This window comes from Castor canadensis, chromosome 17 (assembly GCF_047511655.1).
Source record: "Castor canadensis chromosome 17, mCasCan1.hap1v2, whole genome shotgun sequence".
NCBI lineage: Eukaryota > Metazoa > Chordata > Mammalia > Rodentia > Castoridae > Castor > Castor canadensis.
Genome location: NC_133402.1, coordinates 55,567,778 through 55,711,956, shown reverse-complemented (window position 1 = coordinate 55,711,956; position 144,179 = coordinate 55,567,778). Strand labels below are relative to the sequence as shown.

The window sequence follows — 144,179 nt, the reverse complement described above, 5'->3', positions numbered from 1 at the left end:
CCAACCAGTCTCATCATGGCCATTCAAGGACCCAGATCCTTCTGAGTCATTGCTCTGCTACTGACTTGGGCAATGTGACAAGCTGCATGATAGAAACTTGGTCTCCACAAGATCTGAGTTCCAGCCAGTCTGGAAGAGGAAAGAGAGGGGGAGGAGGCAGGCCTGATGCCCAGACTTGGCCACATTGTTTCCTTCACATGTTTTTGCCAAGAGCTTGATCACATGACCTCACCTAAGCCAGAGGAGACTGGGAAAGTACAGTCCAGCTAGGCATCAGGATAGAACAGGAATTCTATTACCAGAGAAGAAGGGGATTGGAGGAGGGCACTGGTATTCTGAGCTGTAAGTTTTTATCTTTTCCCCAGTCTAGGAGCTGAGTCTGGGAGCAAACTTGACGGCAGGAGCCATATGTTCTTCATCTCTGGTCCCCAGCACTGTGCTTACTTGATGACCCAGGGTTGCAACCTGTACCTGCTGAATGGATGGAGCTGCTGTTGCTGTGGGCTAGGCTGGATGTGATGAGCGTGTAAGCCAGTGTGGGGACCTGAAATGAGAGAGAGAAGACGGATATGGGAGAAAACTTAATAGGGAAAGCCTAGGGCTTGGTGAATCTTGCCAGAACAGAGAGTTGTTAATGTTAGGATTTTTTATGATCTGAGTTGACAGCTCTTTGGCACAAGTTGAAAGGACTTGGGCTGAATACCTCACTTTACAGAAATTTATTGAACACATTCCAAAGTGGAGAAATTCCTCAACTGTTTCAAAATCACATTAAGGAAAAAGCTCGCCTGGAGCCGAAAGGCTTCCAGGGTTCAGGTTCAAGGCATGTCTCTGCCATTGTCAACAAGCTGGAGCACCTAAGTGCACACCAGGGCTCTCACCTGGCTGCCACTCCACATACCCGCCAGGCATTCCTGGTTCCAATTATACCTTTCTGGATGCTAGCAGACCCCCAAAAGTGAATAGGCACATTCACTCACTGCTGGCTGTCACAGCTGCTTTACAGCAAACCAGGCTTTGTGACTGAGCTGGGGATGGATGTGTCATTCAGGTCACCACAGGTTCTGGAATCAGCACAGACTGGGTCTGAATTCTGGTTCAGCTACTTACTGCCTTCGTAAATCCCAGCTCTTTCACTGGTAAAAATAGGGACTTTACTAGGGCTACCTCATTAGTGTATGAAGATTAAGTGAGGTTCTGGGTATGAAGCACTTGTCTCTAGCAAACAACAATTAACAACGAGCAATGGCTCAAGGTATTATGACAACTGCCTTTTCAGGCCTCTGTGGTTCCTCAAGACAAAGGATTATTAGCAAATACTACAGGATGAATAGCTAGTTACAGCCATCTACAAAACTCAAGTATACAAAATGGAATGCTGTTAATTTCTTCAACGGGCCTTCATTTCTGGACCTGTGATTCTGGCCTGGTCCCAGGCATGCACAATCTCACCCCACGACTTCTCAGCCACATTTGAGATGACTGTTGGATTGGAACTCAGAACTCCATCTCCATGTCTTCTGCACTCCTCTCTGGGGTCAGGTATGAGCTGAGAATTTGTCCATTGGTAATAGTCACCTTGAAGAGTATGAGAATCAACTAAATTGAGTCTTTTCTGTTAAAGAGCTACCTCAGTGGGTAGAGTGTGAGATTCGTAATCTCAGGGTAATGGGTTTGACCCCATTTTCCCCTTGGCCTTGTACTACGCTATGGAATATATCTGTCCTTGTGTAGATATTAGCTAATTTCTCCAGTTGTCTATATGCTCAGTGACACATCACCTAGCTGTAAAATTTCTGCTTTTAAGCCGAGAATTGTTTGTCATCAGATATCCTAAAACTCAAACTGCTAGTTTGGAATAATCATTGTCCAAAGGAATCTCTGCTCCAAGGTCTTCTTGACTCACAGGTTAATTATATACTTGGTGCTGGCATTTCAGGCCAAACAGTCATTTCAGACCTCAGTTTCCCCAGAATCCTGGAATTCCTGCCTTATGTTCATCTTTGAGTACCCAACCAAATTAAGTTTCATGTCTATGCTCTCCAATCATGTCTGCTCTTCCCCTATTTCCTCTCCTAAACCTCAACCTTAGTCAATCACTAAGGCTGTGAACATGAGCTCCCTAGAGCAAAAGGGGCAGTCCTGCGTCAGGGATAAAAACTGAAGCAGTTCTTTTGCCCGGTGTGCTGGCTTGCCTGACTTCGGTTGGAGGCATACCCTCCTGCAGAAGTAAATTTTGTCTTGCCCATCAACTTTTGTCTGATTTGTAATTGCAGGAGCGCCCTGATATTTCTAACAAAGAGGGAGAATAGGGTCCCTTTTTAAGGTTTCCTATGCTTTAGAAATCCAGGCTGTTGTCAGCTACTGATGTCCTGTGGCCTGTGGTGGTCTCTCTCAAAGGTGACTGATAGGATTTCTGGTCAGTGGCACATTCTGTTCCATCCTGCAGAGCCCTGTCTTGTCCTCTCTCACTTCTAGGGCTCAGGCCCATCCCTCTTGTACTCCCGAGGGCAGGCAAAGCACATCCCTGCAGTGGCTGAACCGGTCCCCTTGCCACTGCCTCCCAGCCCATTTGTGGTGTGCTGTTGTTGTTGGATGGACAGTTTCTAAAAGCTCTGGTGAGAAGACTCCTGGGTACTTGCATCCTGCATGATGTAAGGAAACCATCTTCTCTACCAAAGCTTATGTCACCCTCTTAGATCGCTTAAAATTCCTCAGTCACCATCTTAGGTGACTCGCATCATTTAAAGGGTTTCCGTTTCTTCCTGGTTCTTGTACAGTCCCATTGCCCACCAAATTACATGCCCTAACCCACCCCCCAAGCCTTTTAGCCAATTGGGAAAGACTGTGAACCTCTGACCTGGACAAATCCCAGGTGAGGGGCAGGTATGACTGTGACAGGGACATAAGGAGGAGCCACTGCCAGCCATGTTGTGCTCGTGTCTGCTCAGCTGGAGTGAGCATATGCTTGCACCCTTTTGATAAGAGAAAATGCCTTGCGAAGATTTTCTGTCTTTCATGTGTTTTCGGCACCAGAGGGTCTTTAGTTTCAACAGTGAGGAGAATCCAAGCAAGGCACAAAATGCCATGAAGTTTATTGAAAATGAAGAGACATCACTACAAGGAAAAGCAGTGGTGGCCCTGACTAGGTGGGATAGAAGCTCGTGGGTGCTTGTCTCTGTTTCAAAGGGCTTTTTTAAAGTGAAAGGGCAAAAATCTGGGCCATCTTTGCAGGATAGGCGAGGGTGATTAACAGGTTTGATTGACAAGGCCTTGTCATACAATATGGGGCAATCTGTGCATGCACTTAAGCTAGCTCTCAGGTATTTTGATTACATATATGACGTACAATCAACATTCATGTTTCAAGCAAAAGGCTTTTACCTGACAGGTAATGGAGGGTAGAATTTCCTCAAGGCTTCCTGTCTTATAACTGCAGAGGATTTACAATTGAAAAGGGTTCTGCAACTGCTAAGATTTTACAGTTGAAAGGAAATTTACAACTGCGAAGGATACCTTTGGGTTAAAAGAGGAGTTTAGCATGAAATGTGCTGGGAAAAGCCTTATGGCGACAGAAAATCCTATTGCTAGCCTGCCTCACTATGAGTTCATGGAAGCCCTCCGAATCACTCTTGAGCCTGTGGAAAATTGGGGTTCATGCACATCCAAGGGCATCACTCTGCCATTCCCTACCCTTACCCTTATCAGAAGGTGCAAGACCTATCTGAATGACTGCAGCTGGAAAACAAGCGTGTAAGACTTCCTTTCTCTCCAATACCCATCCCCTCCCTAGGGAAAAATTGCTTCACATCAGAGCTCACGCTGAGTTACCCATAACTCTGTTCCCCTCCCTCCCAGCACCTCTTTTCTGTAGGTGGAAGGGGTGCATAACACACTCGCACACGCACACACACAAAACCAGTTCTCCAAGTTTGTGCATGCTCTCTAGACTGCTGGGTCTCACATCCACCAGAGAAAGGATAATCTAAGAACCTCACCTTCTTGTTATTACAGCCATTAGTGGTAGCTGAAGGAGTGAGTGTGCTATTTGACGGCTCAGCTATTGGCTGAGTTAATACTTCATGTTGCAACCTGTCTATAAGTTACATGGGTTTTTACTAAGCGAATGATAAAAAGAGGCCTACCAGATTGTTCAGTCTATGGAGTGGGCAGAACCGCCTTCATCATGTTCAACTTGACTCCAACCTTTTCATTTGACTTTTAACTTCATCAAAGTTAAACATATACAGTTTCAAAAGTCAAATAAGTCTCTAAAATGTTAGACAAATAGCAGTCCTCTTGCCTTTTCTAGCCTCCCCTCCTATACTCATTTTACTCCTTAGCTGATTGTTTCGATATTTTCCTAGGAATTTTCTTCCAAGGAATAGGGTTATAGTGCTTCTTTTTGAGATTTCATTTTTAAGAATTATCTATTGATTTTCCAGTATGAGAGATGAAGGTTAAGTTGTTTTCAAGATTCTGCTAGTCAGATGTGGTAGTTGCCTGTAATCCTAGCTACTCAGGAGGCTGAGATCAAATGCCAGTACCAAAACAAACAACTCTGCAACATGCTTGCTTTCCTTCCCTTCACAAATATTTAGGGTTTCTATTATTTTGATTATAAATATCAATCATAGGTGAGCCACGTAGCATATTTTAATTTCCTTTCTTATTTTAAACCACTTTTTGTCTTCCCTGGAGTTAATAATTGCCTTTTGCTCCATTTGAGTCGTCTATGCACTTGTCTCTACATAAGCATGGAAACTCTATTCCCAGACCTTTCTCTTTAACTCTCTGAACTGATAGCTCTTGACCACAGCACAGCTGTTGTCCTGGGATGTCCCTTCATCATCTTCCTGAGGATTCTCTTTTTCTCTATTCTATTTCAACTTCCGCATTTTCTCAAACCCATGTGTTGTGTGACCTGAATCAATTTGGCCTTTCCACATCCTTTAAATTCTTTTGAAAAATACCTATGGCCTCTAGCATAAGTCTCTTCCCCTAACTTTGCTACCTGATGAAAACCATCAGACCAGATTCACCCAAATGTTGAAATATATACATTAGCAAACAAACACCAAAAAAGAGTGATAGAAACTATTTTTGCAATCCAGGGGATGGTTTCTACCCTACTCTTATGCACTTCAACACAGATATGACCTTCCTTCATATTCCAGAGAAAATAGAATCAGCCAAATGTGGACTTTTCACTTCCTTATTCTTCCCTACCCCATGAAGGTGTCTATGTTGAGCCTATCCTGACCAACCTCTTCAGAAAACTCTGGACCACCTCTGTAACAGGCTCCATTCCCAAAGCCATCAGAGGTGTTCTTCCTACCACACTGTGGCTTTTGGTCCCATCCCTTCTGCTTCTTTGGGACATTGCCCCATTAGCTATTTCCTCTTGTTCTTTTTTATCTTTCACTTCTCCATTTTGGCACATTTAGTTTAGAAATGGCTTAGATGTTTCTTTCTCTTTTTTTTTTTTTTTTTTTTTTGGTGTGGTGCTGGGGATAGAACCCAGGGCTTCAAGTGTCCTAGGCAAGCACTCTATCAGAGTCACATTCCCAGCCCTAGATTTTTCCATCTTAAAAGAATCCCTCTAAATTCCTGTGGGATATGGCTCACTCTTGCCTTACTCTTACACCATGCTTCTTGAAAACAGCTTCTAAATTGGTTGTCTCCACTCCCTTGCCTCTCCTTTCTGCTCTGACATTTGCAGTCAGTGTTCTGCCTGCCAGAGTCTTCCTCACCAATGACCCTTTGGCTAACAGGTGTACATTGAGCATGCCTTGCTTATGTCCTTGCAGCATTTAGCATAACTGACTACCACCTACCTGACACACTTGTTCCAAACCCCACTACTCCCTTCTTCCTCCTGATTTTCCTAACTCTCTAGTCACTCCTTTCTAGTTTCACATCCTTTCCTGCCTCTTGACTATTGATGTGCCAAAATCCACCTCAGCCTTCTTTTCCTCTTATTCACCATAGCTTTCTTTCCTGGTGGAGCTCATACTAATTCCCCCGGTCTCTCCTGCCACCTCTGTATCTGGAGCCCAGTTTTCTCGGCTGAGCTCAGACTTTCATTTTCAACTGCAGTGGGACATATCTAGCAGGACATTCCCATAGGAGTCTCAAGCTCAGCATGTCCCAAATTGTATTTCAGTGACTAAACTTGTAACAAAGTGTTTTTTGGTGTCTGTGAAATCTTGGAAAAGTTACTGTGCATCATCTGGAAAATAGATGATAATACATTCCACATAGGATTAAATGGTCTCATTATAGCTCATGATGCATGCTGCTATGGCTTAAGGATGTTCCCCAAATTTCATGTGTTGGAAACTTGATCCCTGCTGTGGCGGTATTGGGGAGTGGAGCCTAATAAGAAGTGTCTGGTTTATGGGGACACCACCCTCATGAATGAATTAGTGTTATTGTGGGAGTGGGTTCCTTATAAAAAGATGAGTTTGGACCCCTCTTCTCTCTCTCTCTCTCTCTCTCTCTCTTCCTCTTTTCCCTTCCATAGGATGATGGGGATACTGGCACTATGCTCTTGTACCCCCAACCTCCAGAAGCATGAGCTTCTATTTATTGTAAATTACCCAGTCTGTAGTATTTTGTTACAACAGCACAACATGAACTAAGACACATGTTAAGCACGCATCAGTGTTGGAATATTGTCCCTGGTAAATAAATGCTTCAATTACTAGTATCATTAAGAGGAGGTGGAGAAAGCTTAGTATTAATATTACCGTTATTCTCTATCCACCAGAATGGCACCCTATTCCTAGAACAAACACTTCAGATTCATCTTTGGCTCCTGCCTCTTCCTCTTTAATCTTTAATTAATCAATCATAAGCTTATTGATCCTATTCTAGAAATATCTCGTGTACCAAACCCCATTTTCATCCTTGCTGCCTTCCCTGTTCAGTCACAATCCTAGCTTGTCACTTTGCAAGTGTGAAGCCCTGAGTTCAAACCCCAGTCCCACCAAAAACAAAACAATCATTGCTTATCTGGCTTCCCAGCCTCTGGCCTCCCCTTTTCCCTTCCAACGCATCCTCTCAATCTTCATCAAAGTGATATCTCAGCCATGCTTCCCTGACAGTGTCACATCTCTGAGAAGCATGTTTCAGTAGTAATTATTTTTGCAGCAGAGAGGGGAAAACTAATATTTAAAATCATAACAGGCTGCAGCTGCATTTTCCCCAAGGCAGACATTTCTCCTGAGCACGAGACTCTTTGTTTGGCAGAATACCTGGGAGGACACAGAGGTGAATAGTTGGAAATATAAAACAGAGACAGTTAAAATTCGCTGCAGAGGAAATAAATAGAAATTCTAGGGGTTGGAAGATATGCAGAAAGGGAAGAAAACCAAGGCAAGTCTTAGTGAGGACATGCCAGGGGCCCTCTCCTACCTCACCATCTCAATGGGAGATGGTGGGAATTAGGCCATGTGGGCATGGAGCTCATGGAAATATTAGAGATGTCTGTGTTTTCCTAAGATTTAGACCATTTTGTGCTTCTCTAAAACCCCTCTCATTCTGCCTTCAACCCTATATCTTTAATAAAATTCATTATAGATATTGTCCTGCATGACCCCACAAATGGAGGAACAGGGCTGTAGTATGTCCAGATCTGCTAGGAGCAGAGAAGTGAGATCAGAGGTGGGACCTGGGCCCTAAGGCTGGAAATTCTAGGTAGGATAGCGTTGAAGCCTGTTTACCATAGGAACACAGGTGGGGCAGGCCTGATGTAAGCAAAGGTGGAGTTTTAAAAATCAATTAAATTTCAGGGTAGGCCAGCAGTTATAACCCTAGCTATGAGGAGGTAAAGATCAGGAGGATCGTAGGTTCCAGACCAGCTAAGGCACAAAGGTGGTGCAGCCATTTCAACCAAAAAACTGGGCATGATGATGCACGCCTGTCATTCCAGCTATATGGGAGGTCTAAACAGGAGGATCGAGGTACAGGCCGAGGCCCAGGCAAAAACGTGAGACCCTATGGGGGAAGGGGGAGAACTAAAGCATAAAAGGGCTGGAGGTATGGTAGAGTGCCTGCCTAGCAAGCATGAGGTCCTGAGTTCAAACCACCAAAAGAAAAAAAAAATCAGGTTGTCCTCAGCATTCTTATCCCTGGTGTCATCACCATGGTAGTGAGTCAAAGCTATGTCCCAGGTGACTGGCAGTGGGTTTGGTGCTTTGCACACATAGTCTCATCTCATCTTCTCCTAAGAACTTGTGATGCCAATACAATATATGTGCTATGAAGTGACAAGTGTCCTGCGTGAAATAAGCATATAATTGTTTTGGACAGGACTGGGGTTTGAACTTGCAAAGCAAGGGCTCTACTATTTGAGCCACACTTCCAGTCCCAAGCATGAAAACTATTGAGTTAAACAGTTTAGCAAGACTTCTCACCATTTTCCATGCATTAATGTGCATTCAATTCTCCAAAAGCAAGCATAAGTAGCAAAGTTTTCCAAGCCCAAAGGACAAAGAATTTGGTGGAACAGCAATTAACTTCTTATCAAGCTGACAGTACACAGAATGGTTTGAGGACTATGGCTTTCCACATAGAAAAGCACTTGCTTTGAGGAAATGTAGACAACTAAGCAGGGGCTTCGCATAAAACTGACTCCCCAAAAGAATATATTTTCTGCAGGAAGGAATGAGAATTCCCAGAGTTTTTGTGTACCTACTAATAGAATTAGGTGGAGATAGACTCTGAGGAGAAGGGATATTGGGAAAAGGAAGCAACTCCACAGGCCAGGCTTTGGAGGAAAGAACAGAATCTGGCAGAAGGAGTCTGAAAATGAGGCCAGATCTAAAAAAGGACAGGTCGCCCAACAGGTTAGGACTGGTCCATGCTACCCCAAGTGCAAGGATGATAGATACATAGAGAGAGAGAGATACATATAGATATAGATATCTTCAATTGTTTTTTTCTCCATTGAATAAAATCTGGCTCTAAGGTCCACTCACCCTGGTCAGTAAGAAGTCTTACTATAAGAATCATTTTCTGTGACTTTTCCCCCTTCTCTCAGATCATACTGAAATCACAGGCTCATCTAATCCAGAACATATGGGGATGACCTCTGGTCCTGGTGGGTTCCCAGGACAGTCACCAGTGTAACTCCTGCTGTACAGATTTGGGCTCCACACTGGATCACCACTGCCACTCCCAGATAGGACTCTAAGGTGGTCATCGCAGACAGAGCTCAGCTACAGGGGTCCCTGTGATACCTTTATGGCAATATCTAGGGTGGTGTTTACCAAACAACTGGATATGCAGCCTAGATAAGTTGACAGACAAGATGAGCCATCACAGTCAGTGTCCACAGACATCCAGGCTCCTCACAGTATGAGAGACCCTCCTTTTCCCAGCCTCGGTGAGATTTTCTTGGAGCTAGATATACCCCTCCTTCCCTGGAAGCTCTACCCTCCACCCCTCACTTCCACCCTTAGTTAATACAGTTTTTCTTCTTCAACCAATTTCCAAGAGCACTGGCCTGCAAATGCTCTCCTGGGGTACAGGGGAGCCAAGTTGACTAAGCATTTAAGTATAACATGAGCTAAAGATCTCTTTAAAATCAAGAGGAAAATAGTCTGTTCTTTCTTTAGCTGATGAATGCACAGCAGGCATTCCTGATAGCACCATTTAAGAAAGGAGATGTTTTCCAAAAGTGCATTGTGTTACAAATATATAATGGAGGCTTTAGTATTTACTATGATTATATTTTCAGTAAAAGAAAGGACTAGGTTAGATACAACTTTAATAAAACAATTGTTCTGAAACAACTCAATCTTAATGTATGAGAGCTGGCCCCAAGATGTGAGAGCAAAGACAGAGGCAGATAGATCCAGCACTGCACAAAGAGCAATTTATTGGGGACTTACTGTCAGAAGCCTGGTTCTGAGCTACAGCAAGACCAAGTGAATCCACACAATTTGGGTGTATACAGTGGCTAGGACAAAAGTGATTTCATACAAGCCAGAATGAACCTGGTTTATCTTCAGCTAATGCCAAAGAGTCAGGCACACTCCTAGTGCTGGGGCCCAGTTGTAAAGCTCCACACACCATTCTAATGGTGCTGTCTATTAAGAGTTTGCCATGAAACTGCACACACAAAAAAACTACCCAGGGTTACTCTGGGGCAGTTGTGGCTGTTATGTCTCAAGATGGCTGCAGTCAAGTGAAGCTTAATTTGCACAACAATGAAGCCAGCAAAAGGAAATAAATTTGCTTCAGTGGGGTCCTAGTTCATATGGGGCATCCTTCCAGTTAGGCTTGTGAAAACCATGGAGCAGAAACAATGTTCTTACGATCTGCACTGTAGTAAGGTGCCTGGGAAGCGTGGTTCAGCAGAGCACGGGGGTTAACACGTTGTGAACCTGCTTGAAGTCAACAACACTAAATAACATAAATAACCACAAGTAGTTATAGAAAGGCTGGCTGTGATAGTTCATTTTGTGTGTCAACTTACCTAGGCTACTGTGTGTGGCTGTTTGGTGAACACCAGTTACATATCGCCATGAGGCATTTTTCAGATGTAATTAACATTTGAATCTGTAGACTTTGCACGAAGCAGATTACTTTAGGTTACTCTCCATAATGTGGATGGACCTCATCCAATTGATTGCAGGCCTTAATTGCAAAGAGTGATATTTGCAGATAATGTAAAAAGCCTGCCTGAGTTTCTTACTTGCAGGTTCAGCCTCAAGACTTTAACATTAGCTTGTCCCTGAAGTTTCAATTGTTGACTGCTCAACGGTTTCAGCTTTGTCAGTCCCACAATCACATGAACTAATTCCTTAAAATGTCTGTCTGTCTGTATCTATCTATCTATCTATCTCTCCACATCTCTCTCTCTATATATAGATATAGGTACAGATATTGATTCTCTCTTATTGATTCTGTTTGGGCAAAGCCCTGACTGATACAAAGATTTGTGCTATTTTGAGCATGGTAATATTCACTAGAGAATTAAAGAGTCGCCTAATATGCATGAAGCCCTGGGTCCAACCTCCAGCACTGGAAAAAAAAAAGAATTAAAAAATTCAAGCGATGAGAATGGAGTAGCAAAATGAGTGCATGTATTGCTGTTCCTTCCCCAATCCCACCTTCAAATCCCATGAAGTCAGGAATAATGTTTGAAAGAAAGAGGAGAAAGAGGAAGAGATGGAGGAAGATCCAGAATAGCAGTAGAAAGCAAGAAAAAGTCTAATGCCACATCAAGTTTGGTTTTTAAGAATTACAATTGTTGATAGATGAAAAATACACTTGTCTGGTACTAAAATTCTAAAAAGTATCAAAGGGTCTACGAGGAAATTTCCTTTCCTCCCTGTCCCTGTTCTTCCGCCCTAGGCAATCGGTATCAATGTGTGTCGGTGGTGGTGGTGTGCATACCACCTCAAATACAAGCACTGCAGCTGTATTTCTGTCCCCATTGTTTTGTACAAATGGTAGCACACTCCAAATACGAACTCTGTTCTTGATTTCACTCACTTGTATAAAGTGAAGATGGCTCCATATCCATGCGTAAAGAGATTTCTCATTTTTCTTTACAGCCACAAAATCATGTGGACTTACCATAACTTATTAAATCATTGCACTATTGATGAGTAAATATTCTCCAATCACTTTTGTAACATTACAAAACAATGCAAATGAACGGCTTCACACACACACCACTTCCTAAATGTTCAAATATATCTTTGGGCTAAAGTACTAGAAGAACAGTTAAGTTGTGGAATATTGTATTTGTAAATTTGATAGATAATTGACTCAAAACATTTGCACTGGAGACACTAGTATTTTCATTTGTATCAGCTATGTATGAAAGTGGCTGTTTATAATCAATTAAGCAATTCATTATAGGTATTCAAATGCTTCACTCAGTTCTTTCCTTTAACATCACTTTTCTGCTTGCTGCTCTCTTTCAAGATACTGGTTTTCCTTTAATATTTTATGACTGTTGATCACTTGCTCCTCCCCCATTCTTGCAAACCCATGTTGGTCTTGCAGGTGCAGGTCCTTGTAGGGGTGTGAACATCATGTCATCAAACTGTTAGACACTGGCTAAAATGCAGATTCTCAGAGAAATTTTAATTTGCATTTATCTTATCTTAATAAGATTATCTCTTATCTTACTGAGATTAATGTTTCCAAACTATTTGTATTTTTCTGTGAATTATCCATTTCTTTACCCATTTTTATTATTGTTGCATTGTGGGTATTTGTGCGTGTGTGTATGTGTGTGTGTACATGTTTATATTAGCTGGCAAAAGTTCTTTATATAGCACAGTTTTTTGACTATGATGAGAATTGCGAAGATTTTTCCTCAGTTTGTCTTTTGCTTTTTCACTTTGTTCATAGTGGTCTGGTTATGCAGAAATATTTTATTTCATATGAATGGGTCAGAAAAATAAAGAAATTCTCTAAAAGAAAGCAGATGATATAAAACCAACAGTGAAAACAGATCAGAGAAAACCACAGCCTAAAATGCCCCCAGAAAAGTCTTGCTTTAGAGGTGGAAGCTGTGTTGGAACAGCTCCAAGTTCAGGGTCAAGGGACCCAAGTAAAGTGAGGGTGCTCTGAGGCAGCTACCGGCATACTTAAGGTGGAGCATCTGGCTAGTGGAATCTTCATCCTGCTCCTCTTGTGCTGAGTAGGGTGTAGCACTGGGGTTGTCCTGGTAGGGAGTGATTTAGCCCCGGGGCCAGAGAGGCAGAAAGAGGTCTTGGCAGCAAGTAATCCCCAAAATATATGGGGAGACTTTGGGTGAAAGATAAGCCAGCAGAGGCTCCCTATGCTCACCAAAGGCACACCTCCATCACCAGAACCTGCACCTAAGATCAACGTGTGTTTGCAAGTACGGGGACTAGACAGATCAATAGCCAGGACCTGGGTGTTGTGACACATGCCTGTAATCCTCGCTACTCAGGAGGCAGAAGTAGGAGGATCATGGTTCAAAGCCAGCTCAGGGAAAAGCATGAGACCCTATCCCCCCCCAAGCTAAATTAAAAACACAAGGACTGAGGTATGGCTCAAGTGGGAGAGGGCTTGCTTAGCAATCATGAAGCCTTGAGTTCAAGCTTCGGTACTGCCAAAAAATAAAAGTCAGAACTATTGGAGGAAAACTAAAACTGAGAGAGCAGAGTCAAGCAGAAGATTAATGTCTGGGGAAAGAAATGAGAGTGAAGAGTTTAAATTCCTACAATCAATTGCTTGACGAGAGCACACAAGGGAGATATGAGGATAGGTAAGACACCTAAAAAATTAGCTAGCATTTGTTGCCCTCAACGCAGAGAAACTAAAGCAGATACCTTAAAAGCAACTGAGGCCAATAGGAAAAGGGGACCAGGAACTACAGAAAAGGTGAGATCAAAAAGAATTAACCTAGAAGGTAACACCCACGCACAGGAAATTAATGTGAGTCAACTCCCTGTATAGCTATCCTTATCTCAACCAGGAACGCTTGGTCCTTCCTATTATTGCTTATACTCTCTCTACAACAAAATTAGAAAAAAGGGCAAAATAGTTTCTGCCGGGTATCAAGGGGGTGGGGGAGAGAGGGAGGGAGCAGAGTGGGTGGTAAGGGAGGGGGTGGGGGCAGGGGGGAGAAATGACCCAAGCATTGTATGCACATATGAATGAAAAAAAAAAAAAAAAACAAGAATGGAACAAAAGACCTTGAAAAAAAAAAAAATCAATTGCTTGAGATGGTGAAGAACGTGGGCTCCGGAGCCCAAGGGCCTGAAACCAATTTTCAGTTTTACCATCGCTAGATATACAAACAGCACTGGGAAAATTACCTAATTTATGCCTCAGTTTCCGAATCTGAAAATGGGGACTTAAATGATACTGATCCTGTGGTTATTTTAAAAATTAGCTGAGATAATCATGTAAAAACACTTAGTCAGTAATGAGTTAATCATAAGTGCTCAATGAGTGTTAGTGTTATTATTATTCTGATACTAATAATTGTCAGGTGTGGTGATGTGTACCTGTAATACCAGCACTTGGGAGGTTGATGCAGAAGAACCAAATATTGAAGACCAGTTTGGTCTACATAGTGAGACCCTGTCTCTACAAACCAAAACAAACAAACACAAACAAACAAAAAAAAAGAGAACTGACTACAGTAGAGAGGCAAAAATTTAAGAATTTAGAAACTAAAATAAAATTAATGGCAAATTTGTAAATGAAAAAGATGCAGCAAATGATTTTATAGATACTGATTAAAGAGTGAGTTAGGACTTACTTTTTAAGGTGGTCTACTGCACCCAGGCAGTGTTTTTGTTCTGTTTTGTTTTGGCAGTACTGGGGTTTGAACTCAGGGATTTGCACCTACTAGGCAAATGTTCTACCTCTTGAGCCACGCCTCCAGCTCAGGGGCCCTTCCTCCTTCCCCTTGCTGTTCATGGAGGCACAACTTCTGACGGGCATTTGTGGGATGGAGATTAGTGTGTTTGGGACTCAGCTTTCAGTAGGCAGTCAGCACTTATGGAAGGACTGAGCAAATAAGCAGATTCGTGGAGAAGACGAGTCTATTTCCTACTGTCATGGAAAGAAGATACATAGAAAATGAGGAGGAACACTGCGGGACTAGAATCAGAAATACTGACGGGAACTCGCGGATTCATGTATGCGTATAGACATATGGAGATACATACTTGCATAAACCCATTTGTTTCCTTGTTTTGTCTCCTGAGTGGGCCTTCAAGCAATTATACCACAGCAGCAGTAAGCACACCTAGTTCCTAAATCTTGGTTTCTAAATACTGTTCTTCATGAAAAGGAAAAGACGGCTGATCCCTGGCTGCGTCAGAAAAGTAAAAGAAAAGACAGTAACATTTTATTGTTTTAAGAAGTAAAACTGCTCAGTGAATGCTAGTGACATGTCAAAAGGACATAGGGACCAGCTGAAGGGAATCCCATTGGCCAAATGGGGGACAATTTAAGTATGAATATATGCAATAATAGTAATGGATTATAATCCATCAAATAAGATAAGAATCCATGAGTCAATGCTAATAAAATAGTCAATACTAACAAATAAGTAAAAAAAAAAATAGGATTAAAAAAAAAGTCTCCTTTATGGGCAAATAACAACTAAAATTTGGAGGAATAATAAAGTCAGCAAATCACCAATGGGTGGGCAACCAAGCCAGTGGAGAAAAGTTTGATGAGAAACAGGAGACTCATATAATTTCAAAATATCTTCCCCCCCACAAATTTCTTATCAATTACAAAGGGGTAAGAAGTGACTCTACTGTGAGGAACTGTAGCAGAGAACACCTTAACCAAGTAATTACAGTTAACATCACACTAAGGACCCAAATGGATTTTTTTTTTTTTTACAGCTTTGGGGATCAAACACAGGGCCTCACATAGGTCAGACAAGCTCTCTACCATTGAGCTGTACCCCAACCCCAACTGTGTAACAGCTGATATGATGCACTGTGAAGAATAAGTCATTTCTGTGATGTTCCTGCCGGCACTGCATAACTCGAATCTAATCATGAAGAAACATCAAGCAACACCAACTGAGCAACGTTCTACAAAATAACTAGCGAAGGTCAAGAACTTCAGATAAGAGACAGGCTTCAGAACTCTTTTAGATTAAAGAAGACTAAAAAGGCATGACAAATAAATGTAATACGTTACCTTGGGCCAGGAAAGAAAAAGCAATAAAGAACTTTATTGGGACAATTGATGAAATTTAATATGAACTATGGATTAGAAAATAGCATTTCATTAATGCTAAATGTCCTGGTTTTGATAATTATACTACGATTGAGAACAAGAATGTACTTGTCTGAGAAAATGCACAATGAAGTATTTAGGTACAATGTCTCCAACCTATTCTCAACAGGTTCTGGAAAAACACATATCTATCTGTCTGTCTGTCTATCTATCTATCTACCCATGCATTTAACTAGCATAAAGAAAATGAAGCTGAGAAATTCCTAGAATTTTTGAAAGATCAAATATAGGAATCTCAATAAATTTCAAGGAAGGTAAATGGAAAGATAGCGGTACATGCACACATACATACACACACACATATACATATATACCCAGAAACTCCAGACACCATGAAGATTCTTTTAAAAGCCATAGAGAAGAGACAGATGTGTCAAAGTGACAGTTAGAGTGCCATTCTAACAGTGATGATGGGACCACGGCATTCGTGGCTTAAACTCATAATCCTAGCTACTTGGTAGGTGGAGATTGGGAGGATCTTGGTTTGGGGACAGCCTGGGCAAAAAGTTTGTAAGACCCTATCTCCCAACAGCTGGGCACAGTGGAGTGTGCCTGTCATCCCGTTACACGGGAGAAACACAAATAGGAGACTCACAGTCCCTGGCCAGCCTGGCCATGAAGCAAGATCCTAACTCAAAAATAACTAAAAGCAAAAAGGGCTGGTAGCATGGCTCAAGTGGTAGAGAACCTGCCTAGCAAGCACAAGGCTCCAAGTTCAACCCTCAATACTGAAAGAGCCCAAAAAGACCATGTAAGCTAGATGATAGTGAAACAATCTTCAATGTTCTGACAACCCAGAATTCTATTCCCAGCAAAATTATTCTTAAGAACAATGTCATCAAGACATTGTCATTGAATTTTTTAAAAATGTTGCTGGGCGCTGGTGGCTCATGCCTAGCTATTCAGAAGGCAGAGATCAGGAGGATTGTGGTTAGAAGCCAGCCCGAGCAAATAATTTTCAAGACCCTACCTAGAAAAAACCCATAACAAAAAAAGGGGTGGTGGAGTGGCTCAAGGTATAGGCCCTGAATTCAAACCCCAGTACCACAAAAAAAAAAAAATTAAAAATTAAATGTTGGTTTTTTTTTTTAAATCATAAAAGACCCCCAGAGAGGAAAATGCAAAAGATAAGTTTTAGGCAAAAGGCACATGATCCCAGATGAGAGGTATGAGATGCAAAAAAAGAATGGAAAGCAACCGTTTGCCTGGCAAGCATGAGGTCCTGAGTTCAAGCCCTAGTACTACTAAAAAAAAAAAAAAAGAATAGTAAGCAAATACATTGATAAATATGTAAGTATAACTAAGCAATCATTGAAAGATCAAAGGTTGGGGGCAGGCCTCAAGTAGCAAGGTGTATGCCTTGCAAACATGAGGCCCTGAATTCAAACACTACTACAAGGGCTGGTGGAGTGGCTCAAGTGGTAGAGCGCCTGCCTAGCAAGCATGAGGCCCTGAATTCAAGCCCCAGTTCCAGAAAAAAAAAAAAAGAAGAAAAAGAAAAGTCAAGTAACAATAACGGTGAATAATTTGTATACATGCACATAGGAATAAGCCAGGCCTAATATTGTGGACAATAAGAGCAAATGAGTGGGGATAGTGGTGATCATAACTAAAATGTTTTCAAATGTTTGTATTGTTCAAGAGGAGGATAAGTATATTGATTCAATTTAAACTTTGTTATGTATAAATATTAAAATAACTAGAGTAATCATTAAAAACATAGACATTAAGCATATAAGATCTGGGAGTAGTGGCACATGCCTCTAATCCATGAATTTGGGAGGCAGAAGCAGGAGAATTGCAAGTTCAAGGCCAGCCTGGGCTACATAGTGAGACCTTGCCTTAAAAAAGGAAAAAGAAAGTATAAAATAAGATGATGGAAAGAAACCCAAACACACTTGTCCTTTCAATAATAAAATAAACTTAATTCTCAAGCTAAAGACAAATATTGTCATTGTGATGGTTAATCTTTTTTTTTTTGGATGGGACTGGGGTTTGAACTCAGGGCTTTGCATTTGCAAAGCAGAAGCTCTACCACTTGAATATTTTGGAGATAGGGTCTCATGAACTATTTGTCCAAGCTGGCCTCCAGCTGAGATCCTCCTGGTTAGCTAGGATTACAGGTATGAGCCACCAGCACCCAGTGTGATGGTTAATCTTGATTTGCAACTGGATTGGATTGAGAAGCACCTAGGAGATTGGTAAAGCACACCTCTGGGTGTGTCTGAGAGCATTTCTAAAGAGGTGTAACTGAATCCTACCTGAATGGGGGCGGCACCATCCCATAGACTGGGCACCCATATAGAATAAAAGGGGAAAACAAGAGAAAGCCTGTTAAGCACCAGCATTTTCTCTGCTTCCTGGCCAACATGATATGAGATGCTGTATTCCATCATACCCTCCCTGCCATGTTGGGCTGAAACCTCTGAAATCATGAGCTAAAATAAACCTAGTTGTTTATGTCAGGCATTTGTCACAGGGATGAACACTCTGCCTAATGCAGTCATCCTGGAATAAACGTGGACACCAGGGCACAGAAGTGCTGCAGGAAGCAGGATGTGTCTTAGCCTTATTTCTGCTGCTATAACAGAAGAACTCAGATGGGGTAAGTTATAACAAAGTTCCTTGGGCTCACAGGTCTGAAGTGGGGACTCTGAGCGCATGGGTAGATCACCTCTCAAAGGCCTTTGTGTTGCATTGTGACTTGCCAGAAGAGCTCCCGTGAGACAGAGAGGAAGTCAGGCTGAATTCATCCTTTTATCAAGAGCCACCCAGTCCCATAATGACCACATTAATTCATTTCTCAAAAGTTCCACCTCTTAATACTGTTACAGTGACAATTAGATTTCAACATGAGTTCTAGAGAGGACATTCAAACCATAGCAGGATGTAAAATTCCACACAAATACCAACTGGAAGAAAGTTGGCAAGCTGGATGGGTTTATATCATTAAGCAAAGTAAACCCTAAGGTAAAAAACATTAATGAGGATAAAATGAGTCATATGTAAAGATAAAAAACCTCAAATCACAAAAAAGACACAGCCTTTAAAATTTCTATGTCACTAATAACATAGCCTCAAAATACGTTAAAGCTCAGGTTGACAAAACTTGAAAGAGATAAATCCAATATCACAGGGAGAAAACTGAACATAGTTATCACAATAACATACACAGCAAGAACACATAAACAAAAAAAAAGGAGAACAAAAGGTTGACGGGTTGATAGAATGTATATTATACAGATCATTGTCCTCCCCTTTTGTAGAACATATTCTTTCTACATGAAACATTTATAGAATTGAATCACATGCTAGATGATTACCCTAGCTTCCACAGATTTCCAAAGATTGGTACCTGCACCATAGCTAATAACCATAGAGCTGACTGGAGTCAGATGCATGACTATTGCACAAATGAGGCTTGCTTATACAGCTATCCATTTGACCATGGCAGAAGAACTGCCATGCCATGTCTGGGAGCTGTGGAAAGTTTAGTTATTTCAGCTCAAGCATTCCTAAAAAAGCTGTGTGTGCATGCATGTGTGTGTGTGTGTGTGTGTGTGTGTGTGCGCGTGTGTGGGTGTGAAAGAGAAGGGGGAGGGAAAGAGAAAGGGGGGAGGCAAAGAGAAAGGGGGGAGGGAAAGAGAAACAAAGAGTGGGGGATGAAAAGAGAATCAGGAGGGATGGAAAGAGAAAGACACAGAGAGAGAGAGAGAAACCCAAGAAATGTATGGAAACATTAATGTTTGTTTTGGTGGAACTGAGGTTTGAACTCACTTGCAAAGTAAGAGCGCTACCATTTGAGCCATGCCTTAAAACAGCCATGCCTGTTTCTATGAGAAATTTTTTAAGCTTCAAAAAGAAGAAGAAGAGTTAATGAAGCTAAAATATGTAGGAAAAAAAGGAAGTCTGAACTCGAGGATCACAAAGAAAACATTGGACTTAAGGCCATGGAAAAGTTACTACGGAAACAGAAGACGTGAGTAAGTGCCGTCTTGAACTCACTGCATTAGCCATGTGGCAGCTGAAATCCTAAAGGCCCAAACTGAAATTCGGATTAATTATATTTTGTAACTTGAAAGAACTGGAGGATCTCCAGAGTAAAATGCTTAAAATTTCAAAAATGATGGATAGCTCACTAACAAACAAACAAAAACTCTATTAACTCTGGTAGAAAATAATTGGAAACCATGTCCAATGCTAAATGAACTACAAGACGTCATCTAGGCAAGAGTGGAACAATTTAAATGGGAGCCAGGCATACCTATTGTCCCTTCTCTTGGGAGGCTGAGGCAGGAGGATCTGGAGTTTGAGGCCAGACTAGACAATTTAGTGAGACTCCATCTGAAAAATAAAGTAAAAAAAAAAGGGGCTCATGATACAGCTCAGGGGTAGAGCATCGACCTATCATGCACGAGGCCCTGGGTTCATCCCCCAGTACTAAGCTGAAATGAAATAACATAAAATAAAGTAAAAAACAGAAAAGAAAAATTTAAGGGTATGAATCTTTTAGCTACAGTCACCATAAATTTGTAATGGAAAGTAATACGAACCAAATTGTTTCTCTCCTCCTGAGTTAGTCAGATTTATGTCACTGTGACAAAATACCTTAGATAATAAACTTATAAGGAAGAAAGGCTTATTTTGGCTCACAGTTTTGGAGGTCCCAGCCCATGATTGGTTGGCTCTATTGCTCTTGTGTCTTTGGCAAGATAGCATACCGTGGTGGGAGCATGGTAGAGGCAGCCAGTTTACCTCCTGGCTGGGAAGGAAAAGAGAGAGGAAGAGGAGGGGCTGGGGTCCTCATACCCCCTTTAAGGGCATGACCTTTGACCAGAAGACAACCTTCTCGACCCTACCTCTTAAAATTTCTACCATCTACCCAAAGCAGCAAGCTGAGGATGAGCCTTTAACTCATGGGCCTTTGGGGATACATTTCAGATACAAACTACAGCATCCCTTAAATTCACATTTTGAACTCACAACTCCCAATGCCACTCTATTTACAGAGTCTTTAGGGAAGTAATGGAGATTAAATTAGACCATCAAGGTGGCGCTCTAATCTAATAGAACTGTCCTTATAAGAAAAAGAAGAGATAGCGGGGATTTCTCCTTCTTTATGAGCACACAAAGATGCCATGTGAGAAGGCAGCTATTTGTAAGCCAGAAAGAGAGGTCTCACCAGAAAGCCAGCCTCACAAGACCTTGATCCTAGACTTCCAGCCTCCAGAACTGTGAGAAAATAAATTTCTATTGTTTAAGCCACCCAAACTGTGTTACTGTTATAGTAGCCTGAGGAAATGAACACAGAAAGCAAATACAGAGGTTTCTGATGGAAGATACAAGACTAGGGACATACATTGACCTCCAGTCTCTTTTAAAACCACCTTAAAAACATTATTTAGGGGATGTAAAAGGGCATAAACCCAAAGACAGGGCAGAAGAGGAGGCAATAGTAAGAAGACATTCAAAGTTGGAAAACAGGACAGGTGGTAACTGACTTCACTCATCCAGGAAGGAGGAATCCAAAGGCAGAAATAGGGGAAGCCGAGAATCACCCCAAAGTCTCAGGACATGTGGCATAGCTAGGTTTGCGGTGAGAGTGAAGACAGTGTTGAAGATAAGAGAGTTACTTAAATAGTTAAGAAGCTGTTAATTTTGAAACACCATCCCTAGCCCAGCACAGCAAGATATTTACAGCCACTTTCAAATCTGGCAGAATACTGAGTTTTAAATATTGGTGACAACAAAACTGAGGGCTTCTGGAAGAGAAGGGGATCATATGAAAAACAGGAAAAATTCTATTACATACTGCTTTTAGAATCAGCAGACCTTCTCTTCCCTTGGCTGCTGGAAAGCTAAAAGTGAGGTCTGTACCCTCTAGGAGATAAGAAGAATGTTTGGTGTGTCATTAGCCACACCCAAGAGATATAACCAAAAGATACTGACATTGGTGCTTCTGAAGTAAGTGGCCTAACCAGATCAGCTATGGGGGAATCTAAAGGTCCACAAACTCCACCTATACTGCAGAGATTCCTATTTGGTTTTTAGTGCTCCTCTTTCAAATACAAGAAACCAAGCAAGGGCCATTCAGAAGTGATTGTAATGACAAAGGTCAAGACAAAAATAAAGAAGACTGAAAGCCAGGTGCCAGTGGCTCATGCCGTAATCCTAGCTACTTGGGAGGCTGAGATTGGGAGGATCATGGTTCGAGGCCGGCCTGGGCAAATTATTCCTGAGATCCCCATCTCCGAAATAACTAGAACAAAATGGGCTGGAGGTTTGGCTCAAGTGGCAGAGTGCCTGCTTTGCAAGCATGAAGTTCTGAGTTCAAACTCCAGTCCTAATCACTCCCCCACACACAAAAAACTGCACAGAAAAATGAAAACTTTAAAAAATACTATCACTAACATCAGAGAGGTAATGGAAAATAATTGCACATGAAACAAGATCACAAAACCATTAAAAAGAGTGCTTCAGGGCTGGGCATGGTGGTGCATATTTAATACTACTCGGACAGCAGAGACAGGAGGATTGTGGCCAGCCCAGGCAAAAGTGCAAGACCCTATGTGAAATATAGCTAAAGCAAAAAAGAGATGGGGGTGTGGTTCAAGTGGTAGAACACTTGCCTAGCAAGTACGAAGCCCTGAGTCCAAACCTGGCTACCACAAAAAAAAAAAGCTCTTGGAAATTAAAAAATTGAGAAACTCAAAAGAAGAGTTGTAAAATAAAGGGAGGTTAGCAGACACACAGACAGGTGATATAGGAATTTTAGAAAGAAAAAGAAAATAGAGGGAGGAAATAATCAAGGCTATAACTCAAGAAAACTTCACATGCCTGAATAGCCTTTGTTTCCAGATTGAAAGGTGCAAAGTGCTTTGAACAACTGATTGAAATAAACACATACCAAGACACACATAAAAAACTTTCAGATGGACTGAGGATATGGTTCAGTGGTTGCATGAGCGAGGCCCTGGGTTTTATCTGAAGCACCAGAAAAAGAAAAAAAATATAAAAAAATTCAGAATATCAAGAATGAAGAAAAGATCCTCAAAGTTTCTGAAGGCGGGAAAGGGAGACATAGAGAGAAGTTTTGATTTAAAAAAAAAAAAGGACAAAGAATCATAATGGAACTGGGTGCTGGTGGGTCAAACCTTTAATCCTAGTTACTTGGAAAGATTATGGTGTGGTTTAAGGCCAACCCCAGGTAAAAAGTCCACAAGACTCCATCTCAACCAATAAAAAGGAGGGTATGATGCCATGCACCTGTTATACCAGCCATTTGGGAAGCAGAAATATGAGAATCGTGGTCCAGGGTGGCCAAGCATAAATGCAGGACTCTACTCGAAAAGTAACTGAAGTAAAAAGGGCTGGCAGAGTGGCTTAAGTGGTAAAGTGCCTGCCTAGCAAGTATAAGGTTCTGAGTTCAAAATCCAGTACCACCAAAAAAAAAAAAAAAAAAAAGATCCCCAATGGCATCTGACCTTCAAAAGTTGTACTGAATGTTACAAGATAATGGAACAATGCCTATATAATCAAGGGAGTATAACTTCCCACCAGAATATTATACTTAGTCAGTGTTAGGAATAAAGCATTCACAAAGGGTTTTAAACAGACTCTCAAATGTGCAAGCTCTCAAAATGTTTATTTCCCATGTACACTTTCTTAGAATAAGACTCGAAGGCTTACCATATAAAGAAGGCAAATCAAGAAAGAGGACAAGATCCAAGAAACAGGGATCCAACCCTAAAAGAGTTGCAGGAGCATCTCCTGCATGATGACATTGTAGGATGACCATTTTCAGCACCCAGACCGCAATAAAAGCAGATGCCATGGTGACAAAATTGATAGGCCATTTGGTTGCTGTGTCTGAACATATTGAGAGATTTAAGCAACTTTGGGTGAGTTTGGGAATATGGATAAGTACATAGATACTTAAGCAAATCAAGTAAATGTGACCATAATTAACTTGGGGTTGGGGCAGGGATAGAGAAGGCTTTGCAAGAAAGGAAAACTATGGCCACACAACTCTGCTGTGAATAATATTTACACAGATGTAATTACATAAGCAGTATTTTGGGTATGATGGAAGGTAGTGAGAACAGGCAGTGCATACATATGGTGTTTTGGAGGGTGTGAGGTGAAACAGGGCAAAGATACATATTGTATTTTATAATGGCAAATCAATAGATAATGCCTAGAGTAAAAAAATCAACAGTGGTTGTATAAGTGATAAAAGTGAATAAAAAGCTAAAGGGGTTTCAAAGTGGTTACCCAGTGAGAGTGGAAAATAGGAGGCAATGCAGTTTTTTTTTTTTATAAGCCTGTAGAATTATTGACTTTTTGATGATACTATAGATTGAACTCAGTACCTCCCACTTGCTAGGCAGGTATTCTACCACTTGAGTCACCCCCCTCCAGCCCTTTTTGTGTTGGTTATTTTTTTTTTTTTTTGAGCTAGGGTCTTGCTTTATGCCTGTGCTGGCCTGGAACACAATTCTCCTATTTGTGCTTCCCCACATAGCTGGGATGACAGGCCTGTGCTCAGCCATTGGTTGAGATAGTCTCTCAACTTTTTGCCTGGGCTGGCCTCCAGCCTCCATCCTCCTGATCTCCACCTCCCAAGTAGCTAGGAGTACAGTTTTGACCCACTGTTCCTGGCTTAACTATTTGACTTTTAAAACTGTATTTGTGTATATTTTTGGTAAAAATAAAACAACTTTTAAAAATACAAGCAATGTCTATAAAATAGAAATATTCAATGTTTTCTATTCTGCAAATGCAGGCTATATGAGGCCAATGTAAGAGTGAAATGCATGAAGAGGAATTACCAATTATGGAGAAGCTGAGGCTATAAGCAGAGATTTTTTTTTTAAAGGAGAATAAATGACAAAAACCAGAGAACTATGCTGTCATAATAAGAAGGTTAGTAAAATTTGGTTGAACTGCTTGTGTTGCAGAATAAGCTCTTGCTGATTACCACTAGGGCTGTACTAATTTGTTATAGCAGCAAAAGAAAATACAAGGATCTCCCCCCCCCCCATCAGTTGTACCACCCACTTAACTGTGAAGACCTCCTCACAATTTGAAAGACTATCTCCTAGGTTTTCCCTAGGAATATGGGCCTGCCTTCTGTCTGTCCAAACTAAACACACAGAAGAAGTTAGGTTAAAACAAAGCCATTGTAACAAAGAGACCTCTGAATGGCTTTAATGAGATAGAAGTTTATTTCACGTAAGAATCTGGCCAGTGTAAGTAGACAAGTGGGTTGTACTTCATGTGGCATACATGCTACATCTACTATCTTGCTTCACCTCCTTTAAGACTCTGTGCTCATCCTCAGCCAAGTGGAAACAATATCACTTCTGCATGAAGAGGGGGAGCAGAAGATACAGACATCACTTTTGTTCAAATTCCACTGGTCATTGGTGAGAACTTGGTGAACTGCAAGGGAGGCTGGGAAGTTTGCATAGCCAAAATTGTGTGTGTATGGACAAAAAGGACAATGGATTCAGGGGACAACTTGTGTCTGTTAAATGTATCAACACCTACTCTTTATTCTGGGACCTTCTCAGTCCAAGAAAGTCTCTTCCATTTGGCTCTAGGCTGCTATCCCCATATGTACCCACTACCCAGGGTCCAGATTATCTTTTGTGAGATGCTTATAATGAACCATAAATATTAAACACTGCCTTGTTCATAGATTCCAGGTTTTCCAGCCTTCTGGTAAACAAACAATGCTGCATGAAATTGTCTACTATGTAAGTTATTGCATAAATGCATAAGTGTCTGTGTAAGATAAAATTTCTAGATGTTGAACTACTGAGTCAAAGGGTATATGCCTTTACATCTGCTATGCCACTACCAAACTGTCCTCCAGAGATTTGCATCAATTTCAACTCCTACCAACAATGCAAAAAAGTGCCCATTTCCCCACATCCTTGCCAACAGAATGTGTTAGTGAAGTTTTGGCTTTTGCCAAATTGGTAGAAATGGCTTCTCAGTGTAGTTTTAAGCTGCTTTCCAACTGAGCAAAGATCTCCAGTTCCTCTCTCCAGTTTTTCAACCCAAGATACTATGAATAAGAATGTTTCAGATGCCAACACAGTATTTACTTTGAGTACAGATTTATCTTTTTTGTAGAACTTCTTTTTCATATTAGAATGGCTCAAATTCTGCATTTTTGAGTCAAATAATTTTGATGTTTGTGGTTTAAAAAATGCTTACAAGAGATGAAGACCATCTACGTGGTTTCTCATAGGATCAGGGGCCTATTTTAATTTCGTTATTGTAGCTCATGCAACTGGTGAATTGTTCACAGTGCTGTGAAAAATGTAGCTCTTTAAAATGAAGTACTGAACAATCTGGAACTAATATCTAGATCAGCATTGCCCAATAGAAATATAATGTAAGCCATAGATGCAACTTCTAGTAGCTAAGTCAGAAAAAGGTAAAAAAAGAAACAAGTGAAATAAATTTTAATAATACATTTTTAACATATCTAAACTATTATCCCTTTGACATGTAGTTGATATGAAAATATTAATGAGATATTTCCCATTCTTTCAAATCTGACATGTATTCTACACTTCTGGCCTATCTCAGTTCCTACTGGCTACATTTCAAGTACTTGGTAGCCACATGTGGTGGGTGATGTCTGCTGTACCAGCCAATGAAGAGCTAGATCATCTTCACATGGAAGTGTGTGAGGGGGTGGGAAGTGAAAGCAGGCAAAGGCTCTTGTTTTGTTTAAAATTCTATACAGCTACTAAGAGTAGAATATTCAATAAATATAATGAATAGTGTTTTGGACAAATGGCTTACCATATGGAAAAAATAAAATTGTGTCATATGCCATACATAAACATAAATTCCAGATGGATTAAGGAGCTAGTATTTTTTTAAAGAAGAAAAGTACAAAAATTATTCATGGTGAGATCCTTCTTCAGTAAGACACAAAATGTAGAAACTATAAGGGAAAAGATAAGAGTTATTCAAAATACAAATTTAAAATTTAAATTAAGCAAAATAATAAATAAAGTTAAATAACAAGGGACACAGTAAAAGAAAAAAATATCTATGAATCAATGAGCCAAACAACCCAACCAAAAAAACAGATAGAGGTTGTGGATGGACACTTTGAAATGTGAACTGAGTGGTGTACACTCTTCTGGAGGAGAAGATAAATATACAAGGTGTTTAAGCTCACTAGTAATAAAGACAATGTGGATTAAACAACTGTCAAAAACAAAACAGAAAATACTGATATATTACCTTTTATGCCCACTGGTGGAAATGCATATTGATGAAGTCTTTTGGAGGGCAACTCAGCATATTCTATCAAAATTAAAACCTAACTCCCTTTGACTCAGAGATTTCATTTCGTGGAATTTACCCTTTTAAAATATCTACCTATGTGCACAGAGAATATGTGTAAGGTTGTGAGGTCTATTTTTAGAACTAATAAAATATTTCAGAATCCATCTCTATCAAAAGAATTCTACGGAGGTTCTTCTGGATAGCCTGAGACTTTCAAGAGCTTAACTTATTTTGATCAGTTAAAAAGGTAAATCATGAGCCGGGTGCTGAGGCTCATGCCTATAATCCTAGCTACTCAGGAGGCAGAGATCAGGAGGACCTTGGTTGGAAGCCAGCTCTGGGCAAATAGTTCCTGAGACCCTATCTTAAAAATATCCAATGCAAAAGGGCTGGAGGAGTGGCTCAAGCAGTCAAGTGCCATTTCTTTTTTTTTTTTTTTTTTTAGAGTAAATTTTTTTTTCATTGATATTTCATTTAACGTAATTCCAAAGTAGGTCTGTGCTCTAAGATGAACAAAAGAACACACATCCTAAATCTCACCAAGAGATTTGTTTCAGTTGTTCTCAGCAGAGCATGGGCTTCAGGGCCCCCAGAGTTGACACCTTACATTTTACCCCTGGCGATTTTATCTGGTGATACAGAGAGAGGAGATGATGTCACACAAGAATCAAACCATATCAGGGGTCATTGAGGGCTCATGTTTGATACTAGCCATGAAGCTTTGTCTTCTTTTGTTTGTTTTTTGGTGGTCCTGGGGTTTAAAGTCAGGGCCTCATACTTGCAGGCAGATGCTCTACCACTTGAGCCACGCCCCCAGCCCTTACTTTTCTTAAGTAAAATGTCAGAATAAGTAAATGTGCTGCACTTCTTTCTCTAATACACTGATAATAGTGGAAGTTTGTAGATTTTTAATTCTTCATGAGTCCAAGCAGAGAAAGGACTACTATGGATGGGGTCTATTCAAAATATTAACTCCAAGTTTGACAATCATCAGCAAACTGGTGCCTGCAATTAAACCCGCAGGCATGAACTTTCCAGAGTTGTAGAATTGCATCCCCATAATGCCAGCCAAGGTCCCAGAAGCAGCTAGGAAAACCCACACGTTCCTGGGATGCTGAGACAGCTGGTAAGCACCCAGGCCTGCTAAGCCCCCAAAGAAGAGCCCAGCAGCCAAGGACGGCACACTACCTGCTTTTGCATAGCCAATAATCCCACCAGTAGCAACCAGTGCTGCATAGCCAAAGCCAAAATAATGGAAAGGCACTAGTGAGCCAGTGTCCTTCTGCATTGTTCTCTCACTTGGTCCAGACAAGAGACTACACCAGGCCTATACCTTTCTTGTGAAGGTCTAGGCCAGCAGTCTGGGGTGCACAAGACACAGAGCCAAGAAACCGAGGTCTTGATCAAGGTTTCCCCATTTCTTAAAAGAGAGTAAATAAAACACACATGTACACACACACAGAGTTGTGTTGAAATACATATGTCTCTAAGTAAATGACCAGAGAAGGGACTATAATAGCAAACACTATAGGGAAGGGAGATGAGGGTGTATGTGAAGCGTAATGCTCCTATTTTACTCCAGGTACTTTTTTGTTGCTTGGCTCTTTTACAATGCATATGTGTTAATATATTACTTGCTGACAGAGAGTGGCATTCTTCAATGATCCTTGCAAGGGAAGGAGCTATTTTCAGATCTTACAGCTACCCCTGTTGGTAACAGACCCTCCCCCGGCTCTGTGAGTTTATGGGCAGGGTGGGTGTTTATCCTTGTGTGCACCAGCCAAATACAATGAGCCTTTACCAGAGTCCATGTATGGAACACCTGTTACCCCCATAAGCTCACTCCCACACTGTCCTTGTACAGCCTACATCCACCTCCCCTGACCCCCTCATCTAAGGCTGACCATTTTTAGGAACAGTGAAGGAACAAGTCCTGACCATATTATTTTCTGGCCCTTCTCAAAAATGTCTCCTGGAAGAGAAGAATAAGGTCAACCACTGTGAGAAGAAAAACCAACAGTGGGGGTAGAGTGAAGAGTGTGGTCATTACTATGGCCTTCATCTCCCCCCAGGCGGAGAAACCTGAGGAGACTGAGGTCAGGGCTTCCCAGCATTTTCAAGCTGAGGCTTATTGAGCAACGTCAAAAGTTGCCACCCACACCTTTGCAGGGAGGGAGGAGACTTCCTCTTTAGGGATAATTTCAGTGGTATGAAGACTTTGTGAGACTAGGTGCCCTTGAGAAAAAAGGAGAGAGACCCTGGGAGCAGGTTCTTTCCCTGATGGTTTAGTAGACGCTTGCAATTTTAATCTCATTCAGAAGTTAACATGTGAATATACTGTGAAGGAGGTGAGAAATGAAGCCACGTGGATGTCAAAGGGAAGAACATTCCAGGCACAGGCCCCAAGTAGGACTCTGGTGCACTGAAAGAACAGCTAGGAAGCCACTGTGGCTGAAGCTGAATGAGAAGGAAGAGAGCAGGAAACAATGCTAGAAGGGAAGTCAGGAAGAGTTTGAGAACTGCCCTGACTCCTTTTAAGAACTTTGCCTTGTAGTCTAGATGAGTTGGGGAGTCGTTGACAGTCTGAAAACCAGTGAATGACATGACCAGACTGATGTTTCACAGGCGGGTTCTGGCTGCTGGCTGAGAACAGGCTGAAGGCCTAAGGGAGAAGGCAGGTGGGCCAGGAAAGAGGCACCTACAACAGACCAAAGAAAAGGTAAGAGTTGAACTTTTCTTAACGGGGCAACCAGCATCAGAATCACCTGGAGGCTTGTGAAGGCATACATTTCTCCCTTCCTGCCCTAGCTGCTCCCTCTGTGGGGCCCAAGAATTTGCATTTCTAAAATTCCCAAATGATAATGATTCTGTTGGTCTGGGAATCACACTTTGAGAAACACTAGCTTTTCCCTCACAGCACTAATAAAAACATGCAATAAACGGTTGTTGCTCGGATGTCCTCTAGGAAGCTCCTTGCTCACTTGTCCCCAGTGCTTAGTGTGACACCTGGCACGAATGTGTATTGAGCTCAGGCTGTGGGGCAGGCACTATGTCAGTGAATGACATTCTCAAGCATCCCTGGTCTGAACTGTTTGGAGGTAATTGGTTCATAGGAAGTGGTCATTGGAGGGAAAGGATTCTTAATGACAGCAATAATAACAGGTGTGACACCTACTAGTGTCTGCCCAGGTGTTTTATTTATAGCTTCGCCAATTAAAAGTCCTGCAAGTCAGGCCTTAGCACCGCTGGTTTATGAATGAGAAAACCAACGCTTGGAGAGTTTAAGTAATTTTCCCAAGGTCACACCATTAATAAACACTAGAACCTAGACAGGCCTGACTGACAGCTCTGTGCTCTTTATATCAAACTGCCTCAAGAAGCCACTGGCAAAACGAGATCTAAAAGTGTTAAAGGACATTTACAAGACAGGAGCTCCACACTTGGGGACTATTAGCCTGTTTCAAAAATTCAGTGTACATACCATTCTTTAAAAAACGTTCACACAGCATGTTCCTGGCCTCAAGTCCTTCCTGGCAAAGCCCTGGCTCCCTATGTAGAAGTGTCCTCCACAATAAAATTGTTTTTTCTGACTTTTGTGGCTTTGATTAATTCTCCTATGGCACATTTTTCTTTAGCCCTCACCAGCCTCCTTTGCCTCCTTTGGTGGGATGACAGGCACAGTATTCTGTGCTGGGGAGTTGAAGCTCAACAAAGGCAGGCCAGCTGATTCTAAAAGAAAACCAAGCTCCAGGACTTTGCTCATTAGCCTCTCTTTGCCTACTCTATTCTAGAGGATAAAAATAGCAGCCTCTTGGGCCTCACTGCAGATGGAACAACTGTGCACTGAAGCTGGGGCAGGGGAGAACACAGCTGCTCTCCAGAGGCAGTTGAGGTGGGAGTCTTGGGGTCAGGGCATGGACCTCCCCACAGGAACAAAGTGACCCAGGCCAGGCAGGGCCAAGGAAGGACACTTGGGAGGCTCCCTGACTGAGGGGCACCTGGAGCAAGTTTGATTGCTATAGTGGGCGGTTCACAAAAATAATTCACCAGCAGCTCAGACCTATATCCGTGATTCTTAACCTCTTTGGAGAGACAGGAGAAATGATGAAATGCATGTACCACATCTCTGTGTTCTCAAGCATACACGCATACACACAGGCAGATGTACACAGACACCAGCACACATCGACACATATACTTTTGCACACTCTTTTTTTTAATTGGGGGGCTGTTGACACCTGGCATGAACCACAGATTAATAACCCCAGATATAGGTTGATTATAGCTATGCAAATGAGTATAAGAAATAAAAATTTTGACTAGGACTGTTTGGGAAGCGGGGAGGGCAAAGGAGAGGATGATGGGGGGAGATTATGATCAAAGTACTTTGTATGTATATATGAAAATATAATAATGAAGCCCATTAAAATAGGTTTTAAAAGGGGGAAAGAAAGAGCAACAGAGGGGGGTGAATTCCATCAAAGTATGCATGTATGGAAATGTCACAATGAAACCCCTTTGTACAATACACACTAATGATACTAAATGGTAGTGACAAACTGACAAAAAAATAAAAATTTGTAACGTGTGAAAACAAGCTTTCTGGAAATTAAGTGTATAAAGTCTAACCTCACGAGAACAGACATGGAAATGTGGAAGCTGACCTCCGACAGTGGGATAAGGGTTATTTCTACTTATCTGCACGTTCTCACTAAACAAAAAAAAGCATGTTTCTATTTCGCAATCAGGCATTTCCGTGGACCTGGGGCGCCCACGCGGCCGCAGTCGGCCTTCCTGGACTCTCCAACGTGGAAGGAGGCTCACAGACAATGGACAAGCAAGCATGCGAATCGGCGACAACGCGAGGCCGGGACCAGCTCTTTTGGAGAGGGCTCCCCGCGAGACCTTCGCCCAGCCAGGGCGCTTTAAACCCGGGGGCTCCGGGCCCAGTCCGTCGAGCTCTGGGCGTGCGGCGCGTGCGTGCGCGTTCCCAGGACGGCGGCGCCGCGCACGCGCGCGCCCCCGCGGACAATCCCCTCCCCGCAGTGGACGATGCCGCCGAGGAGGAGGAGGAGGAGGAGGAGAAGGCGGCGGCGGGGGCGTGCTCCGGCGGTCTGAAGCGGCGGCTGGCTGCCACGGGCCGGCGGCGCGATGAGCTGGGCGGCCGCCCCCGGCTCGGGGCTGTGAGGGGCTCGGAGCCGGGGGTGGGCGGCGGCGGCTCGGCGGGCGGCCGACGCTCCTTCTGGGCGGCGGCAGCCATGCGCGGGGCGGTGCGGCCGGAGCAACCGGGCTGGGGGCGCCTCCCGGGGGCCCGCGGCCTGAGCGTCCCGCCGCCGCCGCCGCTGCTGCTCCTGCTTGTGCTGCTGCTGCTGCCCGCGCCCGGCACCGCCGCCGCCCGGGCCCCGCGGCTCCCGGCGCTGCCTCCCGCGTCCGCGGGGCCCAGCGTGAGCCTCTACCTGAGCGAGGACGAGGTGCGCCGGCTGATCGGTGAGTGGGGCCGCCGGGCCGGGGCGGGCACATCGGGCTGACCGCGCTGCTTCCGGTCCCCTCCCTGCGCCCTGGGGTCGCCTTGGGCCTTGGCCTCTGTCTGCAGTGCTGGCCGGGAGGTGTGGTCCCGGTCCCGGGTCAGCCACTGGGTTATCCTCCCTTCGCCCTGCGCACCCCTCGACCGCCGCGAGAGACCCGGATCCAGCCCCTTCCATCTTCCCAAAGCCCGCGGATCTCCGGGTCCCAGCCGCGGACCGCTTTCCTTCCCTTCCGCACCAAGTTTGTCCGACCCTCCGTTGTGCGCGTCACTTTAGGACCCAGCAGTTTGGATATTTGGAAGTTCGCGTTTTAGACTAAATTGGCAAACTCTTGGTTGTGGTTTTCATACCCCACTAGGCCACGCTGCTGTGTTAATAGTTTCTGGCTCCATACTTTTTCAAAAAAAAAAAAATTGAGAGAGGGGTAAGGTTATAAGGGCATTAAATGTTTGTGCAATCTCCAGATCTTGGAGCCAGTAATCATATTTTTGAATAGTGAACGGATCGCCAGGTAGCAGATCTTTTAGCTTCTGCAGAACCTTTTTGGTGTTTTGTTGGGTTCGTTGGAATTTGGATTGATCCTGCATTTTCACGCCACTCGCCTGTTTTGAATACCTTGAAGGGAAAGGAGAACTTGGCTTTGGGTCACTTGGTGGTTCTGTTTATCTGTTTGGTTTTGTCGTTTGGAGATTTAATTTGGAAAATGATGCTGCTCTCCATTTGGAACTTGAAGTAAGGACCGGCCCCCAAAAGGAAGTCTTTGATAGTTGCAGGCACATAGATGTTGGATTTTTTTGTATATTATGACAGCCCCTTCATTTCGTCTCAGGGTGTGGTGTTTGAGGGGAAAAGTTATTCTCTTAAACATCCATTATCTTAGTTTTATTTTAGTTTAAAAAAAAATTGGCAGTACTGGGGTTTGAACTCAGGGCCTCACGCTTGCTAGGCAGGCACTCTGCCACTTTGAGCCACTCCCCCAACCCTTAGTTTTTTTTTAAGGATGGAGGATCTTGAGGTCTGAGATCAACTCAGTGTTGAAATGAAATTGCTTTTAGCAGACTGTTTAGACATCGTTACATGAATGGATTTGTAGTCTTTAACCAGAGAAGAATTCTGTGTTTTTGTAATGTGCCCTTCTAAATCCTGTTTAAAGTCTAGCTGAATTAGCTGAATTTAGTCTGACGGAATTGAAGCTGAAAATGGAGTTAGTCCTGGAACATAGACTAAAGCTTAGGAAAAATAACAAATGGGTATAAATCAGTTCATATTATAGTAACTAGAATACTGATGTATTATGCATGCTTTTGTAAGGGTTTTTTGGTTAAAGGAATTTATATAATTTGTGACTGCTTACATATGTTTCTTCTCCCTTCTCAGCTAAGGGTGGTGATAGGGAATAGAAGACGGAGGATGGTATTAGTTTAGTCTTGTGTGTACCTGCCCCTACTGCTTTACATGTGTTACTTCTTTCTGATTTTCTGGTGATCCAGGTCTCATTATTCCCATTTTCTTTTTTTATTATTTATTCCCATTTTAGATATGAAAAAAGAGAAGCTTTAAGTAACTTGCTCAAGGTCACATAGTTTATATATATGTATATGAAATGTATATACAAATGAAAGTGTTAACATAGGCTGCTAACCAAGTTTTATTGAATGAATGAAGATATTGTGCATGTGGAAGTTTGATTATGGCACGGTGGAAAAGAAACCACTTGAAGTGATGTCTTTGTAAACCAGGAACTAATTTTTGTATCAGTGTTTGTAGCAAGGAAGATTCTGATTGATGAGTACATCCAGTGTGTGCCCAGCAATGGGCTGTGTGGGAATGGCAGCGGGAGCATTGCCTCCCTGAGCTTCTTCACCCAGCTCTGGGGTAAGAGGAACCCCTAGCAGTATTTTCTGTAATGCACATGAGTGGGTCTGTTATAGTGGGTCTTGAAGATTGTCCATCTTGCCAGATCCAGTTCCTTTCTTTCCATCTCTCTAATCCAGTCTACCTTTAAAAGACTCCCTGGCTCCCTCTGCACTGGGAAGAGCAAGTGGTGAGATTATACACAGACATGCCTCCTGAGAGTACTCAATGTGGTTTTCCGTGGAAACTATTATGGTGCTTAAGACTACTTGAAATACTAGGTTTGTACCATATTTTTTAATCCCTATGGGTAAAATGCCTTCTGAAAACTGGTACAAAAATTAACCATATTATAATATTTTTAAGACAATGAGTTTAGAATTCCAAGTAAGAAACTTATTATAAATTAAGTTGTAGTGACTGCTTTATACAGTGAACAAAACTGATTATATAGAGTAAGTTGTTTTAATCTAGTTAATATGTGGCACATTAAAAAAAAAGTAGCACTAAAAGGCTTAAAACAAACAAAAATGGTATCGTGCTTTTGGCCTTTATACATTATACTCTACTTTCCAGGGGTCACTGCTGTTTCAACACGTTCTTCTGTTTATTTTTTCCTGTTTTTCTTATTTCTAAACCAGTGTAGAGTTAGCATTTGACTTCCTAGTATCATAACTGAATTGTTGCCCTGTTTTTAATGCCTAAACTCTAGTGTATTTGCTGTAAAATCAGTATTCACATTATTGTGTGCAAAGATACTGCTTACTTCTAAATTAAATAGGGACCTATGATTGTTTTTTTCCTACACATTTTTGTTTTTCCCAGAGCAAATAATTTTGTGTTAAACTTTCTGTAGTTTTCTTTGTATATATGAACATATTTCCTCATTTACTTCAAGAAACATGGTAAGTGCCTTTTGATTTTTTTTTTTTTTTCCCCAGGTGGCATATCAAGTCATCTGATTGTTTCATGGGCTTTCTTCTTAGAGACTTTTTTTTTTTTTTTTTTTTTTGTACTGGGGTTTGAACTCAGGGCCTCATGCTTGCTAGGTATGTGCTGTACTGCTTGAGCCACTCCACCAGCCCTCATGTTTTAAAATTTTTACAATCCCTTTTTGTTCTTGGCTTCTATTTTATTATATCTTATTTTATGGGTATATTATTTTCATTTATCTCTTAGGTGTCTTTATGTTTAATATATTTTTGGTATTTCTCCTGCTTTCTTCTGTGTGGCTGTTCATTTTAGGATTCTTTTCTATATTTATGTAGGTCACAAAAACCTGGTGGTCCTTGGCTATAAATAATGAAGAAAGATGTTGAGAAGTCGATAGGAAGAAGAGAGCACATGTATGCTGGTGGTCTGGTGACTTTCTATGGATTGTGGGCAGACTTTTCATTGGAAATCTGCTCCAGATATCAGTCTCTTGGAGTCTTCTTTGGTACTGCTCAGTCAGTGTCTGAGAAGAAATCTCCAGAAACTCCCAACCTTTGGTGTGCTTGGTCATATACTGGCTACCAGGGTTTGGGTAACCTGATCGGAAGAGGAATGGAGGGCAGTAACCTTCTGGCTGTAGAGTGACAGTTTTCCTGCCTCTGACCCAAATTCCCCAGAAAAAACTTGAGGTCTCCTGCTGAACCTGGGTGTCCAGCTGCCTTGAATACTTGCCTAGCAGCTCACCTTGTCAGGCCTGAGCTTCAGATCAGCCTGTGATGCCTCCTTGACACCTCTGGGGCTGAACCTCTCAGGGTTCTGAGGGGCAGTGATTATTCCTAACTGCTTCCCATCTTACAAAAGTCTGTTGAAGCATTTGTTCTGTTGTCTTTCCCTTTCTGTTTGTCCTGTTATTTAATGTCTTTGTGATTCCTTTCTGTCATTTCAGAAGAGTTATGGATACAAGCTGGGGATAAAGGCTTGGCCACTCTGTGATGTGTAAATGACAGTTAAGCTTGAGCTTTAGCTTCTGATGATTTAAAGGGGCAGTTTTTCTGTAAGGACAGTTTTAAGAGAGTAACTGGTGGTTTCGTTGGTAGTGGACAGAGTAGCAGTGCTTTGCCTGTGGCAAGCACAAAAGTGGTCCTTGTGTTAGGTATGTATTTCCATTTTATACGTGAGTGTCTTGGGTTGCTAAAACAAAATATAAACAGGTTGCTTTACAAACAAAAGAATTTATTTCTCACAGTTCTGGAAGCTGGGAGATCCAGATTAGAACACTGTGGGTTTGGTATTTGGTGAGGGCCTGCTTTCTGGTGCACGGACAGCCCCTGTGCTATGTGCTCACGTTGTGGAATGGGCCTTTCATACAAGGGCATTTACTAAACCCATTCATGAAGATTTTGTCCTTATTACCTAATCACCTCCCAAAAGATCCTGCCTACTTGTGCCATCACCGAGATTAAGATTTCAAGATAAGACTTTGGGGAAGACATAAAGATTTAGACCATAGCACTGAGGAAACAGACTTGGGGTAAGTCTATACCTAGCTCAGTTCCTTGGTATTGAGGCATGCAGTCCTGATGGAAGCCCATCTGTTCTGAAGACTCCCAAAGCTTCCAGAGCTTTTTATCTCTGTGTGGCTTTCCTGTGTCCCCAGGTCCTATTTCTTTGCGCTCTTTTACTGTCCTTAACAGACTGCAGTGTAGGCACCCATTTCCTCATTCTAATGGTGTAGACCTTGATGTGGGGGGGTCTTTGGAACAGTGAGTAGAGGGCCAGGCTTTGACTCAATCCTGTTTGAATCTGGGATCCATACTATCTTTTTGTCAACTCTGGAGTAGCTGCAGTTAACAAAATACTCAAGGAGTAGAATCTGTAAGCCTGCTGCCACATGTGCTTGTTTGTGGTCTTGATTATTATCTATGTACTCCCATGTTTGCTATGATAGTAGTGAACTCCATATTGGCAGAGCAGTGCCAAGGTTAGGGAATAAAATGCTGGTGGGTGGGAGGTATGGTATAAGCTTGTTATGATGACAGTGATGGTGGTGATAGGAATTTGTGGTTTCTAGGGGTCAAGATTTCTGGAAGTAGACTGTCTCTCCCACTAGTCAGAAATTCACTTTGGATAGCTTGAATCTTCTTTCAGAATAAATGCCTTCTGGAACAGTTAGCTTGTTCACATCTTATTTAAAATCATTCTAAGCTAGTTTAGCTTGTTGCTCTCCAAAGCAGTCTGGACAAATAAAATTTAAAGCCAAAGCAAGTCTCATATAGTGTGGTAAAAAATGGTGATTAAAAATACTAGATTCCTCAAGAAGCTGAGAATTTTGTAAGGAGACTGTAAGTATCTATGATTATAACACTGAAATAAGAGTAATATTGCTGATTGATACAAGTTACAGTAGTGATTACTTTTTGACTGTGATTCATATAAATAAATTATTATAGGCATGATTGTCTTTTAATGTGATTGATGTAAGTATTTTTGTAGGAGTGATTACTTTTGAGAGTGAAGAGAGGCTTAGAGATTTAGAGAAGATGTCCCAGAAAAGAAAACATTTGTGTCTGAACTTGAAGGATGAGCTGAACAGACAGAAGAGAGGACTGCTTCAGGCCAGGCAGAGAAGATGTCATGAACAAAAGCATAGAAGTATGACAGTAAATGTGTATAAAGCCAAGGAGTAGACCAAGATGGGAAAAAATAGCAAAGCCAGGGAGTGGCAGACTATAAACCTGAGAGGTAGGTTGAGATTGGATTAGGAATTTGAACTTTATCTTGCAAGGGAGGAGAGGCTGTTGAAGAATTTACAAAAGGGAAGTACATAGTCAGGACTGGGTTATAGAACAGATAACTTTGGCCCCAGTGAAAGGGTGTCCTAGAGACTCTAAAGCTGGCCCTGGCAAGTAGTATTCAGCCTTGAGACCAGTGGGATCAGTTGGGGCAGTTGAAGAGGTGGGGTGGATAGGTGAGGAATTTGCAGACTTACTAGAGGAGGCTAAAGAAATAGGCAAAGGGGTGGAGATGGGGGGGTAAGTCCCAGGAATTAAGATTTCAGATTTGGGCTTTGGTTTGAGCCAAAGGACCCTCTCCTTCTGGGAGAAGTGATTGAGGGAAGGAAAAATGAAATGAACCATGTGTTGCTCCCTTCCTCTCTCCTCTCTCCACTTATATCTCAGGCCAAATGCCTGGGAAGGGTATCTTCTCTGCTGATAGGATTGGCATAACCTGCCAAGGGTCCTGATACTGGGATCCTGGAGGTGTAGGCAGGGGCTGGGGAGGCATTGGTGGAAAGGGTTAGCACCCTGCAGCAAGCCGTAACCCTGGGTATTTTGGGTAGGATTGGTGGTATTGACACAGCTTTAATTTGAGCCCATGTGTTCTTCATTGGGAGAGCAAGGCTGAGACATTGTGCAATTGTGGGTTTGAGGTTATTTTTTTTTTCTACACATGTGGGGGAAAATTCTGTCCAATTATGGCTAAACTTGTACCCTGTGAGTCACATCCTGAGTTAATGAGTTAGTTCTGAAGGTGCTGCTTGAAATGCTGCTTGGGTTTTAAGGATCACTTTAGCAACAATTGAAACATGCATATTTATTCAAGCACTCTTGAATTGAGAAGTTCCACAGCATTACTTTTGGGGTTTTGATGCAGTTATGCCAGTGTTCTGAAAAATCTTGTGAGTTGTACATCCTAAGACATAACTAAAACTTGTACATGAAACAGAACCTTGGCTATATTAAAAGTATACTGTTTTGTGTTTTCCTTGGTTGACGTAAATATTTTCTAATCGCGATGTTATTAAACATCTCTCATTGTGTAGGATCTCTTAAAAGTGGTATGTGCCAAAACAAATATTGAGTACATTGCTGAGGTACCTAGTAAACACTTCCATTTTGCTGTTCCAGCAATGACAATATTGAGTGAATTTCATATTCATTCTTACATAAATTTTAAGCCAGACTTTGAAAACACATGTCTCTAGTTAGGTGTCACCTGTAATTTAGAGAGAAGGAAGAGTAACATCTTTCTGTATGCTAGGTATTTCTATGTGTTCTCATAAATAACTGTAGGAAGTAGGTGGCATGGACTTTGTTTTCTAAATAGATAAAACCAAGGCTTTGAAAAATGACAGGATTTGCTAGAGGTCTCAGGTGTATGGGGCTATGTGACTGCGAAGTGTATGCTGTCTCCACTGTGCTGTCTCTCAGGATTAGCAGGATGCTTAGTGTTTAACCAGAATTATGTGAGGAGCCGAAACCAAATGCAGATTCCTAGATATACCCTGAGCAGTTCGTTTAGTTGATTTACATGGGGGTCACTAAATTAGCCTTTTGGCTTTTTAATGCCATGCTTAATTGATTATAAAATGTACAGTTTTCCCACATCTGAACATCCCTGATAAAGGAATCATTTTATCACTGGGGAGTCATCAGTTAATTGACTGCTTTTTTTCCCTAGTGGCACAAGAGTGATACACTTTAGGTAAAATGAAATATATCATCAAAAGGTAGTATTGTAACAGGAACATAGACATAACTTGCCATCTTTGTATTTATGTGTGTGTGTGTGTGTGTGTGTATGTGTGTATGCCTGGCACAACTGTCTTTCAGAACTGTAAAGCTCCCTGGAAGTATTTGTTATTTGTTGGTGTTAGTGATTGTGTAGTAATGTTCTTATAAGGAGATCCTCTGATGGGGTAAGATACCGTCATTAGGTTAACAGCTCTGGCAGTTCACTTTTCAGCTATGGCATTGCTGTCAAAGAGAAGTGTCAATGGTTCTCAGTCTTTTTTTGTGACAGCCTTGGGCCTTTTCCATAGACAAAGGTATGCCTTGCCTCACATACTAAGTTTTGCACACTATAAGCAAAAGTTCTTAGATTTTGGGGGCCTTGTAAGGATCCTGCTGGAAAGTTTCTGGTTTATCTGAGTCCCACAAAAGCTACCATCTGTCATATTTTGTGTTGTGACCTATGTGAAATTACAAAAATTTGTGTTCATTAAGAATTCACTCTGGCCAGGAACTGTGGCTCGTGTCTATAATGTCTGTTACTCCAGAGGTGGAGATTAGGAGATTTGCAGTTCCAGAGTAGCTCAGGCAAAAAGTTAGTGAGACCCCCATCTCAATGAAAAAGCTGAGAGTGGTTTTGAGCTCCTGTCATCCCATCTACTCAGGAAATATAAATAGAAGGACCACAAACACAAAACCAAACCAAACCAAACCAAACCAAACCGTGAGATCCTACTTGAAAAAAAAAAAAAAAAACTAAAGCAAAAAAAAGGGGTGGGGCTTGGCTCAAGCAATATAGTGTCTTCCTAGTAAGTCTGAGGCCTTGAGTTCATTCCCCAGTACTGCCAAGAAGAAAACAACAACAAAAGAATTCATTAAAAAATAATTCACTGTTACAATGTTATATGGGTTTTGACAGATGGCATAGTGTTCTCTATCTACCATAGTATAATACGGAGTAGTTTTACCTCCCTAAAAAGCCAGTGAAGGAGGCATTTATATTTATATATACCCCCCTTTATATTTTAAATAAGTGTGTTTTTAAAAATGCATGCATTGTTGGGGTTGGAGCTCAGTGGTAGAGCACTTGCCTAGTATGCATGAGGCCCTGGGTTCAAGCCCCAGCATGGGGCAGAGGGATAAAATGTATTATAGAAAATTTCCAGGATTCAAAAGTAGACAGAATAGTATAATGATTCTTTATGTATCCATTATTCAGCTTCAACGATGATCATCTCAAGGCCAATTTTGCTTCATCTATACTACCCCCCCACTCACTGTATTCACTCTCCCTTCCCAGCTTACATTATTTTGAGCAAACTCAGACGTAAAATTTCATAAAAGATATTTCTGTATCTATATCTAAAGATATATTTGTCTTAAAGATAAGTACTTGTAAAAATATTTACAATAACCATTATTGTACCTAAGAAATAAAGAATGATATTAAGCTGAGATTTCCTTTTTTTTTCCAGGCAGGTGCTTTTTGCCACTTGAGTCACTCCACCAGACCAAGATTTTCCTGATTTATAAATAAGTGTGTATTCAGAGAGTCTTATCTGCCATCTGATCCTCTTATTCCTGTCCCCCACTGTACTACCTGTTTAGTTTCGTTGGTGCCAAAGTCTTTCTCACCTGCATTAGATGCCTACTCTGCCTCACATGGCTGGAGCATTCTAGATCTCAGCTTAAACTGTCACCTTCTCAGAGAGCTTTGTCTTTTTAGGGTTAATGTTACCACTGTGTTTTGTGACCTTTAAGTATCTAGCACATTTTTGGTTGCATGTGCCTCCCCCATAGGAAAGTTATTCTGTTTGAGTAGAGACCTCTTATGTTGTTCCACTCTGTATCTCTAGCAACCTCAAACAGTATCTGGCATGTAGTAAGTGTTCAGTAAAAGTTCAGGATACATTTTGTTTTGATACACCAGCCTGTGCCTTACTGTGCCCATCACCCTGCTGATCATTTCCCATTGTTTTCTAAGGTAACAAAGGGGAAATTGGACTGAATTGACACTTACTGCTGAAAGTTTACATACATTAGTTTTTGATAGCTTATTTTCTTTGAAGTTGCCTAGTTATCCCAAGTCTCTGTTGTATTACAACTTCACCTCCCTGTAAGGTATGGCCCATGTTGGCGTCCACAGCTCCGTACCCTGTGTAAGCTGACTTGTGTTATTCTACCCATCGCAATTTCTCTCTCCTCTGCTACACTGAGGCCAGTATGTGTCATGGCCTGACACATAGAAATCTCTCAGTAGACTGTGGTTCACACTACAGCTAAAGAAGGTGAAGTATTCTGATGAAAACTTTCTCAAAGCTGGGAAATAAATTTTTTTTTTTCTGAAATACCTACCCTCTGTTAATCTTATGCAGTGTATTTTTTGTCTAGTACATTGTAGTTTTCATTTCTAGAAAATTGGTTTGGGTCTTTTTGTATCTTCTACGTTTCTCCTTAACTTTTTGACCAGGTGGAGTCCATCTTAGTTTTTTCAGTTGATTTATCTGTATGTGTTTTTCTTGTTTCTTTGTAATTCTTTGCATTCTGGTTTTTACCTTTCTGGGTGGTAAGTATTTTTATATTCTTGTAAATGTTCTTGAGTTTTGTTCTGGGATGCACTTGGAAACAGTGTGAGCCATTCAGGTCTTGCTGTTGAGACTTGTTGGATGGTGTGCACATGTGTGTAAGTGGAAAAATGAGACCTGTTAAAATTATTCCAGGAATGGGGAGGGGGGGCGGGGAATAAAGGAGAATGATGGAGAGGCTGAATTCAACTATGATACATTGTAAGAACTTTTGTAAATGTCACAATGTACCCTCAGTATAATAATAAATTTTTTAAAAAAAATGAACAAATCAATGATGAATAAGGTAATTTATTCAGTAATAGTCTTACATCAAAGGAAAAAAAAAAGGCTTGTTGTATGGGACAGGAACAGTGCTCAGTATAGCTCTAATTAGTCCCACTACTGAGTTAAGACCCTCCTGTGTGCTTTCCCTGATGGACTGTGAAGCATGAGGTCCAGTCTGACTGGTGGAAATGACTCCACATTCTAAGTGCTACATACTTACTGTTCGCTTTTTGCTTCCTCTGACCTTGTGTAGTTTCCTTACATGAATGCTCTGTTCAGTTCTCAGCTGAATACTGGAGGGTACCCCTCTGCAGAGCTTGGATTTCTCTCTCCACTTAGCTCTCCTTTCTGGTAATTCGTTCTGTATACTCTAGCTGTGTTCATGTTTCTGGACTTTACTTTTGTCTTCTCAAAGTTATAGAACTTACCTAGGGGCTCCTCTCTTTCAAGGATCACTATTTGTTGGCTGTTGCTCAGTGTTTGGTGTTTTTTTTTTTTTTTTCTTTTTCCTTTTTTGTTTGATGATGCTTAGTGTCTTAAACTGGTGTTTCCATATATTTTGTCTGTTTTTTGGTTATTTCGAATGAGAGGGTTAATCTGGTCCTTATTATTCTAGCTTGTACATAGAAGCCAAAATGATTGAGAATTGTATTTATATTGTTTGTGTCTTCCCTAAAGTTGTTTAATTCCTTAAAATATTTATTAAAGGAGAAAATTTAGTACAATTCAAAGAAACTATGTTTAATATTTGTATATGTATGTAGGTATGTAGTAGATAATATTGTGTGGGAGGGTATTGGATTTGGAATTTGCATATTTGAGTTTTATTTCCAAGCCCTCCTTCTGCTATTTGTGGGTACGCATGCGATTAGTGTTTCGGTGTGCCCTGCAGCAGATATGGAAATGGGATGCTCATGAATGTGCAACAGGAGTGCTGTTAGCACAGATACTATTATGTATACCTATGAAAATGCTGCATAATCCTCAAAGCAATTTATATTAGTCAGTGGTGGGCATTTGCATGTTTTGGAATTAAAAATCAATATCCAAAATATTTCAGGCTGCCTCCTTTCAAACTGAGACTGTCTTCCACTAAGGCAAGCCAGGCCTCACACCCTTTTGGTCCTGAGACAGTGCTTGGCAGTCAGCTGCAAGGAGACATGTAAGGGAATATCCTGAACCCCCTTAGGAAAAGCTGGGCACCTGTAGACCCTGAGTACCTTTCCTGGTTTTGCGACTTCAGGAAGAAAATGTGCTCTGTGGTCAAAACCAATAGCTCACTCATAAACAGTCCACTGGAGTGGCCATTATTTGGCACTACTTTAATAGACTAAGCCATAGAATATTAGACATCATCAGGATTTAGGTATCATTTGGTTCTTTGTCAAAGCAACACGTATTCAATTATTTATTGTGTATACAAGACCTTATTTTAGGAACATGGGACATACTTTTGGTGAATAAGACAGATAAAGGTGCCTGCCCTCACGGAACTAACTTGGTAGAGAGCTGGCTAAGTGATTTGCCTTACGAAAAAAATTCAGGTAGCTTTGGAAAGTATTCCCAAGATAGTACTCTGCTATCCTGTTGCCGCCAGTAGAAACACAAGGGATGTGCTTTGAGTCACACCTGCCAACTCCATGGTCCTGACCACCTCTAAGGCTGAGGCAAAGTGTGCTTCTCTTAGGTGGTGGTCATGAAAGAAGTCAATGATTATGCTGTCAGACTGTTACAGAGCTGTACCTGTGGTACATGTGTCAGCTAGTCAAATCATTTTCTTCTTTTAGGTCAGGGACCAATTATTGTTCAGTGTATCTTCTACATAGCTGGAAAATTCTGATTCTAGGGCTGAGCATGGTTTGTATTTTATGTTTCAGTCTGATTGTATATCTGCTACTGTTCTTGGATAGGATTTGGGGAGTACCTTTTAACATCTTTGGGGGGAAATTCTTCTGTAAAGTTTTGTTTGATGATACGTACATAGTCATTGGATGTGAAATCTTATTCTCCATCCTGCATTGTTGTCTAAGCTCTCTTTAGAAATTCTTTGCCATCTGCTACAGTATTATCAGTTGGGGGAAGGTGACACACAGAGCATACATTTGAGTTATCCACTTGAAATTCAGTGACTATACTGTTTTCTTCTTCCAAAGGTACTAGAAAAGCAAACCTGAGCACAGCTGTAGCTTTGGGTTTTCATTTTCAGGGATCACAGAATTACTATGAAAATTAAGTTCTGATGCAATCTCTGGAGGATGGTGAAGAGGAAACACTTAGTAAGTGATCTTTTTGTAGGTTGGTCTCTTAAAAAGTATTGCCAAGCTAGGCATTGGTAGCTCACCCCTGTAATCCTAGCTACTTAGGAGGCTTAGATTAGGAGGATCATGGTTCAAGGCCACCCTAGGCAAACAGTTTGTGAGACCTTTAAAATAAGTAGAGCAAAATGGGCTGGAGGTGGGGCTCAAGTGGTACAATACCTGCTTTGCAAGTGCAAAGCCCTGAGTTCAAACCTCAGTCTCACCAAAAACAGTAATACCAAATAATAGCTAGAATTCCTGTGGATTGTTTCTCAGTGAGCTATTGGTTTTGACCACAGAGTATATTTTCTTTCTGAAGTCTCAAAGCTAGGAAAGGTGTTCAGGGACTGCAGGTGCCTGATTCTTCCTCAGGATCAAGATTCCCTTCTATGTCTCTTGCGTGTGATTGCCAGGGGCTGTCTCAGGACCAAAAGGGTGGGGTGGCCTGCCTTGTTTTAGTGGAGGCCAGTCTTAGTCTGAAAGAAGGCAGCCAGAAACAAAAGTGGTGGAGAGTGGGGAAATACTGATATGTCTTCTGTTGTTGCTTTGTGTGTTCTTTCTCTTAAAAACTTTTTAAGTTCTCGTATTCTCTGTATGCAAATAAACACTTGCAATTCAGTTCTGTCAAGACATTTAAAGTTGATGGAGAACCTTACATATGAGCCATGTATGTGACCGTATGAATATATTTGAGAAAAATACTGAATGTAGCAGAATAGTACATGAAAAAAATCTTACTTAATCTGTAAGATTATTGCTTGAAGAGCTATAGGTTGCCCGTGGCTCATACCTGTAATCCTACCTACTCAGGAGGCAAAGAGTAGGAGGATTGGGGTTTGACATCAGCCCTGGGCAAAACGGTTTGTGAGACTTTACCTCAAAAATGCTTAACACAAAAAAGGGCTGGTGGAATGACTGAAGGGCTAGAGCACCTGCCTAGCAAGAATGAGGCCCTGAATTCAAACTCCAGTGCTGCCAAAAAAAAAAAAGAGCTGTAGGACTTGAAGACTTCGGTACATTATTAGAGGGAAGGATGCACCTTTCCTGTGGTCTAACATTTGTCACTCCCTGCTTATAATGTGGTTAAATATTAAGTCTCAGTAAATTTTCTAGATATAATCTGAACTTACTTATTTCATCTTATTAGTTCCATAAATTAGAAATACTTGAATTAAGATCTCATTTATTTTCCTTGAGCATTGACTGAACTAGGTTTAGTATATATTAATTTATCTTTTTTTCTGATTAATGACTCATGTATCACTGTCCTCAGACCTAGAAGATTTCTTGGCTAAATGAATTTTTAAAGTTGACGGGTTTATGGAATTTATGAATGCTATCATAGAATAATTGTGTTTTGGCTGGCATTTGGAAATGTCGGATGATATCGTAGAATAATAGAATTTTGTGGCCTAAATTCTTTGTCTTGTAGTTCGAAAAGTTGTTATCTAGAGAAGGTGGTTAGGTAATTGATTGCCAGAGGTCACTCAGCTGCTTAGTAGCAAAGCCAGGAACAGAAGTCAGAACCTGCTTTAGTTCTGTCTACATCACTTTCATTTTCTTGCCTTAATTGGTTCCTGACAGTTTCTTTAAAATCCATTTCCTTTAAAGCCCGTCTCTGCTGTAGTTGCTTTTTACCAACAGCCAGTCAGCCCTTCATGCATCTGACATTTGAGTAGCTAGGAATACACTAAGGCCTAGCCCTTCCTGTGAGGTGTGCAAGGAAGGCAGACATGTGAGCAGCTGTCTAAAATACATTTTGTAAGGGCTGTAAATGTCACTGTTTCTATAAAAGGAAATGTTTTGCTGGTTTGCTACTCATCAACCACACTTGCAGTATTGGGAAACCAAGAGTTAACTTTTAAAATCATTCAGAAAAAAATTAAACTACTGAGTTATTCATATTTAAGCTAGATAGGCCAGGTGATGAACATCAGTTTTGAAATAAGTTTGAATTTTTCTTGATGAGTCTTAAGAGTTTTGCAGAAGTAACTTTAGTTTTTCAGCATTGAATTTGGGTCATTTAAAAATAAAATTATGAACAAATGTCATACTTTCTAGCAAGAGTGCAGCATTTCTACTTGGCAGTAAAATTTAAATCTAGTTAATGTAATTCAACAGCTGGGCTGTTTTTCATCCTAAGTCAGGGTAAAAATATGCTTTTCAATGACAAAATATTACCTCTTTAGGGCATGGCTATCTGCTTTCATTCTTGTCCAGTTTTTAGCAGATCCCTCTCTACCTTCCACTCTCTGTGCTTTGTCCTCTTTTCTTTTGGCCCCTCCCATTTTGTGCTGTGGCGTTCCAGTTCTGTTTTGAGCTCTCCTGTGACTCTTCATAGTTCTTTTTTCTCCTCAGTTTGACTGAGTCTCGTGATAGTTTCTTTGTAGTCTTTCCAGTCACTGCAAGCCTTGTTATTAGACTCCCTTCCCTTTTGTGGCACAGGGACCAGTTTTGTTTTGTTTTGTTTTGTGCGGGGAGGGCATCTTACTATGTTGCGTAGCATAGCCTTGACCTTAGGGGCTCAAGCAATCCTCCTATCTAAGTTTCCAACTTCTGGGATTACAGGTGCACACTACCACGCTTGGCATTTTAAAAATAATTTGTCGAGGTAAAATCAACTTAATATAAAATTAACAATTTTAAAGTAAACAATTTAGTGACATTTATACATTTACCATGTTGTGCAGCCACCACCTCTTATTTAGTTCCTAAACATTTACATCACCCCAAAGTATACCCCTTACCCATTAAGCAATTTCTTAATCTCTCCCCACAACCCCTAGGCACTAGCAATCTGTGTCTGTGTCTCTGTGGATTTTTCTGTTTCATCTAAATGGATTCATATAATATTTAATCTTTTGTGGCACTGGGATTTGGACGTAGGGCCTCATGCTTGCTAGGCAGGTGCCCTATTACTTGAGCCATTCCGCCAGCCCTTTTTTGTGTTGGGTATTTTTGAGATAGGCTCATGGTTTTATTGCCCAGGCTGGCCTCAAACTTTGATCCTCCTGCTCTGTGCCTCTCAAGTTGCTAGGATTACAGACAGGTATGAGCCACCAGTGCCCAGCTTGGCTATTTTTACTTAGCATGTTTTGGAGGTTCATCCATGTTGTAGTATGTATTTGTATTTCATTAACTTTTACAGCTGAATATTTCATTCTGTTTTTATATCACAACTTGTTCTTCATTTATCTGTTTGTGGACATTTGAACTGTTTACATGCTTTTGCCCTTATGAACTGCTAACTGCTATGAACATGCATACACACAGACTTGCTCGAGTACCTGCTTTCAAATTTGGAGACACACACACACAAAGAATAGAATTTGGACTCATGTGGTAATAGTATATTTAACTTTTTGAGAAACCACTAAAATGTTTTCCACAGTGGCTGAACCATTTTGTAACAGAATTGTACAAGATTCTGATTTCGCTGCGTCCTTGCCAACTCTTGTTATTTTCTGTTTTTTGATTACGCTTATTCTAGTGGGTGTGAAGTAGTACCTAATTTTGTTTTCGATTTGTATTTTCCCTAATGACAAATGATGCTGAGCATTTTTTCATGTATTTGTTGGCCATTTGTGTTACTTTCTTTGGGAAAATATCTACTCAAGTCCCTTGTCCATTTTTTTTAAACAGATAATTTGTTTTTAATAAAGGAATTTTCTTTCAGTTCAATATAGTAGCAATTAAAAACTTCAATTCTGAAAGTAAAATATTTACATATGAACAAGTAACTTTGATAAATTTACATTAAAAAATGGAAAGACAGGAATTTTCTAAAAGATAAAATAAAAGGTATATTAGCAGATCTCAGTTGTTGATAAAAAATACTGATTGACATTCAGCTCACACACGAGTATTAAAATTTAATGTGAGAATTCAACATTGAGGAAGCCAAAGTTTATAATACTATAAAAGTACTGTCAATAGACAGTTTGATATAATAACCTCTGAAAATATTTGCCCAGTTAGTATATTTGTAATAGGAAAAGTTAGGTACAAAGAAGGGGCTGTAAAGTTGGCCAGTTTGTATATAGTTCCTTAGCTAATTATAGTTTACATAGACATTTTTTATGTGGTATGCCAAAAATTATGTACAATAACTGACAAATTCACCAACTATTTTTCAATTCTTGATTCACATCGCGAAACAGTCTTTTGATGATTCTGCTGTATTCTATATTTTATTTAATCTAAATTTTCACTTTTAGCTAAAAAAACAGTGCAAGTGAAATACATGCTGAAAAGGCTCTCATTTCCTTTAACTTTATAGCCTTACAAACTAGCTAATAAAATGTATTTGTATAGATACTGAGCACATACAGAAGGGGCCATGGTGTTTGGGCCCCCACCTTGTGCTAAGCAGAAATGTGTCTATACTGTGGGCTGACGGACCATGAGATGTGTGTCCAAGTGAAGGAGACAAGGGAAGGAGGAGAATCAGTAGTCTAAATACCAGTTTGCATTGCCATCTGACTGCTACAAAAATAATATAAGTGAAATGAGGTCATCACTTGTAGTCATAACACCTATAGGAGTAAGTTAGATTGATCCAACTGCTACAAATTGACAAAGGATAGCCAGTTTTTTGCCACATGATTCTGTTTTTAAATTGCATCTGGTGTCTTTCTGTTGTTTATTCTGGATACTAAACCCTTATCAGATAAAAGAGTTGCACATATTTTCTTCCTGTATGTTGTCTTTCACCTTCTTGATAATGGCTTTTGTTGCACAGAATTTTAAAATTTTTATGAAGTCCAATTTATCTACTTTTTTCATCACGCTTTTGGTGTTATATCTAAGAATCCATTGTCAAATCCAAGATCACGAAGATTTGCTCCTGTGTTTTCTTGTAAGAGTTTTATGGTTTTAGATCTAAAGTTTAGGTCATTGATCTTTTTGAATTACTGTTTCTCTGTGGTGTGAAATGGGGGTCCAATCTCATTCTTTTTGTATGTGGTTATCCAGTTTTAGCAGTATCATTTGTTGAAGATACAGTTCTTTCTCCTTTAAATGATCATGGCACCCTTCTCAAAACTTGATTAGCCATAAATATGTTAACTTTATTTCAGACTCTTAGTTCTGTTCCATCGGTTTGCATGGCTGTCATTAGCCAACACCACACTGTTTTGATTAAAGTAGCTTTGTAATGAGCTTTGAAACTGGGAAATGTAAATCTTTCGTTATCATTTTGACAATTGTTTTGCCTGTTAGGGTCTGCTTTGCAATTTCATTTTAATTTGAGAATCTGCTTTTAATTTCTGCAAAAAAGGCAGTTAGAATTTTGATAGGGATTACACTGCATCTGTAAATCACTCTTAATACTGTCTTCCTATTCATGATCATGGAGTGTTTTTCTGTTTTTTAAATTATTTTAACAATGTTGTTTTCAGTTTACAAATACTTCACTTCTTTGATTACATTTATTCCTGAGTATTTTGTTCTTTTGGTTGCTGTAGTACTGGGGTTTAAACTCAGGGCCTCATGCTGGCTAGGCAGGTTCTTTACCACTTGAGTCACTCTGCCAGCCCTGTCTTTCCTTTTTGAATCAGGATAGTGACTCAGCATCCTCTTATCTTTTAATTTGTATGATCTTTATTTATAGAACCTTAGATCCATCGGAGTTGTTGAAGTTACCAGATGTCTACAAAAATGATCCATAGTAACTTTATCCTCTGACTCTAGCTTTCATTATTTCTTCTCTCTATCCCAAAGGGGTGTCATGACCTACCCTGATTTTCTCTTAGTTATTACTCCTTGGACCATGCTGTTTCCAATTCCCAGGAATCTTTTCCTAATAAAGCACTTATTGGAGTAACCACCTTAAACTTGAGCTTCTCAGCCCTTGGAACTTCTCTGTGTGACATAATTCTCTAGCCTCTTTTAAAAATAAAAGTTTTATTAATCTCAGTATGTTTTGGAGTAACTTTTTTGGGTAAGAATATGTAATTGGTATTATCTGAGAATCTGTTTTCTTTGCATGTGATCAGAATTTGTCTGGAAATAAAATTCCTTGCCTACTGTCTATTCCCTTGAGAACTATTGCTTTGTCCCATTTGCTGTCATCTTTTAAGGTTCTCCACATTACTGTCATTCATAGTGAGCTTGGGTAATTCAAGAATTTTAATTCTCATTTCATCCCCATTGTCATTGTTGCAGGTGGAAAGTCATTCCAAACTTTGATCTTCCCTTTTGGTTTTTCTTTTTGGTTCAGAATACTTTGCCATATTTTGCCTTATGGTATATGTGGGTAATTTAAGGAAAAGTTGGAGGAAGAGGTTTTATTCATTATTTATCATTACTAGTGTTAATCTTGATATACCAAAGATGTTTTTGCAAATTGATTTTTAATCGAATTTTGTTTCTCTGTTTTTGGGGAGAGTAGCTTATTCTCTAGTTCTGGCCAGCCTTCATGGATTTTTCTTAGAGTGTAATTGGATTTATGTTTTAGTGACTTGCTGCCAGCTGTACACATATTTCTTTAAACATGTTTTTGAAAATTTTTTTCTGGTTATATTTTATAAAAAACTTAAAGATTAAAACTATACAATAAAAGTCACCAGTAATCCACCATTTACAATCAACCACTGCTAACATTTTTTGGTATTTCATTCTTTTTCTTTTTACAGTACTGGGGCTTGATCTCAGGGCCTTCACCTTGAACCAATCCAAGGTGGAGGGTTTTTTTGAGATAGGGTCTCTTGAACTGTTTGCCTGGGCTGGCTTTAAACTGCAATCCCTGATTCCGCCCCCTCCCCCCAATCTCTGCCTTACTACAGGTGTGAGCCACCGGCACCCAGCTGGTATTTCTTTTTCTTTTTTAAATGGAACACATGCAGTGTACAATTTTAATTCACTGGACATTTACTGGACACCTGTAGTAAGCATGAACTATTTTAGATTGCAGACATACTTGAAAATTTGTGTGTTTACATATTGCCTATTTTCATTTAATGTTACATTCTAAACAAAACTCAGTTCACTAAAATTTATTTATAATTGTCCTGTTCACAAGCCTTGTATGCACATATGAATAATAAAAGAAAAATGAAAAAAAATTGTCCTGTTCATGGGTACATTGTCTTTTTAATTTTTTTTTTTTTTTTGATGGTCCTAAGGCTTGAACCCAGAGCCTCATGCTTGCCAGGCAGGCGCACTATCGCTTGAACCACTCTTCCAGCCCTACATCGTCTCTTTGTCAGTGTTTTTAAGTCACTTTTTCTGGTCACTAAAACCAAAAGGGGTGCCTAATATATCTCATGGATAAACAGGGAGTGAGTTGACTGAAAGGGTACAATTGCTTGCGGTAAAACCTCTCTCCTCCAAAGGAGAAATCGTTGAAACTGTTGTTCTCTTGTATGGATGTATTATAGTTAACCACTGTTTTGTTGCTGCTAGTTTATGTTTTTATTTCTTCATATTTAATTATTTTGATTAATATCTTTGCTTTTCCTAGGATGGATATTTAGTATTGGAATTACCAGGTCAAAGAGTATAAATATTTATAAAGCTTTAGATATAGTCACATGTTGCTTTCCACACCCTGCTCAAGTCGGTATTGTATTTAAAGAATAAGCATTTCTCTTATAATATCATATGCACTCCTAAAAAAACTTTCAGGATTGCTTATTCACTAAAAATAACAGGATTTATGGGAAAAATAAGGTTACGGGCAGACCACTGACGGCCTCTGCAATTTTCAAACCAAGTACTAACAAAAGCATAATTGGTACCTTACAAGATAACTTGGGTAGCCCAGTCAAACCACTTAGCCTGACTGAGGCTGCCTTGGAGGAGAGTTAAAGCTATTAAAATGTAAAAAGATGGAAACTGCAGGCCGCAGAACTTGAGACAGTGCAGATGAAAGTAATTTTGTAATCCATTGGGGCCTCCATAAAGGTAGACACTGGGGGAGGTACAGCTTGCTGTGTCCAGGAACCATGCACAGGCTGTGCTCCTCTGGTGAGGGAGCCCTGGTGCAGGCGATCAGTTATTATTCTTGAGATAGGGCTGAAAGGATCTTGCTTGGCAGCAGCTGAGATGAGCAAGGATGCTTTCTTTTCCCACTGAAAAATGTAATTCTCTTTCTGTTCTTCTAGTTCTGCTTTTTGTTTTGCTAGGAACAAAGTTCTTTATTTCCTTGTGAAAGGTTTTTGAAATTCAAGTTTGGAAGCTGTTGATCATTTAAGATTAATCTTTTTCTAATGCTTTTTTTTTTTTAGTGCTATAATATTCCTTGATTAATTTTTTTGAGATTAGAAAAGATGTAAAAACTTTGTGTTAAATCTTTTTTCCTCCCTTTTCTGAAAAATGTAGGCAGACTTCATATATAATGAAATGCATAGATTTTAAATGTTTTGTTGATTGAGCCTTGAAAAATGTTTACCCCTTTGTAACCAGGACTCTAGTAAGATGCTGAACATTGTCCTCACTCCAGGATGCCCTTTTGTAATTCACCAGCCTCTTTCTACCCTTTTTCCAGAGTATAGCTGACTGGAGATCTACCACCATAAATTAGTTTGCTCTATTCTAGAAGTTTATCTAAATAGGATTTTATAGATTATATTTTCTTGCGTTCAGTTTGTTTCATTCTGATAAATTCATCCTTATTCTAAAGTGTCTGCACTTTGTTTTCATTGCTTAGTAGTATTCCATTGTGTGACTACCATAATTGATTATCCATTCTTACCTCTTCAGTGTATCTTGATGGACATTTGTAATTGTTTCCAGTTTTGACTATTGCATATAAAAGGTGTGTGAACATTTGTACACAAGTCTTTTTCTGGACATAATGTTTTCATTTCTTTTAGATAATTACCTAGGAGTGGCATGGTAAGGTGATAGAGTAGATGTCTGTTTAACTCTATAAGAAACTTCTAGTTCTTCAAAGTAGTTGAATGTTTTCACACTCCCATTAATGTATGAGAGCTGGAATTACTCCACACCCTTGCCACCATTCAGTTTTATTTTATCTTCTTGGGTGGTACTGGTTCTTATTGTGGTTTTAATTGTATTTCTGTGGTAACTGATGATTTTTTAAAGCAGCTTTTCATATATTTACTTTGGCCACTTTATCTTATTGTGAAATGTCTGTTTACATCTTGTGGATTATCTTTTTAGTTTCAGCTTCTAGGAGTTTTTTATATGTTCTACAAACAAGTCCTTTTTTTTCTTTTTAAATGTAGTGGTGGGAATAGAATCCAGGGTAATGTTGATACTAGGCAAGCCTATATCACTGAACTGCACCTCTAGCCCCTATAAGTTCTTTAGGAAAAAAAAAAATTAATCAGCATCATCTTCTCATTTCTCCTCATTCTCCCCAAAGAAGTCTTTTTGTTTGTTTTGGTGGACCTGGGGTTTAAACTCAGGGCTTTGTGCTTGCAAAGCAGTGCTCTATCATTTGAGCCACACCTTGAATCCATTTTGTTCTGGCTGTTTTGAATCTTGATCCTCCTGGTCTCAGGCTCCCAAGTAGCTAAGAACCTGAGGAACCTGAGGTACTGGTGCCCTGCAAAATCCATTTTTTTTTTTTTTAGCTGTATGTGTTGTAAATATTTTCTCCCAGTTTATTTCTGCCCACTGTTTTCTGGTGGGCAGAAGGTTTTAAATTCTAATGGAGATCAATTATTATTATTTTCTCTTGTGGTTTATCTATGAAATCTTCTCTTACCCCAGTAAGTTTAGATTTTCTATACCTATCTACATATTCTTCTAGAACTGTTGATTTAGCTTTTACATTTTGGTTCATATCTCAAATCAGATTTTGTGTGACGTGTCAGATAAGGGTCAGTGTTTCTTTCTCATGTTTACCTATCTCTTTGCTGTAGTATCACTTGTTGAAAATACTTTAGTTGAATTACCTTGATATCTTTGTTGAAAACCCATTGGCTCTATATTTGCAGGTTTATTCTTAGATTCTGCTGTTTTGTAGTGTCTGGCCTTACACCAGTACTGTAGTCTTGATTACTATAATTATTCTATATATTGCCAAATCAGGTAATGTGAATCCTCTGACATTGCTTTTCTGCTTTCAGAATTGTTTTGGGCTGCATGTCACAGTACATGCTGTAATAATGACTACTCAGATTCTGAGTTTGAGGCCAGCCTTGTGCAGTTAGTGAGATCCTATCTCAAAAACAAAATGCAAACAAAAGGACTTGGGGTATGACTCAAGTGGTAAGAGGCCCTGAGTTCAATCTCCCCCAAAAAGTGACATTTAGATTTTGTTTTGGAATCACTTTCCTTATTTCTTTTAAAAATCTCCTTGGATTTTGGTTAGAGTTAGTTTGAATCTATGGGTCAGTTTGAGAAACAACACGTTAACAGTATTGAGGCCTATCTAAGAGAATGATACTTCTCTCCACTTATTTAGATCTATAATTTTTCTTAGTCATGTTTCATAATTTTCAATCTAGAGGTCTGACATAGTTTTATTTAGATTTATTCCTGGGTTTCTGGTGTTCTTAAATGTTAAAAGTATTGATTTTTAAATTTTATTTTTAAGTCATTGCTAATATAGAAATAGAATTGATTTTTTCATATTGGCCTTGTATTCTGAGACAACCAAACTGATGGGTTTGCCCCTTGGTGAGTCCAAAACTGAAAAGCACTGTAGTAGATGAGTCAGATGTTTATTACTTACAGCAAGTAAGAAAAGTATTAGGGACAATTTCAAAAGGAGAAAGCAAGGGTCTTTTATTGGAGAAATGTATGCATATTCGTATCGGAAAGACTTATCACATGAATAGACACATTCCTGAGTATCACAGCTCAACTCATCCTTCATATAGGGAACAGCAGACCCTTGTGTGGGTGGAGAACTTAGCATAATAATAATATTATAATGAGCAAAGTTTCCTTTAGGTCCTGGAAAAGTGGGGCTGGGCTGCTTGGGCTGATTTAAACTAGTTCCTTGTTTTTTGTTTTTTGATTTTTTTTTTTTTTGAATGCTCCACCTAAAACAAAAGAACAATTTGGTAGCCAGTAGTTTAACTGACATTTAAAGGGGCAGCAAGTCTTTCCCCTTAAATACAGGAGTTTTCTCTCCAAGTACCTGCCTAGCAGCTAACAGATTCACTAACTGGTTTTAGTAGCATTTAGATTTCATGGTGTTTTCTACACACATATTTCTTGGCAGGTGTGAGAAATACGCTCACCTGTCCAAACTCAAAGAATGGCCTCAAAGACATGTGGAGTAGAGTGAAAGACTTTTATGGCAACCTTGTAAGATCAGGTGCCTGGCAAGCAGACACACCCAAAGCAGTTGGCAAGCAGACACACTCAAAACAGTTACAACAAGCATTATATTTTCTAGTGTGCAAGTCCCTCCCCCAGCTCCTCATTGGCTGAGAACTATGGAACATACATTTTCCCCCCACATTTGCCTAAATTTCCTATTGTGTTATTTAAAATATGCCCGTCTTGGGGTTAGTCACATTTTGGAAGCCGTGGTAGTGGTATGTGCCTCCCTTTGAGGCAGGAAGATCTCTGTGTGCTTTCTGGCACACACATAGTTTTTTTACCCATTTCCTCATTTTACTCCTCCAGTTTAAGTTCCCGTATCAGTTGGTCCTCCCTCAGCAAGCTGATACTCAAGCAAGTGACTAGGGTTAAATGCCTTGCTTTGAAAATGGACCACCACTGATCTTATTTTTAATAGCAGGGACCTCTAGTACAAGATTGAACAGAAGTGGTAAAAGTGGACACCCTTACTTTGTGATCTTAGAGTAAGAATTTTGTAATTCATCATTGAACATGATAGCTGTAGGGTTTTGTAAATGTTTTTTACCAGACTGAGAAAGTTTCTGTCCATTTTTTATTTGCCAGCAGTTTTTGTTACCAATATGGGCTGTCAATTTGAGATGCCCTGAGTTTTTGTCTTTTCTGTTAATGTGAAGAATTACTGACTTTTTGAAAGGTTAACCTTTCGTGTACTCTTGGCCATGATGTACTGTCCTTTTTCCACACTGCTATGTTAAATTTGCAGTTTCGTGGAGAATGTTTGGGTCTGTGTTTGTGAGAGATACTGGGCTATAATTTTGTGCTGTCATAATGTTTTAGTTAGATTTGGTATAGTTATTGGTGAATGGCTGCTCCTGATGTTCCTTGGTTCTTTGGATACAAGGTCAAATATCAGGACACTACAAAAGTACAGTAAAAGAATCACAGAGACTAAGAAGACAGCAAGGAATGATTTATTGGCAAAGCCAAAGTACACCTCCAGTCATGAGGTGGGCAGTTCACATAAGGGCCAACTACTCTGAAGTTGTAAGGGCCTGGAGTTTTATTGTCCTATAGGGTATGGTACATGGTACGAGGTGGTGTAAAATTGAGGTGTAGTCCCTCCTCAAATGGTTTGACAGTTGTGCAAAGTGGCTGCCTGGGTGTGGAAAGTCATATGCCTGAGCTTTTGAGAAAGTGAGAGCAAGCACCTGCACATATGATCCTCTTTGCCCTTCCCAGTTAAGGACATATAATGGTCATTACCCTGTTGGGTTATGCCTGGCCTTGCTATGGGGATGGGCTGCCTAAGGAGGATATAGGGCCATTATCTTAATTGTTGGTTCAAGCTGTGGTCCATTTGGGGGGGTCTTATAATTCCCCCACTAAGAAGGGAATGAAATCTTGTAGCCCAAGGCATTTCCTCCATCCTGCTCTTACCTACCTATCAGGATCAGTATGGCTAATAGTATTAGTGTGATGCTGGCTGCCTAATGTGAATTATATATTATTTCTGGTGGAGTTTATAGAAGATTGGTGTTTTATCTTCCTTGAGTGTTTGATTGAATTCACTGATAATTAAATTCACTCATCCGGAGCTTTCTCTATGGATAGATTTTTAATTGTTAATTTTTATTTCATATTGTCAGTTTTGGTAAATGGTATTCCAAGGATTTTTGTGTTTCATTTGTCATTGAATTTATTGTCATAAAACTGTTCATAATATTCGTAACATTTAAGATTTGTAGTAGTGTTCCCTCTTCTAATAGTAGTAATATGTGTTTGGTATTTTCTCTCTCTCTCTCTTTTTTTTTTTTTTAAATCAATCTTGAAAACTGTTTATTAAGGTCTTCAAACTATCTTCTTTTTGTGTCATCCTTATCACTAAGTTTTTCTTTTTCTTTTTCTTTTTTGGTACTGGGGTTTGAACTCAGGTCTACACCTTGAGCCACTCCACCAGCCCTTTTTCTGTGATCGCTTTTTTCAAGATAGGGTCTCCTGAACTGTTTGCCCAGGATGGCTTTGAACCGAGATCCTCCTGATGTCTGCCTCCTGAGTACCTACAATTATAGGCTTGTGAGCCACCAGCACCCAGGTAGCTAATTTTTTCTTGTCATATTTAATCAGAGAAGGTAGTCTGTATGATCTTTTGGTTAAGACTCAGTTTTTAAAATGTATATAGTTAATTTATGATTAGTCTCTCCCTTTGATGTTCCATATAATATTGTTCAAATTGTCCACCCTGGTTTGTCCGTTTGGATCTTTGTTTCATTTCTGAGAGGTTGTTAGTTTGCAGCAGTGATTGGGAATTTGTCTGTTTTTTGCTGTTTTTTTCATATCGGCTTTAGTTAGAAAACTAAATATAGAAATATTTGAAGCTCCTTTATTAGTTGCACTATAATATCTTTCATAGTTTTTACTAATAGGAGATCTTAATTTTATTAGTACAACATCTTTTTTACCTTGAGTTCCAGTTTGTGTGATTCTCTACTATCTCATCTATTTTTTTCTTCTTTTTATTTACTTGTCATATATTTCTAAATTTTGTTGTAGGTTGTTTCTTGTAAATAGCATCTATGTAGATTAGAATACATTCAGACTTTTAAAAAATGGAATTCTAATTATGTTACTGTGATTGTTGATATTTTCTTTGTATACAGCTTTCTTCTTCCATTTTCTTTCTACTTTCCCCTACCTCCTTTGCCCCCTTCTCCTCCATTCCTTTTCCCTCCCCTTTCTCCCTTTTCCTAATGCAATCAGGGGAGAGCCTTTTGCCCAAGGCTTGTGACTTCTCCTTGCTTTTGGTACCCTCTATAGGATAAATAAAGCAGTGCTACTTAGTCTGTGCAGCAGCTTTCCCCCTGTGTAAGCCTCAAATCTCATTTCTGAATTAATGATTTATCAGATGTACTTCAGAAACGAGAAAACTAACTTGCGGGTGAAATATCTGTGGCAGAGTGGCTTGTTTCTTATTATGCTTAGGAGGTCTGAGGTCCCCGTCTTGACCTCTCTGCATATATGAGGTTTCAGACCCACATTGCAGGCTCAGTAAATGTGAAATTTAAATTTCAATTTGTTTCCTCGATCTTTTTCTCCCCACCCTGTATGGTATATATGTCATGTTTTGCTAGAAGAACATCTGAATCGAACTTTAGCAGTAAACCAATTCAAAGAAAGTTACAATGCCTTTATTCTTTCAGCTCTCTAGATTATCGTGGAGAAAGCCTCACTCCAGCAGTTGCTGATACTTCCTTCCCCTTCCCTTTTGTAAACAGTGAGCTAGACTCAAGTTCACTGCCTTGATAACACCAAAGTCATATTTAGCTATAATGTTGTAGTACTGTTGTTTTGTTTTCCTTTGTTTTTTGGTTATCTTATATTTTTTTCACAAAAACTTGATTTTGCAATCAAGTTTTTCTTCAAAATGTTTTAAAAGTTGAATCGGTTTTAAAGAAAAATACTAAAAACAGGTAGGGTAAAGGAGACTTGGCTAATTGCAGAGTGTGATATGTTATCCATTCCCTTGTTGAGAAGGGATGAGTGAAATTTGGGAGTCACTTCTCTAGTATTTTCAGTCTTTTCAGTCATTACTGTTTTGCCTGCAACACTAAGCTGTTATTTAGCAAGTTCTAACCAGGAGTTTACTGAGTGCAAGCTTTGTATAGAGAACTGTGTCCTGAGAATACCGCGATCTGCACCTTGTAGTCTAGGTAGGGAGGAGAATATGTATCTGGAACTTAGCAGGTGTGAGTAGCCAGGTAAATGCTGGCTGTACTGATGAAGGAAGCAGAAATCATCTCTCACTGGGGCTGGAGGCTTTGCTCATACTTACCAGGTTTTTTGGGCAGTACTGGCATTTGAACTCGGGCCTAATGATTACTAGGTAGGCACTCTTCCACTTGAGTCACTCCGCCAGCCCTCCACGCTTGTGTTTTTATCAGGTGCCAGTTGCTCTTCTGCTTTGAATCTCTTTCTAAATCAGCATCAACTTTTGAGAGAAGGGGTTTCTTTGTAGGTGCTACTGTGAGAAGCACTGTACCCAGAGGGCAGAATGTTACCTTGGCCCTGAAACAGAGTGGCTGACAGAGTTCTGTCCTAGCACACCTGTTCTTAGAAGGAGAGCTGCCTTTTGAGGCCTGGCTTCATCTTTGTGGGTGATGATAAAGTCCAATGTCCTCCTGCTTCCTAAGGCAGCACATGTATGAGTTCTCTGTGATGTTTGTTTGTACATCAGTATTTTCTTCACTGTTTGAGACACTGATGGGTCTGATTCTGAAGGTACTTAGGTGGTTAATTATTTTTTCCCTATTTTTTCTAGGTCTTGATGCAGAACTTTATTATGTGAGAAACGACCTTATTAGTCACTACGCTCTCTCTTTTAACCTGCTAGTACCCAGTGAGACAAATTTCCTGCACTTCACTTGGCATGCGAAGTCCAAGGTAAGAGAGGGTCAGCAGACGTCATGACAGTCACTCAGCCCCAGAGGCAAGGGCTGTATTTAAGAAGTGGGCTGACATTGCCACAGAAGGGTCAGTGGGTGGTATACCAGAACACCGTGTTTTTTTAGATCATAGCTTAAATTTTGAGCCTGTTCCTTTCACATTTTCAAATCCTTTGCAGTGAAGATGGCCAGCCTTTAGTGATTAGCACATGACCGGACACTTGATCCTTTCATGTTTTTTCCATGGGATCTGTATCTAGCTTGGGAAGAGGGCTCTTGGGCCTGATAACGACCCTGCTGTTCCAGTGAAACCATGCGGGTGGGGCTGGGGAAACAGATAGGTCTTCTGGAATGTTTCGTAGTTCTCCCATTTGTGATGAAAGCAAGGGGCAGTAGACACAGCTACCTATATGCACTGTGTTGAACTCCTTTAATCCAAAGGGCTAAAACCCAAATACTTAAGAACCTCTTGTCTGGTTTACTTGTTGCTGAATTTTTCACATTTCCTCTGACCGCCTGGGTTCCTCAAATATGAGATTTTTCCCCAGGGAGGCTAGGTGTGGCGCTCCTACTTCCCAGCCAACTTTAGTTTCTTTTGTCAGCTTTATATATAAAAATACTTCTGAGTAGGATTGTATTTGAGAAATAAAAATAGTTCCACTACTAAAAATAAGAATACCTATTGTAGCCGTTTTGAAGTATTGTAGAGTAGTATCTGTTCTGATATTTGTTGCAAGTTTCAATTTGCATTGCTCTAATACAGATTTTTTTCCTACTTGGACAATAATAATGATTGTTGGGAAAATTCATATATTACAGAAATATTTTCAGAACTGTAAGACTTTATAGTTTTCCTTCCAGAAGTAGTCATTATTTATAGTTTGTTGTGACTTCTTCAGGGCCCTTTTCCCTTTATCTCACCTCTCCTTTAACTATGTCCCTTTTGTGTAATCACCATGCCCTTCTCTCTTTTCCTCATCCAAGTTATACTCCAAGAATTATTGTAAGAGTTGATTTTCTTTTCTGTCTTCACACTAGATGCTGAGTACCTTGATGGGCATCTGCTATGCCTGGTGTAGCACCTAGTACTGACTACAGAAGAAATGGACAGGTAGCAGCCACAGGGTACAGCTCTACAACTTCTGAGCAGTTAGAGCTTTTCAGAGTTGAGTGTGCTGCTTTAGGAGAGGGGATTTTGCTGTTTCTGAAGTGTGAAAAACAGGCTGGATTCCATGACAGTGGGTTCACACATGGAAGTTTTCAGATATTTTACCTTGAAGTAGAGTGAGGTTGTAAATTTGGAAAAATGAATGGAATTCATAGACTAGGTAGGTAGCTAAATTAATTTAACAAGTTCATCTGTGACAGACATAGACATTTAGGGGAAATGAATCATCTTAGTGTTGAAATATCCTAGTAAAAATCTAGTTTCAGGCTTCAGCCACTATTGTAATTCCTAGTTCCAGTTCTAGATAATAACATCTGCTGATTTTAGAAGTCGATTAATTGAAGTTTGTTCATTTGACATTTAATTTTATGAGTAGGCAATGTGTGGACATGGTTCAATTCAAAAGGCGTGAAAGATACATAGTGAAAAATAAGCCCTTCCTCCTTCCTAGTGCCATCCCTGAGCAATCCACTCACCAATTCCCCTTCCCTGAGTCAGCCACTGTTACCCATCTCCTCTGTGTGTGCACATGTATGTAAATATTAAGCAAATGCTACATACTTTTCTGCAGTTTGCAGACTACTGAACAGTGTATCCTGGTAAAGGTTCTCTGTTCCTTCATATAGAGTTGTACTTTTAATTCCCCTCCAAGTGGCTCTATCCTATTTCCTTATTTAGTTGTGCTTTAGTTTATTGATCAGTTCCTATAAGAGGAAACTAAGACCCAAATTTGGGAAGGTACTTGCTTAAACAGTAGGGGCAGAGAAGTGAGAGGTAGAGATCATCTGAAATGGGAAAGTCACCCAAGAGGGCAGGGCAGGGGAGATGTGACGAGTTCTTTACTTGGTTATTTGGCTCTGAGGTGCACTCATAAACTTTCAGAAGGATGGCTGTGGCTCCCAAGCTCTAACACTTTTATCAGAAATTTTTAGTTCTTGCTTTTTAAGATCTTGCCAGAAGATGAAATGTTTGCTTCCAAAGATCTACAGACTCTCTGGCGTATCAGTTCAACATCGCAGATATTTTCACATTAGTTTTCACACATCAAAGCTTTTGCTAATAGAGCTGTTCTCCAGTGTTTACATGACTATTTTGTCTTGCCAAGGATTGTGGTTCCCTTAGAGGCTGGAGCTGTGTGTGTCATATTCTTAACATGTATGTCACACATGCCTGAGTGAGTGGATGGGAAAGAACATTGTGTTAATTGTATTTTGAGATGGGGTAGAACTTTGGCATTGATTCTCTCACAAGGGCAAACTTTTAAAAAGAGCAGATTATTGAGTGGTTTTAACAGGAAATGCAGTGGCATCTGTTAATTGTCAGTAGATACTTTAGATCGTCCAAAAGCAAAAGCATACTAAGATATAGTAGAGTGCTCTCACACTCTCTCTCCATAGTCGTTCTCTGACTTCAGAAATCCTTCGTTATTGTTCAGAAGAGTCTATAGGGAGCCTCTGGGGACCAGCCTGCCATGTCTGCTTCGGAGTGAGACTTCTATGAGAAAAGGTGTATGCTGATGATATCAGAGAAATGAAAAGGCTATTTGACTGTAGGCAAGTGTATTTGCTTTCAATCTGCACTGTCTGTGTTTCAGCTTTCTGAATATCTGTAAAGACAGCTGTCTGTTGGCCGTTTTCTCCAAGGAAGGGAAGATTACCAAAAATGTTTATTTTGTAGCTTATTCAAATATTTACATTTTCTCTAGGTACTGAAGTATTTTGGCTCATTCTTTTTTTTCCTAATAAACAATTGCTGTTCAAATTCCTCTGTTCTAGTAGATTAAAAATTCACCCTTTGGATAGATCTATTTCTTCAAAGGGTGATTGGCAAGTAAGATTCCTTATAGATGAATACATGGTAAAGTAGAGAAAATTGGAGTTCAATAATTGACAGTTCTCTGATCCGAGAAACTGCAGTTTAAAAGTTGGTATCCCATGGGCTCCAGTGGGAGAAGAGAAGTGCCATGTGAATGCCTCCCGTGTTTGGGTAGTCCCTCAAAAAAGGGAACCTTGGGCAAAGGGCGTGCTTTCATATTTCCATTCTGTTATGTCCTTCTAAGCTATTGATGTGGCCAAAGTGTGGCCTTCTTGGCCACTTTGCCACCTTCCCTGATTCCACTCAACCTCCTCACCGTTCCCCTTCTCCTCTCCTTGCTATACTGAGATACTCGGGTGCTGCTCTTGTTACTTGCCCCCAACACTGCAGTTAGGGCCCTGGATCTCTTTGCTGTACCCTTTCTTTGCTTTTTTTTTTTTTTTTTTTTTTTTGTGGTTACTGGGGCTTGAACTCAGGGCCTATACCTTGAGCCACTCCACCAGCCCTTTTTTTGTGAAGGTTTTTTTTGAGATAGGGTCTCATGAATTATTTGCCTAGACTGGCCTCAAATCACAGTCTTCTTGTTCTCTTGCCTCCTGAGTAGCCAGGATTACAGGGGTGAGTAACCAGCGCCCAGCCTCTCTCTGCTTTCTTAGGGAATTAGAACCCATCAGCTGTTCCTCTTCTGGCAGTAACTGAGACCTAGAATAAAAGAGACATCAAATTTGGAGAAACATGGTAAGTTTGGCTTTGAATCTGGTACACTAGAGGGCTGTCGGATTATGGGACATATGGGAGAGGTTGAGGATAGAGGAGACAAGAGAAACAAGTTGATTGTAGAGCTCATCACTGGTAAAATGGGCCAGAACTAGTGTACAAGTGAGAAAGATTTGTCATTTGAAGGGGAGAATGGCCTTGTTCTTGGGTCTAGTGTGTGGAGGATGGGTGTTATGACAGAAAAGAGGGCAGAAAATAAGTTCCTCTGTGCTAACTGGAGGGGTCAAGAACATTGTATGAGAGCAAGGAAGCGGGGAGGGCAGCAAGTGGTGAATCGGCAAGGGCCTGTGAGACTTGCAGTGCGAAAGAGTAGAAGAGAGGTCATTGAGAAAGGACTGCTGAGCACAACTAAGGGCCTGTCCTGAGAGGTTGCCATTCTTAAAGAGCACCTCTCTCCAGGATGTGATTTCCTCAGCAGACTGAGCAGCAGGAATAGAGTAAGGGGCAGTCAGGATGCTGGGCCGCTTTCCAAGGGAAGAGGGAGTGGACTAATAATGTCCCTTTTGGGGCATAGGTAGTGAAAACTGAAACCAAGTGGTCCTGGCTGGGCTAGAGAGGAAGGAAGTATTTTAATTGACTGCTGTATCCTCCCTCTGAGCGTAGCCCCTGGCTCATAAAGGTGCTGCATAAATGTTGGCTGACTTAGAGTAGTGGAGACAAAGAACTGGTTTTGTAGGAATCAGAGGTGGTCAGAGGTTGTGATGGGATATTTGATGGGATGACATTTTTGTATTTGTTTCAGTAATGAAGCAGTTTGGTAGTTTGTAGGAATGATCACTGAGTGTGAAAGCTAACAGGAGACATATAAAAGGTGGCAGGACACAAAGTGAGCCAGTGGCCAAGGCCTTTGCACAGTCCTGTGACCTCATGAGACCTTGCCATTCTGAGCAGGAGTGAGCTTCAGAGTAGAGTGGGTTTTGCATTAGAAAGGGATGTCTGGAAAGAACCTGATGGTCCTTAAAGAATGCTGACCCCACTCTGTAGGGTCTGAGGGTCAAGTGTTGTCTGAATGATAGGTTATCTCATGCCAAAGCCAGGTTGGGAGGTGGTGAGGAAGGTATTTGTGAAGAGGTTGAGGTGTGGGAGGCTATTCAGAATAATGAGGTTCCCAAAATGAAGGGCAGATAGGAAGTTCTGCCCCAGTGTTTGTGTCAAAATTCCTGGGGTTGGCAGCAGTCTGGTGGCTATGGAGAAGTACCGCATGGCAGTAGGGAGCATTTCTGGAATGACTGTGATTCCACAGGGCTCTGTGCTTATCAGAGGACCTGAGCCCGTCTAGCAGGTGCATTAATTATCTTATGTGATAATGTTACAAAAAACCAAAACTTGGAAAAGCTGCTAATTTATGTGAGGGTCACGTGGTCTCATGGCTCCAAATCCAGTTCTTGCCTGCTGTGCTAATTTCTTTGTGCATCTTCCTTTCCCTTGATACATGGTCTTGTTTGGAGATGCCATGATAGAGGTACACTCTGCATTCTTTTGATTCTATATGACTGGAAGGCCTTCTCATTCCCAGGCCCAACTTGCTTAGCTGTAGCTCTGTAGCACCCTCTGGTGGCAGCAATGATACTGTGCTGTGCAAAGGTGAGAATAAAGCTTCCCAGCCAAGATACCAAATATTGATGTGCTGTAGCAAAAACGTTTTCTTTGTTGTGAATGTGGCACCAAATACAGCTTTTAACATCTATTTATGCACTTATCTTAACTGAAAGGAGAGTTCAATATTCACATACCCCTATAGTGTTTAGCCTAGGGACTTGCAGATAGGGTGTCAAAAAAGAAACTCAAAGGACAACCCAACTTTTTGGGTTGAGCCCTGCTTTTCTATAGACAGCAATACCCACACTCTTAGCTGATGTCCAGTGGCCACCCCTTTTCTACAGCTTGGGGTGATACTCTTCTTTTCTTCTGTTATGGATAATTTTGTTGGCTTTTTTGTTTTTTAAAACAACTAACGTATAAACATAGTTAAGTATTCCCCATTAAAAAAAGAAGAAAGAAAAGTTTTGAGGACAACCCCCCCCCACACCTGTTTTCCATTCTTCCTACTTAAGTAAGTCTCTTTTAAAATAATACTAATGCATAAAACTGCACATACTTATGGGGTGCCCTGCAGTTCTTCAAAATGTGTGCATCGAGAAGTGTTTACATCATCATTTTATCTTTTGTTTATGGTGAAAACATTCAAAGTTTTTCTTTTAGCCTTCTGATTTATCTAGCATATTGTTGTTACCTATAGTCACCCTACTGTGCAATAGCACACCTGTACTACTTCTCAATACTTGATCAATATGCCCCTCTCCCTCAGCCCCCCCCATAACTACCCTTCTACTCTTAGGTTCTATGAGACCAACTTTTTTAGATTCTATATATGAATGAGAGATCATGCAGTATTTGTCTTTCTCTGTCTGGCTTATTTCACTTAATATAATGTTCTCTCGTTTTGTCCACGCTGTCACAAATGACAGGATTTCATCTTTTGATGGCTGAATAGTATTCCATTGTATATATGTGCCACATTCTCTTTATCCATTTGTTACCTGATGCACACTTGTGAATAGCACTGCGATTAACATGGGGATGCAGATGTCTCTGTAAGTTTCTAGGCAAGCATTCTCACCACTTGAACCACTCTGCCAGCCCTCTTTGCAAGTTTCTTAAAGAATGATTTCTTGCACCTCTGTCCTTATATTCTCTTCCCATCCTACTGCACCATTGGTTCTGCCAGTCCTAGCCCTCCAGCAAAGTTACCCTTTCACCACAGAATGGGAGAGAGTACTGTACTTATGAGGATCCCCATGAGCAACACAAAGAGTGTTGTGAAATGTTAGGCCTCATTGAAGATCTCGAAGATGGTGGCTATTCTGAATTTCAGCTATTGCTTCCCAAGAACACTCTGTAGCAACAGGGCTATAGTTATTGATGTTGGTTCGTTTGATTATGCCACACTGGGCAGTTGAGGTACTGATGGATAATATTGATGTTCCAGAGACGTCCATTGAGCCCTTCTGGATCCTGAATCACATGAGAAATAGATCGAGAGGTTAGAAAGAGATCCAAACATGATCTTTCTTAGTACTTGTGTTAACTTTCTGTTACTATAACAAAATTTCAGAGGCAATCAGTTTATAAAAGAATAAAAGTTTATTTTGGCTAACAGTTACAGAGGTTCCAGTCCATGATCTGTTGGCCCTGTTGCTTTGGGCCTGTGGTGAAGCAGCACATTGTAGCAGGAGCTTGTGATGGAGCAAAAAGTACTCAGCTCATGGCCAGAAAGCAAAGAGCAAAAGGAAGGGTGGTGTCCCACAATCCCAATTGGAGGGCATCCCTCAGTGACCTAAGGACCTCTCACTAGGCTCTACCTTCCATAGATTCTACCACCTCCCAATAGCACCACTTTAGGGACCAAGTTTTTAACACCTGGACTTTTGGGGGCCATTCAGAATTCAAACTAAAGCAGTGTGTAACAGCTGTACTAGAAAATATGGCTTAGATACTCTTAGGAGAAATTCATGTGTTGAAATCTGTTTATTACATGGAGACCCTCAGAGCACGACTTTTATCAACTAGAGAAGGCATTTGTAATTATGATCCATAAATTATCTATCAACTCAACTCCTTGATTCTTCATCTGGCTCCCAGGGCTTCTCCATTAATGACTAGAGTCCTCAGAAGTATTTCTGAATCCTTGATGGTAGGTTTTAGGGGAGAGTGGGAACTGTTCTGAATACCGGATACAGGAATGCTCACTAATTGAGCTTTTATCCAACTGAAAATTCCCAGGACTGTTTCTAATGATTTGGATTTTTTTGGTAGTACATGTGAAAGGCTAATGTACTGATTAATTAATGAGCTAATTAATGAAGTCAAGCTATTAGTGTCCTTTCTGTTATCACAGACCCGGTGTGTTTTATTTGTCTTCATTTATAGGTTGAATATAAGCTGGGATTCCAAGTAGACAATTTTGTGGCTATGGACATGCCCCAGGTCAACATTTCTGCTCAGGGGGAAGTCCCACGCACTTTATCAGGTGAGTAAGTATCCTCAGAGACAGACTTAGTACACTGCCGTCAGTTTTGTCACCCACATTCCCAGGATACTTTAGTGATGTGTGTCTTACTTGATTGGTATAAGATGTATAGGTACTTTCAAAAGTAGTTTTTCTACATACTGATTGTTTACACTGTGTTCTTAAACCACGTCTTCTTTTCTGTCCTTCTAGAACTGTCCGTGCTCAGCTTTTTCTTACTTCCTTTTCTGCATTCCTGGCACTGGCTCTACGTGAGTCCCTGTCTCTGGTCTTACTTTTTTTGTATTAATTCCTACATCCCACAGTGTGTTGTGGATGGTCATTGCACATTGACATCTGACCCCATGACTTCAAGCTTATCAGCACCACTATTCTGTGAACAGATACATTGTAGACTCCCCAGCCTGGGTACTGGATCCTTTGCTATCTGCCCCTGCCTGTGCACTTGCCCAGCATTCCAGCAGTTCAGACCCATGCAGTTCTGATGTCCAGGCCTTTGCATATGCTGGCCTCTTATTAGGAACCATTTTTTCTGTTTTCTGCTTGTTAACTCTTGTTCATCCCACTCATTCTTCAAGAATCTGTACTGTTCTTTTCCCGCCCCCTTCCCTCCCTCCAATCGTTAACTCTTCTCTTCTTCTTGCCCCATTGCAACTTGCATTTGGTTGGTTTTGAGCTGATTATGTCATCTGGTAATTCCCTTGGTACCTAGGTAGCAGCTAGCATGAGATAAACAGTTTGTGCCTGAATAAATGAAATTTATCTTATTTGTACCAATTTAACCACTTTTGAGCTAATTTTTTAAAGAGGGCTCTTGAACATGTAGGATTTTAAAGGAAATGAACATTTTTCCCACTTTTTTTTTTTTTTTTTCTTTGCAGTATTGGGGTTTGTGTTTGCTAGGCAGGTGCTCTAACACTTGAGCCATGTAACCAGTCCAGTTTTTTGTTTTGTTTTGTTTTGATGTTACTGGGGCTTAAACTCAGGGCCTTGTGCTTATAAGCACCCTAATACTTGGGCCATGCCTCTAGCCTATGGAAATGCAAATTTTAAAACTTGAAAGTATAAGCCACAGCAGTGTTGTGGAACTTTTTTGGAGTTTTATTCTGTTATTAATAATATACGTTAATCTAAGCTTTAAGATCCTGCAGAAATGCTGGTCAGTAAAGAAGTTCAGAAATCCTGAATCTCTGATACCTTATATAGATGGTAAAATAATATGTTCTAAACATAAAATATATACTAATAAGGATAGATAGATAAATTAGTGAGAAAAGAATCCTAAACTGAAAGATTAAAAAAAATGCATGAATGTCTGCTGTCTTATTGTTATAATTATTAAAAGTGCATGTTTTAAAGTCAGTTTCTATTTAGAAGGGCAATGTTTTAAATTCATAGTTGAAAATTTTTATTTACATATTTACAACTAATTTTTTCTTTTACAATGATAGTATGTCTTTATTTTCTAGAACTTTATTTTCTTTATTTCCTAGGACTAATTGTGAATAATTACTCTTTTTTTAAGTCAATAAATTTTTACTTAATAATTTATAAATAAAAAATTTTTTTGGTATTCATTAGATTTTTTTTAAAAATTAGGATATATTCATAGTATAGTGGGGATTCATTGTGACAATTCCAAATAGGCTTATTTTGTTCTTTGGTTACATCACTCCCATCGTCCCTCCCTCTCAACCCACTTCCTGACATAAAAATTTGCTACATGTTATGATTAGTTCACTGCATATCAAGGTCACCTCTAAAGCTGACTTTTCTTCAAGATAGCCCTTTTTAAAAGATGCTTAATCCAGTTGTCCTGTCAGCCTTACATAACAAAAACATAAGAGATGATCACACCGTAACCAAGAAAGAGCCCTGCTACATACAATTACATACAAATGTTGCAGTGTTGTAAGTATTTAGTTATTATAAAATCTCATTAGCAATGAAGTAGAGATTAGAAAAGTCCTGTGGGGTTTGCACAGTTATTTCTACAGGGCAAAATTGTTCACAGTAGATTGATTTTTAACAAGGTAGCATGTAGAAAGCCTAGTGGGAAAATTTTTTATCATCATGTTGACAGTAATTACTCTTTTGAGAGAGACAGGTTTTAAAGGTGATCAGTAAAAGTACTCCAAAGATAGTACTTCCAAACATGTTACATACCCATTTGCTCCCAATATGGATAGAAGGTTTAGATTCACATCTGCCAACTGTTATTCTGTATTTCTAACAGGAAGCTCACTGTCTCCCAGTTCCACTGTTTCTCCAGTTCTTTTCCTTTCCATAGCCAAGGTTGAACTGTAAAGGAGGCTTCTGCCCTAAGAATGGTTGTATATTTTATTCTAGACACCCTGCATTTCCCCTGTACATAGTAGCAGTACATATGGCAGTGCTATTAGTACGACCTTCATTGTATTCTCTCACATCTTTAAAAGTATTAATTAGAACAGTTAAGAACAATGCATTTTGGTACTGAGTTCTTTCCTTTTTATCATGTAATTTTTATTGTTACTGTTGCTAGTGTGACTGGTAAGGTCAGCAGTGGTTGCCTTATTCTCTACTTTAGTATAATGAAATAGCAGGACTTGTACAAGGAAAAAGTGATATATTAAAAATCATGAGCAGAAGTTAAAAATAATTGTTCCTTCGTTTATACCTTGCTCTGTTCTTCAGTGCTAACTTTTGTTATCTATAATGAATGAAATATTTAATGTCTAGAGCTGTGTTAAGATGTGTTCTCTGCCTGGCACCTGTGGCTCATATTTGTAATGCTAGCTACTCAAGAGGATCATGGTTCAAAGCCAGTCTGGGCAACAGTCCTATCTCAAAAATACCAACACAACAAAGGACTGGCAGAGGGCCTCCCTAGCAGGTGTGAATACCTGAGTTCAAACACTAGTCTGCCTCCTCCACCCTCCAAAGAAAATGTGTTCTGAAAGTTTGTTTAGTTAATTTATTAAGTGTAGTTTTGCTTTTAATGGAGCACACATAATTCTAAAATGTTTAATAGTATGATTTTGGGGCATTAATGTTGATTTTTTTTAGAAAACTAAAATATTTTCTTTTATTTCTTTTAAACAGTGTTTCGGGTCGAGCTTTCCTGTACTGGCAAAGTAGATTCTGAAGTTATGATACTAATGCAGCTCAACTTGACAGTAAATTCTTCAAAAAATTTTACAGTCTTAAATTTTAAACGAAGGAAAATGTGCTACATAAGTAAGGAATTTATTCAACAAACTTTTATGTAGATGTGAGATGGTTAACAGATTGTGTTGTCTTTTTACAGATTTAATTATGACCAACTCTTGATTACAGTTGCAAATGCAAAAAGAAAAAGCAATAGATAGTGTATATGGAGGATCTCAAGTAGACCTCACTTAGTCCTGCATTCTCACTTTGTCAGAATTGCTAGGGTGTTTTCCACTAGAAATGTCAAATTGTACCTGTTTCAGGGGATTTTTTTAAAGGTAATTAAATCTAGCCTAAAATTAGAATATAGTATGTAGTTAACCTAGTAAATACTAGTTGTTTTTGTTTTTTAATTATATTGTATTCATTTAAGTTATGTAGATAGAAAGAGTTCCAGGACACTAGGTCATAGATCAAAAAATTTAAGAGTTCTTAAAGGTTATCGAGTCTAACCCACTCACTTTAAATTGCACAGAGGTAAAGTGACCTTACAAGTAAATTTATAAGGTCACATAAATAGAACTGGATATATTTTAGGTAGGAAAAAACAAAGCAAAACAAACCCTAAACTTGACCAATGATTACTATGTTCTGCGTGCTTTACATATGCTAATCCCATTTAATCCTTGCAACAACCCTAAGCAGCATGTTCTCATTATCCATTTTCAGAAGAAGCCATGGTTCAGAGAATCTGGCTAACTTGTGGAGGTCAAGCAAAGTGGTATGGCTGGGGTACAAACTTGTGGTCGTAGCCTCTTTGTTAAACTGTCTGTTAAATTTCCTGGTGATATTAGTGCTGAGTGTAACGAAAATACCCAAGACCAGCAAGTGAGTTATAATGGCATACGTCTAATTAACAAGCTTTACTGCATGAAAACAGACATTTAAAAAATAAAGACATCTTTACCTTTAGTGTTTGGATACATTTTCAGTTCTAGTGAATTCAGTTGTGTACCTACTTCCATGTAATTTTAAAGCCAAAAGGGACTGTAGAGACTCTGAGTCAACCTAGTCATCAAATAATTGATATGAGAAGACTGGCCCTGGACAGGCCACCTAGGTTTGCATAGCCAGTCAGTGATAGGACATAGGACATCCAGTGCCTGGAGTGGCAGTGATGGTACTGTATGCTTCACCTGCTGTTTTTAACAGCACAGTAGTGGTCAAATGCAGTATGGTCTGACGATCCCATCACTGCCACCGTGTGCTGAGGTTAACAATCTACTGATTCTCAGAATGATTCCATACCTTCTCCAACTTCTTTAGTAGGTACGTGAAAACTAACATTAAAATTCCCTGGTGTAACTTTCTATTCAGTTTATAGTTAACATAGTACTAACCATCTTTATTTGGTGGCCATATTTTTGGCCACTGTAATCATGCAATTTGTAGTCTTTAGGGGTATTTTCTTTTTGGTGGTACTAGGGTTTGAACTCAGGGCCTCACACTTACTAGGTAGGCACTGTACCACTTGAGCCACTCCACCAGTCCTGTTTGTGTTGGCTATTTTCCAGATAGGGTCTCTCCAACCATTTGCTCCAGGCTGGCTTCAAATCTCAGTCTTCCTGATCTCTGCCTCTTGAGTAGCTAGGATTATTGGTGTGAGCACCTGTGCCTGGCCAGCCCTGTATTCTTACTTTAATATGTGGTCCTAATGGGCTTATTTCTCTGTTTTCTCAGCCTACATTTAAAAAAAAAAAACAAAAAACAGCAGTAAGGAGCAAATCTGTACTGTTTGGAACATTAATAGGTGTTACTGCCTAGAAAAAATTCCTTTATTGTATGAGGGAGGGAACTATGGGTTAGACAAATTTTGTTACTCTAGAACTCCGATGCCTCTCCATGCTGCTGATGTGCATGGCAAATCTCCATGACACATACTGTCTGTATTCTCCCATGCTTCTTGACCATAGAAACCATTTTTCATTGGGTAACACCTTTTGGCTAACACTGGCATCGCTACTTTTTGATTGACAATTATACTGATGATTGTCAGAACAGTAAAATAACTTTCATTATTGTGCAACAAATACTTTGTTACTTACTTTAAGTAATGTTCTGATAGAACACAAAACTATGTTAGAGAAAATTCAGAAAATGTTATTATAGTACTTAAGGATTTTACTAGAAAAGAATTTCTAAATTATTTTTAATTTCCCTTTTAATTCAGAACTTGAAGAAGTAAAAACTTCAGCATTGGACAAAAACACTAGCAGAACTATTTGTAAGTGTTCCTCTATTGTCTTTCTCCATTATTAGGCATAAAAAAGTGGTCGATTGTATATGAACATGCTTACATGAAGCTTGGAAACCTTGTGGTTTCCAGTTTGTCAAATGATTATAATACCCTGCTATTCATTTTGCTCATGTATTATAGATTGGTATATAGGTCAAATGAAGCTCTCAGAATATTGAATACTTTGAGAAGTAAAATTCATATGAAATTCATACATTCATTTTATAACAAGTTAGTTGAAATCTTTTGGAAGCAAGGATTTACATCATGCCTTCTCGAGTGGTCATAATTAAAGAATGAACATAAAAATAAAAATATGTGTAAGATCCTTATTAGCAGAGTGTTGGAAAATCTGGCATCTGTGGCCTGGACCTAACCCTTAGCTAATTTCATCCAGCTGAAAATGCAAATTTATGTTATTTAAACCTTCAGAGCAGAAACACTGCCCAGCAGAGCAGATATTTATTTGTTGGTATTGGTTGTATTTAGATACCATAACAGGTTCCTTTTTTCCTTTTCTAATGTGGGCACATCATTAAGTCTTACTCTTCTTGAGATAGTACTGATAGCAATATCTTATTTCCATGAAAACAGACTAAAAAGGGGGAGCAAATTTAAGGGGAAAATTTCACATACACAAATTTGAGATTTGTGCCTGTGAACTTTGATGTTCCCATCATCTGGTTTCAGTGATGATAAACATTTTGCCAGTATTCTTCCATTGATTGCCTCCTCTGTTGTTTTGTTGGCTAGGGATGGCTTAGAGTACTTTAAAGCACATCTCAGACATCATATCATTTTACCCATAAATATTTCAGTGTTATGCTGGGTGCTGGTGGCTCATGCCTATAATCCTAGCTACTCAAGGAGGCAGAGATCAGGAGGATCGCAGTTCAATGCCAGCCTGGGCAAATAGCTTGTGAGACCCTATCTCAAAAACCCTTCACAAAAATAGGGCTGGTGGAATGACTTAAGGTGAAGGCCCTGAGTTCAAGCCCCAGTATCAGAAAAAAAAAAAAAAAAGTCTTAAAAAAAACCCCAAACCCGACAGTCACCCAATACATACTCATTTTGATTTATCACATATTGCAAAATGAACACTAATTCCTTCATATCTAATAGCTTTCTGTGTTCAAATGAACCTGATCATGTCAAAAACATCTTTCTATAGTTTCTTTCCCCTGAATCAGGATCTAATTGAAGCCCATACACACTGTATTTGGTTGGTACATATTTTGTGTTAATCAGAAAACACTTCCCTTTATTACTATCAGTAGAAGTTTTTTTGTTGTTATTGTTTTTTGGTGGTATTGGAGGTTGAACTCAGGCTCTCATGATTGTTAGGCAGGCAGTCTACCACCTGAGCCACTCTACCAGTCCAGAAAACACTTACCTTTGTTTGTGAAATTACATAATTTCATCTTATAGAAATTCCCACATTCTGGATCCTGCTGGTACCATTTGACCTGTTTTTGTCTTTCCTGTAAATAGTAATTAGGTTTTGCACTTGATTAATTCAGGATCAACTCTTGGCAAAAATAGTTCATGGGTGGTCCTAGGTGTTCTTATTTCATCTTTTTATTACCTCTGGAGTGCAAAGTATCTCAGTATTCCAATGTAGACTTTTTTCGAAGGTAAAATAATATGAGAGATTGTCTACTTGTTAAAGATTCTGGGAAAGAAGAAAACATATTTTTAGTTCTGTCACTGCTTCCAGTTTTTAAAATTCTGGCAGTTTAATCCATTTCTTTTATGCTAGTAGTGTATTATTTCTCACTGAGAAAGTCTTTGCCTTTGTTTTCCTCTTTCTTACTCCCTCCCTTCCTACTTATCCACAAATTCAGTGTTTTTGACTGACTGGTATGGCTGAGGCAGAGGATTAAACTGAGCAAACAGACCCTGCCCTTAAGGACTTAGGGCTTTATGGGGGAGATGGACAAAGGCAGCAGGCAATGATAACAACATAGCACGGCAGGCTTTATGATAAGGTGAGCACAGGGAGACTTTGGGAACCCTGGGGAGGGGCATGTAACCTTTCCTGAGGGAGTGAGGGACAGTTTTCTTAGAAAAGTGACATCTCAGACCTGAAGGGCAACTGGGTGCTGACATGTGAAGCATCACACTGAGGGGATGGGAACAGTCCATACACAAGCCTGGCAGTTGGAGTCAATTGAGCAGGGTGCCTGTGACTCAATCTACCCAGCAGAGCCATGGCCTCTACTCTCTCTGCTCTGGCAGTGCCAGCACACGCCTCCATGACTTTTCCATCCCATGCAAGTCCACACAACCTGCTATGGCCCATAGAAGTTCTTGAGAAAAGTTTTGCCTCTAGTTGTCTCAGAAACCAGTTCATCTCTTTGTTTTAATCTACTCCGATTTTTTGTTTGTTAATTCAAAGTTTAAATTTATTTATTTATTTTTGGTGTTTGGAGACAGAGTTCCAGCCTCACCTGGAACTCGCTATGTAACCCAGGCTTGCCTTGAACTTGAAATCCTCTTGCCTCACTGTTCTGAGTCCTAGAATTTCAAGCATGTACCACCATACCTGGTTCAAAGTTTAAATTTTCAAAAGCTACCTTGTTTGCCTTACTTCTGTTTTTAAAAGCTATAACTTTTATCTTTTCTTCAGACCTATTCCCAGAACTCTATACTTATATATCTATCAATATGACATGTCCACATGTATGATGTGTACTACAAACTCCAGATTTAATTTGGGCAAAACAAAACTCTTGATTCTCAACTGCTCTCAACCTGCTTCTTTTTAGTCTTTGTGGAGGTAGCATTCTTCAAATAATTCTTAAGCCAAAGCTTTGATTCCTCTTTCTTGCAACTTTAGTAAAGTCTACTAATAAGGTTTGTTGACTGCTTCCAAATCCATTCACATCTCATCTTTACTATGAGACTCTTGATGAAGCACTTGCTGTCCCTTTCTTGGACTGCTTTAGTAACCTTCTTGCTAGTTCCCTGCTTCTGCTCTTGCTCCTCTGCGCATTCTTCACCCAGCATTCTCTTAGAATTCTGTAAGAGGTACATGTATCATTTCTTACAGTGATTTTCCATCTCATTTAGAATGGACTCCAAATTCCTCAGGTTTTATTCAGTGCAATTATGATGTGGCACTCATCATCAGAACTTAGGTGAATCCCCAGTCATACCAGTTCTGCATGTTCATGTCTTCACTCCCTTCTCATAATACAGCTTTGTCTCTATGCACCTCTTCTTAGTTTGTCTTTCTTTCTTTCTTTTTTTTTTTTTTTTTTAATTACTTTGTTTTTTTGAGACAAGGTCTTGCTATATACCAGGCTGGCCTCAAACTTGCAATCTTCCTGACTCAGCCTTCTGAGCACTAGGATTACAGGCATGTACTACCATTCCTAGCTTTAGTTTGCCTGTGTGTGTGTGATTAGATTATTTTTCCGATTACTGAGTTTTCTGTTTCTTTTAAAAATAATGAAAGCCTAATATAATTTTATTTAATCAATAGGATCTTTAAAAACAGACAAGTAAAATAACTACTACTGTTAAAAAATCTGTAGGGTAACTATTACCAATCTGTGGCTCTTAAGCTTTAAATTAATTAAAATGAAATAAAATTGAACTTTCATGTTCACAGATATACCAGCCACATTTCAATGTTGCTGGCCAGTGGTAGGCTACTGTGTTGTTCAGTACACTGTACGCCATTTCTTGCAGAAAATTATGTGGGATAGCACTATGGCAGTGTGTTTTACGCACTGGTATATTTTATGAATACCACATGTAATGACTATTATACTTACTACACAGAAGTTTTATTTAAAACCTTTTTAAAAAACCATAACAAAAGCATCAAAAGATTGTGTAAATGTACATCAACACTCTAGATAATAAACACATGAAATGCAAATCTTTTTTCAAAGCACAGGGTGCTCATTGTGTATGTTGGATCAGAAAGCAGTCAGTCATACTTGTTTAAAAGCTTAATCTGCTTCTCATTTTATTTCAGATGATCCTGTACATGCAGCTCCAACCACTTCTACGCGTGTGTTCTATATCAGTGTAGGGGTTTGTTGTGCCGTAATATTTCTTGTAGCAATAATATTAGCCGTTTTGCACCTTCATAGTATGAAAAGGATTGAACTGGATGACAGGTATTGTACATGTTTTGGGAAAGGAAAATAATATAAGTATTTATTTCCAGTATGCATGAGAGCCCACACAAACTCATGTACACTGCTATGGGGGGAAGGAGGGAGGATGATCAAGCCCTAGCTAAAGGAAAAATAAGATGTACTCATCACCATCTTGTGTTTCTCTGGTTTTATTTTTAAATTTAAAATTTTGTGCAGCCATAAATTACACCTTATTGTTGGGAAAGGAGTAGAAATCAAATATGATTTTTCCATCCCATTGTCCTGACTCTACTCCAGACTCCCATTCCTTTTAAAAATAGCCGTTTCTTCCTTCTAGTTCTTCCTCTTATCATTTTCCTTCCATCCATCCATCCATCCATCCATCCATCCATCCATCCATCCATCCTTCCAACACTTAATGAGTATCTGCTGTGCTTTAAACCATTGACTGTCACCCTAGGTACACACTAGAGTCATGGAGAACCTTTTGAAACATACCAGTACTCAGATCTCACCTTCCAGTGATTCTGATGTAATTGGCCTGGGGTAGTGTCTGAACATCAATATTTCTTAAAGCTTCCTGGATGATTCTGATGTACAGCCAGTTTGAGATACACTTGGTTAGATAATGTACTAAGTGTTGGAAATACAAAAATTAATGATGCACTTCATGGTGTCAAGGAGTTCATCTTTGACATTAACCCGTAATTATAAAAGTATATAAAATTGATGATTGTGAGATTATAGTATGGAAAGACAAAAGGTACTTGTCCCAGCCTGGGTCAGTCAGATGACAAGGAGTCTGACATTACAGTCAGGATAGAGTGAGAGGTAAAGATGGAATGGTAGACAGGTTTTCACAATCCACAACTCTCTTTTTCCCTCAGTGATTCCCAGTTGCTGACAACATATTCCCAGCCTCACGACTTGGCTTTGAGCCTTTCTTTCCCCTTCTTACTGTCTCTTTACTTGTGCTCCAGTCAAGTAATATCTTGCTCCTTCTTTGTGCCCTGCACCATGCCCTTCAGGACTTTTAAAAGTTTGTGCTTTCCTTTCATCTTTCATCCACAGTACTCCTTGAATTTCCTACCACTCCAAATCCTGTCCATTCTTCATGCTTCAGCTCTATTGCCATCTTTTTCATGAAGTCTTTTCTAAGCCTCCCTACCATCTGTTTCTCCTCTCTCTGTCTCTGTCTTTTGGTGGCAATTACTGTACTTTTTCCTTCTAAAATTTTTTGTGTACTTGTCTTATCTTCCTACTTGAATGTAAACTCTGTACAGTTAGGGGCAGAGAGCCTTACTGATGAATCCCCAGTCTTAACATGGTGTCATAAACAAAAAACCAAGATGCCAGAACTGGTTGGGTTCAGTACCTTCCTCTGTATTTTCTGCCTCTACTGTGTTCCTTTCCTTACCTGAGTAGAGAAGGAAGAGGTAAGAGTGAGAAGGGAAGTATACTGGTGATGTTTCAGAATTTGCATTGTGTACATGGTGGTATTGAAGGGAGATTTAGAATTTACAAAAGAAGAAATGATATTTGGAAGCATTTGAGGGGATAAAGTGATAATGTGAACATTTTGTATAGGGCTTTGAGGGATGATGTAAGGAGAGTTGCAGGAGTCATTGAAGAGTATGATATTCAGAAGTCAGTCTTGATACACACAAAGAGTTGCATTTTCCTTGAATGTTTGCATGTGTGGTAGGGCTGTGAACCCACATAGGCCAGAATTGTGCAGATTTCAAATTCCACAGGGCACATTGTTCTGCTTGTGCCAGGGGCAGTTGGAGCCCATTTGTGTGGCTTTCCCTCTCCCAAAATGCTCATTGATCTGTCTAACTTCTGTGTTATGCCAGACAAGTAGTCATGGAGAGGCAGAGCTCTCCGTGTTCACTCTAAAGTCCTCCACAGAGAGGTTGATCTGCAGTATGTCCATTCTGTGGTCTTCCTCATCAGTTTGTGATTAGGAAATTTCATTCATTTTTTTTGGGAAGGGGATGGTTGAACTTGTTACATTGGCAGTACCCTCATTTTCCTCTTCTAGTTTCCATTATCCTCACCATCCCACTACCTCCACCATTACTGGTGACAACAGCTCCTTACTTTCTCTTTGTTTCTACACTTAAAGTCTAACACACGGATACATACATAGTAAGACACTCAGTAACATTTTTTGAAAGATAAATACAGGGAGGAAAAATATTTTGTTATACCAATAGTTCTTTGCTGTTTTTAGTATACATCAGCAACTCTGTTGGAAACAACCATTCTGTCTAGTTTATGTCTTTACATTCCACGAAAGTGTGGTATTCTCTTTCATTGATGGGTTGATTTACTCAGTGTTTTTCAAGGTCTCTCTGGGGCTCAGTTGGGCCCCTTTAGGATGATGCCAAGCACTGGCTTAAGTACTGGGAAGGGAGGAGTGAGTTTACAGTCTGCTTCCGTGAGACAGACATTAAACAAGAAATCCCCACTGGTATGTGGGGAATGAAGCTGTTGGTTGTGTTCACTACTGTATCTTCAGCATCCTGTACAGCACCTGGCATGCAGTAGAGACTTGGTAAATACTTGTTGATTAGCAAATAAATAAGTGAATGGCACACACACACACACACACACAAACGTACAAATTGTGATGTGTTTTGAAAGAAAATCAGGATCTTTGCCCACTTGCTTCTGAAAATCAAATTCATTTAGATTAGTCTTGAACTATGAAGTGTTGGCAGGTATACTTTTGAATCTCGTTGTCTCCCTCCTGTGGTACAGCTGTGAAAGTGTGAACTGTAATAGGTGTCAGGAGTAGGTTCCCAGCTGCTCCTTGTTCCCCTTATAACATAGGTCTTGGGTCCACAGAAAGCTTTCTCTGTCCATTTAGCACAGTGCTTTCCTCCCTCCCCACTCAGTATCTACTAAGTGAATGAAAAGTTAACATCGACCTGCCCATGATGCTTCTGTGCCCACAACCTTAAAAACCCTAAGGTGGCACAGGAGTGCCACCTGTTGTTCAGCTGCTAGAGAAAAATGTGGTCTGTTTATTCAGCCATTAGCAGTGTTGGTTGCAGATAGTATTTAAATTGTGCTTTCACATGCATCATAAATTTGAGCCTCACAAAAATCCTGTGAGGTAGATTTTCTTAATCCCATTTTATGAGTAAGTCAATAGAAGTCCTTTATTTCCTCCCTCTTTGAGGGTGATGGCGGTTCTCCTTCCTCCCCATTACTGATATTGGACTTCAAACAACTTTGATTTCTAGTCTGATCCTTGAGTAGTATTCAGATCTGCAACTTCTGCAGTGCTCTGTAGTTCCTCGCCATTCTAAGGATTAGGGGTGCATAATAGTTATAATAATGAAAACAATTAGAAACAAGGTATATATCTGAGGGCCAGGCACTGTCCTCAGTGCTTTCCTTACTTGTCTTTCATATAATCCTGTTAGCAGTCTTGTCAGGAGATAGCATTATGCTCTGTCTAGGAGTTTGAAACTGCAGAAGGACTGAATTCTTTGCCTAACTCATGCAGCTAGTGGTAGTGCTGGTAGTCATGATTTCAAGATTTATGCTCTCTGTCGTCTTCTTACTGCATTACCTGCAGGTGTGAACTCATGTAGATCAATTATTGAATGATCTCCAGACTTGAGAGCTCTTTCAGAACTCAGACTAAATGATGGCCTGATGAGTCCCTATTATATTCGCTGATTTGCAAAGTATCTTCAGCGGAGTGGCTGGGGGAACAGGGCTGACTGCAGCCCCAAAGGAAGAAGTAGCTAATCTGAAACGATAGGGAGCTCAAGGAAAGGCATGCCAAGGGGCATCTCAGAAGGTAGACAGCCATTTTGAGATATATATGGTGTGCTGACCAGGACAGCTTGTATATAAGTACTCTCCTAATGTTTATTTATTGAAGGGCATTCCTGTCTTAGTTTTTTACTATGACTTTTCAGAGGTATTTTAGTTATAATAGCAGATAATAATAGCTTCTACTATTAGCAATAAAAAGGCTACGTAGGGGCTTAGAGTAAGTCAATAGAAGGGGCTCATTGGCTGGATATTTACATTTTTCAGATGTATGTATGGGCAGATTACATAGCATCCCTTTGTCATTATTGTTTTTTTAAATATAGCACTATGGTGCATAGACAAGTCAGTTATAAGATTTTCCATACTTATGCAAGTTGGAACCTCTGAGTGGGCTCAGCTGACTCGGTAGCTAAGAGAGGCATGGGAGCCCTATCCTGCCATCTACATTAACTTTTCATGCTGAGTATGAGTGCTTCACTTCTCTTATAAGAGCTAAAGTACTGAGAGTGGAATGTGTCCAAGGGCGATCTGGGACAAGGTTGCTACCCACTGAAAAGAAGGAAAAACATCTTTGGGAACCATTAATTTGTGTCACTGTCAAGCACAGGATTAGCAGTTATTTGCACCTGCCATCTTCTGGGTCTCCTGTTTCGTTTAGAGAATATAGTATAATTTAATGTTTTAATACTAGAGATTTTTGAACATTCTAACAACAGTGTATGTGATTAAAAGTCTTGAACCACATAATAATATTCCTTCCTAAGTTTTGAGGATGTTGGCATGTTGATGTGGTTTAATACCCCCTCATCTCTACACCATTTCATTTGTAGCCATCATTAAAAGGGTCCTGTCTTTCTGCTCCTTTTCTGAAAAGCAATTTAATTGAATGGCTCAATTCAATTTCTTGAGATGAGCAATAATTCCCTAACATATCCTTGTGTAAAGTTTAGGACTGCTGTTTGAGGACTAGTACCTACATTTCTGAATAATTTTGCTAGGTGACCCTGCTTGATGATTTGGGGGGTAGAAATAGAGCTCTATATTATGAGGCTGATTAAAATTGCAGCTTGAAACACTGTGATAGAGATTCACATGTTATTGTGATCTCATCAGGATTTTAGGCAGGTTACAGTGCTTACACCCATTTTGTATGTATGGGAAAGAAATTTGTCATGGAGACTCACTTGTCAAATGTTTCTCTCTGAAAAATCATTTGCAGCATCAGTGCCAGCAGTAGTTCTCAAGGGCTGTCTCAGCCGTCCACCCAGACGACTCAGTATCTGAGAGCCGACACACCCAACAACGCAACTCCTATCACCAGTAAGAGTTAATTTAATTCCAAAGCTGTTACCCAAGTTTCCTGTCGGTGGTCCTGTATGGTTAATGTACTTGTGCATCATGTGTTCCATGTTAAACACATAGTATCTAACTTGTGCCAAAGTAGGTATGATCTGGAACTTTTTGCTTTCTAGGGAATTGAATGAAACATTTTTAAATTGGGTATTAAAAGTAAAATTTAAGTGTAATTCCTACAATTAATTTTGGCTTTGGGGAGATTTTTGTAGCTAATTATATTAAAAGAATTGCTAAGTTAATTCTTTAGAAATTTAGGTAGTTTTATGGAATAAGCTTTTGTGTTACATAAACACAGCAATTTTGGTTTTTAATGAATTGTCTTATGGGACTTTATTTACACTGTTTGGTGCTAGGGATTGAACACAGGGTCTCCAGTGTGCTAAGCATGCACTCTACCACTGAGCTATACTCCCAGCCCTTTACACTGTTTTCTAATCATACTAGGAAGCTAGCTACCATTGGAGTGTTGAGAACATGGAGTCTGATCCCCTACACACCATGGTGGTGCACATTAAACCCCGGGGCTCACACATGTTATGAAAGCGCCCTGTCACTGAATTACATCCCCCAGCCCCTAACTTCATTTTTATGAACAGGTTTCACACACTTTCAGATGTTTGAGGGAAATTAATTCTTTTTTAAAAATTGTTAATCAACAGATTATGGTACATACTATACACAATGGGTATGATGTATGTATACAGTAATATAGTTATTCTTAGAATATAATATATCTATAATGAGGAATCAGTTCATGCACAAATAAAACCAACACAATCATCAAATCATCAGGATATAGTGGGCCAAAGAACCACAAATCAGGTCTTGCCTCAGAGGTGCCATTAATTAGGATTTTGTAGGCAATTAACTGTTTCCCTTGGGCTGGCATTTTCTCTTTAATAAAATACGAATATCTGTCTGCTACCCAGTGCCCTGTTGTGGTCTTTTGATAACTTTCCCATTAAAAAAAAAAAACCAAGATTTATTGGAGAAAGGACTGATCCCAGGTCTGGGTCAGTAAATGAACCAGGACCTGTTGTTGAGCAAGATATCATGGATGCTGCTGCAGACTTGACAAGCTCCCACTGGCCAAAGATGGAATCATTTGACTATTGGACAGAATAATGACTACACTGAATTGGAACATAAAGTGTGTAAAAATTGATACATTTGTAACTTTGAGACAAGGTGTTATGTAGGCGGACTGGCCTTGAACTTGCCATCCTCCTGCCTTAGCCTCCCTTGCTTATTACTGGTGCGTCCCACCACACCAAGCGGGAGAGAATTCCATGATTAGATATGCTAAAAATGCTTTTAAGTCCTTGAAAATATATTTATATATTTAAAAATTTAGTTACTATTAATAAGAAATTTACTTGCTTATAGTTATAGACATTACCTTAAGGAGCTAGGTAATTCATTTATTATATATTCTAAAAGCAAAATACTTTTTTCCATCTTTTACTTGCATTTATTTTATGTGGAATTTATTCCCATACTATAAGTTTGCTTTTGTTTGTTCTGAGGATATCTTTTTCTTTTGTAAAGCTTTTCTGGTTTAGGATCAATGTGTTCCTTTTCAGTGAGGATCATCTCAGCGTGGCAGGGGAGCTCAGGGGTGGGTTAATCCGACCCTGAGCTCTGGAAGTACCGAGGTGCATCTTGGGTTCACTTGGATGTGTTCAGTGACCAGAGAGTCCACATCTAAATCCTTCAGTTCTGTGTTACTCTCTGCATGTTTAAGCATATAGCACAAAATTTCAGCACTTGTTTTGGGCCACAGACCTTTTGTTCAGCTCTACTACTTGACCTGCTCATACCTACCAAGTCCAGCATTGTTAATGCCAGAATGAGCCACATCACTTCTTTAAGTGACATCTTTCACATACTTGGTGGCTTTTTGGAAATGCATACCTTTGATGGCCTGGGCAGTTTATCACGTGTTTGTAAACTGAATTGAAAGATTTGAACCTCTTGATTTGCATGATTTTGTGGGGTTTTCTGAGTCATGAGAGAAGTTGAAGCATTTTCACCTCAGGCCACTTGGAAGAAGAGGAAAACAAAATACTTTTTAAAGGGCCAATAGAGATGCATGTGTTTTATGAATAAAAAACAAAAGAGAAAGGGGCAGAGAAAATATTTAAAGATAAAAAGGCTAAGAATTTTCCAAAGTAACAATTCAAGAAATTGATTTAAGAAAGTAAGAGAACTCTAGGCAGAATCAAACAAACACGTGTGTACTCTGTCTTCTAGATTGTTGATAAGTGGGTTCAGGTGTGGGCAGCCTGCATCCCTTATAAAGTGCTCCATACCTTTCCTGTAGGTTTTTTGGCAGCAATTGATCATCGCGTAGGTCCGTTAATTCTTCATAGGTTTTTCTTCCCAGTAGATCATTAGAGATGCCATTCCAGTTTCTACTTGTTAACACTGGCTCTTGGTTTTATTCTAACATTTTTTTCTTGGAATGAAAAACTTTAATTTATGGCTATATAAATTTTATTTTTGGTGTCATTGTATTAAGAATGAATGGGAATTGAGGAGACTTGTTTGAATCTCACAATGGCATGATTAAGCTGTGGGAATAGAGTGACTAAATTGATAATATGTTTCATTAGAAAATAAGGTTTTTTTCAACATCTCTTCATTTGAAAAGTTCTTTTGTTATATATTAAAAAATATTTTGGAAGGATTAAATTAAATTCTGTGAATCAAAGCTTGTTTCATTTAACTGAAAGACATTCGAAGTGATGGTAATGGTAATATTATTTGTAGGGTTTTTTAACTCTGTATTTTAACATTTGGGGATAGCGTTGTGGTAGGTGAGAAAACATTTCCTTAAAATTCAATGTGTCCACTGTAAGTAACTTGGTTTTATGCATGCCTGTTTCCTTTAATGATTCCCACATCAGCCACTTCTGTAACTTGAGTCCTGAGGTTCTAACTGAACTAGTTGGCCCTAATGCCATAATAAGGGTATTTATATTGCTTGGTCTGGCTTTGTTGGCTCCTCAGGTTATCCTACCTTGCGGATAGAGAAGAACGACTTGAAAAGTGTCACTCTTTTGGAGGCCAAATCCAAGGTGAAGGACATAGCAATATCTAGGGAGAGGATAACTTTAAAAGATGTACTTCAAGAAGGTATTTATTATCTCAAAAACAATTTGATTAAAAAGTTTTTTTTCATTTTTCCTTCAAACGTTAATGTGCCTTACACAACTTTAGTGGAGTTCTTGATTCTTAAGTAAAACAATGCATCCATAAGTGTTTGTTATCTTTAAGATACATTTTCTATTTTATTCACACTTAAAATGATCACTACTTGGTAGGTTTTTTGTTTTGTTTTGTTTTTGTTTTAAATACTTTTAAGTAATTTTGTCTCTGATAGATAGTATAGGAGTTCTAGCAGATAGAATAAGGGTTTGGAGTTAGACTCAAGTTCCAGTCCTAGGATTTATTACCTGCATGACCTTAGAGAAACCACTGAATGTCTTAGATCTTCACTTTCCTCTTCTGTAAATTTAGACAGTATTGTAATTTAAGTAGTGGTTGTGGAAACTCCTAGACTGTTATGAAGATTAGATGAAAGATGTTTATTAAATAAATTAACACATAATAATACTTGATATATAACAGCACCCTTTCCTTCCTTCCCTTGCTGGTCCTTGCTTTCTTCTTTGAATTTAGAGTATTGATTAGGAAGATGCTGAAAGATGAGGGCAAAAATTAATAAAAAATACCAAATTGAGCTCTTCATGTTATAAACAGAGAATTACTTTTTTCCCTTACTATAATTCAGTTTGGAATGTCTTGAATACGTGTGAGTCCTGTACTCAGCTGTTGTGTATACTTGTAGGTCAGTCACAGCTACATGAACTGCCTTCAGTGGCAAATAATAATTAATGAAGGCAGATTTTTTTCTGACCTGTTTTTCAATGTGTGGATGCTACATTGAAAACCATACCAATGTATGGTTGTCTGTTTTCTAAGCCTAACTACTTATCAGATTTGTCAGTGGTCTTGAGTAAGCTAGCATTCCCTAAAGAGCTAAGAAATGAGAGAGCCATGAATAGGGACTTGTTTTGTTTGCAGTTTTTTTTTTTTCCTTAATTCTTTAAATGGGATAGAATAATCCCATTATTATACCACCCAGTTGTGGTGGTATAATTTGAGGAAGAGAGGAAATTTTGGAACCTGGTGGAGTTTTCACAGCTGTAGTAGTTGATTTCAGAATAGAAAACATGGCTAGCTAACATTGCTATGTTCACTGGAAATCTGATAGGTACAAATCAAACAATAGATACGTGCCTTGTTCATCTGTCACATTGCCAAGAGTTAAAAAGACAGTTAATATCCAGGCTGACAATAGGCACGAGGAAACAAGCTGTCTTATACATCATGGTAGGAATATGAATTCCTGTGAACTTGTGGTAGAGTGATATATGTGTAGATAGACTTTAGTGTCTGGTTCCCATATCCATGAGAGTTTCGTTTTTACGTATATGTAAATCCATGTTTGCGGTGCTGTTGTGGAAGAGAGAGAAGAAGTATAGTGAAGTAAGATAAACTTGAGTGGGGATAAAAAGGAAGACCTTCATAAGGAGTGAACTGACAGGCCAGGGTGTCAAATCTGACAGTATATAGGACTGGAGGGTTTGAAGAGGTTTAGTCAGCTTTAAAAAGACTGTCTTAAAGATTGTCCAAAGCCTTGTTTGCTTCGGGAGTCCAAGTTACTCTGTTTCTCTGTCCAAAGTAAGACTTGATAGGTGGGCACCAACGACTTTAGTGCTTACTGTGAAAGAAATTAAAGCAAGACCCATGGGCGTGCTGTGTCTGCAGCAGAGCAAAACTGTGGGCATTTCTTTGAAGTTGTGAAGGATGGAAAAGTAAAAATGTTCTTGTGAGAAAGAATAACCCAAGATTAATTTTTCAATGATTATCTCATTAGGAATCTTTGTTTTTTCTTCCAGTTCTGGGGATTGAAACCAGGGCCTGTGTATGCTAGGTAAACATTCTTCCACTGAGCTACATCCCCAGCCCTTGGATTTGGTTTTTTTTTTTTTTGGAAACAGGATCTTCTTATGTTAACTAGGCTGGCCTTGAACTCATAATCTTCCTACCTCTACCTCCCCAGTGCTGGGATTATAGATGTACACCATCACACTTGACTCAGATGTGTGTGGATTTTCATCACTCATTTTTAACCACTCCCCAAAGGTTATAACTTCTTTTCTTACTATTAAAGTTTTTAGGAACACCTTTTACCAGTGAATTAAGGGTCTAAGCATCTTGTCTGAGACCTTTTAAGTAATGGGTGGTAGAAGAAACCCAGAACTGTTTTTAATCCAAGATTTGCTCCTTCCCTTCAAGCTGCTTTTTAAAGTTCTGCAGTGGCAGGATGGACAGTCTGTTTTTCTCCTTTCATTGTTCTGAGACTAGTCCTACAAACTCATAAATGCCTGTATTGATAACTCCATTACTTAGCTCCAGTGCTCTTGGCTATGTCATTAGTTTATTTCAGGAAAAAAAACCTCTCATGTACTTGGTTTAGATATGGTGTTTCAAAAAGCAAGTTAAGCTGTTTCTTAGTTACAAAGAACCTCTAACAGTCATTAAGTACCATTGATTGGGGTCATTTCACTCTAGGGCTAGAATAATGCTGAGAGCATTTGCCCTTGTTATGATTAAGTTACATTTTACCAGAAAGTTCTGTTCTGTATATTATGAAGGTTATCATATGATCTCATTAATTATTATTTTTCCTTCTAGGTACTTTTGGTCGTATTTTCCATGGGATTTTAGTAGATGAAAAAGATCCAAATAAAGAAAAACAAACATTTGTAAAAACAGTTAAAGGTAGGTATTTCTTCCCATACTATTTCCATAATGCTTTCTTGAAGATGGCAAATTACGTCTCAGTTTCTTAGTGTGTGCTGGACCTTCTAAATTAGCCCATGTTAGTTTAGCTCACATGAGGTTAATTTTGGACAATTTTTTTTTTTTTTGGTGGTATGGGATTTGAACTCAGTGCCTCATGATTGCTGGGCAGGCACTTTACCTCTTGAGCCACTCCACCAGCCCTGTCACTGTAGGTTTGGGACTGTGACCACATGAGGTTAATTTTAGAGGAGAATTGGGTGGTTCTCATTAGGTTTAGAAAATAGAAAGTTAATAAATGAAGATATTAAACATTTATTAGGTATTCTAACTTCTAGTTAAAGTGTATCTTTGACTTCATTATTTCTATGTCTAAATTTCTTATGTTAAAACTATGGTACCATAATTTATCTCCCTTAGAAAACATTGTCATGGGTTTTTCCTATAAAAAAGAAAATTAAAATAATCCCAGATGTACAGTACCTTATAGGGATATGCACTGTTGTCCTTTCACTCCCTTTCCCCTTTTTTTTCTCTAGTGTACTATATAATTCTCTAGGAAATTCCTGTCCCAAGGGATGTATACATTTAAAATTTTGATAGATATTGTCAGATTGTTCTCTAAAAGGTTTAACACCTGTTTATGGTTTTATGAACAGAACACTTGTTTTCACATATTCATCTTTTGGACTATTTTTTGGAATGTGATGCCTAATATTTTGTTTATTAATTTATATAAACTACTCAGAAAGTTCCAATCAGAATCCTACAATGTTATTTGTATATGTCTTATTCTGTAATACTGGTATAAATTAGTAAGACTTTTAGAAGTAGGATTTTACTTACTTACAATTGATATTTGCAAAAGCTTAAATAAACTTTTCTTATTTATGTCTTCATTTTTGTGGTACTGGGGATCAAGCTCAAGAGACTCATGCATGCCAGGCAAGCACTTACCACTGAGCTACATCTCCAGTTAGTTATTTATATAATAACATAATATAATAACAGTTAGTTCTGTTATTTGCTCATTTTGACAGTAAGAAAAGTATAATATAGTGCTCTTAATGTCTGTCAGTTTCTGATATATGTTGAGATGACAAGGTAATTTTTGAAAAACAAAGCACTTTGAATGCAGAGATTGAGGGGAAAGTTAAATTTAGTTTTATGAGTAGACTGTGACAGAATTTATGAGATTTGCAAAGTTAATTTATAAGAACTGTGCTTCTAAATTTACTTAAAGGAATACATGGAAAGTATGAAGGGGTTATGTTTATTGTTTCTAAAGAGTTGGGTTGTATCAGTCTAACAAAAAAAATTGTTGGAATTGCCTGTAATTTAGCAAAATTGCTTGCTTAAGGTTGTTAAAAATACACACAACCATGCACATGCCCCTCTTGCCTTTTCTAAACAAGTTGTTTAACTCACTGTGTCCTTACTATTTGTTTTATTCACCCATTCTTTCCCAGCTCCCAAAACACTTTCAGAGGTTAATATTTTAAGGTAAATCCCAGTAGACATTCTGACTAGTTTTGAAGGGTAGTTTACGTATTACTCTTTGTAAATGTAAAATTTTTACCAGTTTAATACAATTGCCTTTTGTTTTTCTTTCTTTTTTTTTTTAAAGGAAATAGTTCCTCTTAATTCTAATATTTCTTGTAAGATTTGTTAATATCTATGGATTGCAATGAATCTTGAATTAACCAGATTTCCATAGAGAGTTGGGTTGATTTAGGGGGAGCAAAGGAAGTAATAGTGATAAGAAAACACAATATGGATACTGAGTCTCTTTCACAGAATATAAGTTTCTCTTTCCATGCCACTTGCTTGTTGCTCTGCCTTACCATGCAATTATAGTGTTCTCTCTGAGCTGGAAGGAAATAAAAGCACAGTGAGTTCTTCTTAGCCAGCCTGTAGTCACAGTTTGTATGGAGGTCAGAGAGGAAGTGCACCAGGGCACTTGGCTCAAAATTGTTAGAGAGGTAACTCCACATGATTATCTCCTGAGATTTATTCTTTTGGAAGGTTGCTTTTATTTTTAAATTAAAACTACTTATTGCTGACAAAGTGCTTTCACAAATCTGTATGCTTTGTTACATGTTACACAATTAGACGTTTTGTGTAAAATACAAAAAAGGTTATATCTTTTATGCAGAAAATTGGAGTTTAGCTGTTTAAAAAAAATTGTAATTTTGTGCTGAATTAATGGATATCCAATATAAATTTGCAGAGATTGAAATTAGAAACTTGAGTCTTCTGTGTATTATGAAATTCTATAACATAAATGTACCAGTTTAGGGTTATTGGTATTAAGTTCTTATTTTCTTTAATGGTTATAAAATTTTTGCAATTTTGGAAATAAAGCAAGTTTTAAAAATCATTTTGTGCTTACATGTAATTTTTAGATTGTAAATTATTTTATGGTACCCTTTTCAGATGTGTATATCTTGAAGATTTCTCTGGGTGAAATTTTTCTTAGATCATCATGTAGCTCAAGTGTCCCTTCCTTATAATAGAACATACTTATCAAAGTACATGTAAAATGATCCATCCTGAAATTAACCTTCTGCTGTTGTTGGGTCTCCTTACCAGTTGAAGTGGAGGTAAACTCTAACTGGGTGGGACTCTCCAACTGTTACTGGTTTTCAGTCTTCCAAAGATCTTTCCAGCCCTTGATAATTCTAGCTATCATTTCATTAGAAATTATTTAGATTATATTGAGAGCAGTAAAGGCACATTTTGCCATTTACTACAGGATCCCAGTTTTTAGAGTACAGTTTATTCTAGCAGACACTGATGGGAATACTCCTTTCCCTAAAAAGTGCTAGCTAGTTTAAGTCCTTGGCTTTCTGCTCACCCATCGTACATACTTATAGAAGTCTTTAAAAGAATTGTGGAGATAAGCAAACTAATAATAGGAGAGGGACTGAAGTAAGGAAAGAGATTCCAATAGACTTTGGAACCAGATATTTGAGATTTCTCAGCTTGGACAGCTACATTTTTTGTTTTTTTGAGACAGAGTCTTGCTGTGTTGCTCAGGGTGGCCTTGAACTCACAATTCTCCTGCCTCAGCCTCCTAAGTGCTGGAAATACAGGCATGTGCTACCATGCCTGGCATGACAGATCCACTTTTAAGGAGTGAATATAGCAATTGTAGAGCCTGAGCTCAAAGGACTGAGTTTTGTTTTTGTTTTTTTTTTTTGCTTAATTTGCCAGATAATCTTTTTAATGAGAATTACAAAAGACCAAAACATTTTTTGCAAACTGCCTTTTTAAACAAATGATTTGCTTTAAATTACGAATACTGGGTATGATGATGCCTTCTTCTGCAAAACCAATAAATACAAGAACAAATTTTAAACATGTGATTTGTCCAAGATATTTTGGAAAAGGAAAAAAAAAAGCCTGATTTTTTTTTCAGTTATTTATATAAATGAGAATGTATTCCCTAACCTTTCAGAGAGTAAGCCTGAAAGCATGACTGGATGAGAAGGAGTGAGATGGTGAGAGGGAGACACACTGAGAAGACCATCTTACAGCTGCTTCAAATAGCTTGATAATTGTTCTGATGTTACCATTCCTTTCTGGAACCGTATCTTCACAAAATAGCTGAATTTAAAATATTTCTAATGAACTGGTTAATGAGGGAAAAGAAAATACGTACTGAACACAAACTTTGATATAAACAGTTATGCATATCAAAAGACTAACTTTAAAAAGGTACAAAAAAAGTGAGATAAAACCTGAATTACAGAAAAGGCAAATTTATTTAATGAAAAACTAGAATAAAAATTAGCAAACACACACACCCACACCCCTCAAAAAAAAAAGAAAAATCCCAGCAGCACTAGGTATTGACTCACACAGGGGAAAGCAGTGGTCAGAAACCACTCAGATGGCTTGTCAGTTAAAGGAAAAACCGCACACACATACACACGCACACACATACACACGCGCAGTCAATCTACAACAAACACAGAATTTAGAATTATTTTACAATGCTTCCTTTCTTAATACAAAAGATGCCCATCTTGGGGGAATATATATATTTTTCTCAGTGGTTTACTGTTGACTTATTTTTAAATATATTAGTGTTCCTACATGCAACTGTTTCCTGTATTTAACAGCCTTTCTTTTTATTTACCTTCGTGTGTCTAGCTTCTACCTACCAAGAGTTTCAGGTCGGCAGGCAGATTGGTGTCTTATTCTCTGTTAAATTGAATGCAACAGTTTTAAATACTGGCCAGAAAATGTTTGATTGCCATTTCAACACATGGAAATAGTTACACTGATGCCTAAATTGCCATTTTCTGCAAAAAGCTGTGCAATGCTGGTGTCAAAGACTAGGCAGTCACTATTCATAATGGCTGTGCAATTCCCTCATGAATAGATCGAGGAGTCGCTTCCCAAGTCAATCGCCACCTATGACCACTTAGCTCAAGTTGATAAGCAAAATTTTCAGCTTGCTTGCGTGTTCCTATCAGCTGTACGATTGGGAAGAACTGCTGATGACCATCATATTTTTCCTGTTTCTCCAAAACTAACATGAAGTGAAAGCCAAAACAGGACTGCATCATCACCCAGTCAACAGCACCAGGAAGATTATGTCTGTAGCAAGGAAAACTATATCCTCTCCCTGTAGGGTTGTAATGGACTTGTGCTGATGCATCAGATGGGGCTTACAGCATCCAAAGAGCCTTGCCATTTACAGGAAGCACCAGGGCATGGACAGGAGTTCATGGTGTGCTTTCTCTGTGTGTGGAGGAGTTATTTCACACGCAGAAGGAAGAGTACTGGATTGGCCACTTTCTCCATAGCCAAGTTGCGAATGGATCCCAACAGGCCGCAACAAGTTGGACAACATGTGAGTTTTGGGCAACAGTTGCTACAAACGAGATGGCCACTCTTGACACTGGAGAATGGGTGGTAACACATAGTCAAAGCAGACAGGACACTCAAGACTCGCCAAGTCACTGTTGGATGCAGTTGTGCCAGTCAAGGCAGGTACCCTTTGGGATGGTGGACACTTGGAGGTACCAGTAGGTAATGCTGTAGCAGTCTGACGGCTCATTTCTCCGCCATGTTGGCCGAACACCGGGTTTCCACAACAAAGGCCGGCACGAGGGCGCGGGGCGCGCCGGGCGCCTCCCCCGACCAGGCCCGCCTCTGAGCCGTCCCCACCCGCGGCCCGCGTGGCCGCAGACCCTGCCGCGGGGACGGGGCCGGGCCCGGGCCCCGGGAGCCTGTCATTTTCCTTGATGAGGCTGGAATGTGTGGATCTTGACTTTGGCAGTCTTGAATCTTTATCTGCTTATTATTATATTGATCAGGAGCTTTAGAACTTACTAGTATTTCTTCTGTTGGCATAAAAATTAGCTACTGGTTTCTTTGAAGGTGTTTTTAAGAATAACTTACACTCATTCGTTTTTGATCAAAACTTTTTAAAAATTTCAAACTCGATTTCAGTTTTATTATGGAAATACACTATGTATTTAATAGAAGTGTTCTTTTTCAAACAGTGAACAAATTCTATGCTATTAAGGTAGTGGTTCTTAAAAGGAGAGGAATCTTTTTTTGCAGTGCTGGGGTTCAAACTCAGAGCCTACACATTGAACCACTCCACCGCCCTTTTTTGTGAAGGGTTTTTCGAGATAGGGTCTCACAAACTACTTGCCAGGGCTGACTTTGATCTCTGCCTCCTGAGTAGCTAGCATTACAGGTCTGAGCCACCAGTGCCTGACTAAGGAGAGGAATCTTGTGCACTTATGCAAATACTTAATGGCTTAAAAATTCTTCTGGAGAATATTACCAATATTAAAGATACTGGAAAATTGCATTTGCATATTTTTGTTTCAAAAACATTGACCTAAAAGTCAGTTTTAATTTTGTTTTACTTCTGTGGACCAAAGCCTGTGAGTTTAGAAGCTAAAAATAAAAGGGAATAATCATATCCTAAGTTTGGCTATTAGATTAATTTTCTTCTAACTTAATAGTAGTTTTGTTTGTTTATTTTAATCACAGGTAAGAAGAAAACAACAAAAGGCACCATAGTCTCTAATCAGAATTTCCATGATTTTTTTTATAATTATATGTTTGTAAGGTTAGAAAGTATAAAGAACAGGAAGGTACAAGATGTAAATTCTCTCATCTTGAAAAGTAACCACCATAAACAATTTATGTTCTCTGCATGAGTTAAGGGGGGAGAAGGTTTCCAAATATATCTGACTTTCAAGTAATTTTGTTTTCAAGCCATAGCTGATCACACAAACAGAGTTCTGTACCTTGCTTCTAAAATTTAATATATATCTAAAGTTCTTTCTCTGTCAGTACATACAAGCCTGTACTGGCATACCAGTGTGCCAGGGTAGTTCTTTGTTGATGGATGCTTCAGTTGTTAGCAGTTTACAGTGGGACTGATGATGCAGAGTGTAGATGCATTTTGATGTTGTTACATTGCATCCTCCACCTATTCAAGATGCTATAGATGAGACTGATAGTATACACTTGTGCCCAGACTGGCACAAGTTCAATCTGAGGGGGAAAATGGCATCTCCTAGTTTAATTTGGATGTCTTTATTTAGAAATGAGTCTGAAAATCATTTTAAAATTTTGTTGATGACTTGTTTCTTCCTTTGTTGGTAAGCTGTATGTTTATACCCTCTTCCTGTTTCATTTTTTCATGTACTGATGTCTGTGACTCTTTAAAGAAGGAGATGCAAGGACATTAGACGTCTTTATGTCTTTAGTGTTGCAGATATTTTTCTAGTCTGTTACTGCTTTTTCTACTTTGTGAAACCTTACTGAATTGCTAATTTTTATATAAAAGTTACTTTGAAGGTTGATATGTTCAGTAAGACTCAATCTGCTGCAATGGAACTTTAGGCTAGCTCTGTTTCAATTTACTTGTAACTTTTAATGAAAGTTTACAGCCCAAGGTAATACTTACCAATAGCAGGAATTATTAATGTCATATATATATATAGTATTATCACTCCAGGCAATTTCTTTTCTTTTCACAGATCAGGCTTCTGAAATTCAGGTGACCATGATGCTCACAGAAAGTTGTAAACTTCGAGGTCTTCATCACAGGTAAGAGCAGAAGCTGCGAGCATGTCAGTGTTCAGCATAGCAACACTCTGTGCTGAGTTTTTATTTGAAGAACATGGTCATGAGTTCTGAACGGAAAACTTTGAAATGGCTTTTTTTTTCTTCTCTGAATATAAAGGTAAAACGCATGCTCATTGCACAGTTTATAAACAATAAAGTACAAAGAAGAAAATAGACAATAGTATGTAAACCCACACCTGGATAATCATAGCTGTGTTTTCCAGAAATACTCATATTTGTGGCATATTTCCCTTTTAATATATACATACATTAAAATATTTCCTATAAAATTTTTGACATATTGAACATCAAAGACAAAAATAGGAAACACTAATTAACTCACCTCCTAGATGCAGTGATAGTTAAGATTTTGCCATATTTGTTTTGTTGTGTGCGTGCATATGTATAAGTTTATCTGTATCTGTACATATCTAGATACAGATATCTAGATCTTTGTGGAGATATTTTATAGTAAGTTACACATCTCAACACTTTTAATGTTGTCCAGTGTGCTTTTTTTTTTTTTAAAGGATATTTTCCTGGTGAAATGGCTCAAGTAGTAATAGGCCTGCCTCGCAAGCATGAAACCCTGAGTTTGAATCCCTGTACTGCAAAAAAAAAGTCACAATATCATTATTATCTTTAATATAAAGTTAACAACTTCTTAAAACAGTGTTTCCAGATTTTCATGTCAGTAGCTATAAGTCCCTATCCATGTTTTTAAAAACTACATAATGGTTTGTTGAATGGCTGTACCACATTTTATTTAATCTCTTATATATGATCATTTGGTCATAATATGATTTAAAAAAATACTTAGCTCTATAAGAAGAACTTTTTTATTTTAAGCTTCTTAAAATACTGAAACGTCTATCTTCTGAAGCAGGAGAGACTTACTTATAGTGTGAACATGTGCCTCAGTATCAGTGTCATTGCAGAGATTTTAAAACACTGTATCGCCCACTTTCTTTGTATGCTTTCTGAATATTTGACCACATGTTTGAAAAAATGGTACTATGACCTTCCCTGTAGGAAGATGTTTATGAACTTCTAGAGAAAAAGAGATAACAGAGTGATACATGTAAGAGGTATCATACATTTTAATTTCTGTGTTCTTTGAGCAGTTTCTTGAGCTCTGCTAAAATGTATGGTGAATACACGGAACTTTATTTTTTATTGTTTTTTGGGGGGGACGGCGGGGGAGGTTTCTGGTGTTTGAACTCAGTGCTTCACGCTTGCTAGGCTTGTGCTCTGCCACTTGAGCCACATCTAACTCCAGAACTTTATTTTTTTATTTGTTTTTACTTTGTTCCAAAAGAGCCTAAAAAGGTGACACCTACAATAAGATGGTAATGAAAATGGAACTATTTTTATTTTTAGGCATTGTGGTGGTAGAAAAGGAACAAACTATTGTAAGGTGAAAACTGTTTTTGCTGTGATTGAACATAAGGCAATTATAACTTAGCTTCTGGTCAGTCAAAGGTGAAGGAAACATTAAAAGTTGATAAATCCTAGTAGCAGGAGAAAAAGAAACAAAATCGTGTAGGTTGAAAAAAAAATTCCTTTAGTTTCAGATTCCAAGGCTGATGTCTCATTAGGTTGATCATATACTCCAGACATTAATTAATATAAGGAATAGATAGATATTTGTGTTATTTTCATTGAAAAATAAAAGCCATGTTCCTTTGAAGGGTTAAAATTACATGGTTTAAGAATGCTATCTTCCATTAGCTTGAATCAGTCTAAGAATAAAAGTCACTATTTGTAGAGGAATGGATGGACAAATTATCACTTAGGCTGTATTTTCTAACAAACACATTTTGTCTCCTCTAGGCTTTTGACAAGAACTGGGAAATGATCAGTCTGAAGTGTCCTTTTTGGCAGTGTTGGGAGTGTGTGATGTTCTGTTATGCTGACTAGGGGAGGTGCCAGAAGTGTTTCATACTAGTATATCATACTAACTCGGCACTTGCATACCTAGCCAATATTCTTACTCTGATGAAAGGTCTGCATCCCTTCAGCACACAAGTGTGTGGCAGGGATACATGGGACAAAGCCAGGATTTTCCCAAGAAGCAGTTTTATATCCACTGTAGCTCTAAACATGCCTTGGCTGAAAAATGTTCAGAGTGAGCATTGCAACATTCTCTCATAATGATTTAGGCTGTCCAGCTTTCCAGCAGTCCCAGGATACCCCCCAGGGTACAGAGTGGAGTGACATACTGAATTGGAAGTACTCGATACTAGACATTTCGAAGAGTGAGGAAAGACGTTTGTAGACCTTTGTAGAGGTTGTAGTGTGATCACGGTTAATTGCTCATCTTGACTCTGCCTCTTTGCAGTTATACTGCAAAGGCACATTATCAATATGTAGAAAGTAGTATGCTTTGCATTCACTATAGCAGTTCATCTCATTTCATCTAATTTTTAAGGGAACTAGGACCTAGCACACTTGATGCAATTGATTATATATGGCTGCGTGTGTATATTTGTTCATTCTTTAATTCTGATTCATTCAGTGTCCATTTTGCATGCAGAACTTTGCAAGGCACAAGGAATAAAAATGAAATGATAATCTTCAGAGCGTATTATAGAATTTACCAAGCAAATTCAGTATATTTAGCGAGAAATGTCACCTTGTTTCATATTTTACCCTTCTAATTGGTTGTAGTATATAATTCAGAATGTTTGCTTCCTGTTTTAACAGTCTGTGATTAAGGGTTGTACATTTCTTAAAATATCTTAAAGCATTTTAAAATTCTGTCTTTTTTACTCCTTTTTTCCATTGGAATTTGTGAGAGTAATTGTTATCAGAAGTTAAAATACCTATATAAATAAAAAATAACAATTTGTTTTAATTACCTCAAAAGTGCCTCACATCAAAGTACTCTTGAGCTATTTCTTCTTGTGGTTTAACCCCCCTTTTGGCCAAGGATGTCAGTTGGTGGGCTGTATTTTCTAACAAGTGTCCTTTGTTACGCTGAGTGCCTCCCAGCCTTACTTTATAAGTGGGTGCTCTAAGACTAAGACGTGGAGGCAATTCTAGGTCAAGCCTTGCATACCCTTCCTGTACCTTCTCTCCATACCTTCTCCTGTGCTCACCCATTCTTAGAGATCTCAATCAGACCTTCCCCCTTATCCTCCTTTCCTCTGTAAAATGGGCAGAGTGAAGAGTAGCCATTTGTACTTTGAAACAGTTACGTGAACTTTGTTACCTCTCCCAGAGGGTTTTAAATCTTCAGGTTGTACAATAAGATTTTTAAGATTTGACCTCATTCAGCACAGTTATTGTGCCTGGATAAAATGCCATTAATTCTGTTCAATAAATTTCATTCACAGAGGAGCAGAGGAATAATTTTTTTGGTTAAAGAGATGGGACAACTCATTGTGTTCACCCTGAAATCATGGTATATTCAGGTTAATCCTGAGTATAAACCTTTAGTCATTTTAGGTGCATGTGAATTGGTAGAAAGGAGACTCTGTAATCATTCCCCTTTTTTCCCTTGGGAGGAAACATCCAGTGGTCCGGGGAAAGCCTAAGGATTTTGGAATCAGATGAAGACCTGATTTTTTTTTTTTCTCTCCATGTACTTGACCTTTGTTCTTCAGATTACCTAACCTTTCTCCTTTGGCATGAGTTTCTTTGCTAATGAAGTGATCATAATGGCTGCCACTCTTCAGCCATAATGTAAGCAGAAGCCCTAAGAGAGCTTACCTCTTCCAGGTCTATACCTGTTCTAGGTCCATACTCTTGTACATATACATCTCTTTTGGCTCTATACTTTTTATAAGTCCACTGATCTCCAAGTCCTCATGTTCCAGTTCCTCAGGCTTTTCCTGTTAGTCCAAACACAAGCAGAACCTACAGCTTTGCCACTTGTACAGTAGTGGTCACACCAGAATGTTATGACTGTAAAGTGATGTATTCTCAGTTGAGATAATTTTTAGGAAATAAAGGCAAGGTAGAAATTATCTTTCGTCCCCATGTCAAAGACAACTCTTAACTGTTGGTATAGTTCTGCAGTTTTTTTTTTTCTTCTCCATACTTGTAACTCTTCCGCAGACATGCATTTTCTATATTGTTTTTCTTTAAGCTTTTACTCATATGCTCACATCCTTGGGACCATTTAATTGTTACATATTACTCTATTGTTCCTTCATTATGCTCAGGTATTCATATTATTTTCACTATTAATACTCCATTAACTGTCCTTGTTCTTAAAGCTATTTATGATTGATATTATTTCCTTTATAAACATTCTTAGAAGCAGAATTTACTCAGTAGGAATGTCTTAAGGCTATTGTTATGTCTGTGCCTTTCAAATATTTATTACATTATTTTTAGTGGCACAGAATATGAAGTATTGAATGTAAAAATTAAAAGTATATGATAGTTTTTTGCCTTCTAGGAAATTTCAGCTTAAAATGAGATAATTATGTAAAATGTTGCATACCTTGGGAGAAGTTAGTTATTTCCAGACATCAGTGGAAGGAATGTCCTTATGCAGTAGGTTGGAATATATGTGTGCACACCTTAAAAATTAAAATGGGAACAAGATAGTCTTCACATACTTGGCTTTATTTTACACATGATAGCAACCTCTTATGGTTGATGGGATCCCCATGTTGTAAATATGAAAACTAAGGCCAAAAGAGAGAGAGAGCGATAGTCACCCAGATAGTAAATGGTGAATCTAATTTTCAAATGTCTAATTCTAGGGCTGAGGACATGGCTCAAGTGGTAGAGTCCCTGCCTAGCAAGTGCAAGGCCCTGAGTTCAAACCACAGTAACCCCTTCCCGCTCCCCCCAAAAAATGTCTAATTCTAAATCCCATGTAACTAGCTAAGAGCTTAGCTTTTGTGGCACTTTCAGCCTCTTGAAGACCTTTTTGATTATCATATTCTTTTCCACAGTTTGGATTGGGCCATTTTTTAAAAAGTATGATTATAGAATAAGTGGGGTAGTATGATAATACACTCATGGCCAAGCCATTTTTTAGGTGTCTCTGAGTACCAGTTGAAGTAATGATTTAGTGTGATTTCAGTGTGTCTTCAGAGATTCCAATATATAGGAAATAACTCTGAATTTACAACTTTTCTCTATCAAGAAAGCACATACTTTGGGACCATTTTAAATCTTGTTTAAAAAATTGAGCATTTATAATTTGAAAATTTTAATTATAATCATGTTATTAAGTATGTTTTGGGATTTTGTTTTGTTTTAAATTTATTACTTTTTATTTAAAATAAGCCCCTAGGCTTTTAGATTTCATTTGTTTTTCTCCCAATTTCTTATTATTTCTGTAGAAATCTTCTTCCTATTACTCATGTGTGTATAGAAGAAGGAGAAAAGCCCATGGTGATGTTGCCTTACATGAATTGGGGGAATCTTAAGTTGTTTTTACGGCAGTGCAAATTAGTAGAGGCCAATAATCCACAGGTGAGAAAAATTTGCCCAAATACCAATTATTTGCTAGTAGTTTCCAATAATATCTTTGAAAGTGGATGTTGTCTTACATATAAACTGTTTAAAGTCCTGCAAAAAGAAACTTAGAATGAAACTGTTGATTGAGAGGCAAATGACGATGGTTTATGATTCTTATCTTGAGGCTTCACTTGACTGATGCTCATGTTTTCCCTTGTATTTTCATTATGTGTTTAGTCATAATCACCTCAAAGTCTCTAACACCATCTCAGTCATTTTCGTGCTAATTCTTTGAAGGCGTTTGTCCTAGATCTCCTTATAGGAAGGGAAACAGACTTTATAGAGCCATTTGGTCCATATTATATGAAAAGCTAGTGCTAACTGGCGATAGATTATGGGAGACAATTGGGTAATCTTAAAATGCTTGGCTGTTGAGATGGCAGTCAGTTAAGAGTTTCTTTCTTGTCACTGCTTGTGCACTTAGCTGTGAATGTTTGGTCAGATGCCAAACATGTTATGATGGCAGTGGTAGTAAAGCCTCCTGGGCGTATTGCTCTCCCCTGTATTTTGTACCTCATTAACTTAGTTTTAAGATTTATAGTGATGTAGTTATTACAGTTGCTATGAGAAATGGGTTCAAATCTGCATTGAGTATTTGGCTTAGTATGCTTTGCAAATTGACTCCTTGTGGTTCCTAACAAGTGGTTGGAGGCTGTGGCCCATCAGTATCACCTGGGAAAGAATTTCACTCCTCAGCCTGAAATACTGGCATGTGTCTGGGGAGCATATCAGTAGGCTTGTATTAATTTGAAAGTGGTTTTGAGGGGATAAACTAATAAAAACTGCTATTTTAAATGAAAAGCATAATAAACCTTTGAAATACTATCTTGAAATCAGCAGTCATTGAAAAAGGTATTTACTGAGCAGTTACTACGTGTGCTGGATTGCAGGGAGATAAATCTGCCTATATAATCTATATAAAGATAAGAGGAGACAGTCTAGTAAATAAATGGTAGATCATATTACAGAACAAGGATCTAGTTGATATAAGCATGGTACAGGAAGCTATGGGAACATATTCTTGGTTAAGAAATAGTTTTAAATCAATGTATAAATGTAAAGAAGTATTTTGGGGTGAAATAAGCTTGTGGAATAAAATTAGCAGCCACCAATCATAAGTTTTGTGCTCTCTGCAAACCTTGTTACTTTTCTATTACCACAGGCAATTTCTCAACAAGACCTGGTACACATGGCTATTCAGATTGCCTGTGGAATGAGCTACCTGGCAAGAAGGGAAGTCATTCACAAAGACCTGGCTGCTAGGAATTGTGTGTAGGTGCCATGAGCTTATCATTGTCACTTGATGGGTTAGGGCTTCCTGGATTTGGGGCTCTCTCCAGAAGTCACAATGGGACTTGTGTTGTCTTTATGGGTAATAGTGATCCATATTTCATAATACCCTAATTGCCTTTTTTGTTCATGTCTTTACTTTTCAGCATTGATGACACTCTTCAAGTTAAGATTACAGACAATGCTCTCTCCAGAGACTTGTTCCCCATGGACTATCATTGTTTGGGGGACAATGAAAACAGGCCAGTTCGATGGATGGCTCTCGAAAGTCTGGTTAATAATGAGTTCTCTAGTGCTAGTGATGTGGTAAGTGCTGGGACCCCTGGATATCAACAGATAGGAGAAAAAACTTTCTGTTTCAAAATGTTTTACAATTTTTGTCCTTTTTTATTTATTTTTTTAAAATCGAGTAACTGTTGCCTGAAATTTTTCATTCAAGAAGCAAGCATAATTAGTTCTAGTGATCAGTTTTTGGAGAGAAGCTGTGTCCCTAATCATGTGTATAATCTCATTTCATCATCACATGTTATGGGGGGTGGGGAGCACTAGTAATACTCTAAGGTAAGCACTGTTTACCCAGTTTAAAGGTGAGGCTATTGAGACTCAGAGTAATGGATTATTTCTCTTTTCTTATACAAGTCTCAGGGTGACCAACTGAAGGCCATGTCATACACATGCATTGTTTTCCTTTTTCAAATGGCCTCTTCCAAGTGTAACAGCCTATGTAATGTATAATTCTCCACCACATCACACTGTATTCCTTTTGTTAGTTTCTGGGTAATTCTGCTCACTCAGATATATAGCTGGGTCCTTTATACTTAGTGATGTACAATTTCAGAACTCACACCTACTTGTATTTTGTAGCTGTTTTTCACTTCTGTCACTCGACTTTTTAGTCTAAATTAGATTATGCTTAATGGGCTGGCCATGGAGGCACATCCCTATAATCCCAGCTACTCAAAAGGCAGAGGCAGGAGGATCTTGAGTTTGAGGCCAGTCTGGGACAAAGTTAGCAAGATCGCATCTCAGAAATAAGATAAAAACAAAAAGGCTGGAGGTGTAGCTCAAGTGGTAGACCCACTTGCCTAGGAAGCACAAGGCTCTGAAGTCAATTCCTCGTACCACAAAAAAAAAAAAAAAAGAGATTATGCTTAATGTATTTTATTTTCCTATCTCTCTTGCCTGCTATACTTTATTATTGTAGCAATTCATTAGTTAACATTAGTTAGTGTACACTCTTTCCTCAGTGTATTAGTTTTCCCTGGTTGCTATAACAATTTATTATGACCTTAGTGGATTAAAATAACAGATTTATTCTCTTACAATTCAGTTCTGGAAGTCAAGTGTCTGAAATGAAGGTATAGGCAGAGCCTTGCTCCCTCTAAAGGCTCTTGGGAAGAAACTGTCATTGCCTATGCTAGCTTCTGATGCTCTTTACATTCATCCTTTGGCTTATAGTTAAATCTCGTTTTGTTCCACATTTGTTTTACTTTCTCTTTAATGTGTCTTTCAGAACTTCTTCTCCTTCTCTTTCAAGGATACAGTGGTTGAAATTAGAGATAAGGGCAAAATAGTTTCTGCTGGGTATTGAGGGGGTGGGGGGGAGAGGGAGGGGGCAGAGTGGGTGGTAAGGGAGGGGGTGGGGGCATGGGGGGAGAAATGACCCAAGCCTTGTATGCACATATGAATAATAAAACAAACAAACAAAAAAGGATACAGTGGTTGCACTGACCTACATAATCCAGTATAAGCTTCTCCTTTCATGTTCCTTAGTCACATAGTTTGCTATGTAAGGAATATTGACAAGTGTCAGTGGTTAGCACATGGATCTTTGGGGCTACTATTTGACTCCTATACTTACTGATTAAAGTGATCTAAGATTTCCTTGTTGAAAAACTAACCAACTCTAATGTTCAAATGAGAATAAGGGGGGAACCTTCTCATCAATTATAATCTAATAGTTTTATTTTTCATAAATGGCATGCTATTGATAATGTTGCTTCTTTCACATGAGTATCTTGATAAAATAGCTTCACTTGATGTGAATTAACAAGTGTTTCTGAACTTTTTTCTGTTAATTAATAGGTTTTCATTGTATATATCTTCAAAATCCTTTTCTACTTAATGTAAAATTAACTGTTCTCTTGGGGCTGGTAGAGTGGCTGAAGTGGTAGAGTGCCTGAGTTCAATGCCTCGTACTACCAAAAAAAATTAACTAATTCTCTTTTTTAAAAAGTGCCTGGCATTTAAAATGGACAAAGTAAGTAGGAAGGATTTTGAGAAGGATGTTACCTGCTTGATGGAGAAGCTGCAGAGGTTAACATTGGGTGGAGACCTACTTCTTGTTGCCCGCAGCCTCTTCCAGCAGGGCAAAGTACAGAATCCAAGCCCTGAGGATTCAGTTTAGGTAACATAGAAAACTAAGCCTTGTCTGTTTTCCTCCAGCTTTGATGGTAAAATGAAATTTCTTTTTCTAACAGTAATGTTTAGAAGTTAAAATTCCAACTAGAGCAATAAAAATATGCAAAGCAACTTACTTTAATGATTTTCTCTCTTTTTTTAAGAGAGGGGTTGCATTTTTGGTTTTGATTTTGATTTTTTCCCAAGTGAAATACAAAGGGAAAGCAGAGTTTGATTTTAGGCCAAGCTATAGCCTGCTGTATTGAATGACAGTAAGGACCAGTTGTACTCTTTGATAAGGTGCTTGGTTTTAGAGTTGCCCAGTCTTTACTCAAAATTCTGAATTGCAGTTGGAATTGTTTTCTGGTTTCTGCATTAGGCAAAGCTGTTTTTATGGGGAGGAAGTGGGTTTACTTGGACTTTAGAACATAGTTTAAAAATACAGTATTGAAGTAGAGCTATGCATTTTTCAAAGTCACCCTTTTAGTAAAAAAGCTTGGATCTAAACATTTTTAATGCAGTGTTTACTTTAAAAGCAAAACCCATTCCATGACTGATTTAAAATATGAATTTGCTCGTCGTAGAATGTTAATGATTTTTCCCATGATTGACTTCAAACATTGTGGTTTCAGTATTCATTGAAGTACAGCCCTAGCTGAGGTGAGATAGCAGTTTTTGATGGGCAAGAAAAAGAAGACATTTCTTGGATGACAATCTATACGTATTTCATGTAATTTTAAGGTATAATTTCAAGAGAGTGGATTTTTTTCATTATTCTTAGAAAAAGGAGTTTGATAGCATTTCAGAAAGATATGAAAGGTGTTGCTTGTGACCCTAGAATATACATCACTTACTTAAAATATCTGCTCATTTCTGTGTGAGTATTCATTCCATTATATAATTACGCAGTAGTAGGGTTTTTGGTTTTGGTTTTTTTGGGGTCACTGGGGTTTGAGCTCAAGTAGTACAGTTTTTAAATAACACTTAGGATCATGTATTTTCCAGGAGCTTCAGAGTAAAAATTAAATTAGATGATATGTTGTCAATAAATGAGACCATAGTTACTTAACACATGACTAAGCAGTGTGAATGATATCTCTTCACCTGGATATACTATTCTTTGTTTGCTAATAACATCCAGATTTAGTTAAAGCAGAGCATTTTTAAAAACTTACTTAGAATTAATTCATGATTATGATGTTTTCTAAAATTTGCAATTCACATATTTTATGTAAGAATCAGAATCTGCCATCATCAGAATGTAGTTAACGGAATATTTTGTTGCTACTTCTTTATTTAATAGCAGCTTTATTTTTTTTTTTAAATCATGAATTGGTGAGTAACTTAACATAATTCTTTCTTTCTGCCTTTCTCTCTCTCTCTGACTTGAACTCAGATCCTCACATATGCTAGGCAGGTACCCTGTCACTTGAACCACACCCCCATCCCTTTACGTAGTTCTTTAAACTCAGAATTAATTTTGGCATTTCTTGATTGAACTTACATAAGATATCGCTGTTAACCTCCTTGGGCCAGGGGTTTGGGTTTTGTTTTGTTTTTTCTTTTTTTTTTAGACAGCCTTACTCTATAGCCCAGGTTGATGTTGAACTTGCCATCCTTCTGCCTCAGCCTCCTGAATGCCACCATGCTGGCTTAAGTGTTCTTTTTTTATTTTTGCTTTCAAAATTCTTTGAGCTTTATTTATCATAAAATGATAAGAATAAATACTCCTTGATTTATACTTAGCATGATTAACTCCTAAAATGTTCAGATTTTTCTTTTTTAGATTTTTTTTTAATGGAACTGTACCACTCCAAAGAGCATTTATTGAGAACTTAAACTGAGATAAACATGCAGCTCTTAAAAACTACAAAATATGAAAATGACCCTGGTTTGGACTAGTCAGAATCAGATAAGTTTTTAAAAATTACTTTGCCACTGTTCACACTTTTTAACATCCTATGAGGTTTTTTTTAAGATTCTTACAAATTCATTTCACACATGTATTGGTATCTCCTGTAAGTATCTTATGCCCTGGAGAATTGAGATTGGAAAAACTAGATGCATCGTTATGTTTCTTGCAACTGTGATTTGACAGTAGAAAAAGCCTAATTTTTAGTTTGAGGGGAATAAGCATTTTTTTAATTCTTAAAATATGTTTAAGATTCTATTTTAACATTGGGAGTGAAAATATTAATATTTCAGTGAACATGACAATTACAAGAGTGTAATGATTCTCTACCCAGTTTTTCTTTATGGGTGGAGTCGTGAGGTAAAGAGGTGGTATACTTGGTGTCGTACTTTTTGGACTGAAAAACTTATGTGGTCATATGCAAAATAAGTCATTTGTAACCCCCACTCCCACAAGAGTCTGTGCACATATAAAATAGGTATTTTGTATAAATCTCACACTCAGTGAGTGGTATTGATATTCTTGTAGAGGGAACATTTTCTCCTTTAAAAGATGTCTAACGTTTTTGCATCTCTTTATAGTTAAAAAGTCTACATGATTTATTTAGAAATACATGTCTTAAAAAGGAGACATTGCATTTCAGGGCTTTGTTTTAACAATTTTTACTGGAAAGATCCAGTATTTCAGTATGTCAAGATTTCCACATTATTAGCATCAACATGTAACTGTCAAACTCAGGAAATGAGAACTAGATTTGACTAGTTATTATATGTCGTTCTAATATTATTCCAACAGATGACCTCATCACAGGCATTCTTGAGATACTGTTTTTATTGTTTTTACCAGATGTAGATACAACCATAGATGTGACTTTCTTTTCCTTTATTTGAAAGCAGATTTCTTGATTTATATTTTGGAATTATTTAGCTAATTATAGTAGCTAACATAATTCTGCTGCAAGATACTATCTCCTATCAAGAGACTAAATGCAATTAGGAATGCAGAGTTAAGAGTTTCTCATTGGTTTTGTTGTTTTATGGCGTTCGTTATGTTTTAAAAGCTTTTTGTAGGGAAAAACAAGTCAAGGAAATGACTTCCATGCTAATCTTATCAGTGTAGTTTTTGGCAGCATGGAGATCTTTAAGGTATTGGAATAGTTTTTAGGGTATAAGCAACTCAACATGTGTCCCTTGTGCCTTCACATCATATATTTTGGGGATGTTAATGATTACCTAGGAGGAAAATCTGAAGTTGTCCAGAGCTTGCATCTGTAGCACATTGCTTCTTATTCCTATTTGGCCAGTGCTGTGGAAGTCATTGTTGTGCCCTGAGCAGACTGATCAAGAAAGAAATCCTCAAGTTTATAATATACCCAGGAACAGCAGTCTGTTGAGCTGCTGTGGTATCACAGAGAAAGCTAGATTTACCAGGGGATGCTTACAGTTTTTGAAAGTACAGAAAAGTTTCTATTTTATATTGTTCATTATTAATTTTAGAGTGATGCTTAGATCCTGAACAGTTATTTATTTCCTTCATGGTTGCAAATTTTACTTATTAACAATCTTAGACCTGTTTGATGTGAAATAAGTATTAAGTTCACATTAAAAGGAAATGATAAAGACATTTAAAAAATCTATAGGTGAAAGGACCTTTTCAGAGCTTAGTTTAGAAAATAAAGACTTAAGATTTAATATTAGTAGTAGGAAAAAGACATTAGTTTTATTAAGTGAATCATTTTAATTGTCCTGATGTGTTCTTGGAATGAGGTTGAGGTTCTTGGTTGAGGTTAGGAATAGTTCATGTATTTTCACTGGTGACCAGTGCTGCCTTGTGACCAAGTCTTGTCCTGGGCATATTTTCTGTAATTGGCTTTCCTCCCAGATCCTAATGAGATCTTGTGAGCATCTCTGCTCTTGGTTCCTGTAGAGCCTTTTCCTTACTGTTCTGTTTCATACTGCCTCAGGTGGCCCTGGCGTTCAGACAGAGCAGTGGCTAAGCCTCTGTAAAGGGCAGAAGAGTGCCATAGACAACCAGTGCTGTGAGGGCCTGGCACGCACTAGTATTAGCTCCTCTCCCTTTCCTAATTGCAGATCCTAGGTTGCGTATGAAACTGAAAATGCTTGAAGATGAAGCGCACTTGTGGTTAAAGATGGCTGAGTTTTGAAGTTCAGATAGTATCTTAATAGGAGCTGCTGTAGCAGGGGACTAGTGACTGGGTAGCTTAGGCAGCGTACTTACTTCGCACAGCTGTGGATTCTGGAGAGTCCAAGATGAAGTGTCAGCTGATTAGCTGGTGAGGGTAACGTTCACTCCTCATATTCCACCGCTGGTTCCCCAGAACTCACATCCTTCATGCATATAGAATGCATTAATCTCCTCCCAATATCCCTAAAACCTTAACTCATTCCACTGCCAGCTCTAGAGCCTAAAATTCAGCCTTACTTAAATGTCATGTAAATCAGATGTGTGTGAGCTTCAAGGTATAATCCTAAAGCAAGTTCTTTTCCAGCTCAGAACCTGGAGAATCAACAAAGTTATGTGCTTTCAAAATACAGTGGTGGGACAAGCTTAGGATAGGCATAATTATCCCTGAAGGGAAAAAGAGGAAAGAAAACATGAGTAGCAGATTTCAAGTAAGTCCAAAATCTAACAAGAAAGCTACGTTAAACCTTAAGATTCAAAAAATAATTCCTCTTTGGCTCAATGCTTTGCCTTCCAGCTCTACTGGCAGCATCACTCCCGCAGCTGGTCAGGAGGCTCCTTGATGGATGTCTTCCAGGGCACCACCCAGGCAGGACAGAACAAGAGGGCATATTTCACGACACTACATTTCCATGAAATGTTTTCAGATCATGTGTTGGGTGCCAGTGGCTCATGTCTGTAATCCCAGCTACTTGGGCAGTTGAGATCAGGAGGAACATAGTTCGAGGCCAGCCAGTTCGAGGCCATCTCAACCAGCAGCTGGGTATTGTGTGTGCTTGTCATCCCAACTATGCAGGAGGCTGAGATCTGTAAGGTCATGGTTTCAGGCCAGCCGTTGGGGGGTGGGAGGTGTTGCAAGGCTCAGTGTCAGCAGAAAAGAGCTGGGCATGGTGACTTGCACCTGTCATCCCAGCTTCGAGAAGACTAACTTAGGAGGACCTCTGTTCAGCCTGGCCACGCGGAAAGGGAAACCTTATCTCCAAAATAACCAGAGCATTAAAAGGCCTGCAGGCATGGTCAGTTACTGCAGTGCCTGCCTTGCAATTGTGCAGCCCTAAATTCGAAGCCTAGTACCACCATCACCCCACCCCCACCCCCCAAAAATATACTTTTTTTCCCAGACCACAGTTAACTGAGGGTGATTCAAGTTGAAGCTACGGAAAGTAAAACTGCACTAAAGTCAGCCTGGCATTATAATTCCTGAAGTGGCAGAATGGAAATCTCAATTCAGTAGCCTCAACTTTTGTCAGTCCTATATTATTATTTTTTTTCATTTTTCTTGTATTATTCATATGTGCATACAAGGCTTGGTTCATTTCTCCCCCCTGCCCCCACCCCCTCCCTTACCACCCACTCCGCCCCCTCCCTCTCCCCCCCACCCCTCAATACCCAGCAGAAACTATTTTGCCCTTATTTCTAATTTTGTTGTAGAGAGAGTATAAGCAATAATAGGAAGGAACAAGGGGTTTTGCTGGTTGAGATAAGGATAGCTATACAGGGCATTGACTCACATTGATTTCCTGTGCATGGGTGTTACCTTCTAGGTTAATTCTTTTTGATCTAACCTTTTCTCTAGTACCTGTTCCCCTTTTCCTATTGGCCTCAGTTGCTTTAAGGTATCTGCTTTAGTTTCTCTGCATTAAGGGCAACAAATGCTAGCTAGTTTTTTAGGTGTCTTACCTATCCTCACCCCTCCCTTGTGTGCTCTCGCTTTTATCATGTGCTCAAAGTCCAATCCCCTTGTTGTGTTTGCCCTTGATCTAATGTCCACATATGAGGGAGAACATATGATTTTTGGTCTTTTGGGCCAGGCTAACCTCACTCAGATTGATGTTCTCCAGTTCCATCCATTTACCAGCGAATGATAACATTTCGTTCTTCTTCATGTCTGCATAAAATTCCATTGTGTATAGATACCACATTTTCTTAATCCATTCGTCGGTGCTGGGGCATCTTGGCTGTTTCCATAACTTGGCTATTGTGAATAGTGCCACAATAAACATGGGTGTGCAGGTGCCTCTGGAGTAACAGTCTTTTGGGTATATCCCCAAGAGTGGTATTGCTGGATCAAATGGTAGATCGATGTCCAGCTTTTTAAGTAGCCTCCAAATTTTTTTCCAGAGTGGTTGTACTAGTCTACATTCCCACCAACAGTGTAAGAGGGTTCCTTTTTCCCCGCATCCTCGCCAACACCTGTTGGTGGTGGTGTTGCTGATGATGGCTATTCTAACAGGGGTGAGGTGGAATCTTAGCGTGGTTTTAATTTGCATTTCCTTTATTGCTAGAGATGGTGAGCATTTTTTCATGTGTTTTCTGGCCATTTGAATTTCTTCTTTTGAGAAAGTTCTGTTTAGTTCACGTGCCCATTTCTTTATTGGTTCATTAGTTTTGGGAGAATTTAGTTTTTTAAGTTCCCTGTATATTCTGGTTATCAGTCCTTTGTCTGATGTGTAGCTGGCAACTATTTTCTCCCACTCTGTGGGTGTTCTCTTCAGTTTAGAGACCATTTCTTTTGATGAGCAGAAGCTTTTTAGTTTTATGAGGTCCCATTTATCTATGCTATCTCTTAGTTGCTGTGCTGCTGGGGTTTCGTTGAGAAAGTTCTTACCTATACCTACTAATTCCAGATTATTTCCTACTCTTTCCTGTATCAACTTAAGAGTTTGGGGTCTGATATTACGATCCTTGATCCATTTTGAGTTAATCTTGGTATAGGGTGATATACATGGATCTAGTTTCAGTTTTTTGCAGACTGCTAACCAGTTTTCCCAGCAGTTTTTGTTGAAGAGGCTGCTATTTCTCCATCGTATATTTTTAGCTCCTTTGTCAAAGATAAGTTGCTCATAGTTGTGTGGCTTCATATCTGGATCCTCTATTCTGTTCCACTGGTCTTCATGTCTGTTTTTGTGCCAGTACCATGCTGTTTTTATCGTTATTGCTTTGTAATATAGTTTGAAGTCAGGTATTGTGATACCTCCAGCATTGTTCTTTTGACTGAGTATTGCCTTGGCTATTCGTGGTCTCTTGTGTTTCCATATAAATTTCACGGTAGATTTTTCAATCTCTTTAATGAATGTCATTGGAATTTTGATGGAAATTTCATTAAACATGTAGATTACTTTTGGGGAGTATCGACATTTTTACAATGTTGATTCTACCAATTATGAGCATGGGAGATCTCTCCACTTTCTATAGTCTTCCTCAGTCTCTTTCTTCAGAAGTGTATAGTTTTCCTTGTAGAGGTCTTTCACATCTTTTGTTAGGTTTACACCTAGGTATTTGATTTTGTTTGAGGCTATTGTAAATGGAATTGTTTTCATACATTCTTTTTCAGTTTGTTCATTATTAGTGTATAGAAATGCTAATGATTTTTCTATGTTGATTTTATATCCTGCTACCTTGCTATAGCTATTGATGATGTCTAGAAGCTTCTGAGTAGAGTTTTTTGGGTCTTTAAGGTATAGGATCATGTCGTCTGCAAATAGGGATATTTTGACAGTTTCTTTACCTATTTGTATTCCTTTTATTCCTTCTTCTTGCCTAATTGCTCTGGCTAGGAATTCCAGTACTATGTTGAATAGGAGTGAAGATAGTGGGCATCCTTGTCTGGTTCCTGATTTTAGAGGGAATGGTTTCAGTTTTTCTCCGTTAAGTATAATGCTGGCTGTAGGTTTGTCATATATAGCTTTAATAATGTTGAGGAACTTTCCTTCTATTCCTAGTTTTCTTAGAGCTTTTATCATGAAATGGTGTTGGATCTTATCAAAGGCTTTTTCTGCATCTATTGAGATGATCAAGTGGTTTTTGTCTTTGCTTCTGTTAATGTGGTTTATTACGTTTATTGATTTTTGTATGTTGAACCACCCCTGCATCCCTGGGATGAAGCCTACTTGGTCGTGGTGAATAATCTTTTTGATGTGTTGCTGAATTCGGTTTGCCATTATTTTGTTGAGGATTTTTGCATCAATGTTCATTAAGGAGATTGGCCTGTAGTTCTCCTTTTTGGAGGTGTCTTTGCCTGGTTTTGGGATGAGTGTAATACTGGCTTCACAAAATGTGTTTGGCAGTTTTCCTTCCCTTTCTATTTCGTGGAACAGTTTAAGGAGGGTTGGTATCAGTTCTTCTTTAAAGGTCTGATAGAATTCAGCAGAGAATCCATCAGGTCCTGGACTTTTCTTTTTGGGGAGACTCTTGATTGCTGCTTCAATTTCATTTTGTGTTATAGGTCTATTCAGGTGATTAATTTCCTCTTGGTTCAGTTTTGGATGATCATATGTAACTAGAAATCTGTCCATTTCTTTTAGATTTTCAAATTTATTTGAATATAGGTTCTCAAAGTAGTCTCTGATGATTTCCTGGACTTCCATGGTGTTTGTTGTTATCTCTCCTTTTGCATTCCTAATTCTACTAATTTGGGTTTTTTCTCTCCTCATTTTAGTCAGGTTTGCCAGGGGTCTGTTGATCTTGTTTATTTTTTCAAAGAACCAACTTTTTGTTTCATTAATTCTTTGTATGGTTTTTTTGGTTTCTATTTCATTGATTTCAGCTCTTATTTTTATTATTTCTCTCCTATTTGTTTTGGGATTTGCTTGTTCTTGTTTTTCTAGGAGTTTGAGATGTATCATTAGGTCAATGATTTGGGATCTTTCAGTCTTTTTAATATATGCACTCATGGCTATAAACTTTCCTCTCAAGACTGCCTTAGCTGTGTCCCATAGGTTCCGGTAGGTTGTGTTTTCATTTTCATTGACTTCCAGGAACTTTTTAATTTCCTCTTTTATTGCATCGATGATCCATTCTTCATTAAGTAATGAGTTATTTAGTTTCCAGCTGTTTGCATGTTTTTTGTCTTTACTTTTGTTGTTGAGTTCTACTTTTACTGCATTGTGGTCAGGTAGTATGCATGGTATTACTTCTATTTTCTTATATTTGCTGAGGCTTGCTTTGTGCCCTAGGATCTGATCTATTTTGGAGAAGGTTCCATGGGCTGCTGAGAAGAATGTATATTGTGTAGAGGTTGGATGAAATGTTCTGTAGACATCTACTAGGTCCACTTGATCTATTGCATATTTTAGATCTTGGATTTCTTTATTGAGTTTTTGTTTGGATGACCTATCTATTGATGATAATGGAGTGTTAAAGTCTCCCACAACCACTGTGTTGGCGTTTGTATATGCTTTTAGGTCTTTCAGGGTATGTTTGATGAAATTGGTTGTGTTGACATTGGGTGCGTACAGATTGATGATTATTATTTCCTTTTGGTCTATTTCCCCTTTTATTAGTATGGAATGTCTTTCTTTATCTCGTTTGATCAATGTAGGTTTGAAGTCTACTTTGTCAGAGATAAGTATTGCTATTCCTGCCTGTTTTCGGGGGCCATTGGCTTGGTAAATCTTCTTCCAGCCTTTCATCCTAAGCATATGCTTATTTCTGTGGGTGAGATGAGTCTCCTGTAAGCAACAAATTGTTGGATCTTCTTTTTTAATCCATTTTGTCAAACGGTGTCTTTTGATGGGTGAATTAAGTCCATTAACATTAAGTGTTAGTACTGATAGGTATGTGGTGATTCCTGTCATCTAGTTATCTTAGTTGTTTGAAGGTTTGATTGTGTGTACCTAACTTGATGTTACTATCTACTGTCTTGCTTTTTCTTATCCTGTGGTTTGGTGCTGCCTGCCTTTTCATGGTTAAGTTGAGTGTCACTTTCTGTGTGCAGGATCCCTTGCAGAATCTTTTGTAATGGTGGCTTTGTGGTCACATATTGTTTTAGTTTCTGCTTATCATGGAAGACTTTTATTGCTCCATCTATTTTGAATGATAGTTTAGCTGGGTAGAGTATCCTGGGGTTGAAGTTATTTTTATTCAGTGCCCGGAAGATCTCACCCCACGCTCTTCTTGCTTTTAATGTTTCTGTTGAGAAGACTGTTGTGATTTTGATGGGTTTATCTTTGTATGTTACTTGTTTTTTCTCTCTTACAGCCTTCGATATTCTTTCCCTAATTTCTGAACTTGTTGTTTTAATGATGATATGTCATGGAGTAGTTCTATTTTGATCTGTTCTGTTTGGTGTCCTGGAGGCCTCTTGTATCTGTATGGGAATATCTTTCTCTAGATTTGGGAAATTTTCCGTTATTATTTTGTTGAATATATTACGCATTCCCTTCGCTTGCACCTCTTCTCCTTCTTCGATGCCCATGATTCTCAAGTTTGGTCTTTTGATGGAGTCAGTGAGTTCTTGCATTTTCTTTTCACAGGTCTTGAGTTGTTTAATTAATAGTTCTTCGGTTTTTCCTTTAATTACCATTTCATCTTCAAGTTCTGAGATTCTGTCTTCTGTTTGTTCTATTCTGCTGGATTGGCCTTCCGTTTTGTTTTGCAGTTCTGTTTTGTTCTTTTTTCTGAGGTTTTCCATATTCTGGCACTTTTCTTCTTTAATGTTGTCTATTTTTGTCCTGAGTTTATTTATCCGTTTATTCATTGTGTTCTCTCTTTCACTTTGGTGTTTATACAGTGCTTCTATGGTTTCTTTTATTTCTTCTTTTGCTTTTTCAAATTCTCTATTTTTGTTGTCTTGGAATTTCTTGAGTGTGTCCTGTACATTTTGGTTGACCCTATTCAGTATCATCTCTATAAAATTCTCATTGAGTACTTGTAGTATGTCTTCTTTTAAATTATTCTTGTGGGCTTCATTGGGTCCTTTCGCATAGTTTATCTTCATTTTGTTGGAGTCTGGATCTGAGTTTCTGTTCTCTTCATTCCACTCTGGTTCCTGTACTAATTTTTTGCTGTGGGGAAACTGGTTTCCCTGTTTTTTCTGTCTTCCCGTCATTGTCCTTGGTGTTGTTACTGTCCCTGTACTGTGTGCAATTAAGTATTTTCTAGCTTGTAATAATAACAATGGTAATATTGAGAATGGAAGAGTAAGCTGAGATGGAAAGCAAGAAGTTAAAGAAAAGGGGAAAACAAATATACAGACAAGAGGGAGAAAGCAGAACAATGTATCAGACAAGAGAGTTTCAAAGGTATAAAGAGGGAGTGTTAGTGTACTAATCGACAGTAAGCTGAAGAGGCATTAGAGAGACAGAGAGAGGATTGAAAATCAAAGATAAAAAAAATAAAAAATAAGTAAATGAATAATATCTATATATAAAAATGAATTAAAATAAAATGGAAAATAGAAAATAAAAAAAAAAACCAAAAAACTTCCAAGTTTATATGCAATGCAGTTTCAGTCTTAATAATTTGGGTGTCCGTCTCAATCTCCAGTCCTGGAGTTGGTGCCTCAGATGTTGTTCTGTAGTTGTCTCATCAAAGGGGATGCATAAAGTAGAACAAAACTACACACACACACACACACACACACACACACACACACACTCACTCACTCACTCTCTCTCTCTCTCTCTCTCTCTGTAGCTGGCGGGGTTATTTATGCAGATCTCTGGGGTGAACTTAGCACTCACCTGGTCCCACAGGCTTTGTTTGTTCAGAGTTCTCCTGTGCGGGAGCCTCTGCTACAGGCTTTCCCCTTTCCAAGCACTGGGAAAGGTGACACTGCCCCGCGTTGTCAGGCCTGCGTGTTTATTTACAGTTCACGTGGGAAGGGGGTCTTCCCTCCTCTCCTGTGGAGTTTTTCTCCCTCCTCTCACAAGTGTCCCTGCTCCTGGTTGCTGGGCATGCACCCTGCTCCCGCCAGAGCCTCTCCGGCCGCCCGGCTCGTTTATTTCCAGTCCCGGGAAGGATTCCCTTCCCCCAATCTTCAGCGCTCAGGGCGCCCCACCCTCTTTCCCGCGTGTCTTAACTGTTCTTATTGCTTAGTACTCAGTTTCTCTTTTTTTCCCGGGTGGAGGTCAGTCTGTCCAGGGGGCTATGCTGCTCTGGCCCAGGCTTGTCTGTGGGGCTACCGCGGTACCGCGAAGCTCACCTGGTCCGCGTCTTCCCAAGCCGTATGGGCGCCGGCCACTGGTGGGGGCCTCCTTGGTTCTCCGTTTAACGTGAAGTGGAGATTCTCTGCGCCGGCTGGAGATGTGGAGGGGTCAAAGTTATGCCTTTTCTCGGTGATTATGCCTGCAAAGTGTGTCTCCAACGTCTCTCCAAGATTTCACTATAGGAGGCTCGCTTTCTGCTTCCTACCTCTAGCCGCCATCTTGGAATCCTCCCTCTGTCAGCCCTATATTATAAAGAAAATAATTTACTTACATACTTTTTGACAAGCTACATCAGTATATGTTGTTAATGAAGAAAATGTTTTACATCCTATGTATTTAAAAACCTGTAAAATAACACAAGTTGAGGGGAGAGGAATAAAGTGAATAGAAGAACATTATTCTGTAAATGTTCTTTAAATGTATGTAGCTGCAGTCATTCATGCAACTCTGCCAAGAACAGCTTGACCTTATTGCCCCCTTTCCAACTACGTCAAACAGTAAATTTAGAATAAGTCTCTAAATTTTAAATGGTTTAATTATCAGAAGACTTTAAAGAGCAAATTTTCCACAAATTATCCTTGTCCCATTTGTTCTTGATACTTCTTGTTTTTTTTTAATGGTTGGTTAGCCAACATGTAATTAATCACTTTTGGTTTTTTAAGGAAATGGAACTTCAGTGTAACTTAGTTTTGCGGTGTTTCTTAGAATTGCAGTATATTGTATGAGAACATTAGGTGACTGTTTAGAAGTAGTAATGAAGTCAAAATAAGATGAAAAAAGTTTTCAGTGCTAGGGATTGAACCCAGGGCCTTGAATGTACTATGCAAGCACTCTCTACCACTGAGCTATACCCAAAGCCTGAAAGAAATAATTTTTAATAGTCAGTTTGTACATGTTGTATTGTTATGGTACCTGTGTATTACTCCAGATCTCAAATACCACCAGCATTGCTGTCAGAGTCCAGTAGACAAGAGTCCTGTAGATTGCTTTACCATATACCTCCATTGTCAGTGGATGGAGTTATTCCCTATGTACAAATTGGTAGTATCTAGCTTGTTCTCATTGTTTCTTCCTCCAAAATCTCGTTTGAATTATTTCTTCCCCACAGTTCTGCCAGTAAGTGAATAAGAACTAGCCCACTTTATTTGACAAAGAAAGCATAAGGAAACCCTTCCAAACCTGTTTTGCCTTCTTGGCTCTGTTCCATCTGTGTAATAAATTGCCTTCTCTGGAATTTGGATACTTTTAAAAGTTAAGCACTATGTTTACCAATCACTGTCAATATTAAGATTTCATATAGAGTAAGATTTTAAGATAGGAAAATACCTGGATATGAGTACTTTCTGCCTTTACCTTTTTTTTGGTGGCACTGGGGTTTAAACTTGGAGCCTCACACTTCCTAGGCAGGCATGCTACCACTTGAACCACTCCACTAGCCCTTTTTTGTATTGGGTATTTTCAAGATAGGGTCTCATAAACTGTTTGCCCAGGCTGGTCTCAAACCATGATCCTCCTGATCTGTCTGCCGCCCAAGTAGCTAGAATTATGACACCCATAATCCACTGGCATCCAGCCAGTTTTACATTTTAAAATAGAATAGCATATCCTAATAGACTTAAGGTAAATTCTAGTAGGCTCCAAGTCTTACAGGAATTTTAACTATACATCCATTTCTGTCTTTCACTCTTCCTCTTCCCAAAGCCCAGACCTCAGGGTTGGGTATTATTCTACTTAATAATCACTATTAAAGGTGATTAGGCTAATGGTCTCAGAATGATTGGAATGTGTTCCTTTCTTTGTCTTCTGAAAGACTTTGTGTAAGATTGTGTAGTGGGTTGAATTGTGTCCCCCCCAGAAAATATATGTTGAAATTCTTCAACCCCAGTACCTCAGAATGTGACATCAAGGAACATCAAGTACTGCTGGTAACCACCAGAGACTAAGAATAAGTAGGGAAGGAAGGAGTCTCCCTGACGTGACTCAGAGGGTGTGTTCCTGCTGACCCCTTGAGACAATAAATTTTTGTGGTTTAAGCCAATAGTTTGTGATAGTTTGTTATGGCAGCCCTAGAAAACTAGTACAGATTTGTATTATTATTTCTTCTGAATTTTATAGAATTCACCTGTGAAAATGGATATGGAACCTTCTTTGTGGAAAGGTTTTAAATTGTGAGTTAAATCTCTTTAATAGATACAGGCTGTATAGATTTTCTACTTGCTCTTATGTCTGATTTGGTAATTTGTATTTTCAGAAATTTACTTATTTCATCTAAATTACTGAGTTTATTGGTGTAAAATTGAATTTATAATACTTTTTGGTGTCTATAGGATCTGAAATGATCCTCTTCCATTCCTAATATTATTAATTTAATTTAATTTCACTGTGACAAAATACCTGAGAGAAACTGCTTATAAGGAGAAAGGGTTTATTTTGGCTTACAGTTTCAGAGGTTTTAGTCCAGGGTCAGCTGGCTCCATTGCAAGTGAGTCAGGACACCATGGGAGAGAGGTCGAGGTAGTTCAGAGTTACTTACCTCAAGGCAGCCAGGAAGCGAAGAACGAGATACGGAGGGGTCAGGGATAAGATGCCTTTCAAAGGCATGTTCCAGTGACCTACTTCATCCAACAAGACCCCACATGTACTTTCTACCACCTTCCAAAATAGCAGCACCTGCTGGGGACCAAGTCTTCAACACATGAGCCTATGGGGGACATTTCACATTCAAACTGTAACAAATACACACCTCTGGGTTTCGGTTTTGTTTGTTGTTAAATAGTAACACTGCTTTAGCTTTAGTGTAGGCACATTACAAGGTAGTAGATCCACTCATTCCCTTCCCTCCTTTATACTGTAATGGACATACATTTTACTTCTCTATGTTATAAACCCCAGATACATTGTTAGTTGTTTTTGCTTTAAACAGTTTGAATAAATTTTAAATTGAGGAAAAAATATTTTATCTATATGCTTTCAGCATTTCATTCATTTTATAAATCCAAGTTTCCATCTCACCTATTTTCTTTCCATATAAAGAGTGCATTCCTATGTCTTGTAGTTCAGGTCTGTCTGATACTGACATTTTCTCAGCTTTTGTTTGTCTTAATAGTTCTGTATTTTGTCTTCATTTCTGAAGTATACTTTGGCTTGATACAGAGTCATTCATTGATAGTCTTAAAAATATTTTTTATTTTTATTTATTTATTTTTTATTTATTTTTTTTCTCTTATTCATATGTGCATACAGTGTTTGGGTCATTTCTCCCCTCTTCCCCCCGCCCCCTCCTTTTCCTCCCATCCCCTAAAAATATATTTTTTTAAATGTCATTCTGAGCTGGGTGTGATGGTGCATGTCTATAATCCCAGCACTCTGGAGGCTGAGGCAGGGAGATCATGAGTTCCAAGTCAACCTGGCCTACACAGTGAGTTTAAGGTCAGCCTGAGCCACCACACACAGTGCTACCAGGTTTTCCAAAGCAAAAAAAAGTCATTCCACTGTTTTCTTCTTCACAGAGATTCCAGTAAAAAATGTGGCTGTTGTTCATTAATACTTGTTGACTGACTTATCAGAAATGCTTGGGACTCAACGTGTTTTGGACTTTTTCAGATTTTGGAATATTTGCATGTATATGATAAGAATATCTTGGGGGTAAGACCCAAGTCTAAACGCCCAAATCTAAAAATCATTTATGTTTCATAATATGCCTTTATGAAGGTAATTTTATGCAATATTTTAAAATAATTTTGTGTGTGATACTTGCAGGATCATGTCAGCACTCTATCGGATTTTGGATTTTTGGATTAGGGATGCTCCAATCTACCTGTATGGTTATTATTTTTTAAAATCTATATGTTTTGCAGAGTAATTCTAGATTTTTTATTAAATGTAGTATTCTAAATTTTAATGCATTGTGCTTAGATTTTGTAAACAGACTTATATTTGTCTTTTTTTCTTTTTTACTCATTAAAAACTATGTATTGTTGGGCAAGTCACTAATCTGAGCCTTAGTTTCCTCACTTTATAAAATTGTGCCACCAATGTATGATTTTCAGGGTTTGTGCTGTAAGTTAAATGTGAAGAAGATTGCAGAATACCCAGAACTTGTAAGAACTCATGAACATTTTACTGTAGTACACAGATATATTCCTCCTCACCCAGCTTCAGTTGTTGGGACCTTGGGGCTCACATGTGACAATGGATAATTTCCCTGATCTGAGCCCTTCCCAGATGCATGGCAGCAGCCCCATGTGTACATGTTGCTTGTCCTCCACATGCTGTCTGGGAGCCACAGTGCAGCCAGAGCGTGGCAGAAATGGGAAGCCATAGTCACTCCATGAGTGGACGCTGCTCCTGCTGCTTACAATTCCAACTCCTGTTTGCAGTTCACATGCTGATTTTAAATGCATCTGATTCTTACTCAAGCAAGGTTGCAGGATATTTTTGTTGGTTAAGATTTTTAATTTGTAAGCAGGGCTAAGGATATAGCTCAGTGGTAGAGCAAGGACTTTATATGTACAAGGCCCTGGGTTCAATCCCCAGCATCAAAGAAAAAATACTAAAAATCTATGACTTCTTATATTTTACCTAATTTGCACATTTTACTTATTCGGTCTGTAGTTACATTCATTTTTCACTTCTCCACTATTCAAGCTAACCTTAATAAAGTTACAAATTTTCATATTAGGAAAATCTTAGATATAACTCATGGTTTTTGATAATATAGCTTATAACCAATAGTAAAAACTCTTCCACCAGATCTAACTACTTAAGAGTATATAATACTAATATTCACATTAAAGGATACATTCATTAAAATGCTTTCTTTTCTACCCCAGAAAGAGAAACTAACATGTTATTACAGACTTGTTTTTTTTTTTTTTTTAATGGTACCGGTGATTGAACCCAGGGCTTGTGCTTGCTAGGCAGGTGCTCTCCCATGTGAGCTATGTCTTCAGTCCTTTTGTTTTTGAAATAAAGTCTCAAACTCGAAATCCTGTTTCCACCTCCTGAGTAGCTGGGATTGCAGATGTGTGCCACTATGGCTGGTAATAGGCTTTTTTTTTTTTTTTAATAAATATTTTGCTTTCCTTAAAAGTTAATTGAACTGCTATTTTTGGCCTATAGCCATAGGCAGCAGTGTCCAAGCAGCTGTTTTAAAATGTCACCTCATTGTGCTGCTGATCCTTTCCCAGTGGGCCTTTGGAGTGACGCTGTGGGAGCTCATGACTCTGGGCCAGACTCCCTACGTGGACATCGACCCCTTTGAGATGGCTGCATACCTGAAAGATGGTTACCGGATAGCCCAACCAATCAACTGTCCTGATGAGCTGTGAGTTTTTTAGTCTCGAAGACATGAGTTTCATTGCATTTTCTGTATTGTTATGAAAGAAAAAGAGCAGGTTTCCATGTTCATACAGTGCCTTCCTTTTGAGAATAACGACATTTCAGACTTGAATTAATTAGGCTCTTATAGAGAACTACAAAGTCAGACGGATTCTTTCACTATTTCATGTACTTGACATCTTACATTTGTAGTGGTAATGTAAGCACTATGAAGTAGTTTGAGAGTTTAATGTAGTAGTGAGAAAACTGACTGACTACTGTGTCTTTACCTGACTTGTAAGCAGACTTAAGGATGTAGCACTTGCACAAGCCTTTCTCATTGTCATCGTGCCTTGCCAGGTGTCAGTTGATGCATGAGATAGATGCTGTAGGTTACTGAGTGACATAGGTGCTTCTTGCCTCCTGCTTTCACCATATAGCTAACCTTCCATATCATGGGCATGGGGTAGGTAGGGACAGGCAGGGGCTGGTAAGTGGGGGCACAGGTGAATGTGATTTCCAGAAGTCCCCTCAGGTTTGTTTCCACGCCAGAGCAAGGCAGCAGCTTTGTTGTAGATCGGCGTTCTTGGCGAGATAACACTTCGTCTAAGTTCTTCCTCTGAGAACTGACATGCAGAGTAACACAAGTTATTTTTTTTTGACTGTTTTGTGCATTTACTTAAAACTGTATTTGCTGAAATAATTTAGTATGTTCTCATGAAGAATTGAAATCTATACATACAGTCCAAATAACTCATTTAAGCTTTCCCCCCATTTTAGAACTGCTAATACATAGTAAAGTTGATCAGTTTTTAATATGTTGTCTTCTGCATTTATACATTTGGATAGCAAATTTAACTGGCAGCAGACTGACCAAAAGGTAAGGAGTGCTATGTCATTCATTACTAGCCACTGTTTCCATTGTTGTCTCTGCAGATTTGCTGTGATGGCCTGTTGCTGGGCCTTAGATCCAGAGGAGAGGCCCAAGTTTCAGCAGCTGGTCCAGTGTCTCACAGAGTTCCATGCCGCCCTGGGAGCCTATGTCTGACTTGTCTCACAGTCCTACAGCATCAGAGGAAGGTGCCTGTCATGGATGCTTCACGTGTAACGTCACGCCAGCAAAAGCACATTTGTCTTCCAGAACACCGTGCCTTAGAAATGCTTTAGAATCTGAACTTTTTTAAAAGACAGACTCAATAATATGGAGTATTTTTCTAGATAATCACTTTTATTAGGTTGAACTGAAAGGGGTTTTGTATGTTTTTTTGGCCAAAAAAAAAAAAATTTAACATAGTTACTTTGGACTAGGGGGTACATTCTTACAAAATAAACAGTTTTTAAAATTGTTTAGACACAGATCTTTGGAATAGCTATCTTAGTGCCAACTGCTTTTTATTTTTTTTACTTCATTGAGGTAATGTAAGTGACTCACCTTTAAAGATTTTTTTTTTAATACTATTTTTATCACTGCTTTTGGGAATGTTTTTTGTCTTCAAGATACAATATTTAGGAAAGAAAAAACAGCATAAAAAGATGTCTGATTTGCTTTGTATAAAGAAAAGCAATATTAAAGGAAGAAAACTGAAAGAAAAGCTAGAGAGAAAAAGGAGTTTAAAAAACACTTATTCAAAACAAACTGCCCTTGCATGGGAAATTGTTTATTTCTTATTGTTTTAGTGGAAAGGGAGTTCTGCTTTCTTACTTTGGGGAAAGCAGGGTCTGAGTTCATCACATCTTAATTTTTTGGTTAGAAATTAGCTTTCCTGTGAGCCAGAAGAGGGTTTGGGTCAGATTAGTAGGAAACAATGGAGACTTTATTTATTTTTACTCTCTGGGAAAGGAGATAATGCAATTCCAGAAAGTGAAATCACATTCTGAGGTGAAGATTTCCTTCGGTTGCACCTAGAATATAGTGCTATGCACAGAGGAGGTGCTTGAGTTTGTTGTGGATTTTTTTTCTTAATTGTAAACTGGTAAATTTTGTGCTTATCTTCAAGACTGGCTTAAGTGTAAAATTGTTTATAAAACACTTGAAAAATTAAAGGATTTGTTTTATATTACAGCAGTATTGAAAATATTGTTCATAACACATGATTGGTTATTCAGTCTGTTAAGTCTTTGAACATGCAGCAGGTAGATGGTCATGTTCATCTCATGAGTATTTCACTTAGGCTCTAAAGCCCTAACACAAGGACAGCTGACTGTGTTTAGCCTTTAGGGCATAATCAAAGCTTGGAATTATTATTACATGGAATATTAAAACACTGAAATATTTCTCCAGATCCTGTAAGTAAAGGGTAAGTACGCATGTATACTCGGTGTTAGTTGGCCTAAGGCAAGATTCGAAGGCCTACGAAATAGCTAGGCCTACAGGTGCCTCCCACTCTTTCCATCCTCAAGGTTGTATAAGTGAAAATGTGTGGCAGTTGCAGGCTTTTGCAATTTCTAAATAAGCTCCATAAATTAGCAACACATCTGCAAAATGGTTCACACAGTACAATGTCTCCCAGAAACATGCCAAGAATGTAATTTTCTGCATGCCATTTAACAACATTGGTGTTTTGGGTTTATGAACTATTTAGCCCCAGGTGCCTAGTGTCTAAAGAAGCTCCTTGTAAGGTGCCAGTGCTTTTGTTCACAACCTGCATTCTTACTGAGCGCCGTGTACCATGCACATGGGCTAGTTCAGTTCAGCTCACACACCCCTTCCACTATTCAGTGCATTCTGGTTTTGCATTCAGGTTAGTACACTGTTCAGAAATCAGTGTTCCAGGTACAAGACCAAAAGATAAAGTGCTGATACCAGACTTGTGTCCCAGTTAAGAAGGGCTCTCAGCTTGCTGAGATGGTATGGTGCCTTAATCATTTTGTGTTTGTAAGCTCTTTTATCTTTCTTTTTGAGGGGGGATTGTTTTGTTTTTGCAGTACTAGGGGTTGAACTTAGGGTCTTGCACTTGCTAAACAATCACCATCACTTGAGCCATGCCCCCCAGTCCTTATATATATTTTTATTTTTTAGTAGAATTTTCTTGCTGAGCTACTTTCTTTTGACAGAGAAAGGAAAAAAGTGTTAACAAGATTTCCATGCTGATCCTCTTCCAGTGGTTTTTGTCATAGTTTGTGAATATTACTGAACAGATTTTGCAGAAAATATAAACTTTTATAGGGAAGAAGCAAATTGACCAAGCACTGATAGCAAGTTATAAGCTGACTAGTGATCTAGAGGTCCATTGTATTTTGTCTTTTTTCCAGCACTTCCAGTTGGAAAAATTAATAAGCAAGAGAGATCCAGTATGTAGTTATTGAATGCCAGCTGTATCCCCAACTCTCTGAGATATGCAAGGAACAAGACAGATGATGGGTCTCCCTTTCAAGATCTTAAATTCTAGTTAGGAGAAACAGAGAATGAATATAAATAAGATTTGGGTAAGTACTATGATAGAAATAATAGAATGGTATTAGAAAGAATAGCTTTAATGGCATGGTTAGCCAGGCTTCTTTGAGCAGGTGGCATTGGGTTGAAATCTGAATGACAAGGAGCCAGCCATGAGAAGATCCAAGCAGAAGGGACATAATTGCAGAAGCCTAAAAGCAGAAACAAGCTGTGACTTCAGTCTCAGCTTGCCCCACCCATCCTCCAACTTCTGCTGCTGGGAGGAGAGATCTCAAATGAGATCTGAGAGGTGTAGGAAGCAGACAGTAGATCCTTGTAAACCATAGGACATTCTTATATTTTATTCTAAATACAATGGGGATTCACTTAAGGAGTTTTCACATAAGGAGTGACACAATCCTATTTGTCTTTTTAGAAAGATTGTCCCAACTCTTGCGAAGATTAGATTGTAGGGAGGCAAAGGTAGAAGTAATGAGAACCTTTAAGAGGCCATTGCATAATTGAGGAAAGAAAAGATAGTGATTTGAACCAATTTGGGCAGTGGACGAGACAGACTGAAGGGGCAGATTAGAGATAATAGCCTAGATCCATTGGATGTTGGTGACAGGTGAGGAAGGCTTTAAAAATCTTTTTAGGGCTGGGATGTAGCTCAGCAATGGAGTGCTTGCCTAGCATGCACTAGACCCCGGGTTCAATCCCAGCATCAAAAAAGAAAAGACAAGATCCTTTTAATCCTTTGAAAGCATTATGTTCATATTTGAAGAGTTTGTTTTATGCACTATAAAGAATGAAATAAGAAGAGACAGATTGCTATGAATACCATCTCCCATCTCAGTGCTCACCTAAGTCCTCTTTCATATCTCCACCCTTACTGCCCCATCACCATCTTTTTACTTTATTTTCTCTAATTTTTCTTTGGTCACAGGACTAGTTTAACCTGGTTGCAAAGTTTTTTTCATACTTCCATAGGTCAGCTTTATTATGCATGCAACTTCATTATGCATGAAAATAATTATGGCAAATCAAATAATTCATTAACTTTAGAAGATTGTTTTCTAGGTATTATTCTCCTGTGCCCGTTGCCCCTATCCCATACAATAGAAAGGAGGTAATTTAATTTATGGGGTTAAAAAATAAAAATGTAAGTACTTGCTTCTTAAGTTAGTTTTTCTTTCTGCCTTCAATTTTGCCCTTAATGTTTCAGGATAACATTGACCGTCATTTCCAGTTTCCTGACATACATGAACATCCTTTATGTTTGTACTGACAGCATACATTTATATATAAGTAAGCTGTCTGTGCTCATCTGATTCTTCCCTGAAATTAAGGCCAACCAGACCTACGGGGCTTAAAGGGAGATACCACTGAGTCTCAAAAGACCACATATTTTTGTTATACAACTAAAAACTTTTTTTAAAAAACAGAAGAGAATTGATGATAGCCAAAATTATTCCTTTGAATAAATATGCCATTTGTTCTTAATTGGTTTATCAGTACTTCAAAAATGAAACGTTTTTAAATTATTTGTTTTTAGAGGGGTAAGGACTCTTCTAAGGATATATTAAGAATAGGGAAAGCAAATATAGTTTAAAAATAAAATAACTGCACTAAAAAAAAAAAAAACACAAAACCTAGGATTAAGTCCATGGTGATTGAAAGTTACATTTGGAATTGACTTTTCTTTCATATTTCTCAGTGCTTTATTACCCTTTGACTTTTGCCTTCTTGGGTCCAAGAGTCAGCTAGACTAGGCTAATATTAAATAGTCTGACATCCTTAGGGATGGCATTTGGCTGCAAGTGATAAAGATCCATTATCATCACTTAACCAAATACAATCATCCTTTAGTATCTTATAGGGAATGGGTTCCAGGACTCTCTGGATTCCAAAAATCTATGGATATCCACGTCCCTTATATAACGTGGCATAATATTTGCATATAGCCTACACATGTCCTCCTACATTCTTTAAATCCTCTCTAGGTTACTTATAGTACCTGATATAAATGCTATGTAAAAGTATTCTGTATTTTTAGGGAGCAAGGACAAGAAATCAAGTGTGTACTTCTTAATACAGACACAGTATTTTTCTGAACATTTTTGATCCAAGGTTGGTTAAATCCAGGACGTGGAAGCCTGGATACAGAGGTATAACTACAGCTTTCGTATTCTTCCGTGACAGATTCTGAGAGAGGAGCTAGGGTTGGTGCAGTTACGCCAGGACTTCGTCCACGACCGCTCCTCCCTTTCTGCTGCTGTGCTCTCTTGGCATGCGGTGGCTTCTCGGGACCTCCAGGGCATAGAACTTGTTCTAGGTAGGAAAGCGTGGGTTAACCGAGGAAGCTAGCTTTCCTGTCGTACGTTCCCACCAGTGGCTGTTTGGCATCCCAGGAAATTAGAGTGTACCAGGTTCTTAAAAACAGTTTTATTGAGATATAATTCATATGTCATCTGTTTAAAGTATATGATTCAGTGATTTTTAGTATGTTAATAGAGTTAATGTAGTCATCAGCCACAATATAATTCAGTTTTGTTTGTTTGTTTGATTTGGTTTTTGAGACAGGGTCTTGCTATGTAGCTTAGGCTAGTCTCAAACTTGTGTCCTCCTGCTTCAGCCTCTGAAGTGCTAGGGTTATAGATAAGTACCAGCCTGGCCGGCTTTCTAGTTCACTTTTCTTTCTCCTAAAAGAAACCTCATATACCTTTGCAGCCATTCTTAATTCCTCTCCCACCCTTAGCTGTGAGCAACCACTAAACTACTTAATGTCTCTAGATTTGCCTGTTCTGGACCTTTCATATAAATGGAATCATATAATATGTGGCCTCTTGTGTCTAGCTTCTTTCACTTAGCACAGGTTTTCAGGGTTGTGCTTGTAGCATGTTGTAGCATGGTCAACAAGAGTGTCAGTCTTTTATGTTACCAAAAATTCCATCATCCAAATATATGTAACTATTAATTTATCAGTTGATATGAACTTGAGGAAATTGAGTTTTTATTTGATCACATTCTCATTTGCACAAAAAGGGGTTTCCATTGGTAAGAATGAGGGGAAGAGAAGGGCGGTTGGTGGTGGGCTCCTGGCACTGTTTTCCCTGGTGTGGAAGCAGCCTGTTACCTGGCCTCCTTCAGCAATGTATTTATTGCTTTGAAAGTTCTGTCAGATATGAGAGTCAGTGCAGTGATTGTGAAGAGTCTTAGCAACTGTAGGGAGTGCCCAATCAACTTGGTTTTTAGATTGGTGAGTACTGCCATTGTTGGAGGGGAAAGCCTGGCAAGGGTCACCACTACACGTTTAGCTTTTATCTTTGTCCAGAAAGCCCTACTATTCCATTGTGACTGCTGTTACTTTGGCCTCTGGCCCTTCTGTTTTTTTTTATCAGCCCATAATCCTGCTGCTACTTAACAGATTTGGGCTTGCAAAGTTATTTATGTTCTCCTCTGTTCTTGGCATGCAGTATCTATCCCAAGGTACCTTTGCTTTAGCTTTATGATATAACTACCTAAGACCTTTGGAGGTAAGCCAGAGAGTGGCTATTAAGACTGCATGGAAATTAATATTAAAAGAGCGTAAACACTTATTTAATGATATATTGCATGAATTTATTAGACAGTATCTTATATGTCTTTATTTGGACATTTGCATTCATATGAGGTTAACCTGAGCTGACACTGTTTGGTCACAGAATTATTTAATGTCCACCTAAAGAATACTTTAGAAGTTGTCTGTATGATTCAGAGAACAAGGTACTGTGCTAGAGACTTTGGTGGACTCCAAGAGGAATTGTTGATGGGTCTTGGCTCCAGTAGAACCCCAGAGTTACTCTGAATAAATCCACTGTAGCCCCAATTTTGTGAAGCCAGAATGGCTGTGGCCCTAGCCTAATATCTTTGTCAGGGAGTACAATGCTTGGTGCATGTGTTTTGAGCTTTGTGTTAGCATTTCTAGGCAGTGTCCCTTTGGCCTTTGCCCCATCCCTACCCCATAGGTCCTCAGATGACTTAGCTGGAAGGGGAGGGTCAGCTCCTAACAGGTATTCTTAGTCATCTAAGCAAGATTTTTGTCACATGGTAAGTGAAGTGCTCCCTTAGAGTCCTCACTCTTCTGGGAAGGCAGGAAAAGGAAGAGACAGGAGTCTGGCCTGCCTGGCTCTGTGGAAACCTGGACTAACTCCATATCAAGGGACTTCCCCTGTTCCACATTCCCTGGCCACTCTGGACCTCTTAAAATTCTTTAGCATACCTTTGTTGCCAGCCTTGCCCTCTGGCTCATGTGTTGTGTGGCCCTCTTGAAGGAATTTTGCCCCCTTTCCACAGGACGTGACACTGCAAATGTATTTAAACAATGTAAGATTTAGAAATAGATACAAATACTGTTTTTTTCCATCACCACCTTAGAATAGCATTACATTTTAGAGATGAAAGGATTGTAACCTATCCTTTTATTTTACAAATTAAGGAAATTGAATTCAGTACCACTTCCCAGACATAAAGAGAAAAGAGGCTCTTTCTTGGTGTGTTTTGGAAGGTGGGTGTGCTTTTCCAGGAAGGGAAGTCAATTTCTTGGAGAAGTGACTAACACTCCATTAGCTGGCATTTTCATAGATAATCTGTCAAGTGAGTACATGCTGATTTTATTTAGTTCACGCTTTTAGACTGTGGCCAGTTGCTGTCATTGAAGTATATGACATTGAAGTATTCAAGGCAGAGGGTCAGGAGGGGAGAGTCTAGGGCTAAATGGCAGGTGTGCCACGAGGGCCCGAGGTTAAGAAGTGCAGCCTTTGTTCTGGAGGCGCTAGAGATAAAAAGAGCCTCCCTCAGGTAGTGATGTGGGCATGTTTGTTTTAGCAATGTTAGTAGTAGGTGGCTGTTGCTTACTGCCCATCAGGTACTATATTAATTGCATGTGTTATCTCATGTAATCTTAATCGTGTGGAGTCAGATTATCACTTCCACTTTATAGCTGAGGAAATGGAAGTTGAGATAGGTCGCACAGGCAGTACACAGTGGAACTGTGACTTTAATCCAGGGAGTCTGACCAGAGCACAGAGAAGACACCTACCTATACCATTGGAATGAGAGGAAAGGATTGCAGGGGCGTACAGGGTATTTTGGGAGACCATACTTTTTGGTCTCAGTATTTCTAATGATGTAAGAGATGATTTTGTTTGTTGAGAGAGGTTGGGTAGGGGCCTGTAAATGTTGGAAGCCTACTTGAAGCTGACCAAGAACAAGGGAGAGTGGGACTCTGCTGAGGCTGTACACAGAACTAAGCCAACTGAAGGCTTCAACCCAGATCCTACTCTAGCCACAAAGCACTAACTCTGGTTCTAACTACTTTCTGCCATAATCCCACCTCTGCTCTGCAACCTGAGTTCTGGAAGATGACAAGTCCTCTACTGGAGCGATGGTTTGGGAGATCGACAACAAAGGAAAGGCAGTCAAAGAGCATAGACATGAGCATGGTCAGACTTCCCATCTTAGCGCACAGTACTTTTCACCGTCCATTAGTCAGCTTTCCATTACTAACACGATGCCTGAGATAATAAAAGAGGGAAGGTTAGTTTAGTTCATTGCTGGATGTTTCAGTCCGTAGTTGGTTGATTCTGTTGCTTTTGAGCATGCAATAACAGTACATCATGGTGGGGAGCACAGGAAGTGCATGGTAGAGTCAGCTCTTCACCTCATGGTAGCCAGGAAGCAAAGGGAGGAGGTACGAAAGTCCCAACGGCCCTGCAAGGGCATGGCACCATACAGCCAGAATATTTTCAAGTAGGCCCCACCTCTTTAGGGCCACCTTCCAGCAGTGCCATGAACTGGGGACGAAGCCTTTAACACATGGGCCCTTGAGGGCCACTTAGCTAGTCCATAGCATTATCTGACCCCTGGCTCTCTCCCTCACATACACTTACTTCTGTTTTTGCTACTTTAAATCAGTTCTTGCACGTACATCTCTCGTGTCTTCACATGTACCCTCCTATGACATTGCACCATACTCCATGTCAACCTAGGTTACACTTCCTTACCTGCAAAACCCACCTCTCAAGAACCCGCTGTGATCCGTAAGCCTCTTAGTCTTCTGTTTCTGTGTAGCTATCAGCATGTTTTTTCCTCTGCTTAGTTGTAGTTTACAGCTTCAGCTTACACGTGGCCAGTTTGGGCCTTTCTAACCTACCACATATATACTACATATCTATTGTTACCTGGCATTTGCTCTATTTTTCACGTACAGTCCCCAAGACAAGCAATCTAATTGGCTCCACTCATCTTTGCACACCAGACCCTAGCTAGCTGGGTCTTAGCTCCCATCAGTTGATGAAGTCACATGCAGGAAGACAGAATGGACAGACCCAGTGCTCTCCTTGCTGGGTTCAGTGATGAGGCTGTGACCCCCTGGGCAGAGCCATGGGAAGAAACAGCTCCATCATTGCCTTCCTGCCAGGCCTAGGGTAAAGAAGGGGTTTTTAGAGCATGTTGGATCTTTCTCCCCACCACTCAGAACAGTAAGTTTATGCTAAAACTAAAGGATTTGCTGTGCTCATTGAGGATTCAGTCATTGGTTTGTTCGTTCAAATAGACCAACCAAGAAGCTCTGTCAGGCAGTGAGAGTGGTGAAGCCATTAGGAAGCCATCTTGTCTTCACAATCTGGTAACAGTAATAGGGCACATGACCAACCAGTTACAGCCCAGGGTAAGTGGGTAGAGAGGTTCTGAAGCTGTGTCCACCCCATGAGAAGGGGACCCCCCTGAGAGACCCCCTCCTCCTTCCTTAAGGACCTAGGAAAACCTAGGAAGCTAGAACACCCAGTGGGACCTCATCTCCAGAGACTTAGGTGATCCCTGGAGGGCAGTGGCCCCAGCTTCAGTGAGAAACTGCTCAAGCCACTGTCCATGGGATACAGGGCTACTGAGGTTTGTGTGTGACATCTGGATGTGCATGGCCATCTGTTCATCTAAGTGGCCCTCGCTACTGTTCTTAAGTTTGGTTTTCTGATTAGTGCCAGTGGTGAGGCAGGAGACAGTACATCTCTGAACCTCATAACCCTGGGTGTGACTGAGAGTGAGGATACTACTGGTGGCATTGACTGGAATTCATCAGTTTACCTTTCCTGCTTTCCCTACTTTAATTAAAACTTCTTTCAAACCCAGTTATTTTTATTCAAGAATCTGTTTCTTGGAAACAAATACTGCAGTAAAGACAAAAAATGCCCATCTTTGGAAAATGGCACCACAGTATTCCAGGGGGTGGGTTTCTCTTCTTAGGTGGTTTGTTCCCAGGGCAGGGGTTGGGCCCCAGGAGGTCCTGTCAGGCCTGAACTCTCCCTAGAACTGCACTCACACTTTGGCTCTGACTCATAGGGATGTCCCTGTAGAGACTTGTCGTGAAAAGTGGCTCCTCTTGTGTTCCATCCAGTCATCCAGGGGTCCTGACCACCTCAATCCTCTGTAAAGCACATCTCTTCCCTAAATGAAAGTTCCCAGTTTTGGAGAAAACACTTGGATGGCACATACTCACCTGTGCACTTTGTATTCAGAAGCATCCTATTCAGATGACAGCTCCAGTGCCACTTGTATTGAGACACCAGCCTTGGTTCCTCTTTCTCACCCCCATACTCCATCCACTATTTCTAAACCTGTTGGAATCCTACACCAGAGGCCCTCTTGACTGTGCTGTGGTCTATCCAGTTGGTATCTGTCCTACAGACTGTCATTGACCTCCTGTTCCTCATTTTGACTCTTTCTGTCTCCTCTTACCCTTTCCTGTAGCCCTAGCTTTCATTTTCTGGCCTCCCTTTTCATTTAACTGCTCTTAGCTGCAGTCAGCAGCAACCTTTTTTTGCTGGGGGGGAAGTCTGCCCAGGTTTCCTGGGACCACTCTCTTTCAGAAGAGCCTTTACATCTCACCCTCCTGTGAACATCACAGGCTCCTGTCTTCTGGGTTCCGCAGGCCTTGTTCTAGTTGTGGCTTTCTGTATCAGTGATTTCTCCAACTTTGTGTCCTCTGTCCTTGCTCTCTGTGGGCGGAGTTCTAAGTTCCTTCTGTTTGGGGCCTGCCCCGACAGGTCCAGAGTGTCCTTACTCCCTGTGATGGCTCCCTCTACAGACCCCATACTGTAAAGCTGCCAGATTCAGAGACTTTTTCCCAGTCGTCCTCTGACCCTGCTGACCAGACCACCTTGCTTTTGAGACCCTTTTTTCCTTCAACACTTCCCTGGGGTTTTTTCCTCTCTTCTGCACAGGTTTCCATCTCTCCCCTTCCCAAAATGTAGGTGGTTCCTAAGGTTCCTACCCTAGTCGTCTTCTACATCTGTCCCTCTGTGGTCCAGTCTATACTCAGATACCTGCTTTGCACCCAGCACCCCCACACAACCATGTGGATGACCCCTCCTCCTCCAGGTATCATCACACAGCCACCACAATCCCAAAATAGCTAACACTAAAGTCATCCTCTCCCTTAGGGGACCATGAGGTTAGCAGGGAGCCTCCTTTACTCCTATTGTGGTTCTTCCTGAGTCATCCAAGGGCCGACTTTCTCTGACAAGTCTTCTCTAGACCCCATCACCCTGAGTAGGACCAATGGGGCCAGCCTCTGCCATCCTCCTCATGACTGGAAATATCTTTTGAAGCCTTCTTTTCCCAGTTTTCCCCCAGTGTCACACTGGTTCCAAGAGTTTCCTTTATTGTTTTGGTTACCACTCAATTTCTGAAAAATTACGAGAAATATTTTCTTCAAGTGTGAATACAGTCATGTGAAGACTTTGTTTTTGTCTATTGTACTATAAGCTCCCCAAAGCAAGGAAGGATCAGCTCATCCCCTCCTCTGCAATTTCCTTCAGCACTTAGGATTTATTAAATATTATTTCTTACAGTGAGCATAATTTTACTGACCAAATAAAGATAACCCTATTACTTCCCTCTGAGAACAATACCCCTATGGAACTCATGATTCCAAGAGTTCCTTGGAACAGAAGAAACCCTAAATATATTTAAAAAGTTTGGAGAAAAATATGCTGGAAGCAGGGCTGGTTTCTAGGACACAAACTTCTGAAAGAAACAGAGAAATGGACTTTTTGATGTAGACCTACAAATTGAGACAGTGCCTTTCCCACAGCCATGTCCCCATGCCATTGCACAGTCTATCCCATAATGTTTATTTACTCAGTCCACACAGTGCAGCCAGACTCTTTCCTGGTAGCAGTAACAACTTCAGTCCAATGGCCGTGACCTCTGGACCTAGACCTGAGACCACAGGGCGCCTGCTAGGTTGGGCTGCAGCCTATGGCCATGAGCCACTAAGGAAATGACTATGACCTGGACATCACCAGCTCCAGTTCACCATCAGGAACATCATCTGGAATGTTCTGAAGACTTGATGCTGTTGGCTGACCTACCAATGAAAGGAGGCACCTACAACTGCCAAGACAAGTTCACAACAAATGGCCTTCCCTCACCCTGGAAATTGGGTTCATTAATTTTTTTTTTCTTTTTAAGTTAAAGGGTTTTGGATTTTTTGTTTTGTTTGTTTTTAGTGAGATTAGAAAGTACACAGCATCTTTTGTTATAAATATGTTTTCTCCCGTAAGCACAGGTTACTGAGAAGTTGCTTTGAAATTGTTTTTGAGATTCTAAGGCAAATACATTTACAGTCTTAGTGTACTTGATACAATAAGAATTTGATTCACTTCTTGTCATCTGGGAGGAAATGCCATGCTAGAGTACAGGATCAGAGTTTATGGTTGGGTTAATTGAGCCCTAATAAGAAAAATATTTTTGAAGGTTAACATTACCACTTCCTTTATTCTACCTTCTACTGTCTTTTTATCTCTAATATTTTCTCTCATTCTAACTCTATACTGCTTTCAGGTAAGTTATGACCTACCTTCCCATTTGTCAATTCTTTTTTCAGTTATAGCATTTCTACTGTTTAATGTGTCTGGGTTTTAAATTTCACGGTTATATTCTAATTAATAAAAAATTCATTTTTTTTGGCAGTACTTGGGCTTTAACTCAGGAATTTGCGCTTGCTAGGCTGGTGCTCTACCACTTGAGCCACACCCCCGGCCTTTTTTTGCTTTAGGTAACTTTTATTTTTTTTTTTATTTATTTTTTTTTTAACTCTATTTTTTTTTTTTATTATACTTTTGAATATATGTTGTTTATTTTTTTTATTTTTTATTTTTTTTCTTTTATTATTCATATGTGCATACAAGGCTTGGTTCATTTCTACCCCCTGCCCCCACCCCCTCCCTTACCACCCACTCCACCCCCTCCCGCTCCCCCCCCCTCAATACCCAGCAGAAACTATTTTCCCCTTATCTCTAATTTTGTTGTAGAGAGAGTATAAGCATTAATAGGAAGGAACAAGGGGTTTTGCTGGTTGAGATAATTTAGGTAACTTTTAAATAGGGTCTTGCATTTATGCCTGGGCTGGCCTACTTCTTGATTTTCCTGTGTCCACGTCCCTTGTAGCTGAAATGACAGAAAAACACCATCACACCCAACTTTTATTGGTTGAGATAGGGGGGGTCTCAGGAACTTTTTGCCCCAGGCTGACTTCGAACCATAATCCTCTTGATTTCTGCCTCCAGAGTAGCTGGGATTACTGGTGTGAACCACTCTGCCTGGTTTAGCTTTACACACAGACCTATATATTGCTTATTTTTTTTTATTATATCATTTTTTTGAGACTGGATCTTGCTGTTGCCTAAGCTGATCTCAAACTCCTGAGCTCAAGTTATCCTCCCACCTCAGCCTTCTGAGTGATGAGGTTACAGAGGTGGGGCCACTGTGCCTGGCTCACTCTCTTTTTAAATTGCTTTTCTTTTTCCCCCCTTTTATTAGGATATATTCTTTGTACAGGGTTGGGGGGAGATTCATTGTGACAATTCCAAATAACCTTATATTGTACATTGGTTACATTGCCCCCACCATCTCGCCCCCTTTACCCCCTCCCCACCTCACTTAGAGCAATTGCAAGTGTTTCATTGTTCTATTTTGTATATGTATATGAAGTCCATCAATTATATTCCCTCACCTTCATCTCCTCCATTCACCCCCCCACCCACTCCACAAAGTATGCCCACACACAAACACTGTACCTATTTTATAGTCCTGTGTCATTATTAATTCCAGAGTCAATGTTAACAGGGGTTTCTTGAAGTATCCCTGCTGTAAGTATATTTTACTTGGTCAGTTCAACCCCTTCCATTTAAAAAAAAAATTCTCTATCTGTTAAATGCCATTTCTTGAAGTTCTTAGAAGCCTAAAATTATTTGTGAGGGTATTTTTTGCTGACATTCATGGTGGCTTCTTTTCTCATGTGGTCCATAAATTTGAATTGTGACCTTGTGGTCTCCCTGGCTTTGTCAAAATCTTGTAGGACCTGGGTTGAGTACATACATGCCTCCACATAGGTTGTGCATTTCCCTCGAGGGCAGTAACCAACCCAGAATTTATCACTGCTGGTAGCTTCTCACACTGATTTATCAACTGGCAGCTTCCCTGGACTATGACCAATGGTTGTTAACAGTTCAAACTCCAGCCAGTGCAGCTACCAGCCTATGATCGTTAATTCTGAGGGAAGTATTTTTCTTGACCACTAGGGACAAGGCCAACACAAACATGTATCCTTGCCTCCCTTTGGTGGTCTCCTGGAGACTGTCCAGAAACTCCTTCTGTCAGTAAACATTTCCAGGTCTGGATGCTCCAGAGGCTGATCCAGCAGGAGTAAGTATCCACTAGAATAAGTATCTTCTATTATTTGTATATAGTAGTGAATGGGCTCTTCTGTGGGAAGTCGAGTGGCTGATTTGACACTGTCCAGTGCTTTAAGGTTTACACTGAGTCTGTCTAAAAGGACAGCCTGATATCTTCCTAGTCTCCCAGAAATTCCCCAGTGTCTCTCCTTTTGTCCCAACAAGGGTGGTATGCAGTGTACAGTATGCAGTGTATTGGCCCTGCCTCCTGCAAGTCACAGGTGTCTGCAGCTACTCAGAGGCATATTGACCAACCCCCCATTATTAGGTCTTTGCTTTAATTGAAGTTTTCGTTTGTCAAGTTCAAGTTCCATTCATTGGAGACTTCTGGTTCTACGAAATTCTTGAGGTCATTTTTAGTCAGGTCTTCAGCTTCTATACCTCATCTTGAAAACCAGCCTCAACAATTTTTAGGAACAGGGAAATCAATGTTTTGTGGCTCAGTTTCCTAGTGAGTATAAGCAGATTAGCATCTCTGAAGAAAATTACAAGCTGGGGCTTTTGGTTTCCCTTTCAAGACCTCAGCCCTCAAATTGGCCCTTAACTTTGTTATGCAATTTCATTATTGTTGTGCTTTGAGTATGAAGTGTTCCCCTTCATGTATTTTGGAAGGTTCTGGAAACTTTAGGAGGTGAGGCCTAGCTGGAAGAAGTAGGTCACTGGGGGCGTGTCCTTGCAGGCTGCTACATCTTGTCCTTGGTGTGTCCCTTTCTCCCTCCTCCCCCCCAACCCCCCTCCTCCCTCCCTCCTTCTCCCCCTCCTCCCTTTCTCTCTCTGTCCCTCTCACTTTCTCTCACTCTCTGTGATGATATTTATGCTTACCTTAGGTCCACAGCAATGGAACCAGCTAAACATGGACTAAAACCTCTGAAACTGTGAGTTACAATAAATGTTTCCTTATTTTCAGTCATTTCATGAGGTATTTTGTCACAGCAATGAAAATCTAACATAATTATACTTTATATCTTTTCCTCAAACTTTTGCTTATAACCCTCCTCCCCTTCCTCACTTTCACTGGGCTGTATAGAAGACATTAGAAGGCAACTTCTTTGACCACCAGATGTTTAGATCCATCTGCACCCATTTTCATCATTTCTGTCTTTTCTCCGCTAGAGTGGGCAGGAATGGTAAGGCATCCCTGGCCTGAAAAGGGTCAGTCCCTCCATGTGTTCTCTAGTCCTCTCTCCCTCTTGCCTTCTCAAGGACTGTGATTTTCCCTTTGGTAGATCGACTTGAGTGAGCATCAGAGCCGCATGGAAGGCTTGTTGAGTCACACTGTAGGTGCCACCCCATTTCTGACTGACTAGGTCTGGGGTAGAGCCTGACAACCAGCCAGCATCTCTCATAGATTCCCACAGATGCTGATACTGTTGATCTGGAGGTCGCATCTTTACAACAATGACTATAGACAAAATCAACACAACTCTAGCTGGTTCTTAGAAAAGATCAATATGATCGAAGCAAGAAGAGTTAATAGAAGGGCACAATTGGTTTGACATTAGAACATTTGTTTATTTTTTTGGCAGTACTGGGGTTTGAACTCAGGGTCTCAGACTTGCTAGGCAGGTGTTCTACCACTTAAGCCACTCTGATAGCCCTTTTTTTGTGATGAGTATTTTTGAGATAGGATCTCACGAATTGTTTGCTCAGGCTGGCTTCGAACTGCGATCCTCCTGATCTCTGCCTCCCAAGGAGCTAGGATTACAGGCGTGAGCCACCAGTGCCTGGCCTTAGAACATTTATTAATAAAATACAACATTATCATATTAATTGAGAGAATCATATTACTTCAATAAATGCTAAGGACGTATTGAGTGGCACCTATGCAAGATGAGTACTTAAGAAACTAGAAATAGAAGAATACTTAATTTTTTATAGAATTTTTTTTGGCAGCACTGAGGTTTGAACTCAGGGCCTTGCCATTGCTAGGTAGGCATGCTACCACTTGAGCCATTCCTCCAGCCCCAAAACACTTAGCTTTCTAAAGAGCATCTATCAGAAACACTACAAACATCATATTTAGAAGAAAATACTTAAAACGCCCCCATTATAGCCAGGATGTGGCCTGAATGCTAGACTCTTCTTCTACTGTCCAACATTCCATTTTTGCTCATCCTACCTGTGCAGTAAGACATGAACAAGGACATGAATAGGGAAAAAAACGAAAGAGACATGAGGAAGAAGTAATATGGGGGAGGGACTAAAACTTAGGAGTATTTACAGATGATTTTATAACATACTCAAAGGGCAGGAGACTTATCTAACAACCTATTAGAGCTAATTAATACCTAAGAGACCTGGCAAAGATTTTACCAATAGTCCTGGCTTTCTAATAAGCTTTCCAGTGAGCCAATAAATAAGCTATCAGAGTACCTAGTTTTTAGAATAATCATATAAAAAGAGGTTTAAAAGCAACCATAATCCCCATAAGGGATAAAGAAGTCAACAAATGTGCAATACTTAACTGAAAACTTGTCAAACTTTATTGAACTTACTGAAAGCAGCTCTGAATAAATGGAGATGTTGACTCTATGTTCTTGAGGCAGGCAAAAATTGGAGAAAGTTCGGGACTCATAAAATATATGACTTAATATTACATTTGCCATGCCTTGGCCCAGGGACTGCCCTCACCTAGCCCAGGAACCACCCATGCCCCTCCCCACTCATTGATTATTGGATGGGAATCACCTCGTTCTGCCCTTTCCATAGGTCAGCATAGGTTTTAAAAGCACCTGAAGAAGAGAGGCTCATTCTCTCTGCCTCCAGATTCCACCTGTGCCCACCATGCTCTCTTTTGTATTTTCCTTCCCTAACTTTTAATAAACCCCATTTACATCTACGTGTCCTGCCATGGATTCTTCTCCGTGGGACACAAGGACTTTGGGAGTCTTCTGATCACAGACTACACCGTGCCGCCAACATTCTGATGCAAAGATCCAAAATTACAAGCGTTTTGGTTCTGGTGGAGTGTCTGCCTAGTAAGTGCAAGGCTCTGAGTGCAAACCCAGCACTGCCAAAAAACAAACAATTGAAAAAAAAATTTTAATTTATCTGGAAGAGAGGCCTGTGAGGTAAGCAGTGTGACCGGTAATTCTTCTGTTGTAGATTAGGGAACTAAGGCTCAGAGAATCCATTCCACAAACACTTCCAGAACACGGCTCTGGCAGGCAGGAGAAGTTGACAGTGGAGACCTGAACTTCCTATATGCTCTTCAGGCTGCAGCCCTGAGCTGGGAGCATGTGGGGCAGCGAGGATGGAGGAAGGGGAAGGAGTTTTAATCTTTTGGTTTGGAGTTTTGATCACAGCACCGGCTGCAAATCTTCATTACAACATTCTTGAGAAGTGATTAAAAGGAGTGAACAATAATCACTTTTTTTTTTGCAGTACTGGGGCTTGAACTCAGGGCCTTCACCTTGAGCCACTCCACCTATTATTCAAGAATGATTAGAAAACCATGGGACCTTCTGGAGATTTCATCCAAGGATGGAGATGAAGATATTTTCTGCTTATATACCATAGTCCCATTCATTCCAAGTAAGGGGCAAATTGATTACAAGTGATAAATACCACTGGAAAGTACACGGTCCTCTGAGGTGGAAATGGACCGTGTCAGTATCAGAACATCTGAGCGGAGGAAACTGGGGCGTGTGAAGCTGGTTCACATAACAGCACTCTGCTCTTTCAACCCCAGGTCCACAAGGATTGCCAAGTTTTCTAAAAGTGTTTGACTTACATATTTTCCAACACTGAGAAACATTCATTGTCACTTGTGGTGGCTTTTATTTGGGGCGGATTGTGGGGCTTATGGAGATGGGGAGCTTGCTGCCTTCTAATTGCCCTTTGGCACTGCTGTGGCCCAAGTGGTGAGTGGAAGTCACAACTCTGAAGCTGGCTGTAGGACTCAACCAGGGTGGTGATGTAAGACTTGTGCTGGAGGCCAGACTAAGACCTGGGAGGAGGCTGGCAGAGAAGCCATCTGAGCCAGTCTTGCTGGCTCTGGGATCTTGAACAGATGCCACAACCACTCAGGTACCCTCATGGTGGAGAGAATGGTGATGCTCACAGTTGGGATTATTGATAGAATTCAGTGTATGGTATCAGTCACTCACACTTTTCTATGAAAATAGCCCAAGGAACTAGAGATATGAACCCAGGGGACATGAAGAATTCACAAGGGCTCCTGCTTTTGTAAATTCAAGAAAGTTGGGTTCTGTTAAGAAAAAATAAATTCATGAAAGTTTGCTTTTGCTATATATTACATCTGTGCTGAACATAAAACAGATTTCTCAATGTAGCCTCCTTGCCAAATCTTTGAGCAAAAGTCAATGCTGAAACAAAAAGTGCCCTAGGCATAGTTGGGCAGAGCCCAGGCATGTAAACAGCCCACTCCAGGAAACTGAGGGATGGGAGAGCCTTGGTAAGCCATAAAACATCATACACACGTTGCTGACTGTTTTATTGCTACAACCCAGAAGAGAGAGGGTGTGAGAGTGAGGAACTGGCCAGATCTTGCCTAAGAGGGAAACAGGTGCCCAGATGGGCAGATCAATGAGGTATCCAAGGAGAGGGTTGGCCAGGCCTTGAAGGGTGGTGTGATGCTCCTCAGGACCCCTGATGCTCCCCAGAGCAGCCTTGTGAGGCCAGACCTGCAGGGCAGCCTGGAAGCCCAGTTCTTGGGGAGGAGAATGCTGATGGATCTGTCAGCTCTGAGCCCTGGGACCAAAGCCCTACTGTTCCTTTCAGCTCCAGCTATGGGAAAAACAGCCTGGTTTCATGTAGTCCAGGAGGGCTGAGATACACTCAGAAAGCCATGCAGTTCAACATGAAGGTCCCCAGATGGGTACTGGTATTGTGGGGTAGGCCTAGAATCTTTAAAGGCTTCCTCCTAGGCCCTGGGGACTATGAAGTCTGTACCTTATGGTGGGTATAGACACCTGCTATTCTTGTTTCTTCCCTGGCAAGTGCCTGAGGACCCAGTATGTAGGCTTCCAGATCTTTCTGCAAGCCTCCTTGGCTGAGATAGTTGACTTCCTGGTATGGGGAACTGCAGACTGGAGAGCCGTGTAGCATGCAGGTAGAGGATCTTAGGGAGACAGGTGCCAGTGTGAGCAATGATGGAAGCCAAGACAGCCAGAGGTAGGGGATGGATGGTCTGAGGAGAGTGTCTGCAGGACACCGGTTCTCTCCACTCATTCACTGTTGCCCAGAGAGTTTTCATAGTGATCCTGTAGATACTGCCCAGCAAATCCCATGTTCTTCCAAGACCTTACCAGAAGCATTAATTTTGCAATATACAACTTCCTCCTCCTGCTTGGAATTAAGTTTCTCATCCTGTGCTCAGGCCCCTTGGCCACAGCAAGTGCTGTTGGTCTCTTGGTCTCTCCTGGGTTTCTTTGCCCCAGTTTTTGTGGCCTTGATGAACTAAGTTGCATTCTTTCCACCAGGGATAAAGACCCTCTCTCATCACCATCATATCACAGCCATCACTACGAACCACCTGCTCTTGAAACTGCAGTTTTAGGCCTAGACCCAACTCCAGGGGTTCTACATGTCAGGTCTGGCCACTTGCTCCAGCATGCCAAATAAAGAGACAAGAAATGGTGAAGGGCAGAGAAAGGTTTATTATGGCAAGAGGCAAAGTGAGCACTTCAGCCTATCTTCAGGGTACAGACAGGAGTTTCAGGTTTAAATAGAAGAAGAATTAGGGCAAGGGATCTGAGGTATGCATAGTTACAACGTCCCAGTCATGGAGTAGTGTGGCTTAGTTAATCACATCAGTCCTGGTTTGGGAGAGGTTCTGGAGAGGTGGTTATTGCTGTTATCGCTTGAGGGGAGCAATCTGGTCCTTATAAAGAAGTCATTGTTGCCTGGAGGGTGGTCGGTCCTGGGGCAGTTTCCTCTTTCTGTTACCAATCACTATTGTCTTTCCTGGATTCCAAAGTGACTATAAGGTGAATGACTCAGAGCAAAGACTGAGAAAAATGGAGACAGCAATGCCAAGCTTTTCTCCCACTTTTAGTTCATTTGTGGGCCCAAGTAAGGAATCAATGCTTTTCAACAATAGCAATTTAAGCAACTGTTATACCCTCACTGGCCTCTACTACTACTACCACGTCATTGTCATCATTAACATTGTCTCCTGGAATAACCAGCTACCACTATCATTTCTACGAACCCCTTTGTCTTCCCACACACACCACCTACCATTGACTAGCACCAACATAACACCCTCATCACCATTACCGCTGTTATCACTGCTCTTCACTGAGTGCTCATTACACCATGCACTGTGGGAAATT

The 144,179-nt window shown here is 39.5% G+C and overlaps 1 protein-coding gene, 1 long non-coding RNA gene and 2 pseudogenes across 4 annotated transcripts; 2 read left to right on the top strand and 2 right to left on the bottom strand.

Annotated features, from left to right (window-relative positions):
• Positions 1–27,925: 27,925 nt before the first annotated feature.
• On the bottom strand, positions 27,926–28,434 carry LOC109687717 (transmembrane protein 14C pseudogene; annotated as a pseudogene).
• A 3,899-nt stretch (positions 28,435–32,333) lies between these two features.
• On the top strand, positions 32,334–124,793 carry Ryk (receptor like tyrosine kinase). 3 transcript variants are annotated; one of them, XM_074059385.1, is made up of 15 exons: positions 32,334–32,577; positions 60,607–60,728; positions 68,421–68,520; positions 71,605–71,739; positions 73,883–73,936; positions 77,937–78,081; positions 83,081–83,181; positions 86,230–86,355; positions 88,984–89,070; positions 96,111–96,180; positions 101,505–101,637; positions 102,845–102,954; positions 103,119–103,278; positions 122,604–122,740; positions 123,670–124,793. In XM_074059385.1, exons 1-15 carry the CDS (start codon positions 32,349–32,351, stop codon positions 123,779–123,781), a joined length of 1,821 nt encoding a protein of 606 aa, XP_073915486.1. In that variant the 5' UTR covers positions 32,334–32,348; the 3' UTR covers positions 123,782–124,793. The 3 variants fall into 3 exon arrangements, with proteins under 3 accessions (XP_073915486.1, XP_073915485.1, XP_073915487.1); XM_074059384.1 differs by having other exon boundaries at positions 83,081–83,182; positions 86,222–86,355; XM_074059386.1 differs by lacking the exons at positions 122,604–122,740; positions 123,670–124,793 and adding an exon at positions 119,530–119,660 and having other exon boundaries at positions 83,081–83,182; positions 86,222–86,355.
• Positions 93,054–94,184, bottom strand: LOC109687724 (E3 ubiquitin-protein ligase SIAH1A-like; annotated as a pseudogene).
• A 12,930-nt stretch (positions 124,794–137,723) lies between the features above and the next one.
• Positions 137,724–142,219, top strand: LOC141418489 (uncharacterized). Its single transcript, XR_012443127.1, has 3 exons — positions 137,724–137,851; positions 138,708–138,755; positions 141,265–142,219. It is a non-coding gene; the product is annotated as an uncharacterized lncRNA (long non-coding RNA).
• The last annotated feature ends 1,960 nt before the right edge of the window (positions 142,220–144,179 follow it).

Coding starts and splice junctions, on each gene's coding strand:
- Ryk (XM_074059384.1), top strand. CDS start 32,349: ATGCGCGGGGCGGTGCGGCCGGAGCAACCGGGCTGGGGGCGCCTCCCG. Junction 78,082..83,080: donor AGGATTGAACTGGATGACAG/GTATTGTACATG, acceptor AATCATTTGCAG/CATCAGTGCCAGCAGTAGTT. Junction 96,181..101,504: donor CTTCGAGGTCTTCATCACAG/GTAAGAGCAGAA, acceptor TTATTTCTGTAG/AAATCTTCTTCCTATTACTC.